We start from the raw sequence: 142234 nt of genomic DNA on the forward strand, positions 1-142234 counted from the left end.
GCTCAGTCATGTCCAACTCTTTGCAACCCTGTGGACTATAGCCTGCCAGGTTCCTCTATCCATGGAATTCTTCAGGCAAGAACACTGCAGTGGGTAGCCAGCCATTCTTTTCTCCAGGGGATCTTCCTGATCCAGGGATCAAACCCCAAGTCTCCCTCATTGTAGAAAGATTCTTTACTGTCTGAGCCACCAGGGCCTTTTTGGCTTCTCAAAGACTACATTTGCCTCAAATATTTGCATGGCTCTTGGCTGTCTGTGGTGCTTCCATGGAGTCCAGTGACTTTTATCAATGCTTCACTTTCTGTCCTAAAGTGAACTGCAACCTGCAGAAACTGCAGGTCAGAAGAGGAGAAAAAAGGTAAGTCGGTGACTGAAACCAGAGGTGACAACCAGAAGCAGCAACAGGGGAGGTGACAAAGCAGATAAGAGAATTTGACGAACTTCAAACCCTGGGAATATTTGGTGGAAGGGCAATATTCTTGAGGGCATCCATGTACTTAGGAGTTTTATAAGACTGCTGCAGCCTACCAGGCTCCTCCATCCAAGGGATTTTCCAGGCAAGAATACTGGAGTGGGGTGCCATTGCCTTCTCCGATAAGACTGCACAGAGGATCCTATTCCAGGCAACCGAAAACCTGGGCTACAACCACTTGGGAAATGGTCTGTGTGGGAGGACAGGGCTCCCATGAGCTGCGAAGGCTGACTTTGCTATGTAGCCAGGAATTGTAGCTGCCCACACCTGCAGGTCTTATCTGACCAGTGAAAGTGCAGGTCCCCGGGAGCAGGGGCCGTGCTAGAGCTGTGTTAGGGCAATGTCAGGAGGCAGCCCTTCAGTCTGGAGCCAGATTGTCTGTGTCCATATCCCATCTCTGCCACTTGGTTTATTTTTTAAACATTTAATTGAAGTATAGATGATTTACAATGCAGTGCTAATTTCTGCTGTATGGCAAAGTGACTCAGTTATACACATATATATTCTATCAACTGTGGAAAATTCTGAAAGACATGGGAATACCAGACCACCTGATCTGCCTCTTGAGAAATCTGTATGCAGTTCAGGAAGCAACAGTTAGAACTGGACATGGAACAACAGACTGGTTCCAAATAGGAAAAGGAGTACGCCAAGGCTGTATATTGTCACCCTGCTTATTTAACTTATATGCAGAGTACATCATGAGAAACGCTGGACTGGAAGAAACACAAGCTGGAATCAAGATTGCTGGGAGAAATATCAATAACCTCAGATATGCAGATGACACCACCCTTATGGCAGAAAGTGAAGAAAGCCTCTTGATGAAAGTGAAAGTGGAGAGTGAAAAAGTTGGCTTAAAGCTCAACATTCAGAAAATGAAGATCATGGCATCAGGTCCCATCACTTCATGGGATATAGATGGGGAAACATTGGCAACAGTGTCAGACTTTATTTTGGGGGGCTCCCAAATCACTGCAAATGGTGACTGCAGCCATAAAATTAAAAGACGCTTACTTCTTGGAAGGAAAGTTATGACCAACCTAGATAGCATATTCAAAAGCAGAGACATTACTTTGCCAACAAAGATTCGTCTAGTCAAGGCTATGGTTTTTCCTGTGGTCATGTATGGATGTAAGAGTTGGACTGTGAAGAAGGCTGAGTGCCGAAGAATTGATGCCTTTGAACTGTGGTGCTGGAGAAGACTCTTGAGAGTCCTTTGGACTGCAAGGAGATCCAACCAGTCCATTCTGAAGGAGATCAGCTCTGGGATTTCTTTGGAGGGAATGATGCTGAAGCTGAAACTCCAGTACTTTGGCCACCTCATGCAAAGAGCTGACTCACTGGAAAAGACTCTGATGCTGGGAGGGATTGAGGGCAGGAGGAGAAGGGGACGACAGAGGATGAGATGGCTGGATGGCATCACTGACTCGATGGATGTGAGTCTGATTGAACTCCGGAAGTTTGTGGTGGACAGGGAGGCCTGGCGTGCTGTGATTCATGGGGTCACAAAGAGTCGGATTGAACTGAACTGATATGCTTTTCCATTGTGGTTTTTCACAGGATATTGAATACAGTCCCTATGCTATAGAGTATTGTGTTTATCCATCCTCTATGTAATAGTTTACGTCTCTAATCCCAAACTCTCACTCCATCCTTCCCCCACTCACCTCTCCCTTAGAAACCACAGTCCAACCACAGGCTCTATGTCTTTGAGTCTGTTTCTGGTTCGTAGATAGGTTCACTTGTGTAGTATTTTAGATTTCACATATAAGCGATAGCATATGGTTTTCGTCTTTCTCTTTTTGACTTACTTCACTTAATAGGATAATCTCTAGGTCCATCCGTGTTGCTGCAAATGTATAGCTGGTTGCCTTTGGACAACCTGCTTAACTTCTCCGATCCTGCATGAAATGGGGATGGCAACAGAACCTACATCGTAGATTGATGGGAGGATTAGATGACATCATCAATGGCCCAGAGTCATAGTCCAGTAAGGATTCAAAGAGTGAGCTCTGCAAATCCATGTGGAGAGTGTCCAGGTGGTGGAAGAGCAAGGGGATGGCTCAGAGGCAGGGGTGTGCCAGGGATGTGTGTGAGACCACCAGGAAGCCAGGTGGCGGTACGGAGTGGGCAAGAGGCAGAGGGAAGCAGGTGAGGTCATAGAGGTGGGGCAGCAAGTTGCTGTTGTGTGTTTTTTTTTTTTTCACCCTGTTTATGTGATTTTTGTGGTTGGCTTCTTTTTATGGAAAGATACTGACTTCCTGTTTGTTGCAGATACAAATTACCTGGCCAACTTTATTGTATGTGAGAAAAAGGGCAATTTAAAGAAACAGAATACAGTACAATAAAGCAAATTCATGAAGACTGTTCCTGGATGACTGAAATTTGGGAAATGAGAAAGGTTGGTCTCTTCCTACCCCCTACCTCATTCACTCAGCCCAAGTAGGTGCAGAATTTTGAGGCTGAAACTTCACGACAACCTCAGATGTCACAGCTGGGATTCTGAACTTGTCTCTGATCTCAGGGCTTTCCAGCTGATCATCTCACCCGCCCGCCACCTTACTGTACAGATGGAGACACTGAAGCTGGGGTGGGGAGAGGGAGGGGCAGGGAGACACATTGACCGTTTGGTGGGAAGAGCTGGTCAGTTTCTGTGTGACTCAATGCCTCTGCTGCCGCCCACCCCTCCCCCACCCCCCACTCCCACCCCCCGGAATCCAGGGATTCAGATGCCCAAGTTCTTGCAGAGACTTCTCGGTAGGATGAGTTGAGGGAAGACGGTGCCTCCCTGGGTTCTCAGGGACCTTCTCTGGCTCCACCCTCAGCCCCATGTGGACAGGCTCCTGGTGCACCCATCACTGACTGGAGGAAGCAGACTGATGAAGAGTGTGCCGGGGGCTGCTGGCCCAGAAGTCCACTCTTGGGGCTTATCAGGTGGGTGGGCAGTTCGTGGCTGTGCTCTGGTCCAGCAGAAATGTTACAGCAGGTGAGGGCCTGGAGATTCCTTCTGGGCTGAGGGGCTGGACTGGGTCCTTGACTTGGCTACCAGCATGGGGCAGACATTTCTAGCAATGAGAGTGTTTGCCCCTTCCTGGTAACTGCCCCTTGGAACCAGTTCATATTAGTCAGGGAGATGGGGTGAATTTGGACAGTGTGGGGATCCCAGGGCCTCTTCACCTCCTCTCCTGCTCGTCCTGCTGGTCACCTTGAGTGACGTCCTCGTAGGATGGTGGAGGCATCATCGACTGTTCCTTGAGCTCCAACGGTGAGTCAGGGACAAGAGGCAGGTCATCCTCCTGCCAAAGAGAGAAGCTGCTGTCCCTGATGCTCCAATATGAGGAGCATGTGGTGATCAACAAAGCCCTTCCCGATGGCTCATTTGTTGGAGCCTCAAGTTCCCATGAAGGTGGGGAAACTGACGCAAACAAGGCCCCTTCTAGCTCTCTGATGCCTTAACAAGAAGACTTCCTGCCAGACAGCCAGGCGGTGACTGAGACAATTTACTTGGTGTGAGTAAAACTCAAATGTAAAGTCATGTCAGTGCTATGTAAAAACTCAGAACATCATGACCCTAACATGAAAACAATTGAAGTGTTAACCTTGCAGAATTTCAGGGAATTTAGACCATATATTTCCTTTTTTTTTTTTTTTTACAGTGTTCTACAGTTAAGATTATAGTGTGAACTTTTTTTTCCCTTCAAAGAAATGAGTCTAGGATATCACTTCTGGGGTGGGGAGAGACTAGTCTTTTATTTCTAGATCTTTTTGGTCTCAGCCTGCCGTTCTGCCAGCTTCACAAGTACTCGAGGGCTTGGATCTGGGTGAAACATGCCTCAGACTGAGTCCTGGATTTCCTTACAGGTGTTTGACCTTGGAAAGTGACGTGGCCTTTCTAAGTTTTGGTTTATTTATCTGTAGAATGCGAGGAAGGTCAGTGCCCACTTCAAAGGGCAGTTGACAAGATTATGTTAAACAAGTCGTGTTTCTCTCACATGCTTAACAGAGAGGGTACTTGGTATCCCCGAAGTGCTCAGTCCCTGTGATCCCCCCTTTGCTGGCTCCCACCACAGCCACACCCCACAACATACTATGGCTCCACTAGCCTTCCCTGGCAGGTCTCTGAGCCATTGCCCCTGCTGTTCCGTCTACTACGGGTCCCTCTCCCATCCCACCTGCAGGTCCAGATCCCGCCCGTCTCCACGGATCTCCCTCATAAGCTCTCCAAGGGCTTGAGAGCTGGGAGCACTGTGGCCTGCTGGTCTGAGCATCCGTGGCCTTTCCTCCCCGGTGGCCCCCATTTTTCACCTTGAATTGGTGCCCTCCCCCGTTCCGTGCCTTGTCTCCCCTACTAGACTGTGGGCTGCCTCTGTGTGTGGCCCAGCTTACTGGGCAACACCCCTCTGCCTGATGCTCCCCTCTCTTTGCCCTCTGTAGCCTCGTTCCCCATCTCCTGGAGGCCCTCACCTCTGCAGACAGGCGGGCATCCCTGTATGCCACGATAGCCATGAGCCCTGGCAGGAAGACCTCCACACAGGTGACACAGAGCAGAGCCAGCACTAGCCTCTGGATGTGGACCTGTGAGGGAAAGAGGGGAGGGAGAGGCAGGTGAGCCTCCGCTGGGTGTCGGCACCCATCATCTGGGCATGGGCAGCGGTCAGACCTGCCAGCGAGGACAGTGGGATTTCAGCTCCCAGGTGTGCCCAGTAGGCAGGGTGTGGCTCTGCTCTATGCCCAGTACCAGGCACCCATGGATCCTTGGTGCATAGTGTTCGAGGACTGGGGTTTTCTCATGGGCCCCTGGTAGAATGGCAGGTGGTCTTCAGCATCGTCTCATCCAATCCCACTTAGATGGGGATATCTAAGCTCAGGGAGAAGCAGCATCACTTACAGCAGGGGAGGGGAAGAACTGGATTGAGGATCACCATACAGCTGGGATATCTCTTGGGGCCATGAGCATCTGGTAGGGAATGTGTGCATGTGTGTGTCTGTGCACACGTGTCCACGTGTGTGCTTAACCTGTGTGAGCATGGTGGAGGGCGATAAGGAATAGTGAACCACCATGGTCAGAACACTTGGAAACTGACCTTGAGGACAGCAGCCACCCACATGGAACAGCTGGCCCACCTTCTGCTTCAGGAGTGCGTGCGTGCGTGCTAAGTTGCTTCAATCGTGTCTGACTCTTTGCAACCCCGTGGACTGTAGCCCACCAGGCTCCTCTGTCCGTGGGATTCTCCAGGCAAGAATACTGCGATGGGTCATCATGCCCTCCTCCTGGTTCAGGGGAGGCTGCGGCTAAAAGAGCACTGAGCTTGAAGTCTAGACCCCGCTGAGTCCTCACTGCCCCCCTGCCTTGCTGTGTGATCTTGATCCACTAGTTTAGCTTCTCTGGACCTCAGTGTTCACTTCCACAAAATGGGGGTAACAAAGTGAACTCGGCCAGCTCTGCAAGGCTGCTGTGAGGTTCACAGTTATTGGGGTCACTGGGGCTACGCTATTTATAGAGCCTTGAACAAGGAATCAGCAGTCCTAGATTATGGTCCTGAATTTGCTGCCAACTTGCTACTTGACCTCAGGCAGGCCCCTCTTCCTCTCTGGGCTTCAGCTTCCTCAGTGATTAAAATGGGAGCCATGAGTCCAGGCCCTGTCCAGCTGCTTGATGCCGACCAGCAAGAAGGCCAATATCATCTCTGTACCTTGGGGTGAGGGGATGGGCTGGCCACCCATGCTGGGCTCCAGATGAGGTTTTCTGAGAGCTAGAAACTTCCTCTGAGCCAAGCCCAAGTCAGAGGACCCTTGGGGGCCGGGCACTCACAGTATCATTGGGGTACGGTTTCCAGATGGGGAACTCAAACGGAGTCTCCAGAAAGAGGTCCTTGGCAATGACAAAGAGGCCAGCCAGCACACAGAGGAAGCTGATGGAGTTTGCTACCAGGCACATCTTCTATAAGCAAAGAAGAAATAACAATCATTGTCCAAAGGCTACAGACGGGATCTAAGTCCTCTTCCCTGGCCAGTCAGTAGCTCACCCTGGGATCTCAGGAAAACGCTGCCCATCTCTGGGCCCGAGGCTCCTCACGCCACCATGGCTTTCTGAGCCAGCCGACCACCAAGGAGGCCCCTACCAGCCCTCATCTTCTATGGTGGTGTCCCCAAGCTCTGGGTTCTAATGCCTGATGATCTGAGGTAGAGCTGACATAGTCATAGCAATAAAGTGTGCGATAAATGTAATGTTTCTGAATCATTGCAAAACCTCCCCGCCCCGCCCCCAGTCTGTGGAAAAAAGGATTGGGGACCACTGTTCTATTGGATGGGATCACGAGAGGCAAAGGACTGCCGCTGGGTCCCTAGGTTTTGTAACAAAGAAGGGTGTTCCCACCACCATCTCCCTCTCAAAGCTGTCTCCAGTCATCTTGGCATCAGATATGCCAACTGATGATGCTCACAATGCCGGAGACCTGGGTTCTATCCCTGGGTTGGGAAGATCCCCTAGAAAAGGGAACAGCTACCTTCTCCAGTATTCTGGCCCGGAGAATTCCTTGGACTGTATAGTCCACGGGGTCACCAAGAATTGGACATGACATGTCCAATGGTCGACTTTCACTTTCACTTTCTCAGGCATCCAAATGCCCCCCTCCTCCACAGGAAAGGACAGGACGAGTCCCAAAGGTCCCCTATCCTCTGTCATCTAGGTCTGCCTCCTCCCCCACCCACCATGGCCCCTGAAATGCCTCTGTTCATCCTTATCTTGGGTTAATTGTGCATTATTCCATGAGCCTCTTGCCAAGTGCAAACTCCTGTAACAGGGAAAGAGTATGAACATAAGGCTCCTCCAAGCCCTTGTGCTAGAATGGACTTCTCTGCAGTAGGTATTTCCCTAGGCTCAGGTGTAGGAAGTGGGGATGCTTTTGGTTCTGCAAGGGGCCCAGCCCAGGAGGAAGAGCCAGGGCTTTGCCAAGCATCTCCTGCCTCTGCTCTAGGTAAATGGCACTATACTCTTCTGATGTGATCCCTGAGAGGGCAGAGGGCAGCCACCGCCCAGCCCAGGCTGGGGGGCCATGAGTGTGGACCCAGCCAGGGCTTGAGGGTAGAGGGTGGGCTGAGGCCATGACAGGATTGGTGGGATGGTCCTTCCATCCCCTATCCACCTCCATCCACCCAGGCTTATGAGGGTGCCCACTCTGCTTCCCTCAGCCACCCCAGGCTAGAAAGATGCTCAGACACCTGCTGCCCAAGCTTAGTGCATCGGAGAGGGAGACAGGAGGTCTAAGGAGCTGTGGGGACACAGAAGCCAGCCATGGCAGATCAGGGAAGACTACCTGGAAGAGGAGACATGTAAGCTGACCCTTGAAGAATGATCAGAAGGAAAGTCAAAGCCAGGAGAGAATGCCCAGTGGGGAGAGGGTAAGGCACTCTGGCAGAAAATAGCGCAGAGCAGGCAAGAAACAGTTGTGTCTGGCTGGGCCTTAGAAGTGAGAGGTTGGTGGACTCCCAGCTGTGACCTGGCCTTCGGGACTCACAGACTTGCTGACATGGGAGGTAAGCTGAGGGCACAGGGGAGCCAAGGGGTGATTGCCAGAATAGTCACCCAGGCTGCTGGGTGAACAGGCTGGCTGACACCTCCAGGCCTGGCCTGATGGGACGGTGGCCAGAGCTGGGGTGGAGGAAGGGCAGCAGGTGGAGAGAACGGCAGGGAGTCAGGGTGAGAGACAGACCTCCACGACAGGAGCTTTTCTGCTTGGACCCTCTGTACCCGCTTCTGGCAAATCCTGGCGAACTGCCTCTGGAATCCCTACTACACACGATGCCCTTTGTGACATTAGCCCAGCCTTGGAATGGGAGAGAACAGTCTTAACCCTCCAACTTACCAGATAATTTTTCTGAAACGACTCCATTGTTATTGCCAAGATCCCGGAAATGAGGAACTGTGGAACAGATTTGAAACAGTCTTAAGGGAGAGGCTGGGGTTCCTTGAAACCCACAAATTCCCTTCCCACTATGATCTTAAAAAAAGACAACCTGTAGGGGCTGGTGGGATAGGGAACATCATTCCTCCAACAAGGGGAGCTCACCTGCCCCCACATGGTCCATCCCAGGCCCACTCCAGCCAGGCTACTCTTCTCTCCTGCTTTCCTAGTGTAGCAGCCCAGACCACCCCTCTGCAAGCAACTGAACTATGGCTTCCACTCCAAGCCTCGCTCCCTTCCTGGATCCTACAGTTTGGAGGATATTAGCTCTTGGTTCCAGGGTCTCTGGTATTTTTCTGAGATTATTCTTTCATATGTGTGCTGAGTGCCTACTATGCACCCATCACTGGGAGCACAGGGATGGGTAGACACTCATGTAGGGACAGTAGTTTCTCTGCTGTGCACAGAAAGCTCAGGTGGGAGCTGTGGGGTCAGAGGACTGAAGTGGCAGCAGGCGAGGGGCCAGGACACGTGTCTAGGAGGGTGTCTGGGAGCTGGTACTAGGTGTGGAAGCAGGACTCCACTGGACCCGGGATGGAAGAGGATGCCCTGGGGATTCTCCAGGGAAGCTGTGGGCAGTGGTTTCCTCTCTCCTCCCACCCTGGCCAACAGCCTTGTGCCCTGCAGACTGGCCCTGACAGAGACTCTGGGCACCAGGGATGTGTGGCCAGATCCAACGGCCTCCGAGGAAGCCTGGGGAAGGTGCAGCTGCCCCAGCTCACATTCACCCTCCTATGTGCTGGATAAACTTGGTAATTAGAGGAGGGTGCCAAGATCTTCCCTGGTGACTCAGCATTAAAGCATCCACCTGCAATGCAGGAGACCTGGGTTCAATCCCTGGGTCACGAAGACCCCTTGGAGGAGGAAATGGCAACCCACTCCAGTATTCTTGCCTGGAGAATCCCATGGACAGAGGAGCCTGGCAGACTACAGTCCACGGGATAGCAAAGAGTCGGACATGACTGAAGCAACTCAGCAAGCATGCACACTGAGAGCCTGGGGGCTGCTCTCTTGGGCTGCAGGCCCGCAGGAGCCCCTGGGAAGAAGCTGCTTCCAGTGTGACTGAGAGAGTGGACGTGGAGCGTGGAGGCTGTGCAGGGGCCGAGGCGGCCTCGCTGCTATTCATTCACTGCCCCCAACCCTGCACCCCCTCCCAAAAGCCAGGTCCTCTGGGCCTGCCTGTGCATCCCCAAAGCCGGCCCATATTTTGACATCTACTCACAGAGGCAGCCCCCCAGAATGGATACCAACACTTCTGGACCACCAGGTGAAGGTTCTGGACAGCAGCCACCAGGTAACCTCCAATGAACAAGTACACCAGAGCAATGACCACATGGACGGCCTGGGCGAGACAGGGGCAGAGGACAGAGAGCCGCTGTCAGGGAACTGGCCCCAGTGGAGGTCGTTGAGCTCCTGGACCAGCGAGCTGCACAGAGCTCACTTCCTGCCTTCTAAGGATCCTGGTGGGCCTGCAAGGAAGGACCGCTTCTCGGGAAGGCAGGTGGGAGTCACGTACCTGTCCTACCACCTGTGGCCATGGCAGTGTCTCTGGGGGCTAAGGTGTGGGGGATGGGAAAGAGAGGAGAAGGAGAAGAAGTTTCTTCTACTGAGGCTTCTATGAGCCACACTGAGCCAGTGTCGTGTGGATGTAGACTGCCTCTCCCATCCCTCCATGGAATTTTAAATCTTAGAATGAAGGTTAAGCACTGTCTCAATCCCCCTCCATCCTCAGGTCTCCTTGCATTACCACCCCCACCTCAGCACCATGTGCCCCCTCTACTCCATTCCCTCCCCCCACCCCAGCACCGCACTGCAGGAAATGGACACTCACGCCCAGCTCCTTGAGAACGCGGCTACTCTTCCTGGGCTTCTCCTGGTGCCAGTTTGGAGGTGGGAGGTCAGGCTGGGTCACCTTCTGAGGTAGATCTGTCAGGCCAGGTGGGGTAGGGCTGAGGGCCTTCTCTGATGGGTGTCCTTCAGCTTCCGACCTGGCAGTAACTGTGGATGCTTCATTGGCTGCTGCTGCCATGACTCCAGCCGAGGACCTGGCTGCTGGCCAAGGAGAAAGGCTAGGTCAAAACTGTCTAATTTCTTGGGCTTGTGCCCGGGTGCCTGTCCCGTCTGCCCTCTGGATCAGGACTTTCCAGAACAGCAGCTGGCCTGAACTTGCTTTGACCTGGAATCCACTGGGTCCAGGAATGGGGAGAAGCTGACTCACAGCCTCTGCCCCTTCTAGGGCAGAAAGACGAGGACCACACACACTTCCCCATCATTGCAAGACAGATTGACCCCCACCCAAACTGGATTACTGCAGTTTGGCCAAGAGCCCAGGGTGCAGGAGGCTTGGGCAAGTGGGGATATCTTTGTAACCAGACCCCCCCATCCATTGGCTTCAGTTCAGTTCAGTTCAGTTGCTCAGTCATATCCAACTCTTTGTGACCCCATGGACTGCAGCACGCCAGGCTTCCCTGTCCTTCACCAACTCCTGGAGCTTACTCAAACTCATGACCATCTAGTTGGTGATGCCATCCAACCATCTCATCTTCTGTCATCCCCTTTTCCTCCTGCCTTCAATCTTTCCCAGCATCTGGGTCTTTCCCAATGAGTTGGCTCTTTGCATCAGGTGGTCAGAGTATTGGAGTTTCAGCTTCAGCATCAGTCCTTCCAATGAATATTCAGGACTGATTTCCTTTAGGATAGACTGTTTTGATCTCCTTGCAGTCCATGGGACTCTCAAGAATCTTAAGCATAAGTTCTTCGGTGCTCAGCTTTCTTTATAGTCCAACTCTCACATCCATACATGACTACTGGAAAAACCATAGCTTTGACTAGATGGACCTTTGTTAGCAAAGTAATGCCTCTGCTTTTTAATATGCTATCTAGATTGGTCATAACTTTTCTTCCAAGGAGCAAGCGTCTTTTAATTTCCATTGGATTAGGATGAGCCAAAACAAGGCAGATGGGAACCAAATAATTGTCCTACCACCTGAGGTGATGGTGGTGGCTCTTGCGTGTGGGGCATTAGGGAATGGAAGGGAAGGAAATTTCTGCTGAGGGCTTACAAGGAGCCAGCAGGGAGCCAGGAAGCCATTTAGCAATGACAATAAATCAACATTTACTAGAGTTTTTTCTGTTGCAAGCACCAGGATGAGCATTTTATATACATTACCTGATTGTATCCTCATCTCAACCCTATGGGTTGTTCCTCCTTCCATTTTGCAGATAGGGCTCAGAGAGGTTAAGTTGCCTGACGAAGGTCACACAGCCAGTGAATGACTGGACTCAGAGCTCAGCAGACTGGCTCCAGAGCTTGGGGGCCTCCATCTTTTACGCACAGTTGTCTTAATGAATAAAAATGGACGCTCTGGATGTTTTAACAGGCATGAGAAAGGGGTTAGGGGAAAACTTTGCAGGAGGCTGAAAGTGCCACTTGCTGAGGGGCTGGATGACTCTATTGTGGGGCAATAGAGGGCCTGGGGGCTTCCTCGTGACTCAGTGAGAAACGAGTTGGTGGGGGGAGCTGGGTTTGGGTTGTTCCCATTCTTTCTAGTTAAAAAATAAGGGGGGGAGGTCACATTCCTCTTGTTATTAATTCTGTGTGAATTCAGGAGATCCTGCTTGGGCATCCACATTTTGCTGTTTTCGTATCAAGGAGGTAGGGATGCAGGAAGAGGGAAAGAAGCCGGGAGGCTCAAGTAGCCCAGGTGACTAGATCCTGGACTTCAAGTCCTTCAGAGCCAAAGGGCCGGATGGGGCCCCAGGGTTGGTGAGCACCGGCTCCATGTAGGCACCATGCGGGAAGGCATTTTTGCATGCTGACCTCCCTCGATTCTCAGGAAGCTGATTAACTCTATTCCATAGAAAAGGAAGGAGGTTTAGAGAGGTCAAGTGCTTTGGCCAAAGTCACACAAGCAAGGAAGTGCCTGGGATTAGGACTGTGTGTATTGGTCCGACTCCAGCACTCTGTGCCCAGGCTGCTGGGATGTGTGAGCAGTATCTCCACCGGCCTGTGGTGACAACCCCTGGTTTAGTGGGGATGGTTGAGGAGGCTGGGCCCCACTCCTGGCTGGGCTCCAGAAGCAGAGCCCAGAGACATGTGGTGGCATGACTCTGTTCTGGGACCTGGGCCAGCTCTGCAAGGGAATCCACCCCTAGGTAAGTCCCCAGAGCCCCTCTGGCACAGTGAGCTGGACCCAGGGGTGTGGTTGGTGGCAGAGGCCAGTATCATCATCCACTGACTGTAACCAGATTTCTCCCCTGGACCTGGACACGCAGAACCTAGACCTGAGCCTTGGCACCACTGGGAAGCACAAGAGAAGGAAGACTTCTTGGTGGAGGCATCTTGGATGAGACAGGTTGTCCAGGGAAATAGTGAGTGTCCCATCACTGGAAGGGTGCTTCTACTTGGCTTTCATTTTTTGGGAATCCAGAGTAACCTTTCTCAAAGTATGTTCCATGGAACACTGGTCCTAATGGATCAGTAGCAAAAGGGTTCCATGATGAAATAAGTTTGGGAAATCCTGGATATCTATCTTCATTCTCCTCTTTAGCATGTTAAAGGCTCTGAGAATTCCTGCAATGGAATAACTTTACTGTAATATTTAGGGCATTTCCCAAACTTAAAAGGCCATGATAAATGAATTTTTTTTTCTCACAGTCCAATGATTTTACACACTTGGTACTCTGTGGGGAATATTTATGGGCAAGTGGCCCTAAACTTATAAACTTTAAATTCTGGTCTTCTTTGTGGCTCAGATGGTAAAGAATCTACATGCAATGTGGGAGAACCAGGTTCGATCCCCGGAGAAGGAAATGGCCACCCAATCCACTATTTTTGTCTGGAGAATTCCATGGACAGAGGAGCCTGGTAGGTTATAGTCCACAGGGTTGCAAAGAGTTGGACGTGACTGAGCGACTAACACTTACACTTGCCCTCTTTTCGATTTTCTCATGTGCATATCATGGTGGAGGCAGGGATTGGACTGTGGTCTCTAGGGTCACTTCCAACTCAGTAATTTTTTCATGAGGCCGAAGGAACTTTAAACAGCAGGAGGGGAGAGAGGTGCAAAGGGCAGGTGTAGATAACCAAAGTCTCTTGTCTGTGAAGCTGAGATCCTGCTCTCTAAGAAGGATGTGGACTCTGGGTCCTCAGGAGAGAGGTGCCCTGTTGTCCTGTCCACTGCACTGCCAGAACCTGGCATAGGCTGCTCTGGGGTGGAGGTGGCTGGGAGGGGAGATGGCTGGAGACTGTCGTGGGAAGTGGGAGGGACATATTTAGCCTTGGCCCCTCTCCAGTCCCCTCAGCCAGCTTAGGACTCCCAGGTCCAGCCAGCCTGACACCCTAGGGAACTAACCAGGGCCCAAATGTATCTCCTTTGTACCTTCAGGTCCCAGGGGCAGGGCAGGCAAGGACAGTGGGAGGCAGGACCCTCCAGCACCACCGTCTTCCCGAAGAATGGTCCAGATCATGCTGCTGCTGCTGCTAAGTCACTTCAGTCATGTCCAACTGTGTGCAACCCCAAAGACAGGAGCCCACCAGGCTCCCCTGTCCCTGGGATTCTCCAGGCAAGAATACTGGAGCGAGTTGCCATTTCCTTCTCCAATGCATGAAAGTGAAAAGTGAAAGTAAAGTCGCTCAGTCGTGTCCAACTCTTAGCGACCCCATGGACTGCAGCCTACCAGGCTTCTCCGTCCATGGGATTTTCCAGGCAAGAGTACTGGAGTGGGTTGCCATTGCCTTCTCCAGGTCCAGATCATGAGCGCTAGACAAACCTGGGCCGGATCCTGGCTCTGTTCCCATGAACTTTGACCTTGGGCAGGTCAAATGAGATGATAACATTTCAGCATCTTAGGTTCCTCACCTGTTATGTAAGGAGAGCTGGTGCCTAACCTGGGGGTGGGGGTGGGGTGGGGCTGTGAGGGCTAAGCAGGGTAACATGTGTAACTTGAAGGGCCTGACGCTGGCCGGCATCACCTCTGCCTACTGTGTGCCTAGAATACTGCCATCGGGCTCCACTTTGTCCTGACTGGTTCTCTGTTAAGATCTGAGACACCCTGGTCTCATCATCAGGAGGGGTGATCGTGGCGGGAGACAGCATGAGAGCTCTGGGCTCTGGGGGTCGGGGAGAAGGGTATGGGGAGGGCAGGAGAGCACCACGGATACAGAGCTAGTGCTCGGAGATTTATCTCCAGCTCAACACCACAGGGACCCAGGCAGCAGTGAGTAAGATCTGGCCATGGGAGCCTGTGATCAAGCAGGCAGTGAAAACCTATACTGTGGAGGCCTAGGCAACAAGGCAAGCTTCTTAGGGGGTGTGTGTGTGTGTGTGTGTGTGTGTGTGTGTGTTTGCATGCATGCTAAGCAGAGACAAGCAGGGTTGAGAGACACAGCACAGAGACACACCATATGACCGAGGGGATGATGAAAGGGCCAGGGACACTTGCAGAGGATCAGGGTTCAGTGAATGCCAGTTAGAAATTGGCCACAAATTCACCAAAGCCAGCCTCCCTCCAGGGCATCAGAACAAGGTGCTGGTGCAAAGGGGTTCACTGTCAGGAGCCAGGATCCCTGCAGGAGACAGAAGCCTCTGCTCTGAGATGGAGTCACACCTGGATTCCAGCTCTGGCCCTGAGGGGTCCTGGGCACCTCCCTTCCCTCTCTGGGGCTCTGTGTCCTCAGCATTGTCTCTGTGTGTGCGTTTCTGGGATTGGAATGGAAACGACCAAGGCTCCTCCCAGTTCCTGTGGTCTGTGACTGGCAGCAGGATGCGGCTTCGGGTGGTAAATTCCTCCCCAGGGAGAGATCCTGTTGATTCTCCCTCCTTCCCAGATGCTCTTTACTGGGGTGGGGATGCCCATTTCCAGCTGCCATAATTGTTGATTGCTAATAGCATATTGAAAAGCAGAGATATTACTTTGCCAACAAAGGTCTGTCTAGTCAAGGCTATGGTTTTTCCAGTGGTCATGTATGGATGTGAGAGTTGGACTGTGAAGGAAGCTGAGTGCCGAAGAATTGATGCTTTTGAACTGTGGTGTTGGATAAGACTCTTGAGAGTCCCTTGGACTGCAAGGAGATCCAACCAGTCCATCCTAAAGGAGATCAGTCCTGGGTGTTCATTGGAAGGACTGATGCTGAAGCTGAAACTCCAATATTTTGGGCACCTCATGCAAAGAGTTGACTCATTGGAAAAGACCCTGATGCTGGGAGGGATTGGGGGCAGGAGAAGAAGGGGACGACAGAGGATGAGATGGCTGGATGGCATCACCAACTCGATGGACGTGAGTCTGAGTGAACTCCGGGAGTTGGTGATAGACAGGGAGGCCTGGCGTGCTGTGATTCATGGGGTCGCAAAGAGTCGGACAAGACTGAGTGACTGAACTGAACTGAAGGGCTCACAGCTGCCCCCTTTAAATTTTAAGGTTAAGTGACACTCCAGGGACTTCTAAAACCACTTCTAAAAACCACTGGTGGTCCAGCGGTTTAGAATCCACCTTGTAATGCAGGGGATGCAGGTTCGGTCCTTGGTTGGGGAACTAGGTTCCTACATATTTTGGAGCAACTAAGGCTGCATGTCTGGAGTCCATGTGCCCTAACTACTGAGCTCATCTACCACAACTATAAAGTCCACGCACCACAGTGAACAATCCCGTATGACATGACGAACACCCAACACAGTCAAAAAAGTAAATACAGATATACATATGCATACACACACACACACACACACACACACACACACACATGTATAGGGGCTTCCCAAGTGGTTCAGTAGTAAAGAACCTGCCTGCCAATGCAGGAGACACAAGAGACTCGGGTTTGATTCCTGGGTCAGGAAGATCCCCTGGAGGAAGAAATGGCAACCTCCTCTCCAGTGTTCTTGCCTGGAGAATCCCATGGACAGAGCTTTAGTACATGGGGCCGCAAACAGTCAGATACAACTGAGCCAGTAGACAACAACAATTATATATGTATATAATATTAAGAATCTTTTATATATAATCTTTATATATATATATAAAATATTCTTAATCACACACACAAAGACATTCCCTCCCCCAGCCCTGCAGCCAGACTGGCTGGCATGGGGTAGAAAAGGCCTACCCCCTGGCCTGATGGTGAGACCCAGTCTGTGCTTCTGAATCGACCCCAGCGGGATCCGCTGAAACCACCTCTGTCCTTGGCTTATTTCCCCTGCCCTGTCCTTCTTCCCCTGCTCTTCTCCTGAGATTCATTTCAGTTCAGTTCAGTCGCTTAGTCATGTCCAACTCTTTGCGACCCCATGGACTGCAGCACGCCAGGCCTCCCTGTCCATCACCAACCCCTGGAGTTTTCTTGAACTCCTGAGACTACTCCCTCATAAGCCAGTTATGCCAAATCCTCGTCTCAGGCTCCACTTGTAGATAACCTGATGGGAGACCCTCTTTCCTTGTTTACACTGTGGGGTCCACTTACCTGGCCCGGGACCTCTGCTCTGAGCTCCAGCCAGGTTGTGCCCTCTGGATCTGCCCCAGTCCCACGGAGACAGCGCCAGAAGATCGGAACATCTTTACAACGTTAGACTTTGGATATTTTCTGTCCTGGCCCCACCTCCTGCTTCATGGCCCAGATGAGCTGTCAAGTCCTTCCCATCCCCCAGACCCACGCAAGTGAAGCTCTCAGCAACTTCCACATGTCTTTCCTTATAGTTGCAAATTTCCTTTGGAAAGTAAAATGTTGACAATTGTGCAGGTCAGAAGACTTTTTTAAAAGTCTTTTTAAAAAGTATTTATTAATTAATTTGGCTGCCCTGGGTCTTAGTTGCAATATGGGGAATCTAGTTGCAGCATGTGGGATCTAGTTCTCTGACCAGGGATGGAACCCAGGGACCCTGCATTGGGAGTGTGGAGTCTTAGTCACTGGACAACCAGAGACATCCCTAAAAGACTTTTTAATTCTGGAAAATTTCAATAATTCACAAAGTAGAGAGAATGGCCCTGTCAATTCCCATGACAATTGTCAGCTCTCTGAATCTTCTTTCTCTATTCCCACTCCTTCCCAGTGGTAAACAAAGCTCAGATATCCTTCCGTTTTATTTGGAAATATTTTTGGCATGTGTGCGTGCTAAATCACACAGAGAAGTGATGCAGAGCCAAGTGGCCACCCTGGATCATTGAGTCACTTCAGTCATGTCTAACTCTTTGTGACCCCAAGGACAGTTGCCCTTTAGGCTTCTCTGTCCATGAGAATTCTCCAGGGAAGAATACTGGAATGGGTTGCCATTTCCTCCACCAGGGGCTCTCCCTGACCCAGGGATTGAATCTCCATCTCTTGCATTGCAGTCAGATTCTTTACCACTGAGCCACTGGGAAGCCTCAAACATTTTAGTATTTAAAATATAGTGAAAGTCACTCAGTTGTGTCCAACTCTTTGCGATCCCATGGACTGTATAGTCCATGCAATTCTCCAGGCCAGAATACTGGAGCGGGTACCTGTTACCTTCTCCAGGGGATCTTCCCAATCCAGGGATCGAATCCAGGTCTCCCACATTACAGGCGGATTCTTTACCAGCTGAGCCACTGGGGAAGCCCATTTAAAAGATAAGTACTCTAAAAATAAGTATGACCACATGTCACAACTGAAAAGTTAAAACCGGTGAAGACCTGCTGCTGCAAGGGGCCTGTTTCTGGGCGATGAGCTTGCCCTGCAGCCGTGCAGAGCTCTGTGCTAGGTTAGATGGCAGCCCTCTTGGAGGAAAAGTTCAACACCGGAAGGCAGGAAAACCTCTTTTTCTCCCAGTTCTTGCTACTTACTGCATATCGAATATCTACTCAGTGTTCAAAGTTCTCTGACTGTCTCATCAACATCTTGTGACCTTTGATTTGCTTGACTCAGGATCCAGACACATAAGTTGCATTAGGCTGGAGGGTGGAGCTGTCTCACTCTGCCTGGCACCCCGTCCGCATGCTGCCCCAGCTTGGTGGCCGCATTCTGGGAGGTGAGCAGACTCTTGACCAGGTGGTTGTGGTGAAGGAGGTACGGGCGGGCTTTGACCGTCCTCAGCTCCCTTCTTTTAGTGTCAGTTGCTTCAGTCATGTCTGACTCTTTGTGACCCCATGGACTGTAGCCCTCTGGGCTTCTCTGTCCGTGGGATTTCCCAGGCAAGAATACTGATTCTGGAGTGGGTTGCCACTTCCTTCTCCAGGGGATCTTCCCAACCCAGGGATAGAACCTGGGTCTCCTGTATTGCAGCAGATTCTTTACCGTCTGAACCACCAGGGAAGCCTTAGTTGACCACTCTCAGCTCCCACCCTAGGCTCCTCTTTTTCCCTCTGGCTTCTCTCTCTGTGCTGTTAATGCCAGGTGGGAGTGGGGGTCGGGGCAGAGAAGTGATGCAGAGCCAAGTGGCACCCTGGATAGTCACCTACACTACACTTGCTGACTTCAGAGCTGACTCTGGGCCCCAGACTGCCTGAGTTCAAATCTCTCTTCTGTTACCGAGTCCAATATCTCTCTGCTCACTGTGACAGGCCAATGAATCTGAGAAATGAGGGGTTGAGGCAAGGAAGAAACTTTATTCAGAAAGCCAACAGTCTGAGAAGATGGTAGGCTAACTCACCTAGCTAGATAGTAGGTAGACTCAAAATAACCATCTAATTGGGGTCTGGATGCCAGGTTCTTTTATAGATCAGATGCGCCCACTCAACACGCACAACTTTAGTTCATGGGATGAAGTTTTTCCAGAACCTGTGGCTTTTCACTGGGCTAGAGGCTTCTGCTTCACCACTTTTACTTACGTACAACATATAACACACACACACACACAAAAACCTCACACCCTTATTTATTAACTGATCCACTCATTTATAAAACATTTAACAAGCACTTGCCACCGGCCAGGCACTGTGCCATGTGCTAGGGGGCCAGGGCTGAACAAGACACTGCCGTCTTTGAGGAGCTGGGAGGTTGTGGTCCATAGAATAATGGCCCCGAAGATGTCCACGCCTCGATCGCTGGAACCTGTGAATATGTCACCTACCACAGTAAAAGGGATTTGCAGAGGGATTAAGTTAAGGGCCTTGAGAAGGGGTGGTTATCCTGGCTTGTCTGGTGGGTCCCATGTAATCACAGGTGTGTGTGCTAAGTTGCTTCAGTGGTGTCTGATTGTCAGTCTTTGCAATCCTTTGGACTGTAGCCCAGCACGCTCCTCTGTCCTTGGGGATTATCCAGGCAAGAATACTGGAGTAGGTTGCCATTTCCTCCTCCAGGGGATCTTCCCCAACCCAGGGATCGAACCTGCATCTCTTATGTCTCCTGCCCTGGAGGCAGGTTCTTTACCAATAACACTATCTGGGAAGCCCTTGTATCCCAAGGGTCCTTATAAGAGGGATACAAGAGAATCAGGGTCAGTGAGAAAGATTGGCAGGGCTATGCTGCTGGCTTTAAAGATGGAGGAGGGGGTCAGAAGCCAAGGAATGTGTCAGCCCCTCAAGGCTAGAAAATGAGAGAAAATGAATTCCTCTCCAGAGTCTCCCCAAGAAATTCAGCCCTACCAGTAGACTAGCAGACTTCCTGACCTCCAGGAAGTGGGAAAGTATTAGTTGCTCAGTTGTGTCCGACTCTTTGTGACCTCATGGACTGTAGCCCATCAGGCTTCTCTGTCCATGGGATTCTCCAGGCAAGAATACTGGTGTGGGTTGCCATTCCCTTCTCTAGAGGATCTTCCGGACCCAGGATTTGAACCCGAGTCTCCTGCATTACAGGCCCTGTGCTGGGCTCTCAGCACACCTGCATATCTCGGGTCCTGTCCTTGCCCCTCCGGACTATCATCTGTCTCCCTGATCGTCTTCACCATTGCATTCTATCAGTTTCCTGTCCACTATAGTAATTGGTCCCAGCAGTGATAGGAACCTGATGGGATGCAGTGGTGATGATGACCAGGGAGACAGGTGATAGTCTGGAGGGTGGGGATGGGACCCTAGATATGCAGGTGTGCTGAGAGCCCAGGATGAGCCAGTAAGGCTTCCTGGAGGAAGTGGTGTCTACACCGAGGTCTTAAGGAGGGTTGAAGCTAAGTGGGACAAATAGGAGAGTGGGGGGCAGGCAGGGAACAGAGGGGTGTCACAGAAGTTCAGTATGGCTGCTGGGTGAAGTGTAAGAGGCAGGCAGAGTCAAGGCTGCAGAAGTGAGTGAGCTGGTTCTATAAACCTTCCAAGAGCATCTTAGACTTTAGCCTGAGGGTGAGGAGAGCTCCTACTGACTTTCAGTTCAGTTCAGCTCAGTCGCTCAGTCGTGTCCGACTCTTTGCGACCCCATGAATCGCAGCACACCAGGCCTCCCTGTCCATCACCAACTCCCAGAGTTCACCCAGACTCACGTCCATCGAGTCAGTGATGCCTTCCAGCCATCTCATCTTCTGTCGTCCCCTTCTCCTTCTGCCCCCAATCCCTCCCAGCATCAGAGTCTTTTCCAATGAGTCAACTCTTCGCATGACGTGGCCAAAGTACTGGAGTTTTAGGCAAAGCAATAACGCTTTTGTATTTAAAATCTCTCGGGCTGTATCTAGTTCAGATATGGGCTGACCTAGCTTGGGTCTGAGGACAGAAGTTAGGGTTCTGATGCCACGATGCAGGTGAAAGATAATGGTGGTTCACAGGTACTGGGAAGGAAGATGGATGGGGACTGAGTTGAGAAAGCTAGAACAATGAGAATCAGTGGGACACGGTTACACTTGGGGCTGAGGCAGAGCAGAAACTAAGAATGATTCTCACATTTTGTCTTGGGAAGCCGCCAAGTCTGTAGCAACATTGATTGATAAATGATGTGAGTTTCACTGCAGTGGAAAGTGAAAATAGATGCTGAAGCTCTCAGAGAAGAGCTCTGGGTAGAAGACAGGGATTTGGGAATGGTCAGGATGGGGATAGATGAGATCAGGGATTTTGCTGATGTCTGTCATCCTCAGAGCCTGGATACACAGCCAATAAGCACCTACTGAATAAACCATGAAATGAAGTGAGAGCAGTGGATAAGATCACCCAGGGGATGTGTAGAGTTCATAGAGATGAGTCCAGTGCATAGAGGAGAACATGTGCATAGAGGAGTCCATAGTACCCCATGGACTACAGCCAGCCAGGGCCCTCTATCCATGGAATTCTCCCGGCAAGAATACTGGAGTGGATAGCTGTTCCCTTCTCCAGGGGATCTTCTTGATCCGGAAAGATTTTTAATGAACATATCACGATTTGCTTACCTATTCTATTGTGGATGAACATTTGAGATGTTTCAAGTTTTTGCCTTTTATGAGTAGAGCTGTCATAACAAACTCGTGTATATGTCTGGTTTGATAGATATATTCACTCACTTCTGTTGGGTGTACATCTGACAACAGAATTGTTAGGTTATACTGTATGCTTTAACATATCCTGTGAAACATTTTTTTCCCCCAAAGTGGCGGCATCAAAACATACTCCCACCAGCAATCTATAAGATGAGCTCCCCAAATTCATCAACATCTGAGTAGTCAGTCTTTTAAAATTTCAGCAATTTTGGCACGTTGGGCTAGCTCTTTGTGGTTTTTGCTTTGTATTTTTCCAGTGGCTAAAGATGTTGAACACACTTATTGGTCATTCTGAGATCTTTTTCTGCAGAGTGCCTGTGCAGGTTCCTTGTCCATTTTAAATTAAGTTGCCTCCTTTTTTCTTATTTAATTTTAGGAGCTATTTACATATTTTGTATTCAAGTCCTCTGTCAGATATCATGTGTTTTAAAATCTCTTTTCATGCTGTAGAGCACTTTCATACTTATTTTTTAATAAATAGAAGTTCTTAATTTTATTAAACACTAATTTCTAAATCTTTTCTTTTATGATTAGTTTTGTGTGTGTGTGTGTCCAATTTGAAAAATCCTTGCTTATCCCAAAGTACTGAAGATAGTTTCTTCTTTTTTTTTTTTTAAAGAAACTCCTTTTATGTTGTAAAATTTAGGTCTATGACCCATCTTGACTTAATTTTTATGTATGGTATGTGATGTAGGAATTGTGTTTCATTTTTTCCCTATAACCAAATCCAATTGCTTCAGCATAATTTATTGAAAAGAATCTTTGTCCACTGAGTTGCAGTGGAGCCTCTGTCATAAATCAAGTGAACTATATAGGTGAGGGTCTGTTTCTGAACTCCATTGATCTAATTGTCTAGTCACTAAAAACTATGCTGTCTTGGTTATTATTGCATTATAGTAAGTTTTGAAATCTAATAATTTAAGTCCTCCAACTTTGTTTTCTTTACGGTTTTCTTGAATATTTTAGATCCTTATGAATATTTTAGAATTTCCTTATGAACTTTAGAATTAGCTTGTCAATTTCTCCCCAAATAAATCTATTGGAATTTTGAATGGGAATGTATGAGGTCTACAGGAAAATTTGGAGATAAATGGCATTTTAACAAAATTTTGAGCTTTCCAATCCGTGAACATAGTATGGCTCTTCATTTATTTAGATCATCATTAATGTCTCTTTAGTAGTTTTCAGAATTCTTCTGCTTCGTTGGTAATTATGTCTCCAGCTCCCATTTCCTCTCAGTGGCAGAACTTAATATTGCCGGTTAAGGTAACTCAGTCACTTCCCCTGGCTTCCAGTCCAGAAGCATGATCTTCCTTGCTGGTTTTGCATGGTGGCCACTGTCTCCACTCTTACTTACTGTTATGCTTCAGTCTCATACAACCCACATTGCATGTCAGCGCTCTTAGCCTTTTGTGTTTTCCCCTGGGGGACACGGGAAGCTTTTTGATGCTTTTATTCATACCCACATGGGAGTGTAGGGCTCCATGTCATGTCACCAGGCACACCCTTGGCCATCTCAAGTCCACATTCTGGCTCCATGCTGTCTGGACATGGGGCATCTCTAGGGGCCTTGCCGTCTCCTCATGTTATGGCCTGGGATGTGAAGAAGCATCAGTTCTTTGATTCCTCCTAATTGATCTGTGGGTTTTGGCTGTCTCTGTGGAACTTAGTTAACAGGGCACAGAGATGGTAAAATCCCAGCCTGGGGCTAAGCCTTCTCTTCCTCCTCTTTCTCCCTCCTCTCTCCAAACATCTCCCCTCAATTCAGAAAAGTCTCTAATCTCCTCTATGTGTGGCAGGAAAACCATTCTTAAATATACCAACACATTTCTCCCAACTTTATAGTGTGGGGTCTTCAACTCTCAGCTCTATGTCCTCAAGTTCTGCTCTTGATTTTGAAGCCAAATTCTGTTGTGATCCCCACCCAACTCTGCACATGCATGACCCCAGGATGGAGGGACTCCTTAAAAGGGGGCCCTTCTTACCCCACTGTCATCTCCACTCTGTGACTCATTATCACTTAGCCACCTAGCTGACTACTTCCTCTGGGAAGACCTCATGGAAGAAGAAACATTAAAATAGGGTTTTGAAGACGGAGCAGAAGTTTGTTAAATGAAGAAGCGGGGTGCTGAGAAATGCAGTCCTGCCCCAGTCTCTGGGATGAAGAAACAGGAGGAGGGAGGGGAAGGAGTTTGTGGAATGCACTTGGGTTTGGACTCTGGGGAGCCGTATGGTAAGAGCACAGACCCTGAGGTCAGATGAAGCTGGGTTCAGATTCTGGCACTGACTTTTACTAGCTTGGTGGCCCCATGCACATGATTTAACCTCTTCAGTTTCCCTGTCTTCAGTGGTAGAGTGGGGACATGAATGCCTGCTTAGTTAGGCTCAGGTGGGGACAGAACAAGGGTAAGGATCACACCACACAGAGCCCAGCCTCCAGAGATGCCCTTTTGCTGTGACGGTAAGACAATTCCCCAGGTCTCCTGATCAATATGGGACAACCCTTTAAAGCCCCCAAAGTTAAAAGCAAAACAAAACAGTCATTGCTATGAGACCAGATCAAGTTGTAAGCACAGTTTATTTCCCTCTGTGGTATGAGAGACAAGCCACCTGCCAGGGCCTCTAAATACCAGGTGGAACTGTCCCCTTGGCCTGGAGACCCAGCCCAACTCAACATACCTTCAGAGGTGGCTTTCTCCTCAGGCTGCGGGTGGCGGGTGAGAGAGGGAGCACTGAGAGGCCAGGGGAGGTCCTGAGCCTCCCAGGGGAGGGGGCCCCCACAGCTGCCGCCTGCGGATGCTGACCAGGGTGCCATGGGCTGGTCTCAGGCCTCCCTTGCAACCTCTCCAGCCCTGGAGGGTGTGCAGGGCTGAGGCAATAGGGCCTCCAAACAGTTCTGCAGGCAGTTGGGGTCAGAGGACATGCCTGACTTAGACTTTAGACTTCTGGGAGCCCATGGGGAGCTTTAAGTGTCTTAAATGTCATCTGGTTCAACACTTTCTTTTCTGGGCGGGAAAACTGAGGCCTGGCAGCAGATTATAGAGCTGGTCCTGGGGCCTGGTGACCAGAGGCCAAGCCACCACCGTTTGGCTCTGTGACCTCTGCAGCTGGACTCAGTTCTTCCTTCTGGAGGATTCTGGGCTCTCTGAGCTTAATGACTGTCCCAAGGCCTGAGGGCCAGGGCGGCCCTTAAACCCGTGTCCCAGCGAAGCCAGGGTTTCCAAAATGCGTAGAGAGAAATCCAGGGCGGTATCAGGAGGCATTTTCTGATGAAGGGCGGGGCCCAGGGAGCAGAGGGACACATACCCTTGACATCAACTAGCTTTTTTAGGAAATAAACCACTGAGGGAAATGTGTGGGACAGACATCCCCAGGGACTCCACTCGGTACCACAACATGAGAGGACTGGGGCGGCGGGCTGCCACCAGATAAACAAGGCGAGGGTGGGGAGAGGCTCGGCCCGGCATGGCGGGGTGGGGCGGGTGGAGGAATGTGGGGAGGGGGGAAAGGGGACGGGGGAAAGTGAGGGAGGCTGGGCTCCAACCCCCGGAGCGACCGTCTACTCTGAAGATTCCTTGGGTATATATGCCACATTATCGTAGGCGGGGGGAGGAGAGGCTGCGGGGCTGGGGATGTTGAAGTCTGTGCTGAAGGCATTCGGCAGGAAAATCACAGGCTGCAAAGCAAAAGAGAACAAACACCAGCAATCCTGGTGGCTCCGGCGCCTTCAGGGAGCTGTTGCAATAGTGCCCTCTTGTGGGTATTGTGAGAACAGCGCCCTAGTAGTGAACGCTCCAAGGATGAATTGGCCCCACTCATCAGTTCAACTAAATTTCCAAAAAGTATTTGCTGAGGTCAACTATCATCTGGGCATTGGAGGTACAGCAGCGAAACCCCCAGGAGTCTCATTTCTCTAGGAACTAAGGTTCTGGATTTCTTTGTCTCTGGACAGCCCTACACTGGTTCAAGGCTTGGATACCACAGTGCCGGCATCCCTGCAGCCTCTTTGTGGCGGCTTCCCTGCCTCCAACCCCTACCTCTCTACCCCGCTCCCTGCCCCCACAGTGGGCAAACCCTCTAGATTGATTTCCCTGAGCCCCACTCTACTCACCCTCCTCTCTGAGCGTACAGGCCTCTGCTCAGACTTTCAACAGCTCCACACCTCGTTTTGCACAAACCCACCTCCCAAGGGGGACCCCCACCCCGCCCCCGCCCGCACTATGGCCTGCATGTTTGTTTCCGCGGAGGCTGACTTCCAACTGGTTCCCTTGTTACGGAGGCCCTTCCTCCATCCCCTCTCTGTCTACACTGTCCTCCAGTTTGGGGAAGACGGCGGTCCATGCCCACCCGAGTCGTGCTGCCCTTCCTGATGCCCACTTTTCTTGACCCGTGAACTTCTGGAGGGTCCCAATCATCCCCGACGGCGATCTCCCTCGTCCCCAGAGCCCGCCTTCCAGGGCTCCGCGTCCAGGCGCAAAGAGCAGCAGGTCCCTTGATGCTGGCGCGCCCCCGTGGCCAACCAAGAGGAAAACCTTCCCGCGGAAACGCCTCTGAGTTCCCGGATGTATGAGTGGGGCGCTCTTTGCAGGGCTGGGGCGGGGGGCGGGGCGCGGTGTGAGGCACTCACCGCGTGAGCTTGGGCGCGAGTGGCTTGGCACCCAAAGTGGGTGGCAATGACTGCAATGAAGAACTCCAGTATGGTGAAGATGGTAAGCACGGCCAAATAGCCCCTGCCCACATCCTGGGGACCAAAACCCACAGTCAAGGCCAGTCGAGAATTCTAGAACAGAGGAAAGGGGGCCCAGAGCAGCGAGTATAACGTGCCCCAGATCATACAGTCAGCTGATGACAGAGCTGGAGCGGGTCCCCCTGCTGCGTGACACGTACTCTCCCTTGAACACAGGTACTCTCCCTTGAACTCAAGATTGCTTCTCCGCGACCCGCCCCCTCCCCCCAACTACGCCCACCCTTGACGTAGGGTCCTGGGGTCCATATACACCTGGGGGGTCTCTTGGGATTGGCAGGCTCTGCTGATGCCCAGGGCCCTACAACATCCCTTCCCCCCACCCGTGCCTCCTCCTGGATGTGGCTGTTGCTCTTCTTCAAGTTTTCCCACTCCTGGGGACGTCGGACAACACACCCAGTTAGTGACACCAAAATCCATGAGCAGAATGGCCGTCCCTGCAAAGGCCGCCATGGCGCTGAGAATGTTGGTCCCCAGACTGCTCCTCACCTGCAGGGGAAGAGATGGAGGGGAAGGAGGGGAGAGGGGAGGCGGGAGGAGGAGGAGGGACAGGAGGCCACAGCTCTGCCCCCGGAGCCTCCCACAGCAGGTCCTCACACCCATGCCCATACCTGCGTCCTCCTTGACCTCCTTTCCTCCTGTCCTTCCCCGGGGACCTCAGGCGAATGGCCCTGTTGACCACCCCACCCCCCCTTACCTTGCATCCTCTTCTTGGAAGCTGCTGGAAAAGGGGCTCGACCTCCTTCCTGGCCTCCCTAAGTGGGGCCTGCAGAGGCTCCTTGCCCACCCATTACTATGCTCCACCCCTCAGGCCGAGCATCCTGAAGGTGCAGCTACCCAACAGGCAGGGATCGGGGGAGGCCCTCTGCTATGGACACTGAGGTTGGGAGAGGTGTTGGGGTCAGTTCCACGTGGGCCCAGGCAGGGGCTGGCAGAGCAAGCACTGCAGATGCCTGCGGGGCACCAGTTAGGGGAGACGCAGGGGCTGTGAGCCTGAGGTCTGGGGAGCGAAGGTCCAGGCCTCGTCCTCATCCGGAGGCTCTGGACTTGGGACAAGTGGACCCCTGGGTGGTCCAAGCGATGGCTCAGGGGTCACCCTCCCCATGCTGCTGGAATCTGATGCTCTTTTGACCCACTAGCTGAAGCCTTCTGGTTAAACAGCCCTAGCCTTAAAGTGGGGACCACTCATGGGTGGGCTGGGGACTGCAGGATTTGCTCAGGTTCAAAGACCCCAACTCCTCTCTTTTTGGATGACAGGGAGGAGGTCGTTGAGGTCAGAGCAGCCTTACACATAATCAATTAACTGATGATAATCCTGCAAACTTCTGGTGCCTGCCAGACACTGTCCAAGGTGCTGTGAGCACGGGGCAGAGTAAATCAGCCCTCTCTCCCCGCCCCCGTCCAGACTTTACAGCCTGGGGGCGGCGGGGTATAGGTTTGATCTGAGGGTTCCCTGTGTCCAGTCCTGTCCTATTACAATCCATTCTCCACCCAGCAGCTCTCAGGAGTGTAAACAGAGCACTGATTCTCCTGCTCCCTGGTGGCTCAGACAGTAAAAGATCTGCCTGTAATGCAGGAGACCCAGCTTTAATTCCTAGGTGAGGTAGATCCCCCTGGAGAAGAGAATGGCAACCCACTCCAGTATTCTTGCCTGGAGAATTCAATGAACGGAGGAGCCTTGTGGGCTACAGTCCATGAGGTTACAAAGAGTAGGGCACAACTGAGCAACAAACATTTTCACTTCTGCCCAAACCCTGGGCTCCAACCTCAGTGCCCTCCCACTGCCCTTAAACTTGACCCAACCACAAGTGTCTCCCCACCTTTCCCTCTCGGCTTAGTTCCTCCCATTCAGCCCCTGGTTTGCTGTAATCTGAAGTCCTGGCCCCTTCTCATCCTCTAGTCTGGGATACTGGTCTCCAGGCTCCTGTGTGGCTGCTGCCCTCTGAACAATGGCTCAGAGACACCTGCTCAGGGTCTGCAGATTCTCCCAGCTGAGCAGAATCCCTCATATTATCCCTGGGCTTTGTTCAGCACTTTTCACTCTGTAAAGACCTTATCTGTGTTTTTTGTTTTGTTTTAGGTGGGGGTGGGGGGTGTCTTACCAGACATTAGAATGTAAGCTCCATGAGGGCAGGGACTTGACTCTGGTGCGATGCTCAACACTCTCCTATCCAAAGCCTCCATAGCCCCCTGCCCGCCCCCCCCCCACCCCCGCAATCACCCGCAGAAGGCATGGAGCTGTCTGAGATGTCGACCCAGTGCATCTCTAACTTCTCTGCACTTCCCTTCCAAGACTTTTGCCCTGGTCAAGTGGAGTCACACATAGTTTCCACGGTGACCCTGCCCACAGTCCCTCCTTGCATCCTCATGCTCTTCCTTCAGGATTTCTCAATCCTACATGCCCACCAAGGCCCAGCTCAGCCATCTCCTGTTCAGGAGGGCTTTTTGCCTCATCCCTTTCTCTGGGCCATGAGCACTTCATCTGTGGACCCTCACTTTCTGCCTCTTAGGGTATTCTGAAAGTGCGTCTTGGTTTTGTCTCTTCTGTAGGTAGGGCAGGGACTGTGTCTGGCTGTCTGGGTGTTGTCCCATGCCTGGCCTCCAGCAGCCCCCTATGGAGTGCTTGCTGAAGGAGCATCTTTGGAGGCAGAGCAGAGTGGAGCTTGACTGTGGCCCCACCCTCACTCCCGGTCTCCCATTCAGACTTACCAGGCAACTGGTGTGGTTCTTCTCGGCTGCCACTGAGAGGGACCCCGAGATGATGAACTGTGTGGGGAAGTGGGTATCCTAGTGAGGCTTCAGCCAGGACACTGGGCAGGGCACACCATGCCTGGCACTGTCAAGGCCATGGGTATCAGGGAGAGGCCAGCAGCCTCCTGGATGCCACCTTCTTGGCCTCCTGGCCAGGCACTTGGGATCGCTCTGTGAGGGTGTCCCATGGTTACTAGGGGCCCCTGTCCAGGGAACTAGGGCCATGGCTTGCAAGATGAATGTTTTCATTGACATTGTGTCATCGATAGGGAAGGCATTGCTCCTTCAGACATTCACTCATCTGACATTTCCTGAGCAGCAGGCATGTGGCAAGATCCTAGCAGAGTTGAATAAGACAGACAAGATCTCTGCCCTCATGAGGCTTCTATTCTAATTTGGGAAGATGGACACTTAGCAAATAAACAATCAAAACGCTTTGAAGTTTGAAGGAAGGAAGCCGGGTAACTACAGGTGTTTAGTGTCCTTAGCCCCTGCCTTCATCTCCTTCATTCCATCCTCTTTTGCGGGGAGCAGGCTAAGCTCTATTCTGGGAGCTTTTCACACACGGGAGTGGGGTCTCAGTCAGGTCATGATTAGGATTTGTGGTTGAGAGTTAGATTTAGGCTCAGGCCCCCACCCAGGAGCAGCTGTGCCCAGGAGAATGTGGTGGAGGGTGAGCCTGGGCACAGCCCCCCGCCCAGATGGCCCAGGCACTCACGCAGGCTCCTCCCCAGAAGGGGACGCCGCCTTCGATGAAGAGCATCCCCACATGGCCGCGGCGGACCATGAGCAGCACGCCGCCAAAGCCCAGGTGGATAAGGCCGATGAGAATCTGGACGGTCTGCGGGGAGCGGACGGCGGCTCAGCCAGGCGGGCGCGGCGGGCTCCACACCGCCCCCTGCCGGCCGCAGAGGACAGCGTGCAGGGCCCTGCAGTCCCGCTTTGAACCTTCAGCAACTCGGAAATCAACTCAGATTCCCTTCTTTTAAGGAGACATCATTATAACAACTGTGAAAGACACGGTATTTTAAGATGGAAAGCCAGTTCCCCACAGCTTTCAGGACCCACCCTTCTGTTTCCATGTCTCCACGGGTTTGCCTTTTGTTCTGACCAGGTCTCAAGCATACTGTGTTGCTACTTGGTTTCTTAGCCCTCGTGTCAATGGCTCATCATTCCCTGCGCTGACTGCCTCACCGCTTCCTTCCTTGTGCCCCTGCAGCCTGCGCAAATATCTCCTTGGGTGTTTTTCTCATTGGAGTGTCATTGGTGCATCCCAGTCACGTGCAGGAGCGTGCTGGACTCAGGACTTAGGTTTTATATTGATTAATCAATTAATTAAAGGAGTGGTTTCCCAGCACCCCACTGATTCATTCTCAGAAGCGGGATGGTTTTCCCAAGGATGAGAGCAATGTGGGCTTCTGGATCATGCTGCCACGTTTCTTTCTAAGTGGGTTGTTTGGTTTTTTTTTTCCTGTTTTTTTGTTTGTTTTAAAGTATTTATTTATTTGGCTGCTTTGAGTCTTGGTTGAGGCATGCAGGATCCTTCATCACGCAGCATGGATTCTGTAGTTGGAGCATGCAGGCTGCAAAGCGCACAAGCCTCAGTCATTGTGGCAGGCAGGCTGTGGGATCTTACTTCCCCGACCAGGAATTGATCCCTTGTCCACTTGCCTTACAAGGCAGATTCTTAACCACTGGACCACCAGGGAAGTCCCTGTTTTCCGAATGGTTCTGGTAACAACTGAATCTGAGTGGAAAGGGACATTGACGGCTGCTGAACTCAGCCTCTGTCTAATCCAGGTGGTGGTGGTGGTTCAGTCACTAAGTCGTATCCAACTCTTGTGACCCCATGTACTATAGCCCGCCAGGCTCCTCTGTCCATGGAATTCTCCAGGCAAGAATACTGGAGTGGGTTGCCATTTCCTTCTCCAGGGGATCTTCCCAACCCAGGAATCAAACCTGGGTCTCCTGCATTACAGGCATATTCTTCACCGACGGAGCTACAAGGGAAGATCCTAATCCAGGAACCCTATCCATCTCCTGACTTCTAAATGGACTCCCTTAGTGATGAGGTGCTCACTGTGGTCCATATATGGGCAGTTCAGGCTGTAGAATCTATCTTAGGATCATGTGCTATATATAGGTATGTCTTCCTAACACAAGAGCCAAGCATTTGTACATTTAAAGGCGTGACCCCTGGAATCCTCTCTTTCCTTCTCTCTTCAGTCACATGTCTTCCATCTTCTTTGTGCCCTTTATGGGGCATCACGTCCCAGCTGCCAAGGCTGCTCTCCTCCTCCGGTCCTTCCCCTGCTACTGGATCAACACTGCTACTCCAGTTACTCCTCGTAAGACACCGGCTGCCACTTACCAAATGCTGGTCTGCACTAAGTGATGTGCTGGGTGTTTTACAGACATTATCTCTTTTAACCCTAATGTGATGAGGTAGGTATCCTAAAATTATTATCCTGATTTCAGAAAGGAGGAAGTTGAGGAAAATGAGGTTCAGAGATATTCAGTAATTTGTGCGAGGTCTCCCAGCTAGGAAGTGGAAAACCAACTAACTCTAAAGCCAGTATTCTCCCTGGCTGACACTCCCTAGAACCTATATATAGTTTCTCCTTTTTATATTTTTCAGCAATTTGCATTTGTCTCAGCAAAGCCCTTTGGGGGTCATTGTTTCTCAGAGTCTGGTCTGAGATTTCCAGTCTCCAGCAATGGATCCACCATCTTTGTCCACTGCTTCTAGTCCATTCCTGCCCCAGTGGAGCTGGTGTAGCCTTTAGGCTCCTAAGTTCCAGCATATTCAAGCCCGAGCCTTGGGCCAGCGACTTAGCGTTGATGAGCCTAAGCTCTCTAATCTGTCCATTGGGAACTATGATCCCTGTCTCACAAGTGGTGATAAGACCCTAAGGAGACAATGAGTGCAAATTCCTTGGCCCAGTGTGCACAACTCTCGGGGGCACTCAGTAAATGAGAGTTGTCATCATTGTGGTCATCACCACCATCATCAATTAAACTATGTTTTCATCTTCCACTAGGACAAACTGAGGCCAAGGGACAGGCTGAAGACACTCCGCATGTAATATATAGATAAATATGTGTATCTATCTATCTGTCTATTTACTGTCCCTCCAAGAGATCAATATCTCAAGGCCATCTGAGGTTGGACTGTCAGCTCTGCAGGAGCCAAGAGCTAGCCCTGGCTACCACTTCAGCTTCATCTCATCTCCCTCCTTCCTCTGCTTATTACCTTCCAGCCATGCCCACCTTCTATTTTGTCTTTAAACAAGCCACCTCAGGGCCTCTGCACTTGCTGTTTCCTCTACCTGATGAGCCAGTCTCTGTCCCCTCACTTGGCTGGCTTCAGCCCAGCATCTAGATTATTAGCTACAATGTCATCTCCCCAGACAGAACTCTCTGTCCATCTTTGCTAGTGTTGCCCCTCCCCCATGGTCATTTTTTAACCTCACTGCCTTATTTGGAGTTATCTTAGTCATTTGTTCACTGGTTTACTCTCTGTCAGCTCTGCAGAATGGTCCTTGTCTGCCTGGTGCATGGCTGCATCCTGAAGTCCTCACTAAGCATCTACCAATTGCTGCCCTGGTGGCTGAGACAGTAAAGAATCCACCTGCAATGCAGGAGACCTGGGTTTGATTCCTAGATTGGGAAGATCCCCTGGAAGAGGGCATGGCAACCCACTCCAGTATTCTTGACTGGAGAATCCCCATGGACAGAGGAGCCTGGCAAGCTGCAGTCCATAGGGTCGCAAAGAGTCAGACACGACTGAGCGACTAAGTGTAGCACATTATCTGCAAGGTGCATGAGTGCTCCGTCCTTGCCCAGCACCTATGCCCCAGGTGGTCGGAGAGGCTGTTCTTACCCCCAAAGCCTTGGGCTCTCCGGTCAGGAATGTCTCCCCGGGCCGCAGGTCTGGTGGCTGGGTGACGCGTGGTGTCTGCGCCCCCAGCGGCGGCTCCTCGTACTGCATGATCCCTGGAGGCTGGCACAGGGAGGTGGGCAGGATGGCTGGGGGTGAACGGAGGACGCTGGCGTTGCTGGGTGGGATGACGACAAACACCCCATTGCTGGAGGGAGCCGTGGACATCGTGCTCAGAGAGCCTGGGAGACAGAGCCTCCAGAAATAATAATGATAGTGATGATGGTTACATATTTGCATAAGAGATTATCAGTTTATCAACAACCTGCCTTTCTACCCCTGTTCACTGCAGTCCCCAGAGGCTGGCACCAAAATCTCTGCTCAGTGAAGAAGGGAAGCTTCCCTCAGGGAAGTAAAGGGATGTCAGAGGTCAAGGTGAAGCAAGGCCAAGGTTTGACCCAGTCTTTTTGACCCTAGAAACCACATTCTCCATCTCTGCTATTATTACATGGAAAGGACCTTTAGGAGGAACATGCATTTAAATTGCCTCCTTTGCCCAGAGAGGGCAAGTGACTTACTCAAGGACACACAGCTAGTGCAAGCCAGAGCTGAGCATCTCTGTACAGGGGACTGGAGCTCACCCACCACTTCCTGTCCCTTAGCCCAGGGCTAATGAGCTTGTGTAAATAATCCCCTTGGGTGATTTCCTGCTGTGGGAGCCTTCCTCTTGGCCACCTAAGCAATCACCATTATCCTAGACAAGCCACGCATGGATTATGGAAACTTTATGCATAGCTGGCCTGAGCAAATGCTTTGGGGAAAACCACCCAACTGTCAGGAGATGGACCAGCAGAAGGATGAACCTACAAGATTATACAATAAAATGAAGAACAGGCGTCCTTCTCATTGGCATTAATTGGTTCAGCACATGACTTTGCAGATAGAAGCTGGGACTTGAATCCTGGCCCCTCTGGGTATCGGGAAACCTGGAGGCAAGATGGCCACCTGCCCCAGCCTCAGTTTCCTTATCTGTAAAGTGGGGATAATAACACTGAGAGATAATCTCATAGGGTTTGGTGTGAACTAAAATAACACACAACCTTGAGAAAAGCCATCCTTCAGAGTCTAACCGTGACTAGGGGTCAGGCACAGGGTCCATGCCCTCAAGGAGCCTTGTGTCTGGTGGGAGGAGCAAGAGAAGCTTGTAATTCAGCCCAACAGATGATGACAGCATTGACTGAGCACCAAGCTCAGGGCTGGGAGTAGGAAGAAGAATTAATAAGGCATGTCCCTTGGGATGGACAGGTGCACACTGCTATATTTAAAATGGATAACCAACAAGGACCTACTATATAGCACAGAGAACTCTGCTCAGCATTGTGTGGCAACCCGGAAGGGAGGAGAGTTTGGGGAGGAGGGATACTTGCATATGTATGGCTGAGTCCCTTTGCTGAGCACCTGAAACTATCACAATACTGTTAATTAATCAGCTATACCCCAATACAGAATAAAAAGTTTAAAAAAAAAGAACGTCCTGTCTTCAGGCTCTGGCAATGTAGAGCAGGGCTCTGCTAGGACAGGGTGCTGGTGGAGGTGGGAACTGATTCCACCTCATTGGTTGTGAGCTCATTCATGTCTTCAGGGAGGACACAGACCTGAAACTCAGGTCCTCAGAGGCGGCTATTCTTCTGCTCTCACCTCCCCACCAATGTTCCTTCCCTTTTCTCTTTCTCTCATCTTCCATCTTTTTCTTTCCCTGCCTACTGGCCTTTTCCCTCTTCACCAGACGTATTCGAGAAGAGTAGGCGACTGCTGAGGATGTGAAAGAGTCCCTGGTCTGGCAGTCCAAGCACATGGGACCAGAGTGAGATGCTGGGAGATGGAGGATCTGGGCTGAAGAAAACCCCTCCTGCCCCAGGAGTCTTTGCTTCTTGAGGTGTGAATAATGAACGTTTAAGTCCTCATCTCATTCTAAGGAAGAGAAAGCATGGATGGTTAGCTCTGCTTAGAGATGCTTCCCTGATGGTTCAGCAGTTAAAGAATCTTCCTGCAATACAGGAGACACAGGGGACACGGGTTCAATCCTGTGTGGGGAAGATCCCCTGGAGAAGGAAATAGCAACTACTCCAGTATTCTTGCCTGAAAAACCCCATGGCCAGGGGATCCTGGTGGGCTTCAGTCCAATGGGTCTCAAAGAGTTGGACATGACAGTGACGAAGCACAGCACAGAGATGAGGAACTAGAGGTTCAGAGAGGGTGACTGTGTCTCCCATGGTCACACAGCACCTCAGTATTGAAGAACTGGGGTAGGTCTGGACTCTGGTCTCCTGGTAGAAGGACTGTTGTATTGATGGGAGGCATTCACTCCTGCGTTCAAGTCCTGCCTTTGTCAGAGTGGGGGATCAATCCTGTACTCCACTCTTTGGAATACTAGTTCTAAAATGCTTGGAATAAAAGTTAATTTAAAATATACAACTATACTCCAATATAAATTAATAAAAAATAAATAAAATACTTGGAGTCCACAGAGGAGTGAATTACCAATCAATGGGGCCTGAGTTTGCCAACTTTCTACTTCCTCATGCAAGTTCATTTAAAGAAATCACTCACGTTCTCACCATCACCTGGAAAGGATATTTAGCACCAGAGAGGGAGGAAGGGCATAATTTTAGAATAAAAGGACAAAACCTTTAGGTGGAACACATTTAACTCAGTGCTGCTTTGCCTGTAGAGTCGTCATTTCATCAGGGACAAGGCTCACTGGTGGCTCAGATGGTAAAGAACCCTCCTGCAACACGGGAGACCCGGGTTTGACCCCTGACTCAGCAAGATCCCCTGGAGAAGGGAATGGCAACCCACTCCAGTATTTTCGCCTGGAGAATTCCATGGACAGAGGAGCCTGGCGGGCTACATTCCATGGGGTCGCAAACAGTCGGACACAACCGAGTGACTAACACTTTCAACGTAGGTGAAAACCGTGCCTGAGACCCATGGCAATTTGGAGAGTATCTGAACACTCTCTGGGGTCCCAAGAAACAGCACCATGACCTACACCCTTCCTGGGCTCTCCGAGGGGGGCCAGAGCGGCCTCAGAAGGGAGCACAAGTGTAATTAACGACATCTCTCCCAAGGTGGGTGGTGAGAAACCTGCTTAAACTGAGACCTCACTCCCCGTTAGATGAAAAGAAAACACCTACAAAAATAGGCTCTCAGCTGATGTCGCGGGTTAAGAGGCAATGAAAGTGTCACAGAGCTCCTGAGACTTGAAATCTCTCTCTACTCACCCCTCTGAAGCTGCCATCAGCACATCAGGCCAGGGACCACCGTTCTGTTGGGTTCCAGGGGCCACCTGGCCCATGCCCCTAAGTATGTGCCACCCAAAAAGAGACTCTATTTTCCTTGTGAATGAATGTGAATGAATCAGTCACCTTGCTGTAAACCCTGATGCACGTGTGTCAGGGACAGGCAGGTGGAAAAGATTCAAAGACATGATCCCCTGTATCCAGGAGCTTACCAGATACCCACCAGGGGAATGGCCGCCTGGGACACAGGAAATACCCAAACATCAACAAGGCATAATATGAGGGGCTGCACAGCCTTCTCAGAGAAGGCAATGGCACCCCACTCCAGTACTCTTGCCTGGAAAATCCCATGGGTAGAGGAGCCTGGTAGGCTTCAGTCCATGGGATCGCTAAAAGTTGAACACGACTGAGCGACTTCATTTTCACTTTTCATTTTCATGCATTGGAGAAGGAAATGGAAACCCACTCCAGTATTCTTGCCTGGAGAATCCCAGGGATGGCGGAGCCTGGTGGGCTGCCGTCTATGGAGTCGCACAGAGTTGGACACGACGGAAGTGACTTAGTAGCAGCAGCAGTAGCACAGCCTTCTGCAGTTTATGGAGTCCTCATGTGTATGGGAACCAAGGACCCTTATAACAGCCCCTGAGGTCAGTGTTAATCAGCCCATTTTGCAGGCCAGTAAACTGAGGGCCAGGGCTTCCCTGGTGGCTCAGTCAGTAAGAATCCACCTGCAATGCAGGAGACCCAGGTTCAATCCCTTTGTCCGGAAGATCCCATGGAGGAGGGCATGGCAACCCACTTCAGTATTCTTGCCTGGATAATCCCATGGACAGAGGAGCCTGGCGAGCTACAGTCCATGGTGTCGCAAGAGTCAGACACAACTTAGTGACTAAGCCATCACCAAACTGAGGGTCAGAAATTGTGCAGTCAAATGGCCCAGGCCATGGGCCTTGAAATTGGACATAATTGTCAGAGATGTTAAAACAAAAGTTTCAGCTGAGTTCAGATACTGGAGTGAGCTGTGCCACAGATGACCCGGTAGAACTTGTCAAAAAGCAGGTGGTCGTGAACCTCCTGGGTGACTTTGCCACCTTTGCCTATATGGCTGGGAATGGAGACTGAGAGTGGATTTTGGAGAGATTATTTAGAGTGATCTGAGTCTAAATACAGGAAGGGAAGTTTTTCTGTTCACCTTGAGACAAAAGGAAGGGGCTGGCTTTATGGACACTTGGAGAAATTGATATGCCGTCCTGCATTTTGGACCTCCTGTGATTCTGAGTTGAGGGAGAGGTTTTGGGGAGAGATACACAGGAGAGAGAACCACGCCCCCCCCCCCCCCCCCAGTGATGAGGGGGCACATCCAGAGACCTGGTAAAACACCTCTGCAGAGAAACCAGCTCAAACACTGCCAGCCTCAAAGGAGGGCGGTGGGTGCTTGCAAGAGCAGCAGCTAGTTCCCCTGTCCCTTCAAATCCTCCCTCTGTCATCTGGCCCTGGAGAAACTGCAGTCAACTAGCTGGGGGGAGGGGAAGCTGGTGGGAAAGCGAGTGGGGGGGTCCTCCAGGTCCTCTTCTCACCTGCCGTGTGCTGGGCTGAGAATCCTGGTGCGCTAAACCTCCTTGTGACCTAACAGATCAGACCCTCCAGTGACCAAATCGGGGCTGTTTGCCTCATGTGAGAGCAGCTAGAAGAGCACAGTGACCATCCCAGTTTCGATCTCACATAGTTGCTGTGAGTTTTAAAAGAAACAGTGCCTGCCTCGCACCCAGCACAGTGCCTGGCATGTAGGGGGCAACCAGTGCTTCTAGTCTCTGTTGCTGGTAACATCCGTATGAAGTAGGTACTATTACCATTTTGCCAATGAAGAAATTGAGCTCAGAGATGTTAAGTGATAATAATCACCGTCCAGTGAATTATTCTTTGTGAGCCTCAGTTTCTCCATCTGTAAAATGGGTCCCTAAAAATCCCTTTTGGTGCTCAAGCCCTGCTCCTGTGGAACCTGGGGTGAGGTGAACTGTCCTCTCCCTGCGGGCTTCTCTCCAGGACCTTCATGGGCAGGCAAAGACACAAATAACTCCGGAGAGAGGGCTTATTACCTGTTGTTTTAAACATAAGCAAGGTGACCTGCCCAGGGTCACATGGTCAAGATAAGGGATGGAGCTGGAATGTAAACCTAGGTCTTCTCACTCGACCTCCTGCTCTTTCCCAGTTCCCTGAGGCCCCTCCGATGTGGGGGCCACACTGTCGGGACACAGAGCTGCACAGAGAGCCCAAGGACACTGACTCCACTGGCTTCCGTCCCCAGAGCCAAGGTGCCCTGGTCCTACGCTGATTCATGGACCCACCACCTCTGACTGGGCCAACTCCACCTCTCAGCTGCCTGGACTTGTGAGTGTCTCTGAGCATCAACTTTACTCACGAGGCGCCAGAAGCAGTTTTGTTCATTCACAGTGACAGCAGCTGGGAAGGGGAGGTGTTACCAGCTGGAGGAGAGAGGCTCGTGATGAAAGGCAAAGAGCACATCTGGAAGGGGGGGCGCTGCACATCTGGGAGGGGGTAGATTTGCCGAGTGGCTGAGATCTCAGGCCCCAGGGGGAAGAATCCAGTCTACCCTTCTGCCTGCTCTATCAGCTGCAGGCCCTGGGGCAAGTTACCTAACCTCTTTGGGTCTCAGTTTCCCCATCTGTCAAGTGGGTGACTGTGATGTTGGTGGGAGGTGCTCGAGTCTTCCAAGGATGCCCCATCTACTCCCACCCCACCCCACACCGTGCGGCCTCCTGGCCCCACCTCTGTGTCGAACGGGTATAAATTGGTCCCTTCTCTCTAACTCTGAGCCTGTGGTGTCAGGCTGGCAGGAAGCTACTGGGCTTCTCCAATCCCAGCCCATTCAGGACGGGTCAGGCCTGCTCTGCTGTCCCAGAGATGATGCTGTCAGATGCACACACGTGTTGGAGGAGGGCAGGCCTCCCCCCACCCCTACTGCCTGGCCCCTCTGAAGGTTTCCACTATGCTCTGCTGCCTGCTCTGCATCAAGAGCCTGGAGGACAGCCCCTTCCCCTTGCTGGGCCTCTGTTTCCTCATCTGTAAAAGAGAGGCGAGATAATATTTGCCCCTAAGCCCCTTGCCAGCTCAGGATCTGCCAGGTCCTTCTCTTTCCTTGGAGAAGGGAGGGACAGGGTTGGGATCACCTTTCAGCCTGCCTGAGGGGAGGAGTGGGGGTTGGGGTAAGGAGGGAGAGGGTGGGGAAAGGAAGGGGAGGGTGGGGGAGAGTGGTGAAAGCTGAGAGGAGGATTCCGGTTCCCTGAGATGACGGTTGGGGGCCCAAGGTCTCTCGATACCCGAGTCTTCTCAGTGACTGGCTTTGAGGAGAGAAGACCCATGCCCTTTCTTTAGCCCAACACCTGGCCATGGTCCTGAGCTGAGGGTCCCCATCAAAGGGAGGCCAGGAATTCAGAGGCCTGGGAGCTGTCCTGCCCACTTAGTGCCGGGTGGGGAAAGACCAGGGTCACCACCGTCTCTGCTCAGTGGTCTCCTTCTCTCTACTTGCCTGGCGTTTGGCATGCCACTGCCCCGGGTCCTCCGTCACACCTCATGTCTCCTGTCTCGTCCCAGGTTCCCTGTCTCGTCCCAAGTCCCTTGTCTCACCCCAGGTTCCCGGTCTCGTCCCAGGTCCCCTATCTTGCCCCAGGTCCCTGTCTCATCCCAGGTCCCCTGTCACACCCCAGGTCCCCTGTCTCGCCCCAGGTCCCCTGTCACACCCCAGGTCCCCTGTCTCGCCCCAGGTCCCCTGTCTCGTCCCAGGTCCCCTATCTTGCCCCAGGTCCCTGTCTCATCCCAGGTCCCCTGTCACACCCCACCTCCCCTGTCACACCTCAGGTCCCCCGACTCGCCCCAGGTCCCTGTCTCGTCCCAGGTCCCCTGTCACACCCCACCTCCCCTGTCTTGCCTCAGGTCCCCTGTCTCGTCCCAGGTCCCTGTCTCGTCCCAGGTCCCCTGTCACACCCCAGGTCCCCTGTCTCGTCCCAGGTCCCCTATCTTGCCCCAGGTCCCTGTCTCGTTCCAGGTCCCCTGTCTCACCCCACCTCCCCTGTCTCACACCTCCCGTGTCTCGCCCCAGGTCCCCGTCTCGCCCCAGGTCCCTGTCTCGCCCCAAGTCCCCAATTCGCCCCAGGTCCCCTGTCACACCCCATGTCCCCTGTCTTGCCCCAGGGACTGGCCTGGGCCTTGCTCCTAGAAGGGCAGGAGTACTCACCCGGCCGTCACCGCCGCCTTGCCCACTGCTGCCTGCTCCCCGCTGCCTCTGCTCTCCGGCTGCCCCTCCTGAGTTCACACATGTTTGTGTGAAAGCCTTGCTATTCGTGTGGGGCTTGGAAATCTTCTGCTGTGAGCTGCCGCCTCTGGGAAGTTCTCAAGTCCCTCCCGGCTCTGCAGCCTCACCCATCCGGCCTGACCACCCAGGGCCCCAGGAAGCTGCTGCTGGGAGCATGGGCTCCTGGGAGCAGGGCCCCTACGGGCATCGGCTCCTTCCCTCAATGTTCAGAGGGGAGACTAGGCCTGGAGGGGCCAGTGGCCTGCTGGGGTCCCACTGTGAGTGTCAGAGCCAGGACCTAGTCCACAGGGGTCCCCATCAGCCTCCACCCTCTTCCTGCTCAGGATGGGGGAAGACTGAGAGTTACCTGGAGGAGGCGGCCTGACTTCTTCCAGCTGAACTTGTCTGACGTTGGCGGAGAGGGGCCAGGTAGTCGGTCCCCCGCTTTCCCATGGCAGAGCACAGAATGTGTGATTGTAGGAGTGAATGTGAGCAGGTATGAGTACATGTGTGTGAGGGCATGGGCACAGGGAATTTGTGTGAGTGTACTTGAGCTTGTGAAAGCGTGTGTGTGTATGAGTGCATGCATGTGAACATGTGTAGGCATGCATAAGTGCCGGTGTGTGAGTGTGGGTATATGTGAGTGTCTGTGAGCATGTGACCATGTGTGCAGGTGTGACTGTGGTGTGTGAGTATGTGGGGGTGTGAACTTGTGTGAGGGTGTTTGAATGTGTTAGCATGTGTGACCGTGAGTGTGCATATCCACAGAGTGGTCGTGAGTGTGCATGTCCACAGAGTGGTATTCGAGTGGTTTGGGTGCAGAGAATTTGTGCACCAGTTTCTAGATTCAAGTTCTCATCAAAATAGCCCCTGTGACCTCTGGGCACAATCAGGGAGATGGTGTCGGGGTGGACTGGAAGGGCAGGGCCCTGGCCGGCTCTCAGCTTAGCCAGGGATAGGACAGTCTGATTGCAGAAATGGGCCTGGTTCTCTTTCCCTCTGTGTATCCACACCTCCTGCAGCTACAACAGGAGTCTAGTTCCCCAAACCCTTGGATCCAGGCTGCCTTGGGTGCAGCGTAAGTGGCCAGTGCCAGCGCTGACCTGAGGCCTCAGGAGGTGCCACCTGCTTCTGTTCTCTTCAGGAAACCAGCACCTGCCCTGCAGCATGTCCTGGCCAGCCTGCTGGAGGATGAGAGCCAAGCCAGCCCAGGAGCAGAGCCAAGCCAGCCCAGCTGTGCCCACAGAGGCCCCAGAGTGTGAGAGAGCACGGCCAAGGTCAGCAGGGCCATCAGCTGACCCTGAGCTGAACACAAACACATGGGTGAGCATAGATCAGAGCAGAAGTCCTGCCCAGACAACCCAGTGACTGGTGAGCAAAAATAAACGCTTATGGAGGAATGCCACAGAGGTTCCATGGTTGATTGTCTTGTGGTCCTTCTCTGGCGATAGGTGAATGAAGACGTCTGTTCTCCTGTGGCAGCCCCCTCATCTCTCACATTAGCAACTCCATAGGCCAGGGACCAAAGAAGCTGTGCTGATCCTTTAAGAACCAGGAGCAGCCAGAAAAATGGAAGCATCCAGACTCCAAGCCCAGCACTAAGCCTCACCCAGTCCTTTCCTACAGCTGGTGACCCGTTTTCCTTCATTATTTGGGCACTGCGTGCAGCCACCATCTCTAGCTGAGTGACTCCTTGTTTTTCCTTCTGGGAATGCTTGATTCTTTCCTGTCATTTACCATTTTCAGAACAATGGGAGTGCCCTAACTCCCTCCACAGGTGATAAAAGATATTTTTTTGTATCCCTATGAAGGTTCATGTTCCAACACATCACAGGCATTGTTGTTGTTATTACTATTTTTGCTATTGTTATTATTCTTGAAGTTCAAATTGTTCCTTTTTAAGGCAGTGGGATCCCCTTCAAACTGGCTTTGTGTCCTTCTGAGATGTCCCTTGTGGAACAGTTTCTGAGTCTCAGCTTCCTCATCTGTAAAACAGGCTTCAAATATCTACCTGTATTATTGTTGGGAGATGAAATATTTGTGTTTCGGGCAGCGGCGGCGGAAGAAAAAAAAAAAAGAAATATTTGTGTTTCATGAAATACAGCTGCTGTATACATGTTACTGATGGTCCTGCCCCTTACCCTCCCAGCTCCCCCTCCCACCCTTTGACTTTTCATATTAGAATGACCTCTGGAACCACACCATAAGGGCTACACAGTGGTCACAGGGCCTTCTGATGATCAGTGACACAAATGTGTCATCCAGGGCTTGTGGCTGGGACACTTCAGGCCATCAGGTATGATGGGATGGGAGTTTCCCACTCTTCACTCTTTTTTTTTTTGCTCCCTCTTCCTTACTGCTAGTAGAAAAAGAGATGCTTGAGCAGAACCACTTATTGCAGTTATGCTAGGAGCAGTTGTCACATTAGCAAGATAGAGGTTGGTTGGTCCCTTGTTGACATATCAATTGGAAGTAACTCTGGAGTAAGGAGCCACTGCCACCTTCCATCATTTTTAAAAGCTTAACTAATTAAATGTTTTATGTATTGATATGGCCGTGCTGGGTCTTTGTCACAGCATGCAGGATCTTTTCATTGCAGCATCCCGGGTCTTTTAGCTGCGGCATATGGGATCCTGACTAAGGGTTGAACCTGGGCCCCGTGTATCAGGAGCTCAGAGTCTTAGCCATTGGACCCTCAGGGATGTCCCACTTTGGGGTCTGCTGTCAGGCTGGAGTCAGGACTCTGGAGGGGGAAGTGAGATGAGGGGACTCCCCAGCAGCTGACTCTCCATGGGCTGAAAGCACGTGCCAGGACACTACTAGTCCATAGGGCACTTTGTGCAAATGGGGAAGGTACCTCTTCATTAAGATAAGGTGTTTTAAGTTAGTGTGTATATACCACTGAGCCACCTGACTAGCTCTCTTTCTCGGGTACGGGTGAGTCACGTTTCCAGAGCCCCAGACAGTAGCACGTGGGTCCATACACTCTTCTACTCATTCACCCATGAGTGCTGAGGCGTCTACACTTCAGCTGCAGCGTCCACACTCTCCACTGCTCCCCTTGCTCCTTGGGGCAACTGTGTCAGAGTCAGAGCTTTGGGGAAGGGACCAAAGTTGGACCTCCAAGAGTTCCGTGACTGAGGCACCAATTTAGAACAGCAGACCCGGAATCAATCCCTGGGTCGGGAAGATCCCCTGGAGAAGAAATAGCAACCCACTGCAATATTCCTGCCTGGAGAATCCCATGGACAGAGGAGCCTGGTGGGCTACAGTCCATGGGGTCACAGAGTCGGACACGACTGAGTGGCTAACACTGAACAGTGCACCTCCACCAGGAGCGACAGTAAAAGTGCACCCTGCACTTCACCAAGGTTAAAGGATGCCGTGTCCCAGGAAATGATTTATGAATTAAAAACAAAGACATCAATAAATGAAAGTGAGGAGTAAAGAAGGGAGAAGGTGACTGTTCATTCCGGACCAGCAACAGTGCTGGGCATGGGCTTCTGTAAGTTTCCGGGAGAAGGAAAGCGTCAACTGAAATGGCTCCTCCTCGTCACTGAAACAGACTGTCTGTTTCTGGGCAAAATCAGCTACATCTTCCTAGGAGGGTACAGGGGGCACCATCGCTGCAGCATTGGTGGGGGAGGTGGGGTTGGCAGAGCTGGTGATAACGTTGACATGGCCAGTGGTACTGTAAGTAGCGTTGAAGGGGCCGGTGGGAGTGTTGGCTGGGTTGGCAATGACTATGGTTGGAACCTCTGTCCTGTTCTGAAAGACAAAAGGATATGAGGCCATCAACTTCCCCTGTGGTCAGTTGCAAAAATGGCCACAAATTCTTCCCCTTCCTGTTGCCATGCCCTTGGGTAGACCTTCCCTCACTGATGCTGGTCTTAGTCATGGAACTTCCCTGGTCAATGGACCAACAGAGAAAATGTGAGAGAAATGTTTGCAAATCCAGGCTTGCTCTCTCGCTGCCCTTTTAAACGCTGAGGCTGCCATGTAAAGAAGACTGGGTGGCCCACTGGGTGATGAGAGAAAAGTAGGCCAGTTGGCGTGTCAACTGGCAGACATTCGATTGAGAGTATTTGAGACAATACAGTTAGCAGGCAACTCACCAACCGACTGTAGACTCACGGCGAGTCCAGCAGAGGTCAGCTGAGCTGGCCCAAACCAGAAGAACTACCCAGCAGACCCAGAGAATCATCAACTACAGAAGCAGCTATGTTTAAGGGGCTAAGTCTGGGGATTGTTTGATATGTAGCAAAAGCTAATGTACAGAGAAATCGGTAGCTAGAAGCAGGATAACAAAATCTAACATGTGCCTTGGATTTGGGACTGGATGGCCAGTGAGGCTGGAGAAGTAGCCAGGAAACTGGCATAACAGGCTAGATGTATAATTACCCACGGTATGTAGTGGTGAAGGACTGTCGCATTTTGGAAGACAGAAAATGCACCTAAAAACTTTTGCCTCTTGCTACGGAGACCAGGGTTTCCTGCACTGCAGGCAGATTCTTTACCATCTGAGCCACTAGGGAAGCCCTGATAAAGAAGATCACCAGGCATTATATGGGAATGTCAGTTGCTTGCTCCTAGCTGCATATGGTAAAGTACCATAAGGAAGAGATCATATAAAGAATGATTCATTTCACAAGTAATATTTAGAGGGGAAAAAAAGAGGGCCTGGGACCTGAAAAATTAGAAAATAAAATTGTCTCTTATTTCCAGGTTCCTCACAGATAAATGACATTTGAAGTAAAAGTAGGCCTGAGAACAAAGATCAAACCAAGATGTTTCTATACAACTCTTTGTTAAGATCTATAAAAGGTTTAAGGCAGTGACTAGCAGACCCTTTCAGCTAGACAAAGAAGCTTCTAAGAATTTTAAGGGCGTGGTCCCACAGAAACTTAATCCCAAAATAGATACTCTAAAAGAGAGAGGAATGTCTGGAACATAATCTCAGGTGTGATTTTTGTCAAACAGTAAGAACCATAATCTGATCAAACATTCTCACTGTTTTAAAGGAAACTGTGTCAGCAAACAGACCATCGTCTTGGATTAACTTGGAGCTGCTCAAACTGCAAAAGGGCCTTTGGGTCCTACTTTCTTCATACAGGAGGCAATCTGAGAGAGCTATTCTTCTTCCTCAAGATGAAAAAGGTGGACCATTTCATATGGAAAATGGGTCACTTCTTATGGAAAAGAAAAAATGTTTTCAAGCGTGGAGCCAAGAGTTCAGAGGATGGAGTCAAGGTTGCAGAGAGCCTAGATGGAAGCACTAGAGAACCGTGATCTGGGCAGACTCTTCCGGGGAGTAGAATTGGCCTTGGCCTCTCATCAAGGCACACTCCCCGGCCCTGGGATGGGCTAATAGCCAGCTGGCCCTAGGATGTCAGGATTGTTACGGAGCCTTGACTGCCCTGTCTTCCTCTTATCAAACAGGAGGGCACATTGAATCCCTGAATCTGGGGTTGGCCAGGTGACTTACTTTGGCCAAAGAGACATTAAAGAATGTGATATGGGCAGGGACTTAAAAGTCTGTGCCTATGGGGCTGGCTGTGTCTCACTGCTCTCGGAATCCAGCTACCCTAAGAAGCTCAGGCTAACCTCCTGGAGGAAGTGATAACACTTGGAGCAGAGATGGACTTATTTGTACGTTGGAATCTTAACCCTCAATCTGATGGTATCCAAAGGTGGGGCCTTTGGGAGGTAATTAGGTCATGAGGGGGCTTCCCAGGTGGCACTGGTGGTAAAGAACCCACCGGCCAATGCAGGAGACACAGGAGACGTGGATTCAATCCCTGGGTCTGGAAGATCCCCTGGAGGAGGGCATGGCAACCCACTCCAGTTTTCTTGCCTGGAGAATCCCATGGACAGAGGAGCTTGGTAAGCTACTATCCATGGGGTTGCAAAGAGTCAGACACAACTGAAGCGACTTAGCACGCTCGCAGGTCATGAGAGGGGAGCGGTCATGAACGGGTTTAGTGCCCTTAGAGAGAGAGATGCCAGAGAGCTCTCCCTATCTTTCTGTAAAATAGGGAAGCTATAATAAGAAGACAGCCATCCGAAAGCTAGGAAGAGAATTCTCACCACAACCTGACCATCCAGGCACCCCGATCTGAGACTCCTAGACTGTGAGAAATAATTATAAGCCATGCAGCCTGTGGTATATTTGTTATAACATTCTGAACCAACTAAGATGTCCTCTCAGGCCCCACTTCTCCCAATGTCCAGTCACCTCTGCTACCTCCAGAACACTCTCTAATTCCTGGAGCAGGGCCCAACACTCACCACAAACTGGTTCCAACATGTAGCCTGGCACCCAAAATGCGAGACCACACAAGTGAGGCAGAACTCCAGCAGGACGAAGGGGAGGAGACCACCGGAAACTGTCTTCACGTCAATCTAGGGGCAGAGAGCAATGGGAAGGGTTTTGTCACAGAGGTGACTGTCCTGTGACCATCCATGCCTGTAGGGCTCATCTTAGGCAAGCACCACATGCCTCAGCTGGAGAGCCCCAGACCCTCTGGCACGTGCTCCATGAGCAGTTGCTATGGGTGCCCCTCTCACACGCCCCCATGGTACGTTTGAGGGCACGACAGCCAGACTTCCAACTACTGGCACCTGCGTTTCTTTGCCTTGGGGCTTTCTCTGGTCCTTGGGGTCCACTTTGCTCTTCATACAACAAGTCTAAAATTCCGGGAGGATTTCAGATCAGTGGTCTATCAATGACTGACAGGGGCTAGTGGATAAATACCCTCGATTCTCACCCCTGGGCTAGGAGGGTGTGACTGAAGCATGTGTCTGCACTGCTTTCCCAGGTGAGTTTTCAGTGTTGGATGAAGTCACCTGGGGGAAGTCCTCTGACAGCTGGACCCAGGCAATCAGAGGTCTTCACCCCTCCCCTTGGAATGCACTTCTACAGTGGGAGTCATTTTTGAGGATGCAGCCTTGAGAGTAGGTGGTGTTAAGACCATCTGGACTGGATGCAATTGCATTTGTAGGATTCTGATGGGCAGTGCAGAGGTCAACTCATCTTGCAGCGGCCCAAGACAAGCCTCATACATCAGTTCCTTGTCTTATTAGACGTGCCACCTGCCAGTCTGGCATGGCTGCCTCTTTGGTCAGTCTCCCCCTGCCCTCCAGGGGTGGGGACTGGTTTAGGAACCAACACTCAGGGTAAGTGGCTTGATTACATCATATCTTTACTGGTCCCTTCTCTTCCCCACCCCATTTCTCATCACCCTGCTGGCATCTGCTTCCTCCCCCAAATAAGCTGCTTGTCTCAAAGTCAGTTCTGGGACTTCCCTGGTGGTCCAGTGGTAAAGAATCTGCCTGCCAATGCAGGGGACATGGGTTTGATCCCAGGTCTGGGAAGATTCCACAGGCTTCGGGGTAACTAAGCCCGTGTGCCACAACTACCGAGCTTGCCCTCTAGAGCCCACGTGCCACAACTATCAAAGCCCTTGAGCCCTAGAACCTGTGCTCTGCAGCAAGAGAAGTCACTGCGATGAGCAGTCCACGCTCTGCAACTAGAGAGTAGCCCCTGCTGACTGCAATTAGAGAAAACCTGCACAGAGCAATGAGACCCAGTGCAGCCACAAAAAAAAAGTCAGCTATGGGAGGAACCCAAAGTGAGACCCACCTCACAAGAACCCTGGCACATGTGTGGCATTTGATGCCCCCAGGAGTAGTTTTCAATCAGTGATGGTGGGAATTGGTGGGCGAGTACCGCAGGCCCCTACCCAGGACAGGATGTAACTCTGAGGCAGTGTCCTCTCTGTCTGCTAGAGTCCCAGCAGGATTAAGCTCCGGCAGTGACTTGCTTGGTGACACCCTTTATCTGTGCCTTCCTTTCCTTGTTCATCTTATTCTCTCCCCTACCAGTATTTCCTAAGGGAACTTCTGAAATAAATGACTTGCTCCTGAATCCCGGATCCAGCATCTGCTTCTGGGGGCCCCAGATAAGAGGAGAACCTGGGGACAGCACCTTCTGTTCTTGCCACCAGCTGTCCCTCCCTCAACAGCTTCCTGGGGGCAGGTGGCCTTGAGGTCTGACTGTGGCTACTGCCCCACCTGCCTGCCTTGGCGTTTGCTGCCTCCAAGCAGGAACAGAACAGGTATAAGGAGGGGCCACCTGGCTCCAGCTATCTGAATCTCAGATAAAATGGGATCTATCTCACCTGCCTCAGAAGTCAGGGGTTTTGGTGAGGGTTACGCATTTTAGGATGCTTTCGAACTGTGGTGCTGGAGAAGACTCTTGAGGGTCCCTTGGGTAGCAAGGAGATCAAACCCGTTAATCCTAAAGGAAGTCAACCCTGAATATTCATTGGAAGGACTGATGCTGAAGCTGAAGCTCCAATACTTTAGCCACCTGATGCAAAGAGCTGACTCACTGGAGAAGACCATGATCCTGCGAAGGACTGAGGACAGGAGGAGAAGGGGATGACAGAGGGTGAGCTGGTTGGATGGCATCACCAACTCAATGGACGTGAGTTTGAACAAGCTCCAAGAGATAGTGAAGGATGGGAAAGCCTGGCGTGCTGCAGTCCATGGGGTTGCAAAGAGTAGGACATGTCTGAGCGACTGAACAACAACAAATAACACATTTTAGGACTAGGGCTGTCATACGAGGGTGGAATTTGGCTGTGATTCCTTCCTGCTTTGGAACAACCTCATAAACAAGCCTCCCCGATCTTTCGGAAGCCTGGGATGCTCGTAGCCTGGATCCTCACCGCCGGGTTACGGATCAGATCCACAAGAAGAAGCAAGACCCCAGCCAGGGAAACGATAGCGCTGACCACGTTCATGCCGACGCTGCCATGCACCTGGAAGAGGCAGGGGGAGAGGCACCGGTGAGTCGAGTCTGAAGCCGGGCTTGTGGGGACTCCTCAGGGAGCAGGAGGAAAGGGGAGCCTGGGCAGGAAAGAGGTGGGTTGTGGAGAAACCAGCTTATCCTAAACTCACTGAGGTGAGATTATTCTTTATTCAATAGGCAGAGTCCACCTGGGCCAGGGGCTGTAGCTGTATTTGTTTGGGGAAATACCTCCAAAAGTAGCTGCCAGTGCAGGAAATGACATTCAAAAGCCAGATTGGGAGGAGAGGTGGCAAGGATGCGGAGCTGCTCTGTGGAAGAAATGAGCAGGGATGGGGGTGATGGTGGCAGGGGGCATGAATTGGGATTAGAGGATTGCCTTGAGAGAAGGGAGAGGAACGTTTCAGTCCTGCTGGAGGGAGCTGGAGTCTGGGCTGGCAGGATTGGCTAGGGAGGGTTTTCAGAACCAGAAAGTCTAGTACTCCATTTTAAGGGATCTTCTGCCCAGTGTCGGGATGCTGAAATCCTCCAATCACTCACAATGTCCCCTGCTCAACTGCCTCCCCTGGAAGGTGGCTCATGGGGATGGAGATGGGGAGGGAAGGACTGTGTCCACCTGTGGGCGGAGGCTGGGAAGGCTGGCAAGCAGAGTAGAGATGGAAGTAGACACTTCATCTGGAAGTCAATCATCAGAACCAGGGGGGACTGGGAGCCCCCCAGGAATTGGTAGGCATCTTGGAGAGGTCATTGGATTTCCCAGAAGATGTAGGACAAGAGTTCGATCCACTTTTGTTCGTCGATTAAGGAGCACTGTGAGCTCGGCTGAAGTTGGGGGGCCTGGGAAAGGGGCTCTTATCCTGTTGAAGGGGATGGAGTAAGGCAGACTGAGGGGCAGCAGACATTTGCCTTGCAGAGAAAGGACTGGTCACTGGAAACCCTCCACGGGACAACCCAGCCCCCTAGCTAACCCACGGCTTTCCCATTGAAAAGGCAGAAGAGACAAGAAGCCCTTTGGAGAACATGGAGAGGGGCAGGAAGGACCTGGAGCCAGGGATGAGAGGAGGGCCCTTAGAAGCTCTACATTTATCCCTAAGCTTCTTAAAGGCCTCAACAAAAATGAAACATTCATAGGTGTATCTCTGGCTGTCGAGACAAAGGATGACATTCTGACGGTGCAAGGGAATTCTGGGTCCTGTGTCCTATGGTTTGAACTCTGAACTGTTCAAGGCACACACTCCCCTCATTTTTATAGGTCTAGCCAAAGGGGAGGGCAGGAGGTGCCTTACAGAGGTGGCTGAAATGTGCACACATTTCCACTTGGTCTCTACCTGACCTTCTGTTTAATTCAGAGCACCCCAAGGTCATGGTGCTGTGACTACTTGGCCATTTGCCAAAATGCCAAGTGTTTGAGTAATTAAATGCAATAGGTGAAGGCACAGTGGTGGGATCAGAGGGCTCTGGGTTTAAACCCCAGCTTGGCCACATTCCTGCTGTGTGATCTTAAGTCCAGTCACCCGACCTTTCTGTGACTCGGTTTCCTCTTCTACAGAATGAGGATCACAGAACTTTGTAGGCATGTGGGGACTGAATGAAGTAAGGTATGTAAGAGCGCTGAACCCTGGGGCCAGGACCAGGCCACTCTGGGAGGCTACTTGGAGGCCCCTGGAGAGTCACATTCTAACATTCTAACATTGAAGGATGATGAAAGATGGAATTACAACTCACCATGCAAGAACTGCGGTCCTTTTCAGCCTCCACTGAGAGCGATCCAGAGATGATAAACTACGCAGACAGAAAGGAGTAAGAGCAGTTGTACAGTGTGTTGAAAAGACCACAGTCCATTCAGAGGTGTAGCTCTGAGTCTTCAAGGCCTACATGCCTTGTTTCTTAAGATGGGCATGTCTGTTTACCTCAACATTTTCACCATCCCAGTGGTTAGATGCCACAATTCCCGAACTCCTCTGTGTCTAGGTTAAAATCTTTTCCCCTAAAAGCCTAAATTTTGTTTCAGGATACTAGACATCTTATTTCTGTGCCTGGTCCCCATTGGGCCCACTGCCTGGGCACAGGCATCGCCCAAACTCATGGATCATCTGGCCTCCCGCCACTCTATTCTCGACTGTGATCTTGGAAAAGCAGGGACAGGGTAGTAGGGTGAGCAGAGCCTTGGGGCTGGGAGACGGGAGACCTAGGCTTCTGCTCCACTCTTGCTCCTAACTCACCTTGCTGTGACCCTAGGCAAGTTGCTGCTCCAGCCTGGGGGTCCTAACTGGCCCTAGATGCTGCGAGGCAGGTGATGGATGTGTGAACCCAGAGGCAGGAAGAATTTGGTCCAGTTATGAGAGCCCTGAATTGAGGGGGCCTGGGCTCCATCAGGACTTTCTTCCAACCCTTCCTGGCTGTGAGCCTGTAGTCATCTTGCCTAATCTCTCTGAACCCCAGTCTTCTCATCTGGCAAATGGACGTGAACAAACAAACCCTGCTCTTTCTATCTACAAGAGGGTCATGTGATTCTGTAGTTGTTTGGTTGCTAAGTAGTGTCTGATTCTTTGCGACCTCATAGACTGCAGCGTGGCTCCCCTGTCCTTCACTCTCTCCTGGAGTTTGCTCAAGTTCCATATCCATTGAGTCAATGATGCTGTCTAACCATCTCATCCTCTGCTGCCCCTTCTCCATTTGCCTTCAATCTTTCCCAGCAACAGGGCATGGGAGAATAAGGGTGGGGTTATACATGATTTACATATTTACATTTACACCAAATGACAACCCCGAGAGGGTGGAATAATTAAAGCACGTGATTGGCTTGTGAATAGCTGAAAGTTCCTTAGAGGCAGGGGGCGAGTTGCTGGAGCACGGGGGGGTCCGGGCCGGGTCCTTAATCCTGTCCTGCACCTACAGTCTTAGGTGGCTGGCTCTGGGCTCCCAGAGCCCTATTATTGGGAGTGCATTCCAGGCTCTTTCTTCTTTCACTCCCCCATCCCGGTCTGGTAACTCAGAACCCAGAAGGAAGCCACAGGGCCTTGTACTCACGAATATTCCTCCCCAGACCAGGTACCCTGATATTGCGGAATAAGAATATTGACGATACAGTGAAGGATTGATGGCAGTGAAGATGTGAGTCAGGCCGATGAGAATCTGGATGGCCTGCAGGGAGGACAAGGCATCGTGAGAAAGAGCAGAGCTGGGGGCCTGTGGGACTGTAGCTCCCTCGGTAGCCCAGACTGTATCCCAGAATCCCTGAGCATGACTGCTCTTAGGGCATAAATCTCTTGGGGTGGAGTCATGTCAAGGTATTGTTTTGAAGCTCCACAGATGATGCCAACGTACACTCAGAATTGAGAGCCATGGACATAAACGGAAGATGGAGGGGTGGGGGATAGAACAGATCAGGATGGCTTTCCCTCTGGACTCTGCACCTGCAGGCTTGCAGAGAAGATGCCTGGGCGGGGGCTTTGGCAGCATACCAGACAGGCTTGAATCCTGGCTCTGGCGTGGCCTCAGGCAAGCACCCTCCCTATGTCTCTCCCTAAGACTGGGATGACCGTATCTGGCTTGCGGGGTTGCTGTAGACGGGGGTCCTCAACATCCAGAATCTAATGCCTAATGATCTGAGGTGGAGCTGATGTAACAATAACAGAAATCAAGAGTACAATAAACATAATGCTCTTGAAATATAATGCTCATCCTGAAACCATTCCCCCCACCCTGCTGCTGCTGCTGCTGCTGCTGCTAAGTCGCTTCAGTCGTGTCCGACTCTGTGGGACCCCATAGACGGCAGCCCACCAGGTTCCTCTGTCCATGGGATTTTCCAGGCAAGAGTACTGGAGTGGGCTGCCATTGCTTTCTACATTCCCCCTACCCCGCCTGCGGAAAAACTGTCTTTCAGGAAACCGGTCCCTGGTGCCAAAAAAGGTTAGGAACCACTGGTTGCAGAGATTAGAAAGAGGGCCCTATGGAGACTTCCCTGGCAATACAGTGGTTAAGACTCTGCCTTCCAATGCAGGGGGCACGGGTTCAATCCCTGGTTAGGGAACTAAGATCCCATGGGTCACAAGGCATGGCCACATTTTGTTCTTTTTTCTTTTAAGTGCCCATAAAGCTTATAGATAGGTCCTGCCACTTGGGAGGTGTTTGCAAGCCCTCCACCCACACCTTTCCTAGGCCCCACCCCTGTGTATTCCCTGCTGTGGGATCCTCAGTGCCTGCAAGCCTGTGCTGTTCCTCCTTCCCACCTGCTTTTCTTCCACTTCTGTCTGAAAGGTATTGGCTTCACCCTCATCCTACTGAAATCCCATCTTTCTTTCAACGACCAAATACATCCTTTTACTGACAGCCCCACATTCAGGACAAAATACCTCCTGTTTGGGGATCCTGCAGCACTTGCTATACCTGAAAATTTAAGGTGACATTTGACTTCTTCAGGCCTCAGGTTGCTCAGGAGTCAAGTGATCAGTGTTGAACAGATGTGTCAGCTCTCATGCTCAATGAGTCTAGAGCTTAGTGTACAGATCTGGGTTTCATGTCCACTGCTTCATCAAATAACATGCTTGATCTCATCTGTGTGCCCACTTTATCTTAAGATAAAGGCATAGCTTCTCCCAAATGAACTGTAGTTCACTAAAGGGAGTCCATGTTTTTGACCTTTCTCTATGTTTGATCAGGTTCCCTGGCATTTGCTCTAACTTAAAATAATTCTTTTGAAAGACTTTAAAGTAATTGGAACCCAAAGTTAACAAGCATTTGTCCAGTATTAATAAGGAAAATAATCATAACATGAACTTATAACTACTATGAAATATCATATAATATCTTCACCTATTGAAGGTTTTCCACACACATTTATAATCTCATTTCCTGCCTGTGACCAGTATTTCTATTCCTAATACTGTTGTTCAAAGAAAACTTCCCATACTGAGGTTTGGGGAAGTCATTCTGGTTTATACACATTATGCTAACTAAAACAGCCTGTTTGTGGCCTATCAAACCTCCACTGTACATTTGCTTTAATTATTAAAGAAAAGGGCATATTGACCAGAAGTAAAGAATGTCTACGTTAAATAAATGTTAGGAATTTCTCTGCTGGTCCAGAGCTTACGGCTTTACGCTTTCCTTGATGAGAGTGAGTTCAATCCCTGGTCAAGGACTAAGACCCTGAGAGCTATGCACCTTGATCCCCCTAAAAAAATTCACCCGGGAAATTTGGGGACTTCTGTGGTGGTCTAGTAGCTAAGACTCTGTGCTCCCAATGCAAGGAGCCATCTGATCCCTTGTCAGGGAACTAGATACCACATGCCACAACTAAAAAAAAGATCTAACAAGCTGCAACTGAGACCTGGCACAGTCCAAAAAAAAAGACAGAGATGAAATGCCTCCCTTCCTGGGATGCCAACGCTGGGGCTCCTTCAGTGATAAGCCTCCCTTCCCAGGTGCATTGGCTCAGATGGTAAAGAATCTGCCTGCCAATGCAGGACATGTGGGTTAGATCCCTGGGTCCAGAAGATCTGCTAGAGAAAGGAATGGCAACCCATGCCAGTATTCTTGCCTGGAGATTCCATGGACAGAGGAGCCTGGCAGGCTACAGTCCATAAGGTTGTAAAGAGTCAGACACGACTGAGAAGCTAACACTTACCCCCAGGTGCGAAGGCCACACTGACTCCCTGTGTACATGTTGATCTGTTTTTTTGTTTTTTGAAACCTTAAAGAATTGTACACTAGATCCAATGAGATATAAAACTGTGCTAGCCACCCTACTTCTCCAGAGCAGTTTCTCAGAGTTATCTGAGAGGCTGTCTTCTGGGCTACACACTTCAGTTTGGCTCAAATAAAACCTGTTTCTATTCCTATTATAGATTGCTTATTTTTACTGGCAGTGTTTTATAGAAGTTAATCCAAGATTTGATTTGGATAAGTTTTGGAGGCAAACAATCCCCTGCTCTTGGCACAGTACACTGGGTTGTCTGTCCCTGAAGGATCGACAGACAGAGGTAGGCTGGGGTGTGTGTGAGCCTGTCCTATTCTGCCCCCAGCAGGTGGTTGGGTCCTCTCAGGAGAGCTGGCCAGTTTGTACTCTTCAAGCACCAGGACAATTTATGCATGTCCTGTGGCAATTACCAGAAGGTACTGTAGTTACAACAGCCCCTCTGAGGTCATCAAGGATGGTTTCTGGATGAAAATAAGGGAGAGACTGGCCTCTGTGGGGTCGTCCTGACCCAACCTCCAGAAGCTGCCACCTACCTTCGTGTCCTCTGCCCTCTAAATCCATTCCCTTCCTTATCCAAGTGCACTCACTACAGCCGGGCTCATGAAGGGACCCAAACTGGAGAGAAATAGAGATCACACTCACCCCTAGTGTCCTGACCTCGTCCTTTATGAATTTCTTGGGATCGAACGTAAAAGATGATCCAAATGGCATGTTCCATTGGAACTGGTTGGAGGTATACATCGGCCCAGGGGCACATGTGGGGGGATTCTGAGGGCCTCCAGGCTGGGTTTGGAGGTCTGTGGTTCCCAGTGAGTACTGGATCTCCCCAGGTGGGGTCTGCAAACTGGCCACTGCTGTCGGATGCTGAAGCGCAGTGGGCGGACCCTGTGTGGCATTCACTTCCGCTGGATTCTGGATCACCACGCGTGGCGTCTGTAAGTTCGCTCTTCCTGCATCACTCTCGGTCACTCTGGATGTTAAGTAAGTGGCCATGCCCACAGGCTGCCCCTTGCTCCCAGGAGCCACAGGATTCCTGGCTTGGATCATGTACACATTACCTGGTGCCGTAACACCAGGCACAGTGTTGGCTCCAACTCCCTGCTCCATCATGATGCTCAAGTGCTGCAAAACAGGTAAGAAGGTGCATTTTCCCTCCTCTGAGAAAATTAATATGTGCTGCATCTGACCCCATCCTTATCTTTAGCTTCTTCATTAAAATAAAAATCACCAAAAATAAAAACATCGAAATCATCTAGCATGATATTATACAGAATGATCTTCTTCCCTTCCTTGTAGTCTGTGTTCTTTGGGACATGTTGGTTTTTGGTTTTTGTTTTTTGGGGGGTTTGGATTTGCAAGACTAGGTTACCTGGGGCCCCTTATCCCTGTAGACTATTGTTTTCAGCTGAGGCAGTGGCTTTGTTTACAATCCTGAGGTCAATGTTTCAATCTGCCTGCCTTAAGTATCTGAGAGATTGGATGTGACCTCGCCATCCTCTCCCCTGCCCTGGCCACAGCTGACAGCCTAGGGGTGGACAAGGGACCCCAGCTGGGCCTAGAACTTTCCAATCTTGGGAATGTGGAATTGGACCCAAGAACCATTTCAGATTGAGGGGGTTATGCAGAGCTGGAGAGTGTCACAATTGTGTCATGTGTAGGGTAGTAGAGAAAATCAGTTAGAATGAAAAGAATGAAGCTGATATTATAGCAGGGCTGAGGGGTGGGGAGAAATAGATGAAGAAGCAGGTGGTGGGAGAGGGACAGAAATAGAGAGACAAAGAGAAGGAAACACCTTGGATCCTGGTGATTTTTTACTTTTTATCCAGGTTCTCATTATCCCCAGCTGTACTCTCAGCCCTTTAAAATCTGTAGCTAGTTTATAACTAGTTATGGGTTTAATCTAATGAAGCTAATTTGTGTATGACTTTTCCCTAGTGGCTTAGACAGTAAAGAATCTGCCTGCAATGCAGGAGACCCGGTTCAGTCCCTGGGTTGGGAAGATCCCCTGAGGAAGGGAATGGCTTACCCACTCCAGTATTCTTATCTGGAAAATTCCATGGACAGAGGAGCCTGGTGGGCTATAGTCCTTGGGGTTGCAAAGAGTCAGATATGACTGAGCAACTAACACTTTCGCTTCACTTTTCAACATTAATTGGTTTTGGAGCAGAAAACTGGACTATCTCTTGCTACCTGTCTTCCCAGGACGACCATGGACAGTCATCCTTTACATCTCATGAGTCATGTCCCAGTTGGTATTGTGGTTAGGACCATGTAGGAGTTTTGCTTATTTCTATTTATCTGGGTTTAAACCATTATGGGCCAAGGTACTGGGTATTATGATAGTGGCCACACCCTTAACAGCATGTAGTTACAACTGAGTCCTGAGCATTAGCAACGGTTGTGAAGGGAAGGGCTTGAAGTGAAACTTGGATCTCATCATGATTTGACCCCTGATAAGCTGAGTGCGTGCTGAGTCTCTTCAGTCATTTCTGACTCTTTGCAACTCTATGGACTGTAGCCTGTCAGGCTCCTCTGTCCATAGGATTCTCTAGGCAAGAATACTGGAGTGGGTTGCCATGCTCTCCTCCAAGGGAATCTTCCTGACCCAAGGATCAAACCCATGTCTCTTATGTCTCCTGCATTGGCAGGCAGGTTCTTTACCACTAGCACCACCTGGGAAGCCCCGATAAGCTGAGAGGCTTGGAGAATTTCTTCATTATCTATGCTCATGAGCAAGAGCCACCACACCATGGGTGGCAGCAGATAAGTAGCTTCAGATTCTGAAGACACAGCTGGAAAGGTTTCCCATTCAGGTGAGAGAAAAGGTCCCTTGTATCATTAATGTTGATATTAACTGTTAAGTGCTGCAGCTGCTGATCTTGTCTCTCCCCCTAAATGATACACTCCCTGCTGGCAGGAAACTGAATTCTACAGTTCCTCGATTCCAGATAGCATGACTGACTCAATGGGCATAAATTGAGCCAACTGGGAGACAGGGGAGGACAGAGGAGCCTAGCTACTAGGATTGCAATGAGTCACACATGACTGAACAAAAACAATAGATTCCAGAAGTCTGCTATCAGGGAGTTTTCTGCCCAATAGGAAGTGCCTCTAAGTCGCACTTACAAAATGAATTCCATCACATCCCAGCCCACCATGATCCTAATTGCTTCCAGAGGGAGAGAAACACTCAGACCTATCAATGACCAACCTGGGTTTGGCTGGCTAATTAATTGGCACTATTTAATATTAATAAGCTAAAAAATAAACGGAAAGGCAAGACAGCATCAGGGCTAAGAATTCAGACATCCTTGGGTCCTTTCCCAGTTTCTTCATTTACTAGTTACATGACCTTGATCAAGTTGCATGAGTTCTTTAGGCTTCAGTTTCCTTATCTCTGACAGGTAGATCATAATAACATCTTTCTCAGAGGGTGTTGTCAGGATTAAGTGAGAAACTTTCCCACACAGAGCCTGGCACAGAGGACATACTTAGCATCTGTGTGTTGATGAGTAGACACCATCCTCAGTCTTCCCTGATGGTTCAGCAGTAAAGAATACACCTGCAATGCAGGAGACTCAGATTTGATTCTTGGGTTGGGAAGATCCCCTGGAGGAGGAAATGGCAACCCACTCCATTCTTGTCTGGAAAATCCCATAGACAGAGGAGCCTGACAGGCTATAGTTCATGGGCTTGTAAGAGTCGGACATGACTTAGTGATTTAAACCACCATACCACCACCAGAGACCATTCTTGGAGAAGGGCCTTTGTTTTGAACATTTTTCTTAATTGATCTCAAATTCATTTCTGGTACCTACAGCCATGGATCTAAAGTGTGGTCTCTGGACAGGTGAGACTTTCACTTGGGAACTTATTAGAAATGTAGATTCTCTGTCCTCTGCCTCAGTTCAGTTCAGTCAGTTCAGTCACTCAGTCGGGTCCAGCTCTTTGTGACTCCCATGGACTACAGCACGCTAGGCTCCCCTGTCCATCACCAACTCCCAGAGCCTGCTCAAACTCATGTCCATTGAGTTGTTGAAGCCATCCAACCATCTCATTTTCTGTCATCCCCTTCTCTTCCTGCCTTCAATCTTTCCCAGCATCAGGGTCTTTTCCAGTGAGTCAGCTCCTCACATCAGGTGGCCAAAGCATTGGAGCTTCAGCTTCAGCATCAGTCCTTCCAATGAATATTCAAGACTGATTTCCTTTAGGATTGGCTGGTTTGGTCTTGCAGTCCAAGGGACTCTTGAGAGTCTTCTTCAACACCACAGTTCAAAAGCATCAGTTCTTCGGTGCTCAGCTTTCTTTATGGTCCAACTCTCACATCCATACATGACTACTGGTCCTCTGCCTAGACCTACTAAATAAGAAGGGCTTCCCTGGTGACTCAGACGGTAAAGCGTCTGTCTGCAATTTGGGAGACCCGCGCTGGATCCCTGGGTCAAGAAGATCCTCTGGAGAAGAAAATGGCAACCCACTCCAGTACTCTTGCCTGGAAAATTCCATGGATGGAGGAGCCTGGTAGGCTACAGTTCATGGGTTCACAAAGAGTCAGACACGACTGAGCAATTTCACTTTCACTAAATAAGAACCCCCCAAGCATGGGGACCAGCTGCCTGTTAAAAAAAATTTTTTTTAATTGTGGTAAAAGATACATAATATAAAACATACTATTTTAACCATTTTAAGCATATTTAATTGTACAGTTCAGTGGCACTAAGTACATTCACATTGGGGTGTACATACACCCCAATATTCATTGCAGCACTTATTACAGTAGCCAGGACATGGAAGCAACCTAAATGTCCATCAACAGCTGAATGGATAAAGCAGATGTAGTACATATATACAACTGAACATTACTCAGCCATAAAAAGAATGAAATTGTGCCATTTGCAGCCATCTGTTTTAACTTACTCTCCAGGTGACTCTGAGGCTGGTGAAGTTTGAGAACCATGGTGGTATATAAATGTCCTACACATCTCCTTCTTGGTTTAATTCGTTTCTCTTGGACCCTAACAGGTAAAAATATAAACTGTATAGAACTCCGAGAAATTCCCCCAATTTTTCTTATTTTAAAATCTAGGGACTTCCGGGTGGTCCAGTGGTTAAGAATCCACCTTGCGATGCAATGACAAAGGTTTGAGTCCTGGTTGGGGAACTAAGATCTCATATGTCCTCGAGCAGCTAAGACAGTGGGCTGTCTGATAATAAGCCAAGTTAATATTAAAAAATAATAATAACTAATTAAAAAAATCTAGCTGGTCTCTCCAGTTCTCCCATAAGAGCAACAGCTTTCACTGGTCTGTCAACTGACAGTTCAGTTACTCGCTGTGTCTCCTCGCTTTTTTTTTTTTTCCTTTTAAAGAGTATTTGTTCTTTTTCTTTTTTCTCTCACTATTCTTGATCCTACCTGCATCCCTGCAAACAGGGAGATGGAGTCTTTGAAAGTGAAATAATTTGCTTGTGGATAAATGGATTTGAGACTTGAATTTATTCTTTCTGACTGCAATCTTCTTTTCACTATTTTTTTTTAAAATTTTTCAAAAAGAATGCTCTCTCTGCCAGGTGACATAGGAGTGGCAGAATATTTGGCAGTGTTAACTGAGATGGACATATGCAGCATGTGCCACTTCTGCCTTGACCTTGATTTACCCCTTGCTTTCTCGGAGGAACTTCAGGTTTCCCGTAAGGGTGATTTATAATAACAACTACAGCAAGCATCAGTGTTTAGACTCCACAGCCCTGTAGGCATCAGGCAATTCCTCTAGCTATATATCACTGCTGTGAGCATTTTGCAGACAAAGTAACTGAGGTTAAGTAACTCAGGTCATGAACACACAGCTAGGAAATGCCAAAGCTGAGATTTGAACTCTGGTCTGTCTGCCTTCAATTTTCATAATGGATACCACACAGAATGTTACAGTCTGCTACATGATATGAGAGAATGGATTATATTTCTCTCCCTTTTTCAGAACAAACTTTCTTCTTACATGTGTGATAAATAATATAACTACAAACCTGGCGACTGGCAGAGGCAGCTGGATCCTGTGATAGACTCTCCCGAGACCCCTTTAGTCCCTGCTGCTGTCAGGAACAAAGGAGGGGGTTCTCTAGGAGCCTTTCCATCAGTTCTAGATCCGTCCTATACCTGATCACACTTTAATTACAGCTGGACTCAGGCAGGGGAGAAATGGAGATGTCCTGTGGGGTTTCCCACCTTCTATCTTAAGATATCTGGGTTCACACAGAGATATGAACTATCTCTGAAATCTGTTCTGTTTCTTCTTACCTCCTTAGCTGGCCAGACTCTGCATCTGCAAGGTTAGGTGGTTGCAAATTCTGTCTCTGTGGACTGTGCTGGCTTATCTTAAATGCTTTTATAAAAAGGTATATGCATTATATACAGATCCCTGACTTATGGCGTTTCCCCAGAGACCCTACTCAGGGCCCATCTAGGCCCCATGCCTCCCCTAGTATGGTCCAGTTTCTGTGAGGCCCAAGGAGAGGAAGTCATAGATGTCTTACCTGGTCGACCCGGCGAGCCTTTCAATGTTCCTTCTTCTGATCCTGTGGGCCTCTGAAACCTGGCCTAGAAATTTCTGATAAAAGAACATTTGGTTTCTCTTTGAAGCTCCAAAGTCTTGTTTGCAATTTCACTTTGAGTCAAACAATGAATCCATTCTCTGGCTTCTGAGTTGAGCTCATTTGACCTTCAGAATATTTATGGCCTTGATTGGGTAGGAATGGGGTTCCATGGGCCTTTGAGAAGTGGGCCACTAAGATCTCATAATCCAATAGGTTTATAAGCAATTGAGGAAGTAATTAACAAGTATTTACTGAGTGTCTTCTGTGTGTCAGATGGTATGTTACATGCTGAGGTATATAGATTTCTAGACGTTTATAATGACTTGGCAAGGTAGAATCTAACCATTGTCAGATAATCATAGTACAGGCATACCTCGTTTCATTGTGATTGCCAGATATTGCTTTTTTTTTTTAATCAATTGAAGGTTTGTGGTAACCCTGCATTGAGTAAGTCTGTAGCACTATTTTCTCAGCAGCATTATTTTAAAATTATGGTATATTCCTTTAGACATAATGGTATTGCACACTTAATAGACTATGGTGCAGCATAAACACAACTTTTAGTTGCACTGGGAAATCAAAAAATTCAGTAGGATATTTACTTTTTGGAAGGGGTCCAGAACTAAACCCACAACATCTCTGAGTTGTGCCTGTACAAGTTATGGCTGGAAACAAACAAAGAACCAGGCCATCAGTGATAAAGTAGGTGGAAGACATGTCAAAGATTTGGGCTGGTCTCTGGAGGTTTGTGAGTGGCTGGACATTGAATAGGACATCCAACCAAGAGTGGACTTTGAAAGGAGGGTCAGGTTAAAGCTGCACAAAAGGCACAGTCTATTCCAGAAGAGTGTGAACCAGAGGCACAGGTGCATGTTAAAAGGTGTCAGGAAAATCAAAACTACAGTGAGGTACCACCTCACACTGGTCATAATGGCCATCATCAAAAAATCTACAAACAATAAATGCTGGAGTGGGTGTAGAGAAAAGGAAACCCTTATGCACAGTTGGTGGGAATGCAAATTGATACAACCACTATGAAGAACAGTATGGAGGCTCCTTAAAACAGCATGGCAGTTCTAAAAACAGAACTACCTTGTGACCCAGCAATCCCACTGCTGGGCATATACTCAGAGAAAACCATAATTCAAAAAGATTCATGCACCCCAGTGTTCATAGCAGCACTATATAATTAGCCAGGAAAGCAACCTAAACATCCACCAACAGAAGAATGGATAAAGAAGATGCAGTACATATACACAATGGATACTCAGCCATAAAAAAGCACGAAATGAAGTCATTTGTAGAGACATAGATGGACCTGGAGAACCCACACAGAGTGAAGAGTCATACAGAGTGAAGTAAATCAGAAAGAGTAAAGCAAATATCTGGTATTAACACATAGATGTAAAATCTAGAAAAGTGGTATAGGTGATCTCATTTGCAAAGCAGAAATAGAGACATAGATGTAGAGAACAAATGTATGGACACCAAGGGGAAAGGGGGAGGGATGGGAGGAATTGGGAGACTGGGATTGATACATATATACCTTTGATCCTACGGAGATCAAACAAGTCAATCCTAAAGGAAATCAGTCCTGAACATTCATTGGAAGGACTGATGTTGAAGCTGAAGCTCCAATACTTTAGCCACCAGATGTGAGCAGCCCACTCACTGTAGCAGAAAATTCTACTCCAAAATATGCCTCTTTGGCATAATAATAATTACAGTTGGTTGAACCTTGAACAACTCAGGGCCTAGAAGAACCAACACTCCACATAGTTGAAAATTGGGTATAATTTAGAGTCAACCCTCTGTATCTGAGGTTCCACATCTGTGGATTTAACCAACCTTGGGTTGTGCAGTACTGCAATGAAATAGATCAGCAGATAAGTGTACCTGTGCAGTTCAAACCCATGTTGTTCAAGGGTCAACTGTGTTTTGGACTGATTACTTTGAGGAAGAGCAGACATAGGAAAATCTCTGAAAACAGAAGTTACCTTTTTGTAAGAGAAACATACCTTTATAAAGGAAGACTTCATTTGTAAGGATGCCTTCCTCACTGTACCAGGAAGGAAAGGATGACAAAATCACAAGAAACTCTTTCCTGCAGAGAAGGAATACCTTAAATCTGTGTCATTTAAGCGTCCTCTTGTTTACCTCCCATAATCAGCCTCCTCACATCTTCCTCTCTTTTCTCTGGAGCAGAAGATGGGATTTAAGCCTGAATTTTGAGTCAACTTTGAGTGTTACTCATTTTCCACTACATGTCTTCTAGGTACACAGTTTAGTTCAGTTCAGTTGCTCAGTCATGTCTGACTCTTTGTGACCCCATGAACTGCAGCACGCCAGGCCTCCCTGTCCATCACCAACTCCCGAAGTTTACCCAGACTCATGCCCATTGAGTTGCTGATGCCATCCAACCATCTAGTCCTCTGTCGTCCTCTTCTTCTCCTGCCCTCAATCTTTCCCAGCATCAGGGTCTTTTCCAATGAGTCAGCTCTTCGCATGTGGTGGCCAAAGTATTGGAGTTTCAGCTTCAACATCAGTCCTTCCAATGAACATCCAGGACTGATCTCCTTTAGAATGGACTGGTTGGATCTCCTTGCAGTCCAAGGGACTCTCAAGAGTCTTCTCCAACACCACAGTTCAGAAGCATCAATTCTTTGGTGCTCAGCTTTCTTTATAGTCCAACTCTCACATCCATACATGACCACTGGAAAAAACATAGCCTTGACTAGACGGACCTTTGTTGACAAAGTAATGTGTCTGCCTTTTAATATGCTGTCTAGGTTGGTCATAACTTTCCTCCCAAGGAGTAAGCATCTTTTAATTTCATGGCTTCAATCACCATCTGCAGTGATTTTGGAGCCCCAAAAAATAAAGTCAGCCACTGTTTCCATTGTTTCCCCATCTATTTGCCATGAAGTGATGAGCCAATTTATGTGATAAACTTCTGTTTTTCTCTTGTTAATCTGTCTTTTGTTTCAGGGGCTCCAGCTGAGAATTTAGAAGAGTAGAAAAGGGAAATTATTTTTTTCCTCCTCTAAAATGTCCACCCTGGTGATTCATTGGAACACTGATGCTGAAGCTCCAATACTTAGGCCACCTGATGTGAAGAGCTGACTCACTGGAAAAGACCCTGATGCTACGAAAGATTGAAGGCAGGAGGAAAAGGGGACGAGAGAGGATGAGATGGTTGGATGGCATCACCGAATCAATGGACATGGTGAAGATGGGAGATGGGAGATGGTGAAGGACTGGGAGATGGTGAAGGACAGGGAAGCCTGGCATGCTGCAGTCCATGGGGTCCTAAATAGTCAGACATAACTGAACAACTGAACAACAGCAAACTAACTCTTCAAGACACATCTTGAAACCTGTCTTCCATGAAGACTTCCTTACACTTTCCAGTGAAAATAAATCTCCTTGAGACTCAAATGTCAACTGCCTGGGGATGGGTTCTGATTATTGCAGCCTTGTAGGATCAGCTTTTCCTTTAGGTTCCTATCGTTGGGGCTGCTGGGAGGAGGGCAAGAGGAATTCCATCTTAAAGACTGTCAGCCATCTTAAGGCAGGATGAGAACTGGGCCTGAAGCCTGTTAACCATCATTAAAGAAAAAACAGGAAACCCCCTCCTAACAGATGGCAAACACAGAGTGGAAGTAAAAGTCAGGTTATCTCAGTTAGATTAACAACAGTGCCTGCACCTGTGTGTTGTAATTGTTAATTCTTCCACCCCTGTACATTGTAAAACTACTTACTAATGTGTACCCAGTCATGTAGCTGCTCCTGCTGCTGCTAAGTTGCTTCAGTTGTGTCCAACTCTGTGCGACCCCACAGATGGCAGCCCACCAGGCGCCCCCGTCCCTGAGATTCTCCAGGCAAGAACACTGGAGTGGGTTGCCATTTCCTTCTCCAATGCAGGAAAGTGAAAAGTGAAAGTGAAGCTGCTCAGTCGTGTCCAACTTGTAGCAACCCCATGGACTGCAGCCCACCAGGCTCCTCCATTCATGGGATTTTCCAGGCAAGAGTACTAGAGTGGGGTGCCATTGCCTTCTCCGAGTAATGTAGCAGAGGGTATAAAATCGAGTCCTCCAAAATCATCCGGGGTCCTTGTTGGGAACTGATTCCCCTTGGACCCGCTGGTGTAATAAACTGTGCTCCACTGTCTTAGGTGTCCTCTGAGGTGTGTTTTGTGATTCCAGATTCTACAAGACTATGGGCTAGCTAAAGCCCCATTATACATATTGTGGTCTCACTCCCAACAACTTGGAGGACTTGGGTTGTGGAGTACGCTTTTCTTAGTCACCTCTTGCCTCAACTTCATGCTTTATACATTTCTGATCTAGGTCATACCTCCCTTTTCCAGCTGTTTCTCCAACCTGAAAGAAATCAGTCATGAAACACAGCTCTTTGTTAAAGGTTGAACTAGATCTCTTTCTGCAACATCCCGCTGCCCAAATATGTTAGAGTCACTTGGACATGAAGAAGATCAAACCAGTCAATCCATAAGGAAATCAATCCTGAATACTCATTGGAAGCACTGATACTGAAGCTCCAATACGTCAGCCACCTGACACAAAGAGCCGACTCATTGGAAAAGACCCTGAGGCTGGAAAAGATTGAAGGCAAAAGGAGAAGGGGGTGACAGAAGATGAGATGGTTAGATGGCATCATTGACTCAATGGACATGACTGAACCAACTCCGGGAGATAGTGAAGGACAAGGGAACCTCGCATGCTGCAGTCCATGGGGCCACAAAGAGTTGGACACAACTTAGCAACTGAACAACGACAACAACCTCCAATACCTCACCAGTCAGTTCAATCGCTCAGTACCTCATAATGCAACCTTATTTGGAGGCAGGTTCATTACAGATGGGCTTCCCTTGTGGCTCAGCTGGTAAAGAATCTGCCTGCAATGCGGGAGACCTGGGTTTGATCCCTGGGTGGGGAAGATCTCCTGGAGAAGAAAATGGCAACCCACTCCAGTTATTCTTGCCTGGAAAATCTCATGGATGGAGGAGCCTGGTGGGCTGCAGTCCATGGGCAAAGAGTCAGACACAACTGAGCGACTTCACTTTCACTTTCATTACAGAAGTAATCAAGTTAGAATTAGGTCTTTGAGATGGTCTTTAATCCAGTAGGACTGGTATCCTCATAAAAAGGGCAAATTTGGACAGAGGCAGATGTACACACAGGGAGAACATGATGGGAACATGAAAGCAGAGACTAGGGTGATACATCTACAAGCCAGGAATCCTATAGATTGCCAGCAAACCACCAGAAGCTAGGCAAGAAGCATGGACCTGGCCATCTATCACATCCTCAGAAAGAACGAACCTAACTGCAGGTGATACACTTCTGTTGTTTAAGCCACCCAGTTTGTGATACTTTGTTACAAGCAGTTTGGAAAACAAATGGACCATGATTTTCTTTAATCTTTAGTTACAGGAAAAAGTTCCATGTGGCAGAAATGTACCAAAATTGGGGGTAGGGAATAAAGCTTGGTAGCAGGGGCAGTGCAGCAAAGCAGAGCAAGGAATTTAACCTTGGGTAGTAGGTGTCTCTGATCTTAGTCCCTAACCCTTTCCCAGCACAGAGAATTCAAAGCAGGTTTTCTCTAGCACCCTGGACATCCTCCACATTTCCAGGACCCCCTCCCTTCTTCTCTCACTTTTCTTTTCTCTCTGTTCCTGGGCTTCATGGCCCCTTCGTGTTGCCCCCAGAATAGATTCTTCCCACATGATGAGGCAGCCTCTTTCAGCCTCCCCAGCTTGGCCAGGCCCTTGAGTGGAAGGAGGGACTCACTTCTCATACCTCTAAAGATCCAAAGATAGTTGAGTTGCCCCTTAAGAAAATTTGCTGTCACTGAACAAAAAGAAATGTTTGCTTTCTCAACACTGTTCTGTTCCAAACTCCCATAACATCATAATTTCATGGCATCATTTTATTTGAACCTCTCTGTGGCCTTGGTCTTCGGAGAAGGCAATGGCAACCCACTCCAGTACTGTTGCCTGGGAAATCCCATGGATGGAGGAGCCTGGTAGGCTATAGTCCATGGGGTTGCTAAGAGTCGGACATGACTGAGCGACTTCACTTTCACTTTTCACTTTCATGCATTGGAGAAGGAAATGGCAACCCACTCCAGTGTTTTTGCCTGGAGAATCCCAGGGACAGAGGAGCCAGGTGGGCTTCCATATATGGGGTCGCACAGAGTCGGACACGACTGACGTGACTTAGCAGCAGCAGTGGCGTTGGTCTTAGTTATCCCTGTGCTACTGTTATCTCTATATAGGTCTACCCTTCCTGATGAGGCTCTGAGTCCCTAAGGGGTTGGATCTGATTCTTATCTGCAAGAGGCTGTGGCTTGGTGTTTGATGAACGAGTGCATATATGCCTGAAGGTGGCAAATCAAAGGCAGGAGTCCAGACAGGCTGGAGGATTGACACTGAACATCTTAAAAAGCAAGCCCTTGATCAGGGCCTTGAATGCCGCTGTCAGAAGTCTAATCTTATCCTGGAGGTGCTGCCAAAGAACTTGACTGAATTATGTTCCTGACCTGGTGTTTTGTGGAAGGCAGAACTTGAAAGCAATGAAACTAGATTTGGTTTGGTTGAGGAAATTTCCAAACCAATTGTAAGGAGATTAGTTTAGATGGACAATCTCAATGGAAATTAGGCGCTATTCATCAAGACAATAGTCAGATGTCCAAACAGAAGAGCCAAGATCTGTTGTCCATGACAAAACATCAATGGAAGAATGATCCAGAAGGCATTTTGGAGATCTGCTGCCTCCCCCTCTGCTCCAACTCCAAAGGCCCTGAGTGCAAAATGGCAGGACAATTTTAAAGGCTTATCCTAAGCCAGTGCTACCATTGCAATTTGGAAGCATATAACACGGTTGATTTCACAGGTTCACATCTGGAATCTCATCCATGGCTGATTTAGATGAGACTTTGGACTTACACTTTTAAATTAATGGTGGAATGTGTTAAGACTTTTGGAGCTATTGAAACTGAGCAGGACTTGAGAAATTACCTGAGACCAAGGAAGTGCAAGCCCTGAACACACCCTAATCTTATCAGCAACCCCACCCTTGAACCATTGCTATAAAACCTCCCTGGTGGGAACACATAGTTTTTGAGGGACATGAGTCCCTGTGTCCCCTTTTGCCTGGCAAAGCAATAAAGCTATTCTTTTTTACTTCAACCAAAACTCTGTCTCCAAGATTCAATTTGGTATCAGTGCACAGAGGCCAAGCTTTTGGTTTCAGATTTAGCAATGTGGAGTCATTGGGACTTTGATAAGAATGATTCTAGTGAATAGGTGTAAAAATATGATTACAACGAATTCAGAATCGATGGGAGGGACTTCCCTGATGGTCCAGTGGTCAAGACTGTACTTCCATTGCAAGAGGCATGAGTTTGATCCCTGTTCAGGGAACTAAGATCCTGCATGCCTTAAGGGGTAGCAAAAAAAAAAAAAGGCAATGGGAGAGTAATTTGAGACAACAAGCAGAAATTAGTTTGAGGAGATCATCTCTGTAAAGAGGAGTAGAGGAATAGAGCAGCATCTCCAGGTGGTTCTGGGGTCAGAAGAGGGTTTCATTTTGCAGTGGGAAGAAAGTATAATATGTTTGGGTGCTCTTGGGGATAATTCAGTAGATTGTGAAAAACCAGGAAATGGGAAAGTGTAGATGAGGGGGTGGAATCAGGTGCCAGGTAGAAGGAGCCTGGATATTTCCTCTATAGTAACTGGACAGAAGGCAGTCTATGGTCACAGAAAGGTCTAGTGTTTGGTCAGAGCTTGTAATTCTCTTCTGACTACATTTGATTTCTCAAGAAAACAGGAAGCAAGCTCCTTAGGTGAGAATTGGGGAGGGAGGTACGTGGGTTTGCAGAGAGAGGAAAAGATAAAACATAGCTGGGACTTCCCTGGTGGTCTAGTAGTTAAGACTCCATGCTTCCAATGCAGGGGCCACAGGTCTGATCCCTGGTCAGGGAACTAAGATCCCACACACCAGACTGTGTGGTCAAAAAGGAAAAAACATGATATAGTTACATAGAAATTGAGAAACAGTATAGATCAGTGAAATGAAACACAACTGCTAGATGGCTATTTAGGAAGGAAATAGCAGCTGGTTGGGTTAAATCAGGGTTGAGATTTTGTCAGATAGCACACTGAGGTGAGAGCTGAACCAGGGAGTTGATACTGATTTTGGTGATAGTGAATTTGGTGATTTTACCGTGGAGTGTAAGAGTCATGGAGGCAGGGAGTCGGGGGGCAGTGAAGAGATGGGAGATTGATGGGTTGTAGGTCCAGTCGGAGTTGAGAACTGTAGGACTTAGGAGGAGAAGTAGGATATGTGGAAGCTGGGGAAACCCAGGTTATGGAGGAGGTGCAGCTATGGAAATGCCAAGGTTGAGTTGTGACCTTGACAGTGAGTGATTGAAGTGGGGTGGAAGCAGGGATTACTGAGGGAAAGGAGGACTAGTTTCTTTATATTCGGTGAAAAAAGAGGCAGAAGGAAGTGACTCTCATAGGCATATTTCTGTTCTGCTTTCCTGCACCTTTCTCTGCCCTACTGATATTTTGCCCTTCCTTGTGTGGGGCTGATGGTTGGTGGAGGAAACTCCCTTTATTGTCTTGCCATTTGTTTACCAATTGGTTTATTTCCTGGTTTAGTTCAGTAGAGTTCAGCCGCTCAGTCCTGTCCGACTCTTTGCGACCCCATGAATTGCAGCATGCCAGGCTTCCCCATCCATCATCAACTCCTGGAGTTCACTCAAACTCAGGTCCTTCGAGTCAGTGATGCCATCCAGTCATCTCATTTTCTGTCATCCCCTTCTCCTCCTGCCCTCAATCCCTCCCAGCATCAGTCTTTTTCAATGAGTCAACTCTTCGAATGAGGTGGCCAAAGTACTGGAGTTTCAGCTTTAGCATCATTCCCTCCAAAGAACATCCAGGACTGATCGCCTTTAGGATGGACTGGTTGGATCTCCTTGCAGTCCAAGGGACTCTCAAGAGTCTTCTCCAACACCACAGTTCAAAAGCATCACTTCTTCGGCGCTCAGCCTTCTTCACAGTTCAACTCTCACTTCCATACATGACTACTGGAAAACCATAGCCTTGACTAGACAGACCTTTGTTGGCAAAGTAATGTCTCTGCTTTTGAATATGCTATCTAGGTTGGTCATAACTTTCCTTCCAAGGAGTAAGCGTCTTTTAATTTCATGGCTGCAATCACCATCTGCAGTGATTTTGAAGCCCCCCAAAATAAAGTCTGACTCTGTTTCCACTGTTTCCCCATCTATTTCCCATGAAGTGATGGGACCTGATGCCATGATCTTCGTTTTCTGAATGTTGAGCTTTAAGCCAACTTTTTCACTCTCCTCTTTCACTTTCATCTAGAGGCTTTTTAGTTCCTCTTCACTTTCTGCCATAAGAGTGGTGTCATCTGCATATCTGAGGTTATTGATATTTCTCCCGGCAATCTTGATTCCAGCGCGTGCTTCTTCCAGCCCAGCGTTTCTCATGATGTACTCTGCATAGAAGTTAAATAAGCAGGGTGACAATATACAGCCTTGACGTACTCCTTTTCCTATTTGGGACCAGTCTGTTGTTCCATGTCCAGTTCTAACTGTTGCTTCCTGACCTGCATACAGATTTCTCAAGAGGCAGATCAGGTGGTCTGGTATTCCCATCTCTTTCAGAATTTTCCACAGTTTACTGTGATCCACACAGTCAAAGGCTTTGGCATAGTCAATAAAGCAAAATAGATGTTTTTCTGGAACTTTCTTGCTTTTTTTATGATTCAGTGGATGTTGGCAATTTGATCTCTGGTTCCTCTGCCTTTTCTAAAACCAGCTTGAACATCTGGAAGTTCACAGTTCATGTATTGCTGAAGCCTGGCTTAGAGAATTTTGAGCAATAGACTTGAGCAAATTATACTTTCTGAGCCCCAGATTTTCATATTTTTCTTAAAATGTAGATAATGCTACTCTGTATCGTTTGATTAGGAAATGAAATAATAAAGGTGAAAAGGCATTGAGAAGAATAACTTAGTAGATATTGACTCAATAAACATTCTTTTTCTCCAGAAGATTGAGTCCATTCAATGGATATTAGCGAGTATCTATATCCCTGGGTGCTATTCAACAGTGGAAGTTGGGGGGTATTCTCTGATGGCAAAATGACTTCTGGCAGCCATTGGACTGGCCCAGGGATTAGTCCTTTACACGGTTTTATTGGCCTTTTTCCTGGGCAAAGTCTGATCTTGCTGTTCCTGCCTTAATTGTCCTCTGCATCTGTCCAGCCTCTTTCTGATGACTCCCATTTCCTGAGTTAACTTTACAACATGTGAAAACGTACTTATGTGTAGCCTGGCTAGAAAGAGAGCAGAAGTATCGAGGGGAAGGTAAGGGACCTGGGCTTTTCAACAGCTTAGATGGGAAATAGATAGGTGGGACTGAATCTCATTTAGTCTCTGATTGTTCAGCCCTAAAGGGGAAGGGTCATCATTTTGTCTCCCAGGTGAGAGCTTGGGGAATGTTTTATCTGGGTTTCCACTTAGACATTCACTCTTTAGAAGAGCTTCTCAGAAGAGGTGTCTAAGGATGGTGCTGGCTGCCTTTGGAGACACCATCATAATATATACCACTATACAAGGTGCTCAAGATTAGAAGGAATATTTGAAGATATTGTTGAAAAGAGGTTCTCAAATTTTGAGTGGGCATCAGAATTGCCTGGCAGGCTTATTAAAACACAGATTGCTGTATTTCTAAGTAAGTCTGGGGTGGAGCCAAAGAATTTGCATGTCTAACGGGCTCCTGGGTGATGCTGTAAATATGGGGGTAATTATAGGGGATATTCAAGCATCAGATAAAAGTTATCTTTAAATTTGGGGCCACCTCTGAAATGCTGGGTTGGGAAGATCCCTGGGAGAAGGGAATGGCTACCCACCCCAGTATTCTTCCCTGGAGAATTTCATGGACAGAGGAGCCTGGTGGGTTACAGTCTATGGGGTCGGAAAGAGTCAAGACATGATTCAGCGACTAACACTTTCACTTTCTGAAATGCGATGTTCCTATAAATTCTTGAGTGTCCTATTACTGAAATCTTAGCTTTTCTCCTGAAACCTTTTATTACTCTAGCCTTTTCCATCTGAGTAAATGGCTGTTCACCCAGTTACTTGAGGCAGAAACCTTGAAATTGTCCTTAATTTCCCCTTCTTCCCCTGCTCCCTGACAGCAGGGAGACGTTTGAGAACACCTGATCTTTAGGAACAATTGTTCTAACCCATTGGCATGGAAACTTTTGGAAGCCAGTGGCCATTGTGGATAAGAGTATTTAAATTAATGTGTGCATCTAGAAGTTATGAATGTACAGCCATTTCATACAGGAATTTGTCCCTGTCCTTTTATACATAAAGATGTACTAGCCTCATAACTTTGTAAGCTGTCATAAGACAATGTTGACTATTGAGCTCTATTGCATCGGTTATAACAGCAAAGAAAAGGGATTGATCAGTTTAGTGGGTAACTCACTCTTTCCAAAGATCTTCCCCACACAGTAGGCTTCCTTATTGCACTAAAAATTTTGCTTCCTCAACTTGCCTTGTTCTCTGCTTTCCTCATTCCTTTTATTATTTTTAATTAAAAAAAAATTTTGGAGTACAGTTGATGTACAGTGTTGTGTTAGTTTCAGGTATACAGCAAAGTGAATCAGTTATACATACACACATATTCATTCTTTTTACAGATTCTTTTCTCAGATAGGTTATTGAGAGTACTGAGTAGAGTTCCCTGTGCTATACAGTAGGTCCTTGCTGGTTATCTATCTATTTATATGTAGCAATGTGTGAATGTTCATCCCAAGCTCCTGATTTATCTCTCCCTGCCACCTTTCTCCTTTGGTTACCAAAAGTTTGTTTTTGATATCTGTAAGTCTGTTTCTGGTTTGGAAATAAATTCATTTGTATCAATTTTTAAAATTATATTCCACATATGAGTAATATATGATATTTGTCTTTCTCTGTCTGACTTCTTCACTTAGTAAGATCATTTTTAGGTTCATACATGTTGTTACAATCAATGCTTTCCACATTCCTTTTTGATTCACTGCCAGACTAAATCAGATCCCTGTCTGTTCTCTTGCTTCTTATCCCACATTTCTTCTCCAGGTCAGAGAAAATTGCTTGTATATTGTCCTCTCTTCTGAGGGCAGAATTTCCTTGAGGTCAAGGGCAGTTGTGTTCCCCAGTGTTCACCCTCCTTTTGCTGTGACTAGAGCCTTAAACATATCAAATCCTCAGTGCATTTTTATTAAATGAATGAATAATTGAAAGAATGAAGGTAGGGTTGTCTAGACAGGTGTGGCACAAAGGCACCCATGCATGCATGCCCTAGGGAGGACCTTTTCTTGTTAAAATCCATTTAAATTCCTGTCTACTCTTTGAAAGAAGAACAGAACAACTACCAGGCTGAATGGAATGAAGTCCAGGAATGCACGCCATTGGAGAGATATTTCCTTTAGATTGTCAGGGAAGGAAGAATCTGGTTTCAGGAGCCCAAACAAGGGAGGTATTCTTTTGGGTTCCAGTGAAAAATGCTTCTAGAACATTTGGGTTTGCTTATTTGTCACGCGGGACATCAGAATAATTTGGTGGCGAGTTCTCTGGTTCTGGGATGACCGCTGGGTTTGTCACATAGACATTTGGGATGACCACGCCCACCTGGAAAACACAGGCAAACAGAAAGTGTACCAGTGATGAAGCAAGAAGGACTGGGCATGCCTTTAGGTACCAAGGGAGCCCTCCTGTTCCTGGGCAGGAAGGGGAGTAGGATGAACCTTCTAGTCTCCACCCTCTTTGGGACCTCTTCCCATCCTCCGAGGAGCCTCTGGGACTTACGTTGTTGGTTTGGTAGCAGGTCAGCTGGCAGCCAAAGTGGGCAGATATACTTGCAATGAACACCTCCAGGATGCAGAAGATGAGCAGCAAACCAGAAACGGCCATTCCAGGGACCTGGAACCAGAATGGACCAGGAGGACCTGAGTGCATGTCTGGGAGTCTGAGCTCTGACTCTGCAGTGGCCATCTCTATGGCTTTGATGAAGTCCCCTAACCTCATCTCAGCTTTGTGGGGAAAATACCTCACTGGGTTTTTGTGAAGGCCAAGTGTGTCTGTGAAACAAATTTTATCTTAACACTTACTAGCAATGCTGCCCTAAAAGAGAGGATAGTCACTGTCTAGGGAAACCCCTTGACACTTGCTTCAGCTGTCAGGGACCTGAGGGTATGGTCTGGAGTTAAGACAGTGAAACAGTGGAACTGTTCTGTGTAGGAAGTGAATAGAAATTTGGGAGTATGGACAAGCCACAGAGAGAAGCAATATGGGTAGAGGAGAAAGATGGGACTGAGCAAGGTGGTGGCAAGGTGGCAGCTGCAGAAAAAGGCATCTCATGAAAAGATGACACTTCACAAAACAGGAGTATCTAATCTTCAGGAATCAGTAGTTTCCTAGGTTCTGATGTAAACCTCTACCATTTCTCTGAACTTTTAGAGAAAGTCAGCTACTCAGGTCATTCTCTTGGCTGTGACAGTGCCATTTTGTAGAGGCAAGTAATTGGGGCTGTCTTAGGCTTGGGAAAAAAGAGTGAGTGAAAGGCCCCCAAATTTGAACTAGTTCAGCAAAAATAGATTTCACCTAAGGACCTGGGGAAATCCAAGCCCCCTCCTTGCTATTCTCCAAGATTACCCAGGAGAATGGGGTCTCCCACTGTGCCTGGGGAGAGAGTTTGAGCAGAATCTATTTTCATCTCAAAGAACAGGGCTGAATGGCCCCAACTGCCATATGGATTCCAATCACACGAAATACTAAATATGAAAGTAAAAGTGCACAGTACATGGTAGTAGGTACCAAATATATGTTATTGATTATAATTTTGAAATGACACAGGTGAGAGTCAGCTGCTCAGAGAATTCTCCCTTTTGGAGAGGCCCCGTCTTTCCTTCTTTCCTTTGCCTCCCTCTCAATTTAGCAAGTATTTACTAAATATCTGTTTGATACAAAGGGCTCAGAGAAGCATCCCAAGAGGCACAGTTGAATAAGGGAGACAGATACGGATGTGGATAATTACAATCCACATCAGACAGAGTAAGAGCTATAAAAGAGTGGGGGGAAAGGTGTCTCGAGGGTACTGAGGAGAGCGAGAGATGGAATTCACCCTACGTGAGTTAGAGAGGGTGGGGGTAGAAAAGGGTGGTCCAAGCAACTGGAAAGGTGGGATGATGAGGTCTTAGTCAAAGAATCACAGAGTTTCAGGAAGGAAGTGTTTTCAAATGATTCTGGTCCTTTCTAAAGTTGTTTTAAAAACAATTCTTTTACAAAGAAAACCCGTCATGGAAAAGGGGTCCTTCAAGCAGCTTAGATGGATTTCCCAAGTGGTGGTTTAGTGGTAAAGAATCTGCCAGTGCCTGCCAATGAAGGACACGCAAGAGACATGAGTTTCATCCCTGGGTCGGGAAGATTCTCCAGGAGAAGGAAATGGCAACCCACTCCAGTATTCTTGCCTGGGAAATCCCATGGAGACAGGAGCCTGGTGGACTATAGTTCATGGAGTCACAAAGAGTCGGACATGAGTGAGCTACTGAGCGCACACACAGAGTTTAGACATGTATCATTTGATGGGTATTAATTAATGCTTGTCGAGCTCCTGGAGCACCCCATCCCTTGGGTCATCATTTCCAAAGATGAAGTCCAGCTCTTCTTGTTCAGATGCCAGGCCTGAGGTCTGAGGGTGGGGTGGGCAACTGGGGTGGGAGGAGCTCTCCTTCTGAGATCAGAAATGGGCAGAACCAAGATCAGAAGCCAAGTTTTCTGACTTGAAGTTCCTGCAGCCTCCACTCCAGGGCACTGGCAGTGCTGCGTGGTTTAGTCTTTCCTGAGCCTCTTCCCCTCCCACCCATCTCCACTCCCTCAGCTCTTCAACCTGCACCTGCCTCCTCATTTCTTACAATGAGCACTCCACGCCTCCTGTTTCCCAGAAGAAAAGACACGAGCATTCTTCAGTGCCTGCCTCTCAGGGTGATGGCTGGGGGGGTGGGGGGGGAGGAGCAAGAGGTTCGGGGGAGCAAGGGATTGGAAGGGAAGTGAGCAGCAGGGCACACAGAGCTGGAACCAGGTCTCTGGGCAGCAATAAATACCTGGCCGAGGAATTTAGACTTTAATCCTAAAGCAACTGGGAGCCATAAAGTGTTTCCAGAAAGGGAGAAACTCAAGATACTTTTGATAAAAGACATGGGCATGGTCGATAGGTTCTCTGGGGAGAGGCTTTTCTCACAAATCTTGGAGACAAAAGTCTTGGGAAGGACTTCTGATCAAAACAAATAACAATTAATGGTTTCTATTTACCGAGTATAGGCCAGGCCAGGCACATTTACTTGATTTGACAAATGGTTATGAACTGTCAATTATGTTCCAGACATGGACCTGGGTATTTGAGACAGGGCAGTGAATGAAACAGAAAAATGTCCCTGCCCTTATGAAGCTTATATTCTAGTGGGAGGAGACAGTAAGCGTGAAATATGCTGCTGCTACTGCTGCTAAGTCGCTTCAGTTGTGTCCGACTCTGTGCGATCCCATAGACGGCAGGCCACCAGGCTACCCCATCCCTGGGATTCTCCAGGCAAGAACACTGGAGTGGGTTGCCATTTCCTTCTCCAAAGTGAAGTCTCTCAGTCATGTCCGACTCTTAGTGACCCCATGGACTTCAGCCTACCAGGCTCCTCTGTCCATGGGATTTTCCAGGCAAGAGTACTGGAGTGGGGTGCCATTGCCTTCTCCAAAGCATGAAATACAACAGACAAGTAAATTGCAGAATTCGTCAGATGATGGTAAGGCTACTGGGAAGTAAATTGGGGATGTGGGAGAGAAGGATCCTGGGATAGTGTAGGTGATGCTTTTAAGTGCGCTCGTTCTGTCATTCAGGTGGGTCTCTTTGAGAAGGTGGTTACTAAGAAACAGCCTGAAGGACCAGGGGGCTGGGGGAATAGACGAGGAAACTCTCCAAGCTTGAAGATGGAAACATGCCTGGTGTTTTGCGGAAACATCAAGGAGGTCAGTGTGGTTCAAGTGGGGAGAGCCAGAGGGTGGGGTCAGGGGCCACAGAGGCCAGCATCTTTAGGCTCCTGTAAGGACACTGGCCTTTTTTTTGGTGTGTGTGAGTAAAATGGGAGCAGTGGCAGGTTTTGAGCAGAGAAGTATACATCTCAGAAAGGCTCACTCTCACTCTAGTTACTGTCCTTACAGCTGTAAGGAGACAAGGGAGGAGCAGGGAGAGTGGTTAGTGAAACAGGCTGAGATCTGGGACCCTCTGCAGCAATGCTTGTACCTGGACGCACCTCTTCCTGAACAACAAACTACAAAGAAACTGCTGCTGCTGCTAAGTCGCTTCAGTCGTGTCCGACTCTGTGCGACCCCATGGACTGTAGCCTACCAGGCTCCTCCGTCCATGGGATTTTCCCGGCAAGAGTACTGGAGTGGGTTGCCATTGCCTTCTCCGACAAAGAAACTACATGGGACTAAAAATAACTGTTTGCATATTCAGTTGGGGCAAAATTATGGACAAAAGATACAAACAAACCAAAAATCCCAACTGCCACTTCTGAAGAGCCTGGAGTAAAACCAGGGTGTTAGGAGCAACAGCAGCATACTGCACATGCTCAAGGCGCACAACACCACCTGGGGGGTGGGCAAAACACCAAAGCCACCCCTCTGGCCCAACCCCTGGACACACTCCTGTTGTTTAGTCGCTAAGTCACGTCTGACTCTTTTGCGATCCTACGGACTGTAGCCCACTAAGCTTCTCTGTTCATGAGATTTTCCAGCCAAAAGTAATGGAGTGGGTTGCATTTCCTTCTCCAGGGCATTTTCCCAAACCAGGGATGGAACCCATATCTCCTGCACTGGCAGGTGGGTTCTTTACCCCTGAGACACTTGGGAAGTCCTACGCTCACCTCATGCAAGGAACAAGCTTACCCTGCCCGCCCCCCACCCTCCCACCCTCCCAGCAAGCAGGGGAACCTGTTGTTTGTCCTCGCTCACATCCTGCTGCAACAGGGGCCCCTATAAAGCCTTGCTTGAATTTCTTGTCTGACCTCTAGTCAATTTCGATTGACTGGGGAAGGCCAAGAGCCTAGGTGTTATCATTAGGAAGCTGAGAGGTCATGGTGACTCTGGCCAGAGAGGAACTGGAGGAACTGGTGAAAATGGTTGGATGCTGGATGCATTTTAAAGGTAGAGCCAACAGGATTCCCTGAGGAACTGGCAGGGAGGCGTGAGAGAAAGAGAGGGTCAATGATTACTCCAAGGTTTATCCTGAGTGACTGGAAAGACACAGTTGTCATCAACCGGGATAAGGAAATCCAAGGGAAGGTCTGGGAAGTAAAATCTGGAGAAGAGAGTTGGATACATTCATTTCAAAACGTTGTGTGGACAGTTGATCACAAGAGACTGGAGTATGGGAGAGAGATTTGGGTTGGTGCTCTTTACTCTGTAGAAGGTATTTGTGGTTAACATCAGATGAAATTGCCAAGGTAGTGCAAGCAGGGGGGAAAAAGAGGACCAAGGACAGCCTAGGAGACTGGGAAAAAGAGCAGAACCAGCAAAGGAGAGGGAGGAGAGAGAGAAGAGGAGGACCAGCTGCAGGGTGCAGCCTGGACACCGTGAGACATCCATCACAGAGGAGTCCTGACTGGGGACTTAGAGCATAGGAAGTTTTTGGAGAAGTGAAGCAGAAAGTCTGATTAGAGTCGGCTCAAGAGCAAATGTAAGAGGAGAGAGAGTTGGAGACAGTGAGGGCAGACAAATCTTTTTAGGATTTTTCTGCAAAGAGGACCGGAGAGATAGAGTGGTATCTGGCCTGAGAGAAGGTTGGTTGGTTTTTTACAATGGAGGGAACAAAAGCATCTTCATATGCTGATGGGAAAGCTCCAGTCAAAGGGGAGAATGGCTGATATAGAAGAAAGGCCGTGAGGAGGGGGAGGAGATGAACTCTGCTGTACAGATGGAGAGGTTGAATTTACACGAGACTCATCTATAGCTGGTTTCTTGTATCCAGCAGCCATGAGCCCTGTGTGGCTGTTGAACACTTGAGATGTGGCTAGGCTGCAAGTGCAAAATACACCGTGGATTTCAAACACTTCATATCTCAAATATGAAATATAAAGATAATTTTTTACATGAATTACATGTTGAAATGACATTTGAATATATTGGATTAAATAAAACATATTATTAAAATTAATTTCATTTATTCCCCCCTTTTAGGATGATGACTAGAAAATTCAAAATCATATTCATGGCTCATGTCCTATTTCTATTGGATGGCGCTGGTGTAAAGCACAGGTTGGCAAATTATGGTTGCATCCTGCCTGTTGCCTATTTTTGTCAATAAAGTTTTATCAGCACATAGTCAAGCTCATTTGTTTCTGTATTTTCTATGGCTGCGCTCCCACTACAAGATAGGGTGGAGTAGTTGCAATAAAGACCAGATGGCCTGCAAAGACTTAGATATTTACTCTCTCACCCTTTACAGAAAATCTTTACTGACTCCTTGTCCCTAGTGATGGGGAGGAAGGCAAAAAAGTGAGTAGAGGCAGGTTGGCAGGTACATATGCATTAAATGTATAATTACATAAATGAAATTATAAATTAAAAAACTTCCTAACAGTGTCATATGGTAGACACTCTTTTACAAAAGTAGAAACTAAGAATGATCAGAGACTTTAAACTCTGTTTCAATTCTTACCACACTTGGAGGACAGGGTTGGTTGGTGGGCCCTTTCTTCTTTTTGTTATTGGAATATAATTGCCTTACAATGCTCTGTTAGTTTCTGCTGTACAACAAAGTGAATCAGCTGTAAACATACACATATCCTCCTTCTTGGGCATCCCTCCCCCGACACCTCACCCATCTAGCTCATCACAGAGCACTGAACTGAGCTCTCTGCTATACCACAGGTTTCCACTAGCTAACTATTTTATACACAGTAGTGTATTGCTATCGGCAAGTCCAGTGTATTTATAGCAAACTGGTCTCCTAATTCATTTCACCCTCCCTTTCCTGCCCAGTGCCCACACATCCATTCTCTACATCTGCTTCTGTATGCCTGCCCTGGGAACTAGATTGATATGTACCATTTTTCCAGACTCCACATATATGTGTTAATATATGATATGCATTTTTCTCTTTCTGATTTACTTTACTCTTTAAGACAGACTCTAGGTCCATCCATATCTCTACAAATGACTCAATTTCATTCTTTTTCACGGCTGAGTAATATTCTATTGTGTAAATGCACCATGTCTTCTTTATTCATTCATCTGTCAGTGGACACAGGTTGTTTTCATGTCCTGGCTATTGTAAACAGTGCTACAATGAACATTGGGATACATGTGTCTTTTTAAACAGAGCTGGAGGAATCAGGCTTCTTGATTTCAGACTATACTGCAAAGCTACAGTAATCAAGACAGTATGGTACTGGCACAAAAAACAGAAATATAGATCAATGGTATAGGACAGAAAGCCCAGAGATAAACCTACATACCTATGGTCACCTATTCTATTACAAAAGAAGCAAGAACATACAATGGAGACAAGAAAGTCTCTTCAATAAGTGGTGCTTGGAAAACCGGATAGCAGTATATAAAAGAATGAAATTAGAACACTACCTAACACCATACACAAAAATCAACTCAAAATGGATTAAAGGCCTAACTGTAAGGCTGGACACTATAAAGCTTTTAGAGGAAAGCATAGGAAAAACACTCTTTGATGTAAGTTACAGCAAGATTTTTTTGACCCACCTCCTAGAGGAATGAAAATAAAAACAAAAATAAGCAAATGGACCTAATTAAACTTAAAAAGTTTGCATAGCAAAGGAAACTGTAAATAAGCCAAAAAGACAACCTTCAGAATGGGAGAAAATATTTGCAAGTGAAGTAATGGTCAAAGGATTAATCTCAAAAATATACAAACAGCTCATGCAGCTTAATGAAAAAAAAATGAACAACCCAATCAAAAAATGGGCAGAAGACCTAAATAGATATTTCTCCAAAGAAGACTCACAGATGGTCAAGAGGCACTTGAAAAGATGTTCAACATCATTAATTATTAGAGAAATGCAAATCAAAACTACCATCAGGTATCCCCTCCCACCATTCAGAATGACCATCATCAAAAAATCTACAAATAAATGCTAGAGAGGGTATGGAGAAAAGGGAATCCTTTTGCACTGTTGGTAGGAATATAAATAGGTATGGAAGGTCCTTAAAAAACTAAAAATAGAACAACCACATGACCCAGCAATCCCACTATTAGGCATATATCCTGGGAAAACCATATTTCAAAAACATACATGTCAGGCCCTTTCCAACAATTTCTAAACCAAACTAAGGTGGAACCGAGGGGGGCAATGGTCAGGAGGGATACTCACCCTGCCCCAGGTGTGAGAGGGAGGATCATACCAAGGGTAGATGTAGGTACTGTTGATAATTAACTCTACGATGAAGAGTGTGATTCCAACCATGGAGAAGATTGCACTGACGATGTTAAAGCCCACGCTGCTATTCAGCTGAAAAAGATACAAAAGGTCAGAGTGGGAGAGGAAAACCACTGTAACTGAGATGACCAGCGACTCAACAAATATTTCCTAACAGGATTTCCCAGAATCTTAGTTCTGCCGCAAACAAGGCAGTGTTTTGTGCAGAAAGGAGTGTGGCTGGGTTTTCCCTGGTAGCTCAGTGGTAAAAGAATCCACCTGCCAATGCAAGAAATGTGGGTTCCATCCCTGGTCTGGGAAGATCCCACATGTCGCAAAGCAACTAAGCCCATGCACCACAACTACTGAAGCCTGTGAGCCTAGAGCCCGGTGCTCTGCAACAAGAGAAGCCACTGCAGTGAGAAGCCCTCCCGCTGCAACTAGGGAAAAAGCCCTTGTCAGGTAACAAAGACCCAGGGAAACCGAAAGTAAATAAATATTTTAAAAGTTTTTTTATTTAATTTTTTTTAACAGAAAGTTTTGGGGCTAAATTACCTTTGAAACAAAGTTAAGTTAAACAAAATTAAACAGGTCTTTGCTGCAGGACCTATAAGAGCCTTTAACAAGGATTATGGATCTTCCGGGGGGCGGGGGCGGGGGAGGGGGAGGGGGAGACGGTGCTAATAAATAGAAATCTCTCCAAGTTTACCTACCCATCTTCACAGAGTATGTCATTGGACAAGTGTCCCCAAGAATAATCTTTGGGAAACACTCATCCTTTTATCCCATAGGAGATGGGCAGGAAGATCAATCTCTGGTATCTTGGAATGTGACAGGCTCTGGTGGCCCATGATTCTGGGCCACATGCAGAAAGCTGTTGTTGTCTAGTCGCTTCAGTCATGTCTGACTCTTTGTGACCCCATGGACTGTAGTCCCCCAGGCTCCTCTGTCCATGGGAATTCCCAGGCAAGAATACTGGAGTGAGTTGCCCTTTCCTTCTCCAGGGGATCTTTCTGACCCAGGAAAGAATACTGGAGTGAGTTGCCCTTTCCTTCTCCAGGGGATCTTTCTGACCCAGGAATCGAACCCATGTCTTCTGCTTTGATAGGTATATTCTTTACTGTTGAGCCACTTAGGAAAGCCCAGGTACAAATAGACATGCCCATAAATTTTGAGCTTTCCTTTGGAGATTTTCAAATAGATTTCCTCTCGTATAGGGACCTGGCTATCTTGAAGCCTCTTAGGCTAGATAACCTGCTTTTAAGAGGAACCAGGGTACTTTCTGGGCATACTGCTAGGGGACCATGAAGCCTTGTCCATGCTGATTTACAGAGCTCCTTTGGCTGGATTCCTTAGAGAGGCAGGTGCCTGAGCCTCCTTGGCTGTCCTGAAGAAACGGGGTCCCGCTCTGTGTGCTGCTCAGCTGTGGGGGAGCCCTGAGCTCCTGAGAGCTCTGTGCCTCCTCCTGTAAGAACGTCCTTGGGAAGCTATTCTTTCTCTCCACTCTCTGATGCCCTAACTAATGTGGCTGTGTTGCCCTCCCCTCCCCTAAGTCCTCTAGACATTTTCCTTTTTGGAATTCTGGTCAGGTTCATGCGGCCCTATGATTATGTGTGAGCAAGTGTCAGAAGAATTGATGCTTTTGAACTGTGGTGCTGGAGAAGACTCTTGAGAGTCCCTTGGACTGCAAGGAGATCAAACCCATCAATCCTAAAGAAAATCAACTCTGAATATTCATTGGAAGGACTGATACTGAAGCTTAAACTCCAATACTTTGGCCAAAGAGCCAACTAATTGGAAAAAAAACAACCCTGATGCTGAGAAAGACTGAGGGCAGGAGGAGAAGGGGCAGGAGAGGATGAGATGGTTGGATGGCATCATCAACTCAAGGGACATGAGTCTGAGCAAACTCTGGGAGATAGTGAAGGATAGGGAAGCCTGGCATGCTGCAGTCCATGGGAATCACAAAGAGTTGGACACAACTGAGTGACTGAACAACAATGTGTCAGAGCCCCATGTCTGGTTATGAGTATGTGCGTGGATGAGGGAAGGAGTAATCTTCTTTTCCCCCTGGTGTGTCTTTCCTATAGGTCCCCAGCTGGGAGAGTCAGTCCCAGGATGTGACTTACCAGACAAGAAGATCGTGAGTGCTTTTCTGCCAACACCGAGAGGGATCCTGAAATGATGAACTGGCAGAGAAGAGAGGTGGTTTAGAAAGAGGTCAGGGGTTAGGGTCCCTGTCTTCAGGTTTCCATTATTCTGTTTACACACATATTCTCTCATACACACTATGTTCCTCTGCTGAGACCCTAGCTCAACATGAGGGGAAAGAATGAACGAATGGATGAATGAGTGCCTGTTTTGCACCACATCACAGGGCAGTGAAGTGGGATCCAGCAGATTAGTTGTAAATTCTGGCTTGAAACTCATGTGATCTTGGGTAAGTTACTCATTTCTCAAATATTTATTTCTTCATTTGAAAAGGGGGAAAAGGACATGTCTTCCTAAGTATCATTGTCACTAGAAAATTTATGCCCCTCATCTGGCATTTAGTCTATCTTGCACATAGTAGATCCTATACAGAGTCAATGTTGTGTATTTCTTTTCTTTTACCTTTCTACGTGCAATATCTTGTTGGTTTCCTACCCATATCTCAGGATTCATTTGGGCATGGGGGCTCGGGATCGGGAGAAGGAAAGGCTACCAGCTGTACTGCTTTGAGATGTTTTAACCCAACCTCAGTCCTTGCCTGTCTGCACACCTAGGTGAGTACCTTTTAGCGACTCAGAAAAGTATCACATGTCTACAAAACTGATATACTCTGCATATAAGTTAAATAACCTTCTGCTACTGCTGCTAAGTCACTTTAGTTGTGTCCGACTCTGTGCGACCCCAAAGACGGCAGCCCACCAGGCTCCACCGTCCCTGGGATTCTCCAGGCAAGAACACTGGAGTGGATTGCCATTTCCTTCTCCAAAATAACCTTCTAGGGAGTCACAAATCATTCTGAGAATCTGATGAAAGCTATGGACTTTGACAGAAAACACCCCCCAAGTCTTTTACCAGAATGGGGACTCAGAAGCCCTTCAGTGGACTCTAAGCTGAGTCCCCATTTTTTTAATGGCTTATTGACCCTTGAGCATGTGTGGGAATCCTTTTCTCCTGGAGTTCAGGCTGTGGGTCTACACTGAACAACACTTGAGGGCTGTTCCCAATATATTTTTTTATACATGGTGCTTTTGTGGGAATTAGAAAATGGTAGCTCCTCTGGGTTGATAAACTAGAAAAATATTCCCTGCCCTCTGGGGTGGGTGGATTAGGAAAGTGGCCTTTCTGGGTGAATGCTGTCTTGCATTGTCTAGTAACCCTTGGTGTTATGGATGAATTATGTCCCCTCAAAACATATCTTTTGAAGCCCTAACCTACAGTACCTCTGAATGTGACTCTCTTTGGAGACAGGGCCTTTAAATAGATGATTAAGGGGGATTTTCATGGTCCCCAGTGGTTAGGAATCTGCCTTGCAATGCAAAGGATGTGGGTTCAATACGTGGTCAGGGAACTAAGATCCCATCTGCCACTAAGCCCATGCACACAACTACTGAGCCTGCATACTGCAGCTAAGTCGCAGCACAGCCAAATAAACAAATAAATACATGAAAAATCAACCAAACAACCACCAAAAAATTTGACTTAAAAAAGAGCTGACTAAGGTTAAAGGGGATCATCAGGGGTGGACTTGGACCTGAACCAATATGACTTATGTTCTTAAGAAACGAGGAGATTAGTGAGTGTTAATGGCCTTGGTAGGGAGGCCAGAGGTCCCCAAGGAGCAGGAGGAAATAAAATTACAAGTGGCAGACGTTTTTTTCTTTTCTCTTCTAATCGTGTGTTGTCATGGTGATATCTGGTTCTGTCTGAACTTAACTTTATCTCAAACCTTGGGCTAACCAATGTGTTTTTCTCATGGAAATCTCTTCCTTAAGCTATGCTAATGAACTATGTATTTGCTTAGAAGTCTGCCTTTCTTCACGATTCATGTCAATTGTTTCATGGCTGGGGATGACTCACCTTGTGCCAATGCTATCTCAACATACATGTGGGTGAGGGGCCTGGTGCAACTCTCAGTTTTGAGGTGTTCCCTTTCTCGAATTAGCAGCTTGCTAATAGGTATATAATTCCTTGCTAAAAACTAACAAGGGGGCACTCTTTCTGTCCCCTTCTGATGTCTATGTCAGAAGCTTTTTCTCTATCTCTTTTATACTTTAATAAAACTTGATTACACAAAAAGCTCTGAGCGATCAAGCCTTGTCACTCACCCCATATCAAATTCCTCTTCTTCGGAGGCCAAAAATCCCAGCATTGTTCACAGCTCAGCTTGTAGCAGCAACTTTTCCTTAGCGTATACACACACACACACACATTTTCATTAGGGTATGCACACACACACACAACACATTTTCATTAGGGTATGCACACAAACACACACATTTTCATTAGGGTATGCACACACACACACACACACACAACCATGCAAAGACTCAAGGGAAGAGATAGCTGTTTACTAGCCAAGGTGAGAGGCCTCAGCAGAAACCAAACCTGCTGGCACTTTGATCTCAGATCTCTGCCCTCTAGAACCGTGAGATACCACATTTCCGTTGTGTAAGTCACCCAGTCAGTGGTACTCGTCAGGGCAGCCCAAGCAAAGTAGTTCGTTTAGTGAACAAGACCTGAGCTGGGTTTCCATCCAGCCTGCCCCTTTGGCTGGGAACCTGCAGGGCACAACTTGACAAGGTGGCCCAGTGTGCTGGCACTTTCTGAGAACCTGGTTGCGAGGTGACTCGTATTACTCACCCAGATGCCTCCCCAGAAGGGAAAGCCTCCGTAGAATGAAACAGCAGTATAGTTCCCCGTGAGGACAGTCCCCATGACAGAACCGAGGCCGAGGTGAATCAGGCCGATCAGGATCTGGGTGGCCTGTCAGGAGAGCCACAAATGGAAGCCTTTGTTTCTGAGTCTGGATTCTGCCCCCTTTTTATTTTAATAAATCTTTTGTTTCCCTGGTCTAAAACATAATATGGAAAAATATAAAATTGAAATAAAAACTGCCCACCATTCCCCCTCACTCAGAGAAAACAATGGTTTACATTTTGTTGGATAAACTTCCATTATTCTTTTCAGATATATACATGGATAATTCACAATGTCTCTATACATTTAACATTTCATCATGAACATGTCCCTGTAGAATTAAATATCTTCAAACTTATATTTTTTTAAGGCCTGCCCAGATTCTGTCATGTGGATGTTCCTTGGAGTCATTGGAGCAGAGAGCTTGTATGGGTAAGACTGTTTCTATTTTTTTCATATTATAAATAACACTGTGATGAACATCTTTGTAGATAAATCTTCGTGCTCATCACTTATGTCTTTAGGATATTGTTATGGATTGAATTGTGACTACCTCTCCCCCATCAAATTTGTGTGCTGACATTCTGATCCCCAGCACCTCATATTATAGCTTTGTTTGGAAATACTGTCACTGCAGATAAAACTAGGTCATATAAGGTGTACTGGAATAGGCTGAACCCCTAATCCTATATGTGCGTGCGTGCTCAGTCGTGTCTGACTCTTTATGACCCCGTAGCCTGTAGCCCGCCAGGCTCCTCTGTCCATGGGCTTCTCCAGGCAAGAATATTGGAATGGGTTTACATTTACTTCTCCAGGGGATCTTCCTGATCCATGGATCAAAGTTGCATCTCCTGCATTTTCTGCATTAGCAGGCAGATTCTTTACCATGGCGCCACCTAGGAAACCCTTAATCTTATATGACTGCTATCCTTTTAAAATTTTTTGGCCATGCCACATGACGCGCAGGATCTTAGTTCCTCAGCTATCAAACCCATACCCCTTGCAGTGGAAGTGCTGAGCACTGACCACTGGACCACCAGGGAAGTCCCTGACTGCTGTCCTTTGGAAGAGAACGCCAGGTGGAGAGACACATTCATGAACACAAGAAAACGCCATGGGTGTCAGGATTGAAGTTATGCTGCCACAAGCCAAGGAACTATTACTAGGAGAGAGGCCTGGAACAGACCCTTCCCTAGTGGCTCCTCCTCTGAAGGACCTATCCTTCAGAGAAAGCATGGCCCTGTGAACAGTTTGATTGTGCTTGGCCTCCAGAACCGTGAGAATAAAATCCTGTTGTTTGAAGCCACCCAGTTTATGGCACTTTGTGATGGCAGCCCTTGGAAACTCATGCAGTATGTTCTCACACAAATACTATACACACTAATGGTATACAGATGACAAACATGGCAGCAGATATGAATATATTATTTCCTTAAATTTGCACAATAACAAATTATATGCAATGTCTGTCTCTGGTTTTTTTTTCCATTAATGTCACATCTTGGGGTTATATCCACATTGTTGCCCAAAGAGCTTACTTGTTCTTTTTAAAGCTTCACTACATTTCATTCTTTGGAGGTACGATACATGGCTTTAACCAGGATTTTGTTGATGGATATTTTGGTTGTTTCCATTCTTTTGTGATCACCGGCTGTGCTGCCATGGGTAAGCTCATACCTGTCACACATTTCTTGCATGTGCAGGTATAGCTGCAGGACAAAGTCTCAGAAATGGAACGATTGGGTATTTTGTAAATGTGGCAGATACAAATTGGCCTACAGATTGTGTTTATTGACATTCCCATGGACAGTGAAAGGGGGGTGGGGCTAGGATTTGAGCTCCAGACAGTCTGGATCAGAATCCAGATGCTGCAGTGAAATGGGCCTCTCCTTGAACTACCCAGGACAACCTCTTAGGGGGAAAGTTGTTGGGATCTCTTATTTTGTTAGTTCTCTAATGTGATTTTTTTCTTCTTGGGCAGATATTCCATTCAAGCTCTTTTAGATTTCACCTCATGGTCTGCTGAACCCACTTTCTTCCAGAGACTACATGGATCAACACAGGTGTCAACTTACTGCCTTTTTTCCCCATTGCTTTTCTTCCTCTTTCTTAAAATGCCTGAGTCAAAAAATACAAGGCCCTGCACAGAGGCCCTAGTGATGCTGCACAGCTGAGCTTTCTCATAGATCTGAGTTTGGCGAGGCCGGGCAGGCTCCAACCCCACTTACTAGATTTGGAGTGTCTGTATTTCCAAAACTCCCCCCCTCCTCCAGCTTCAGGCATGTGACCCCCCTCCCTGCAGAGTGAAGTTTCACTTACCCCTAAGGCTTTGCCTTCTTTTAGGGTTCTCTCGGTGGGTTGCTGACTCACACATGGTGGGTTCCCGTGAATTACATGGACTTGGGACTGGTTTGGATATATGGGCACCTGAGACACGCCCCCAGGTAACACTGTATACCCATTTGGGGGTGTCACCACAAACACAGAGTTGGCCATGGGGCCTGCTGAAGTTGTTGGATTCATGCTGCTGAGAAACAAGCACAATAAAATAAATAACAAGGGCCTACTGTATAGCACAGGGAACTGTACTCAATGTCTTGTAATAACCTATAATGACAAAGAATCTGAAAAAGTATACACACACACACACACACAGAGGTTACTGGTGAATTCTGGTCTGCTTTAAAATTTTCTTTTCTTTTTCTACTTTTTTTGGATCAGACCCCCCAAAGCTGGTACAATAAACCCTGCCACATGCTCCACCCCACACCCAGGTTCATTCAAATCTCATTTGGCAGCAAACCTTATCACTGCCCCTCAGTTATCCATAGAAACTATTAGATCAAGGGTACTCACTTTGCTCTGCCAGCAGCGAAGTCTCTCTCACTTCCTTCTGTCTATTCCCAGTTCTTTGCGGTAGGTGGCTTGTTTTTCCTTAGAGAGTGAACACACTGGGTTGGGTTTGGGGATGTGTTTAAAAAAGATCCAAAGTCCACTTTGCTTTCCTCCCAGATACAGACTTGGTTACCAGTTACGCAGAGCTCAGCTTCCACACCCATATTTACTTCCTGATTTGGTCAAAGAACCACTTAATTGCAATTCAGTATTAATTGGAGAAGGAAGAGTTGTGTGTGGTGCTCTAGGAAACACAGGAAGGAGCTGGGTGTACAGTGGTCACATCCCAGCGGTAACACAAGACAGAGCAACCTAAAGAATCCAGTAGAGAAACAAGAGACCCTCGCAGGAGAATGAAGGGGAAACTGATTCACTGGATATGAAGAGATTAGGAAATACTTCAAACAAAAAGTGGAATTTGAAATCAATAAACTGCATGAGAAAAAGTGAGCCACAGCCTGTAAAATAAGAATTGCAATGAACTTAAGTCATAAGCTCTACATCAGAGTCTGTAGAAAAGCAGAAAATACCCAAGAGTGGGCAGGCATATTGGTGCATCCATGATGAACATCATGTGAATTACACAGGCAAAGTGTACAAAAACTGTCGCCGAGGCCATCCTCCCAAGGGAATCCCTGGGTCCTACCGGGGCTGGACCCCGTAAGTGGTGCCCGAACTAGGCTCCCAGTAAGGTAAGCCCCAATTGTGCAGTTTTCAGACAGCTAGGACCCCACTCAAGGGTGCCCAGGACCCCTATAAGATAGGTAAGGTAAAGAAGGGTGTGAAGTAGTGAAATCTTTTCGAAGAGAAAAGTAGAAAAGATAGTAGATTTTCTGACATGGGTAACACTGAAACTAAAGAACGGCAACTCTTTATACAAGTAATCTTGAAACTGTTAAAGAGGGTACAAAATAAATTAAAATAGTCTCAAAAGAAAAAAAAAAAAAGAAGGGAGGCTGTGCTCTACCTCCCGAGGATAGAGAAAGATCTAAAGATAGAAAAAGAGCTAAAGAGTGAAAAGGAGAGAGGAACGGAGGAGAAAGAAATCAGGGAACGCAGCAAGATAGAGAAAGGAAGAAAGGAAGCCAGAAGGAAAAACATAAATACAGTATACTAACGCATATATATGGAATTTAGAAAGATGGTAACAATAACCTGGTGTACGAGACAGCAAAAGAGACACTGATGTATAGAACAGTCTTATGGACTCTGTGGGAGAGGGAGAGGGTGGGAAGATTTGGGAGAGTGACATTGAAACATGTAGAATATCATGTAAGAAACGAGTTGCCAGTCCAGGTTCGATGCGCGATACTGGATGCTTGGGGCTGGTGCACTGGGACGACCCAGAGGGATGGTGTGGGGAGGGAGGAGGGAGGAGGGTTCAGGATGGGGAACACATGTATGCCTGTGGCGGATTCATTTTGATATTTGGCAAAACTAATACAATTATGTAAAGTTTAAAAATAAAATAAAATTAAAAAAAAAGAAAAAGAGATACAGAGAGAAAGACAGGGAAGAGGGAAGAAAAGTTAGGGAAAGAGAAAGAGAGTAAAGGGAAAGAAACGAAAGAAAGAGAAGGGTAGCGAGAAAGGAAGGGGGAGAGAAAAGTGAGAAAGGCAGCGAGAGAGAGAGACAGTAAGAAGGAAGAAGGGAGAATGAAAGAGGGAAACAAGAAGGAAATGATAGAAAGTGAAAGAGAAGAGGAAGGAAAGAAGATAGAGTGAGGGAAAGAAAACTTGAGAAAGATTGAAAGAGAGGAAGGAAGAAAAAAATAAACAGAGGACAGAGGAGAGGACTTACCGGACGCTGCCGCCGGGCGCCCTGGAGAGCCCCCTCCCCCTCTGCGCATATCTTTAAAAACTTACCACCACTTTCTGATTTAAGGCGATCGCCGCCGCCTCCGTTTGCGCCTCCCAGAGCCCAGGAATTCCCCTACTTTGCCCCCAAAGCCTCTCAAAGCGTGGCCTAAGCCTGAGGAAGATAAAAAGTTTTTTGAACAAAGGAGCTTTTAAAGCAGACGCTTACACAGGATACAGAGCCCGCTCCTCGGAAAAAACCCCCTCAGGGGGGGTCTCACCCAGGCTAGGAGAAAACCAAGCGGAACCGGAACAGGTAAGTGGATTTAGCAACAATATTAACCCCTGACGTGCCGGGTTACTCCAATTTCAATGGGAGTGGCTGGCCCCCTACCTGAGGGCGTTGCAGGATTTGTGCTGGGGCGTAGCCCGCTTTCTTTTCAAAAAAAAAAAAAATTCGGTGGTGCCTGGTGTAGTAGATTCTGATTATATTGAAAAATTAAAGTTTTTGATCTCGCCGCCTACCAAAAACTGTGCAAATTAATAAAGGTCAAAAAGTAACACAGCTTTTGCTTTTACCTTATTATCAGACAAAAAAAAAACAAACTTGACTTCTCAAGCTAGGGGCCACAGAGCATTTGGATCTAGTGATCTAGCCTTTTGGGTGCAGGAAATTACAGCTCCAAGGCCTTTAAAAGATCTTTTAATTCAAAGGAATAAAATGTCAGGACGGGGTTACGAGCAGTTATTTAGGCTTTTCAACATTTAAAAGACCACACCTTCAATCTTTTGACTGACTCCTGATATATTGTAGGGTTGTTTCGTCTTATAGAGACTGCTAATATTCCAGAAAATAAAATTACTATCTTCTTGTTATCTGATTTACAAAAAAGAGATTAAACACAGAGATAAAAAATATTTTGTGGGACATATTAGAGCCCATTCTGGCTTGCCCTGCCCTTTACATGAAGGAAATGCTTTGGCAGATGCATTGACTAAAGTAATTGCTTTAAACTTACATAAAAAGATTGATAAGGCCGAAAATTCTCACAAAATTCTCCATCAAAATGCAGCTGGTTTAAGGTATAAATTTCATATCCCGGCCAGATGTGTTGCTAACTTGTGGGAGAGGGTATATTTGTATTTTTCTACAGGACGCAGATTCTCCGATTTGGATCCTGCGTAAACCAAGGAATATCAGCCTCTTTTCTCTCCTCTATTTTCTTAACTGCGAAATTCTTTCCTTATCTCTTTATCTATTCTTTTAATCGCCGAAGCCGTCCTCCCGAGGGAATCCCTGGGTCCTACCGGGGCTGGACCCCGGTAGAGGATCGTGATGGAATAGTCCATGACACACTCACCTTTGTATTCCTACTGACACATAATAGGTACTAAGCAAATGCTTGCTGAGTGAACAGATGAAACTGATCAGATGGCTAGAATTTGGTAAAATGGTCAATGTAAGAACATTATCACAGGCAGAGGGAACGGAGGAGGGCAAAGGCATGAAGAGAGAAGATGTAGGACATATTTTGGATATGGCAAGGTTTATATATTCAAAGTTATGATTTTTCCAGTAATCATCTATGGATGTGAGAATTGGACCATAAAAAAGCCCGAGCATCAAAGAATAGGTGCTTCTGAATTGTGGTGCTGGAGAAGACTCTTGAGAGTCCCTTGGACTACACGGAGATCCAAACCAGTAAATCCTAAAGGAAATCAACCCTTAATATTCATTGGAAGGACTGATGTGCTGTGCTGTGCTTAGTTGCTTAGTTGTGTCCAACTCTGTGACCCCACGGACTGTAGCCCTCCAGGCTCCTCCACGGGGATTCCAGGCAAGAATACTTAAGTAGGTTGCCATGCCCTCCTCCAGGGGATATTCTCAACCCAGGGATCAAACCCAGGTCTCTGGCATTGCAGGAAGATTCTTTACCAGCTGAGCTACCTGAGAAGCCCCTAAGGACTGATGCTGAAGCTCCAATACTTTGACCACCTGATGTGAAGAACTGACTCACTGGAAAAGACCCTGATGCTGGGAAATACTGAGGGCAAAAGGAGAAGGGGGATGCAGAGGATGAGACGGTTAGATAGCATCACTGACTCAATGGACATGAATTTGAGCAAACTCTGGGAGAAAATGAAGGACTTGGAAGTCTGGCATGCTACAGTCCATGGGATTGCAAGACTTGGACATGACTCGGTGACTGAACAAGAACAAAAATAGAGGCTAAGGCAATCAACTAAACCATGCAGAAGGAATCAGTGTGCAAACAAAGCCTGCACCTGGAGGAAGAATAATACTCATTCAAGCTGGTAAAAAAAGACAGAGGCCAACTCCTTGACATCATTCTTTCTGACGTACATTGCATAATGATTGGCTAGTCATGAGGAAGTTTTTCCAAAGTCGCAGAATTTCTCTTGGGTTTTGTTTCTTTGAAATTGTTTTAAAAAAGTATGATATATTAACAGCAAGCATTTTTTTAAAATTTGAAGTGTCACCAACTTTTTATCCTGTTTAAATGGCAAGTACACTCACTAATTTCAACAATTTCCTGTCATTACACAAGATTTCCTCATAAGATGTAAAAGTTAAAACCACATAAATCCACACAAAATAAACCATTACTCTATGAAATCATTTCAGGAAGATTGGTTAGTGTAACTCTTTTAATACTTCTTACTTGTTACACAAAAGACTACTTTACCTGTTCAAATTATTTATTATAGTCATCAAAACGTTGACTATATGGTATTATATAACCCAACAATTCTACTTATATATATATATATATATATATATATATATATATATGTATTTTCCCAAGTAGTAAAGAACCCACCTGCCAATGCAGGAGATATAAGAGACGTGGGTTCAATCCCTGGGTCGGGAAGATCCCTGGAGAAGAGCATGGCAACCCACTCCAGTATTCTTGCCTAGAGAATTCCATGGACAGAGGAGCCTGGTGGGCCACAGTCCATGGGGTTGCACAGAGTTGGACATGACTGTCAGATATGACTGAGCGACTTCACTTTCACTTTTCACTTTCATGCATTGGAGAAGGAAATGGCAACCCACTCCAGTATTCTTGCTTGGAGAATCCCAGGGATGGGGAGCCTGGTAGGCTGCCGTCTACGGGATCGCACAGAGTCGGACACGACTGAAGTGACTTAGTAGTAGTAGTAGTAGTAGTATATGAAATGAAACTATAAGTCCACATGCAAACATATACAGAAATGTTAAAAACAGTCAAAAAGTGGCAACCACTGAAACGTCCTTAATTTGATAAAAGGATAAACAAAAATGGTATAGACATCCCTGGATATCACTCTACAACAAGAAAAAATAATGAAGTACTTAATACCTGCTACAATACAGATGGACTAAGCTAAGTGAAGGAAGCCACACACACATATTCTGAGATTTCATGTCTATGGTATATCCAAAAAAGGAGAATCCATAGAGATAGAAAGTGGATTAGTGGTTTTCTATGGCTCAAAGCAGGTGCAGTAGTGGGTGACTGCTATGAGTATAAAGATTGTTTGGGGGTAAAAAAAAAAGATTCTAAAATTAGATAGTAGTGAAGGCTACAGAACTCTGAACAGTCTAAAAGCCATTGCCTTGTACACTTAACTTCTTTCGTTTAAAACGTTTTAATTATATGTTGGAGTATAGATGACTAACAATGTGTGTTAGTTTCAGGTATACAGCAAAGTGGTTCAGTTACGCATATACGTATATCTATTCTTTTTCTAATTCTTTTCCCGTTTAGGTTATTATGCCTTGTATACTTTGTGCTGTGCTGTGCTTAGTCGTCCAATCGTGTCTGATTTTTTGGGACCCCATGGATTGTAGCCCACCAGGAACCTCTGTCGGTGGGGATTCTCCAGGCAAGAATACTGGAGTGGGTTGCCATGCCTTCCTCCAGGGAATCTTCCCAACCCAGGAATCAAACCCAGGTCTCCTGCATTGCAGGCAGATTTTTAACTGTCTGAGCTACCAGGGAAGCCCCTTGTATACTTTAAATGGCTCAATTACATGGTATGTGAATTATATCTCAAAACAAAGCACTTAATTAGCTGGGAGATTACCAAGACATGAATAACTCTAACCAACTGTACCCTGGAGCTCATGAATGCTGAAGGGAAAAAGAAACTGTGAGAATACCAGCCACCTCAGAAATTACAAACAAGAGCCTGTACAAGTGAAGCCAGAGAATAGAAGGACCAAAGCATAGAATGAAATCCCAGAACAAGAGAAAGGTCAGACAGAAGTACTTCAAAATATATTTTGATCTTCAGCATCTCTGTCCGTGCTAAACACTTCTGGGAGTTGAGAACTCATTGCTACTCTTGTTCTCTAGTTAGGGGAAGGTAACGAATGGGTTATCTTTCCTTAGTGACCTAGAGAGAACCGAGTATCCCCCAAAAATGCAGTCTCTACATTGATCCCACTCATTCTGGGCCTGCTGATGGCTTATGCAAACTTTTGTACATTACTGTATCACTCGGGATCCTGGAAGAAAACAGAAGGCAGTCTTAAAGTGTTTAACTAAAGGAAGATTAATAAAGAACTGTTAACAGAAATATGAGCAGAGTCATGGGAACGGAAAGTGATGTTGACACATTTGGGAACCAATATTGGAGGGAAGCTATCACTTCCCCTAAGCCTTAAGGGGCAAGGTGCAGGAACCACGTAACCACAGCAGTAAGAGTTGCAGCTCTGTAGCTGAGGAAGTGTGATGCCTCACAACCGAGGCCTTACATAGAAGAACCCAGTTACTGTCAAAACTGTGACCAGAAAAAGGGACTTCCTTGTTTTCTCCAGACTTCCAGTTTGATTCAATGAACACCACCCGAAGGATAAAACCAAGGCATGAGATGTTGCAGTCCATGTGGGCTAGCCTCCCAGGGTCCAGAGCAGGGCACCTGCTTCCTGAATCTCCCCTCCCCACTTTTCCATTGTGTCCCTGGGGGCTGATCTTTACATGAATTTCCTCAACAGGCACCCTTCCCCTCCTACTCCAGCTGGTTGCAAATAGCAAAACACTCTATTAGGAGATTGCAGGAGAGAAAGGGCAAATTATTTAATTCTCTCACTTTCCCCCTCTGTGATGTTTCAAGGGCTGGTGGGCTCCTTGACCAACGGTCGAAGTGGCTTCTCTGCTTGGCTCTGTCTCCTGAGGAACCACTGCTTACTGCATCAGGCTTGAAAGATTATGATTTGCTTCTGTTCTTAAACAACTTGTGATATTATTCTATCACTTGTGGTTTCTCTACATCCCACCCACATTTTGCAAAAAGCCCCTGTATTAACTATCCCTCAAATGAGCCCATTTGAGCATTCCTTCTTAGTCTGATCAGTTACCTGACTGTTCTAAGAATAGAAAATGGATCCACCGTTAGAACAGTTTGAACAGGCAAGTGGAGACTTGTCTCTCTCTCTGGTCTTCCTGATCCTGCCCCAAATGGAAGCAAACATGATCCCGATGACTTTGGTTTTCATCTCAAGGAAGAATCTGGAGTCCTACTTATTCAAATTAATACAGGGGTTCCAATAAGGCCATGACAACTATCCTCCCCTGGGGAAGGCCTGATTCATGAAAAGTTTAGAGCAACTGTAGGTATCTTTTTTTTTTTCTACCTAATGAATATATTTTTTTCTACTTTCTCTTTGGAAAAAAGAGGGCATATAACCTCCAACTCACTCAACAATTATTTCTCCATTATTAGAGCACATTTTTTTTCCCTGTTGTGGAAAAGCCCTTGGGGAATAAGAGCTAGGAGTGGGGAATCCATGAGCCTGCTAGGATACCAGTCAAGGCTTCAGTCTTTTTGATTTGAAGCATTGTACCTGTAGGACCAGCATGTTTTGCAAGAAAGAAACACTGAGGAAAATCAAAGTGTACAGAGGTAAATCAGTTTAATTTATATATTTCTAGAATTCTCAACTTTAAACGCCTAGATTCTCCTTTCCCCCAAATAAATGCAAGAATGTCTAATGCTGAAACAATTCAGTTGTGTAAAGTGTCAGTTCCTCAAGTTCAAGACATTTCTGAACAATGAAGAGGAAAGTATTTCCTTCAGAAGGTTTCCTCTAAATTGAATTGACAGCCTGTCCTTGGAGGGCAGGAAAGAATAAAGACTGTAAAGTCTCTTGAAACAGTAGAGTTCTATTTTGATCTGTTTCAAGAAACTATTTAGCCCTTATATACAAATAGCTCCTAAGAAGAAAAACAATAAGAAGTTATACAAGAAAAGTCTCTCCATGCCTAGGTAAAATTAAAATGTAGGCTCCACAGTCACTATTTACAAAGAAAGCCAAATAATGAATTATATCCTGTAAGTTGTATAAATATAAGTGAGTGAGTGAAGTCGCTCAGTCATGTCCGACTCTTCGCAACCCCGTGGACTCCTCCGTCCATGGGATTCTCCAGGCAAGAATACTGGAATGGGTTGCCATTTCCTTCTCTAGGGGATCTTCCCAACTCAGGGACTGAACCCAGGTTTCCCACATTGAAGGCAGACGCTTTAACCTCTGAGCCACCAGGAAAGCCCAATGTATAAATATATTAGATATTAAAAATTAGTTGCCATATAACTGAATTTTATGATGACTTTCTATTTGGAAAAAAATATTTCTCAAGTGAAAAAACTAAATAACAAAACTGTGTTTAAAAATATTCAGTTCAGTTCAATTCAGTCACTCAGTCGTGTCCGACTCTTTGTGACCCCATGAGTTGCAGCACGCCAGGCTTCCCTGTCCATCACCAACTCCCAAAGTTCACTCAGACTCACGTACATTGAGTCAGTGATGCCATCCAACCATCTCATCCTCTGTCGTCCCCTTCTCCTCCTGCCCCCAATCCCTCCCAGCATCAGAGCCTTTTCCAATGAGTCAACTCTTTGCATGAGGTGGCCAAAGTACTGGAGTTTCAGCTTTAGCATCATTCCTTCCAAAGAACACCCAGGACTGATATCCTTTAGAATGGACTGGTTGGATCTCCTTGCAGTCCAAGGGACTCTCAAGAGTCTTCTCCAACACCACAGTTCAAAAGCATCAATTCTTTGGCGCTCAGCTTTCTTCACAGTCCAACTCTCACCTCCATACGTGACCACTGGAAAAACCATAGCCTTGACTAGACTGACCTTTGTTGGCAAAGTAATGTCTCTGCTTTTGAATATGCTATCTAGGTTGGTCATAACTTTCCTTCCAAGGAGTAAGCATCTTTTAATTTCATGGCTGCAATCACCATCTGCCATGATTTTGGAGCCCAAAAAAATAAAGTCAGCCACTTTCCACTGTTTCCCCATCTATTTCCCATGAAGTGATGGGACCTGATGCCATGATCTTAGTTTTCTGAATGTTGAGCTTTAAGCCAACTTTTTCACTCTCCTCTTTCACTTTCATCAAGAGGCTCTTTAGTTCTTCTTCACTTTCTGCCATAAGGGGGGTGTCATCTGCATATCTGAGGTTATTGATATTTCTCCTGGCAATCTTGATTCCATTGCGTGCTTCTTCCAGCCCAGCGTTTCTCATGATGTACTCTGCTGCTGCTGCTGCTAAGTCACTTCAGTCGTGTCCAACTCTGTGCAATCCCATAGATGGCAGCCCACCGGGCTCCCCGGTCCCTGGGATTCTCCAGGCAAGAACACTGGAGTGGGTTGCCATTTCCTTTTCCAATGCAGGAAAGTGAAAAGTGAAAGTGAAGTCGCTCAGTCGTGTCCCACTCTTAGCGACCCCATGGACTACTGCCTACCAGGCTCCTCCATCCATGGGATTTTCCAGGCAAGAGTACTGGAGTGGGGTGCCATTGCCTTCTCCAGATGTACTCTGCATATAAGTTAAATAAGCAGGGTGACAATATACAGCCTTGACATACCCCTTTTCCAATTTGGAACCAGTCTGTTGTCCCATGTCCAGTTCTAACTGTTGCTTCCTGACCTGCATATAGGTTTCTCAAGAGGCAGGTCAGGTGGTTTGGTATTCCCATCTCTTTCAGAATTTTCCACAGTTTATTGTGATCCACACAGTCAAAGGCTTTGGCATAGTCAATAAAGCAGAAACAGATGTTTTTTCTGGAACTCTCTTGCTTTTTTGATGATCCAGCAGATGTTGGCAATTTGATCTCTGGTTCCTCTGCCTTTTCTAAAACCAGCTTAAAAATATTATACTTGGAAATAGTAAAATGAGATAATGTATAGATACTAGATGAGATAAAATTTTAAATAGGATTCAGTTTATTGAAGTATAATGCCCTTATAACAGTTTCTCTTTTTTTTTTTAGGGAGAAAAAGAGACAATTTAACATTGTGTGTAATGGCCTCACATTCTATGCTAGCTGCACCACAAAAACAAGTAATTGACAACAGGCTAACAATTAGCAGTCAAACAAATGTGAATAAAAGAAGGCAAAAACATACAGGTGACTGCAGCATACTATTTCTCTCTTTTTTTGTTGTTGTTACTGAATGTGGTTTTACAACATGAAATTAAATCTCAAATATTGAGTTTTATAGCCCACTTTGTTTTTCATATTCTTGAGCGCTATGATGGACTTTCTCTTGTGTGTGACTTCCTAAAGATAGTTTTAATTTAGAATGTTTCCTTCCAGGAGATTAACTCCTTCTTTGTATATGTGTACAAGAAACTTCTAGTGTTAATTGTTAGGTAGTCTCTAGCGAATCCAGATACTCCTGTGGCTTCTACCAGCTCAGTCTATATTTAATGCTTTCTTCATAGTTTGACATTTATGCGATGATTTAATTATAGCTGGGAAAGGCAGTGTTTGCACTATGGAGGGGAAATTATTGCATACCTAGTATGATGCACAACTCTTCTTTCAAAGTCTGTGTACCAGTACACTGTATCAAAAATACTGGTTAGAAAATGAAATTAGATAAGGCGATGGGAGATTGAGCACTGTACATAAAACAGTGATATTTGGGAGAAAACATAATTTATTCAGTCTTGCCCTCTCACTTTACACAGGAAGTAATTGACACTTGCTTACCACCTATAGCTGCTGCTGCTAAGTTGCTTCAGCTGTGTCCGACGCTGTGCGACCCCATAGACGGCAGCCCACCAGGCTCCTCCGTCCATGGGATTTTCCAGGCAAGAGTACTGGAGTGGGTTGCCATTGCCTTCTCCACCACCTATAGCTACTTAGTGGCAAAACAAGGGTTGTTCTGCTATCTTCCAGCCCAGCATAGATAGTACCTTCACTGTGATATAAAGGGCAAATATATATATAATAAAATATCTATTTCATTTTGTACAATTTCAGGCCTGAATATATTAATTATACGTCTGTACTTTTTTATAATAACGAGTTTGTATTTGAGGGAAATAAGAAAATCGGAAGCCATCTGTACAAGAAACACACACACACATACATACAAGCATGTGCAAACAAGAGCAGAGGTAGAGTAGGAATTACTACTGTAAGTAATAAAGAACAGATTTATTACTCTAAGATAGAAAAAGAAGGATCAAATGTTAATCTTTAAAATGTAGGCAGACCATGTCAAGGCCAATTACAAAATGCTGAAATAGAGAAAATGAAGAATATTTTCATAGTTAACCAGGGCAAATACAGCGTTAATTTCCTGTGATGTGACATGGGTTAGGGAACTAGAAAATACCCTGGAGAATGTATGCACTGTGTATTAGTCACTCAGATGCGTCTGACTCTTTGTGACCCCATGGACTGTAGCCTACCAGGCTTCTCTATCCGTGGAATTTTCCAGGCAAGAATACTGGAGTAGGTTGCCATTCCCTTCTCCAGGGGATCTTCCCAACCCAGGGATTGAACCCAGGTCTCCTGCATTGCAGGTGGTTTCTTTACCAACTGAGCCACCAAGGAAGACATATGTTCATGTGGTGATCTCGACATAATCTTGGGTGCTATCATTGTTACAAGGCAATGGGGTAATCCAGGATTGGTTGGAAGGATGGTTATAAAAGCAGCTTGGCAGAAGCTACATGGTGAACCCATGGGGATAGGATCAGAGTAAGATAGAAAAAACCCAGCAAACTCCCAAATATATAACTTCAATGTGTAATGTTCACAACAGAGATTTTTTTTAATTGATGTGCTATAAAATGTTAAAATATGCATATTGGAGAGACTGCCTTTTCTCCATTGTTCATTCTTACCTCCTTTGTTGTAGATTAAAAGACCATAAGTGGGTGGATTTATTTCTGAATTACCCTCTTCCATTGATCTATGTGTCTGTTTTTGTGCCAGTACCATACTGTTTTGATTACTGTAACTTTGTAAAAATAATCTGAAGTCAAGGAGCATGATTCCTCCAGCTCTGTTCTTTCCCGATTGTTTTCACTTTTCACGGTCTTTGGTGTTTCCATACAAAATTTAAAATTATTTGATCCAGTCCTGTGAAAAATGCCATTGGCATTTTGATAAGGATTGCATTGCATAAGAATTATTTTTAAAATAACGTTTGCTACATTTTTAATTAAATGAGCTTCCTGTATTTCACGTATTTATTGCAATTTAATGATGATTTTATGTTAAAGGTGTCTTAGATCCCTTCTGTTACATAATTGCATGAGATAGTTACAAATGTAGGTTTCAGTGGGATGGTTGGTGCCAGAGCCTCTATTTGTAGTATGGGTACCAAGGGAATCCCTGAAACATGACTCTTCATGGTCAGGCGACTTGCTTGCTTGCTTGCTTTCCATGAGTATCATTTCCTAAGTATATAACCCCATGTCAGGATATGTCCATTTTCTATGAAGATTTTCTATTGAAGATTCTATCTTCAATCTCAGTGAGTACAAGAAGGTTTCTACTGGCCATAACAGAGAGATGCTCAATTCTGAGCAGTTCTCTTAGGCATTGGTGGCATTGAGGCATTGGTGGCTTTATCTTCCTACTGATCCTCAGCTGGCAGCATTTAAGCTGAAGGCTTTGCTATCCATTGCTCTCCATGCTGCAATCCTCAGAAAGCCTGAAGCTTCCTGTCTCATCTCTCTCCAGTGTCCCAGGGTGGGTCCTGCAGGCAGTGGTGGGATCCTTCTTTTCTACCTCTTGCAAATTCTGAACTCACAGCCCCCAGTCACACAGTCATGCCTTCTCTTAACATTGGTAGCTCTTTCTCCAGATGTTTTGTGGCAGTCCAGAAAATCCTACTTGGGTCTCAAAGATTGTATCAGTGGGGAATGCAGTTCATCCTGTAGACACCCACAAACCTGACTGTTGCATCTCCTCTCCCTCACCCTCAGGAGTAGATACACTCAAATGCCACACTCTTGCTGGGTGATGCTAGGTAATAGGAAAACCCCTCTTCATAAATCTGACAGCTTGCAGGGTCGGGGGCGGGGGGAGGTTATATGGTGCCCACTATAGAGAAAAGTCACCTGTGTTAGTCTTCTAAGGCTCCTGTAACAAAGTGTTGCAAATTGGGTGGTTTAGAACAACACAAGTTTATTGTCTTGTTCTTCTGAAGGTCAGAAATCCCAAATCAAGGTCACCTCCCTCTGAAATCTATTCAAGAAGGACCCTTCTTTACCTCTTCCTTACTCCTGCTGATTTTCCAGAAATCTTTGGTATTGCCATTTCATAGCTCATGGATATATCACTCCTACCCTCTGTCTTCATATGATGTCTTGCCTGTGTGTCATCACATAAACTTGCCTATGTGTATGTCCATCTCAGTGTTCAAATTTCCCCTCTTTATAAGGACACCAGTCATAGTTTATAAAAGGCCCACCCTAATAACCTCTTTTGAACTTGATTACTTCCATAAAGACCATATTTTCAAATATGGTCCCATGATCAGGTGCTGGGGATTAGGACTCTACCATAGCTTTTCTGGAGACTTCCCTAGTGGATCCCCTGGAGAAGGAAATAGCAACCTGCTCCAGTATTCATGCCTGGAGAATCATGGACAGAAGAACCTGGCGAGCCCCAGTCCATGGGTCACAGAGAGTTGGACACACCTGAGTGACTAACACACACTTCACTTCCTTGGTGAATCAGATGGTAAAGAATCTGCCTGAAATGCAGGAGACCTGGGTTCGATTCCTAGGCCGGGAAGATCCCCTGGAGAAGGGAATGGCTACTCACTCTAGTATTCTTGCCTGGAGAATTCCACAGATGGAGGAGCCTGGTAGGCTACAGTCCATGGGGTCTCAAAGAGCCAGACACAATTGAGCGACCAACACTTTCACTTTTCACTTTCTTCTTTATCACTTTTCTGAGAGATGCAATTCAGCCCATAGTAACACCTCTTAGCAACTTCTCAATTGATCTTTTGGGCTTAGAATATTGAGTATATCTTCTGCTTTCAGAAGTGGACTCTGATCACCAATTCTTGGAAAATGGGAAGAACTCCACATAGCCTTTAACATCATCATGCTACAGCTATAATAAGGACTAATAAATGATGAAAAATAATAACTTACTGAGGGATTACCATAAACTAGGCACTGTTGTAAATCCTTTTTTGATGATGTATTGTCATTAATCCTTGTATCTGCTCTGTGGGCTAGGGACTATATTTCTGTTCTGTAAGTGTGTTAGTTAGTCATGTCCGACTCTTTGTGATGCCATGGACTGCCAGGCTCCTCTATCCATCAACTTCTTCAGAAAAGACGACTGGAGTGGGTTGCCATTCCCTTCTCCAGGGGATCTTCCCAACCCAGAGACTGAACCCACGTTTCCTGCATTGCAGGCAGATTCTTTACCATCTGAGCCACCATGGGTGAGGAATAAAAACATAGGGTCTTGCTATTGCTACATCGACATCCTGCCTGTTTCCAAAGTTAGAGCCTCCTTCTTTCAGATGGAGTCCCTTCACTCAGGCAAATCTCTTCCAATGTGAGATAAAGTGGGCATTCAACATTACTTTCCTATATTCCCCAGACTGACTCCATTTTTCCATGTCAATTCAGATTGGCTTTTATGAAAGGAACAGTCAACTTGTGATCAAATTGCATCCTTTATTGAAGAGGTAGGAAAAAAGAGTACTGGAAAAGACTTCATTAGAATGCATTTTCCATGAGGTTTCTTAAAAAAAAAAAAATGGAGTTCTTCACTAATTCACAATTAATTTTTTCTTGCCTGGAGTCACACTGGTTCTTTGCAAATTACAAAGACACAGAAGATTCAGACAGTGTGTAGCCTGGGTGAGTTGAGTGATAGCAGATTCCTCATTATTATATTATAACTGCTAAGTCACTTCAGTCGTGTCCAACTCTGTGTGACCCCATAGACGGAAGCCCACCAGGCTCCCCCGTCCCTGGGATTCTCCAGGCAAGAACACTGGAGTGGGTTGCCATTTCCTTCTCCAATGCATGAAAGTGAAAAGTGAAAGGGAAATCGCTCAGTCGTGTCCGACTCTTTGCGACCCCATGGACTGCAGCCTACCAGGCTCCTTTGTCCATGGGATTTTCCAGGCAAGAGTACTGAAGTGGGGTGCCATTGCCTTCTCCAATAATAGCCTTATCCTTAGCCACTGAGTCAAAACAAGATAAAACAATAGCAATAACAAACAAGTAAACCTATGTGACCAGTTTAAACCATACAAAGAGAACAGCATCTCTTTGGGCAGGTTCAAGGACACATCGGACCTATGGCCCATCAGAAACTGGTGGTTTCAATGGATTACAAACAACCATGTCAAACTAAATTATGACTCTTTGCAAAACAGCTTTCACCTTCAACTGGACTCTCGTGGGTCACAAGATTTCTTCTGGATCCTCTACTTCATGTTCTGGGTCGGAAAGAGAAATGTCCTTCTGGAATAGACAGCTATCTGGCTCAGATTACAGGATTTGGGGGAGTCACTATAGTTGCAGAAGGCATTCTGATGCTTCCCGCCCCAGTAAAACTTTGGTGTTTTTGCATTTTAAGTTTGTAGTAGAATATTGTTACATTAACACAGACACAAAAAACTGAAAACAATGAACATTCTGAACAATTTTATATTCAAGTGAAATACAGATCAGCATTTAAAGCTAAGCTCAATGGTTATTGAGGAGCATTGGAATTAGAAATAAAGCAAAAGCAGTTTATGTAACTAATCTACTACTCTTGTATCTAACTACTAATTTTAGCTATTGAGCAACATTGAGTGTGAACCTAACTAATATATGAAACATTGATAAAATTCCTAAATACCTTTCAAGTTTACCCTCTTTAATTCTCTACAGTTCAAAATTAGGAATTCATCATTTGGCTCTAACGTGGCCTCTGTTGGAGCAATCATCTAATTATCCTTCTCTCTAGGCTTGTTCTTCTTCAATTCCATCTCTATTCTTCAGGTGAGTGACTTCTTCAAAATCATGCTCCTACACCTTTATCTAAATTCATCATGGCAGTTCCATCCCCTTTGCTATTATTCAGTTCAGAGAGGAGCTGGACTAAAGCAACTGGGCCAGTGTGAGGTAAAGAAAGGCTTCCCTTTGGCTTCTGAGAGAGAGAAACTGTTTTCTCCTGCTGGATGTGAACCAGGAAGTATGCATCTTACAACTTTAGAATTAAGATTCCAGAGGAAGACAGAAAGAATCTGGATCACTGATACTTGTCACTGAGCTGTTGAATCAATTGATCCAGAAGTCCCTTACTTGGGAACTTGCTGTTATAAGAAATGTTTTCTGATCGATTAAGCAGTTTGAATTAGGAGAGCTGTAATTTGCTGCAGAAAATACTGTCATGGAAATAATGATATAATCATAAAGTTTAATAAAGAAACACTGCTGTGTAAAACCCTTCAGTAGCATGCTGTTACTTACAGACTAAATTCCAAACTCTTTGGTAAGCTGGTTTAGCTGTATTAGAAATTGGTCTCGATTTGCTTCTCTGCCTTCATTTTCCAGTTATCTCCTCTACACACTTATCCTGTGCATACATGTGTGCTCGGTCATGTCGGACTCCTTGTGACCTCATGGACTGTAACTCGCCAGGCTCCTCTGTCCATGGGATTCTCCAAGCAAGAATACTGAAGTGGGTTGCCTTCCCTCCTCCAGGACATCTTCCCAACCCAGTGATCGAAACTGCATCTCCTGCATTGCAGGTAGATTCTTTACCACTAAGCCACCCTGGAAGCCCACATTATCCTCCAGGAATCCCACAAGTATCTATTCTTCTGGATCCAGGCAGAGTTTTAGGTTGCCTTATTAATATGCAGTTTTTTGGAGGGATTAATGATTGATTTTTATTTTGAAAGAATTTAGAGGTAAGGAGATAAGACTATCAGCCATTACAATCTATTAATATTTCCTTCTATCACTCTTCAGTGATTGTTTCTTTTATTCTATTAATGCAGTATACTATTAATATATTGATTGATTTTTTCAATTTAAAAAATTGTGCTAAAATATATGTAATATTTAACATCTTAATTTAAAAATTGATGTAAATTGTTTTAAAAGTGGTTTTAAACATGTACATTATATTGTACAACCATCACCACTATATATCTCCATAGTTTTTTTCATTTTGTAAAACTGAAACTCTAAATCCATTAAACAGTAACGTCACATTGGCTGTTCTCCAGTCTCTAGCAACTATCCTTTCACTTTCTCCCTTATAATTTTGCTTATTCTAAGGATCTCTTATCACTTCATGGGAAATAGATGTGGAAACAGTGTCAGACTTTGTTTTTTTGGGCTCCAAAATCACTGCAGATGGTGACTGCAGCCATGAAATTAAAAGACACTTACTCCTTGGAAGAAAAGTTATGACCAATCTAGATAGCATATTCAAAAGCAGAGACATTACTTTGCCAACAAAGGTTCGTCTAGTCAAGGCTATGGTTTTTCCTGTGGTCATGTATGGATGTGAGAGTTGGACTGTGAAGAAGGCTGAGCGCCGAAGAATTGATGCTTTTGAACTGTGGTGTTGGAGAAGACTCTTGAGAGTCCCTTGGACTGCAAGGAGATCCAACCAGTCCATTCTGAAGGAGATCAGCCCTGGGATTTCTTTGGAAGGAATGATGCTAAAGCTGAAACTCCAGTACTTTGGCCACCTCATGCGAAGAGTTGACTCATTGGAAAAGACCCTGATGCTGGGAGGGATTGGGGGCAGAGGAGAAGGGGATGACAGAGGATGAGATGGCTGGATGGCATCACTGACTCGATGGACGTGAGTCTGAGTGAACTCTGGGAGTTGGTGATGGACAGGGAGGCCTGGCGTGCTGCGATTCATGGGGTCACAAAGAGTCAGACATGACTGAGCACTGAACTGAAATGAACTGATCCAGAAGTAGAATTGCTATTACATATGATAATTCTATTTTTATTTTTTGAGTAATCACTGTATTGTTTTCCATAAAGGTTGTACCATTTCACATCCTCAGTAACAGCATACAAGGGATTCAATTTTTTCACACCCTCACCAACAATTATTTTTTGCTTAAAAAATATATTAGCCATTCTAATGGGTGTGAGATACTATCTCATTGTGTATTTTTCAACTCTTATTTATTATTGTTTTTGTTGCACTGGTCTTCACTTCCTTAACTGCTTTCAAAAAATAAAATTTTCAGTCTTTGCTGAGAAGCTGTGTGTGCACATGTGCATGTGTGCGTATGTGTGTTGGGGGATAAATCTTTAAAGCTCTGGGACACAGTTGGCAACTCTGCCTTAGCCATTGCTCCTTGCTTGCAGACAGCCATAGGTCAACCAGAGCTGGAAGACTACGGCATTCTGATTTTCCCTCGGCAAAATAAAAGTGTTAAAATGGAAAAGCACTTTATAGCCAAGAATGCTAACCATCATCTATGACTTCAACAAGTCATAATCATTTTGCAATAGTAACATCAAAAGATTATTTTGATCACTATAGTAGATACAGCACAATGAAAAAGTTTGAAATAGTGTGAGAATTAACCAAAACGTGACACAGAAGCATGAAGTGAGCAACTACCATTGAAAAAATGACAGCAGTAGACTTGCTTTATGCAGGGTTGCTACAAGCCTTCAATCTGTATTTTTAAAAAATGCAGTACTGGGAAGCAGAATAAAGTGAAGTGCATTGTATTTAACTCTAAGACAATACAGTCCCAGTTTGGGCTTGTCTTGTGTCCCCTGAGTAGATTCACAGAGTCTAAACCAGTGTACCACCAGGTAAGTTCCACCTAATATGTTTAAAAATACTGTCCGTTAAAATTGCTGTTACCTCGGAAATATAAAAAGAAAGGGAAGCTAGAATTTACTGATTGCTTACTCTGCTAGGTACTTTTCTAAATTCTGTACAAATATTAATTTATACAGACTACTCAATAAGACAGGTACTCTGAAATGGTTAAAAATCCTAGAACTATACAACCTCCCAAGACTGAATCATGAAGAAATAGAAAATCTTGACAGAATAGTAATGAGCAAGGATATTGAATAAGAAATAAAAAATATAACAAGAAAAAAACATCCAAGACCACACAGCCACACTAGTGACTCTACCAAACATTTAAAGAATACCAATTCTTCAAAAAAACTTAAGAAGACAGAACACTTCCATATTCATTCTATGAGGCCAGTATTCACTCTGTTGCCAGAGCCAGATAAGGACACTGCGAGAAAGAAAATTTCAGCAAATATTAGGAAACAAAATTCAATAGCACACTAAAAGAATCACACACCATGATAAAGTGGGATTTATCCCTAGGATGCAAGGGTAGGATAACATGTACATCTCATTAATAAAATGAAGGACAAAACACACCTGAAGTGAAGAAGGAAAAAAAAAAAATTAGACAAACTTCAAGGCTGTTTAGTGATAATGAAACTGAAGCTGTTAGTTGCTCAGTCATGTCTGACTCTTTGCGACCCCATGGACTGTAGCTCATCAGGCTCCTCTGTCCCTGATGTCCCAGACAAGAATACTGGAGTGGGTTGGCATTTCCTTCTCTAGGGGATCTTCCCAACCCAGGTATTGAACCCAGTTCTCCCGCATTGCAGGCAGATTTTTTACCATTTGAGCCACCAGGAAGGAATGTATCTCAATGTAATAAAGACTATATATGACAAATACACAGTAAACTTCATATTAGTGAAAAGTTGGACACTTTTGCTAAGTGAGGCATAAAATATGGGTGCCTTCTCTTGTCAATTCTATTTAACATAATATAAGAAGCTCTAATCAGAGAAATTAGGCAAGAAAAAGAAAGAAAATATGTCCAAATAGAAAGGAAGAAGTGAAATAGTCTCTGTTCGTAAGTGATGTGATCTTATATGTAGAAAACCCTAAAGAAACTGTTTGAACTGATAAATGAATTCAATAAAGTTGTAGGATTCAAAATTAACATATAAAAATCAGCTGTGTTTCTGTATACTAACAGAAACTATCTGAAAATGAAACAAGAAGGTGAAAGATTCGTACATTGAAAATTGCAAGACAGTGATGAAAGAAATTGAAGAAGACACAAATAAAAGATATCATGTGTTCATGGAATAGAACTAATATTGTTATAATTTCCATAATGTGCAAAGCCATCTATAGATTCAATCCAATTCCTATCAAAATTCCAGTGGCATTTTTCACAGAAATAAAAAAATTTCTAAAATTTATATGAGACAATGAAATTATCTGAACAGCTAAAACAATATTAAACAAGAAGAGCAAAGCTGGAGGCATCACACTTCTTGATATCAAACTATATCACAAAGCTATAGTAATTAAAATATTATGGTCAAAAGAGTCAGACACGACGGAGTGACTAACACTTTCACATGCAACATTTAGAGTTAACAGGTTAGATATACAGCATGGATGGATTTTAAAAATATGGTGCTGAGTAACTTAGAGCATTACAAATACTTACAAATAGCTGTGAAAAGAAGGGAAGTGAAAAGCAAAGGAGAAAAGGAAAGATATGCTCATTTGAATGCAGAGTTCCAAAGAATAGCAAGGAGAGATAAGAAAGCCTTCCTCAGTAATCAATGCAAAGAAATAGAGGAAAACAATAGAATGGGAAAGACTAGAGATTTCTTCAAGAAAATGAGAGATACCAAGGGAACATTTCATGGAAAGATGGGCTCAATAAAGGACAGAAATGGTAGGGACCTAACAGAAGCAGAAGATATTAAGAAGAGATGGCAAGAATACACAGAAGAACTGTACAAAAAAGATCTTCATGACCCAGATAATCATGATGCTGTGATCACTGACCTAGAGCCAGACATCCTGGAATGTGAAGTCAAGTGGGCCTTAGATAGCATCACTATGAACAAAGCCAGTGGAGGTGATGGAATTCCAGTTGAGCTATTTCAAATCCTGAAAGATGATGCTGTGAAAGTGCTGCACTCAATATGCCAGCAAATTTGGAAAACTCAGCAGTGGCCACAGGGCTGGGAAAGGTCAGTTTTCATTCCAATCCCAAAGAAAAGCAATGCCAAAGAATGCTCAAATTACCACACAATTGCACTCATCTCACACGCTAGTAAAGAGATGCTTAAAATTCTCCAAGCCAGGCTTCAGCAATACATGAACCATGAAGTTCCAGATGTTCAAGCTGGTTTTAGAAAAGGCAGAGGAACCAGAGACCAAATTGCCAACATCTGCTGGATCATAAAAAAAAGCAAGAGAATTCCAGAAAAACATCTATTTCTGCTTTATTGACTATGCCAAAGCCTTTGACTGTGTGGACCACAGTAAACTGTGCAAAATTCGTCAAGAGATGGGAGTCCCAGACCACCTGACCTGCGTCTTGAGAAACCTATATGCAGGTCAGGAAGCAACAGTTAGAACTGGACATGGAACAACAGACTGGTTCCAAATAGGAAAAGGAGTACGTCAAGGCTGTATATTGTCACCCTGTTTACTTAACTTATATGCAGAGTACATCATGAGAAACGCTGGGCTGGAAGATACACAAGCTGGAATCAAGATTGCCAGGAGAAATATCAATAACCTCAGATATGCAGATGACACCCCCCTTATGGCAGAAAGTGAAGAAGAACTAAAGAGCCTCTTGATGAAAGTGAAAGTGGACAGTGAAAAAGTTGGCTTAAAGCTCAACATTCAGAAAACGAAGATCATGGCATCAGGTCCCATCACTTCACGGGAAATAGATGGGGAAACAATGGAAACAGTGGCTGACTTTATTTTTTTGGGCTCGAAAATCATGCCAGATAGTGATTGCAGCCATGAAATTAAAAGATGCGTACTCCTTGGAAGGAAAGTTATGATCAACCTAGATAGTATATTCAAAAGCAGAGATATTACTTTGTCAACAAAGGTCCATCTAGTCAAGGCTATGGTTTTTCCTGTGGTCATGTATGGATGTGAGAGTTGGACTGTGAAGAAAGCTGAGCACCGAAGAATTGATGCTTTTGAACTGTGGTGTTGGAGAAGACTCTTGAGAGTCCCTTGGGCTGCAAGCAGATCCAACCATTCCATCCTAAAGGAGATGAGTCCTGGGTGTTCATCGGAAGGACTAATGTTGAAGGTGAAACTCCAATATTTTGGCCATCTGATGCAAAGAACTGACTCATTGGAAAAGACTGTGATGCTGGGAAAGATTGAGGGCAAGAGGAGAAGGGGACGACAGAGGATGAGATGGTAGGATGGCATCACCGACTCAGTGGACATGGGTTTGGGTGGACTCTAGGAGTTCGTGATGGACAGGGGGGCCTGGTGTGCTGCGGTTCATGGGGTTGCAAAGAGTCAGACATGACTGAGTGACTGAACTGCACTGAACTGAACTTAGAGAGTAGTACACATTTGTGCACAAACTCACACTATACCATCTACATGATTTACATATATATACACAAAAGAACACTATGCATTTAAAAAATATTTACAAACAAAAGAAATACATACTAAACAGCAGGGGATGCTTCCTTGTAAAGGGAAATAACTGAGAATTGAGTATAGAGATAAAAGAAAATACATAATAAAAATTATTATTTTTTATTAATAGGTAGGAAATTAACAGATACAGTGAGGTAATTACAATGTTTTATAAGGTTCATATTGTGATAAAGCTATATGATGCCCTTATTTTGTGGTTAGTAGAGTATCTGGCATGACACTTTGGGAGCTGGACCTTTTGGAAAACTAAGGGCCATTGTTGCCCTAATGGTCTGGGAGAAAGTGATGAGAATGAAGACAGAACATGCAATCTGATGTAATGGGTCAGGGGACTGCAGCCTGTTTTGGACTGAGGTTCAGAGTCCTCTCTGAGTCAAGCTTTTATCCCTAATTACATATTACAAGACTTTCTTTGATCTTATCTTTCCCAAGACACTACACTGACATAGTCCAGATCTCCTTGTTTTTACCCTAGTCCATTCCCTTCTGGGCTAGTCTCGGGAACAAGTGCGTAGGCAGCGTTCATGCCTGACGCAAACCCAGTGTTCCAAGGTCCATGCTTTCAAGATTCCAGTCATACTCCCTTCTGGGTCTGGCCTTGGGTTTTGTAACAAGGCTATTATTATAAGAAAAACATGAAAGATAATCATTAACATAGTTTCTTAATATATGCTGTTTTTACAGGTGCTATTTCCGTGGAATTTTTCAAGGTTGTGAAAGTACATTATTAGGAATTCCCATTACATCTCCCCCTGTTTGTCTTTGCAGGAGTAAATACATTGACTGAGCAACTTGTTTCTTCGTCAATTCTCAGATGGTTTCTCTCATGCATCTGAGAACTAGACACAAAACAGTCAAAAATATACATCCTGATATTATGATACCAAGCAATCCTCCTCTTAAAGTTTTAATCTACATCATGGGGTTAAGTTTATGTAGGCTTTTCTCAATTTCTTCAAATAAATCAGTTTCTGGGAGTAGTTGTAAGTGAGCATTCTGCATATTAGAAATAGCAGCCTGTAATTGGAAACTAAGAATAGATTATTACGAACGTGTCTTCTCAAATGTTTAGATAATTGATCCCAAGTAAATGCACTTTGATTGTACTTACGAGGTGTGACACAAGATGAAGAGATATTCCAATCACACAAGATGAATATATAATTTAAAATTTTGTACTTCATCCCCTGGTAGGAGAACTGCGTTTTCTAAATCAACCAATTGTTCATTAATTTCTTGGTCTATGTGGGTTTGATTGCCCCAGGCAGAACTTGAATTTTGGTGCCATTGCTGTACAAATGTAGTCATTTGTATAGTTTGATGAAGTGGCACTCCAGCTACTGCTGCGGTCATGGCTATAGCAATAATTCCCGTAATAGCTGCTATAAGGAGTCCAATAAATCTTTTGAAACCTTGCAGTACTTTCTTTATAAACTTTAAAAGAGCATGTGTTTCAGGGGAGCCTTCCCAAGGTCTGGTTTGATTTACTGGAAGCCATATTCCCAATCTCCTTCTTAGTATAACAAATGAGTGATTAGAATTATAAAGTGAAGAATTTAGGCAGGTATATAATTTGCAATCCTGGCAAGAAAGTTCTTGTACACTTTCCTTGATAGAAATTGTTCCTTTCAAGAGTACATAAGGATCCCTCACATAAGCTTGGATATAAAATATCCAGTCTGTTCTGGTATTAAATGTCAATGAATAATTGGTTTAATCGGAATAATATCTATCCCAAATTTGGAGTTTTTTAAGACTTAAAGCCAATTTCCAAATCCCTCCTTGCCCTCTTCCTTGATCTAATTGTGGGAAGGGGGGTGACATGCCACTACCATGCCATATAGTTGGATGATCTCAATGAGTGGTAATATTAGTGTGGTTAAAGGCTTTATGTACCCGCCAACGCAGCCTTTTGTGAGGATTGATTTTGATGAGAGCAATTAGACATTGCATACCCCTTAGGGGACCAGTCCCATACAATTGCATAGGAACTATTAATAAATCACTCCCTCAGTCCCACTGCAATTATCCCACTGAATTCGATCTTGTTTTTCAGTCCACAGCTTGCGATGCTCACATAAAGGTATGTCTGATTTGGTGTCATTATTGGGTTCTGAGTCATTATAAGCAAAAGTCAGACCAGAGAAAAGATGTAGCTGAATTTTAGTATAGTTATGATTTAAAGGATTAGTGGACAGCCAGGCTTGCATTGATAATTTAAGACATCCTATAGCTGATCCTACACAAGTTGGCCAGGATTCATACCCATAAGTAACATTGAAGGGAGTCCCTTCCTCTTATTTAAAAAGAGGAAGGCATGTATCTTCAGGTCCTGGTATCCAGAAAGAATCATTAACACAAACAGGGATCATAGAATCCCCCCAGTCAAAGGGTTTTAGTAATGGGGGGTTAGGTATACATGCCCAATAAGTATTTTTAGATTTAGCTGTTTCTAGGGGTATACACGGGAGAAGGCAATGGCACCCAACTCCAGTACTCTTGTCTGGAAAAATCCCATGGACGGAGGAGCCTGGTAGGCTGCAGTCCATGGGGTCGCTAAGAGTTGGACACAACTGAGTGACTTCACTTTCACTTTTCACTTTCATGCATTGGAGGAGGAAATGGCAACCCACTCCAGTGTTCTTGCCTGGAGAATCCCAGGGACGGCGGGGCCTGGTGGGCTGCCGTCTATGGGGTCGCCCAGAGTCGGACACGACTGATGTGACTTAGCAGCAGCAGCAGCAGCAGCAGGGGTATACACACTACAGTGGTGATAAGAGCAAACATGGAAACAGCCAGATTGTTAGGAGTGACAGCTTTCCCTTCATTTTCCAAGATCTCCTCTGATTTCTGTGTTAACCTTTTAATTTGTCCACAAGTGGGGATCTTGTTCTGATGCGCCAAAGGGATGGGAATCATTATCTTTGTCTATTTCAGACTCAGGCTTTCGAAACTCATTACTGGGGGCTCTATGTCTCATGTGAAGATGATATGGTTTTAGAAAACCATATCAAAACCCGCATGATACAGTTTTAGAAGGCACAAGGGAATCCAAAGGGGTGTTTCTGAATCACCTGGTGAAACCCCTTCCCCAGGTTATCAGATTCCCCCTATGCCATGAGCGTGATACTGGATCATACCAACCAACAGCTGGTTTGGGGTGAATTTGTTGTTGCTGTCATTCCTTTGTAAAATGTCGTTCTGCCACAGTGAAATCATTATCTGGATGCAAAAAACTAAAAGTAAATAATACTTTATATAATTTTGCTGTGGGGGAAGTGACATTCCATCTCCCCCTTTTTGTTTTTGTAACATCTCTTTAAGAGATTTGTTAGCTTGTTCTACAATAGCTTGTCCTTGGGGATTATATGGGATTCCTGTATGATGCTTTATAGACCAAGCCTTTAAAAAATCCCTAAAAGCAGAACTAGTGTAAGTCGGGCCATTGACTGTTTTTATAATCTGTGGGAGGCCCATAGTAGCAAAGCAGCTATGCAAATGTGAAATAACATTTTGTAGATTCTCCAGAGCAAGCAGTTGCCCATATAAACTTAATATCAACTGTGACATGCACATAAGAAAGCTTTCCAAAGGATGGAATGTGAGTTACATCCATCTGCCAAATCTGATATGGCTTCAGGCCACAGGGATTACCTCCCAAGTCTTCTGTTGGAGACGTGGTTATCGCAACCCTCTGGCATGTAGGACAAGTCCACACCATCTGTTTAGCTTGAGTCCAAGTGATATGAAACTTGGTTTTTAAACATTTTGAATTACAACATGTCAGATTATAAAAGGCTGAGGCCACTGTAAAAGCTGGAAATAAAAGGATATCAGCTTGAGCATTTCCTTCTGTTAAGAGCCCTGGTAAATTAGTATGAGTCCGAATATGAGTAATGTAGAATGGAAACTGTTGGTGTCTGCTGCTGCTGCTAAGTCGCTTCAGTCATATCCGACTCTGCACGACCCCATATACAGCAGCCCACCATGCTCCGCCTTCCCTGGGATTCTCCAGGCAAAAACACTGGAGTGGGTTGCCATTTCCTTCTCCAATGCATGAAAGTGAAAAGTGAAAGTGAAGTCGCTCAGTCATGTCCGACTCTTTGCGACTCCATGGACTGCAGCCTACCATGCTCCTCCGTCCATGGGATTTTTCCAGGCAAGAGTACTGGAGTGGGTTGCCATTGCCTTCTCTGGTTGGTGTCTAATCACCTGTTGTAAATCTGTAAAAAGTGTATACAATGTGGATGAAGTCAGTTCAGTCACTCAGACGTGTCTGACTCTTTGCGACCCCATGGACTGCAGCGTGCCTGGCCTCCCTCTCCGTCACTAACTCCAGGAGTTTACTCAAACTCATGTCCACTGAGTTGGTGATGCCATCCAACCATCTCATCCTCTGTTGTCCCCTTTTCCTGCCTTCAATCTTTCCCAGCATAAGGATCTTTTCAAATGAGTCAGTTCTTTGCATCAAGTGGCCAAAGTATTGGAGTTTCAGCTTCAACATCAATCCTTGCAATGAATATTCAGGACGGATCTCCTTTAGGATGGACTGGTTAGATCTCCTTGCAGTCCAAAGGACTCTCAAGAGTCTTCTCCAACACCACAGTTCAAAAGCATCATTGGTGCTCAGCTTTGTTTATAGTCCAACTCACATCCACACATGACTACTGGAAAAACCATAGTCTTGACTAGACGGACCTTTTTTGGCAAAGTAATATCTCTGCTTTTCAATATGCTGTCTAGATTGGTCATAACTTTCCTACCAAGGAGCAGCATCTTTTAATTTCATGGCTGCAATCTCCATCTGTGGTGATTTTGGAGCCCAAGAAAATAAACTCTGTCCCTGTTTCCACTGTTTCCCCATCTATTTGCCATGAAGTGATGGGACCTGATGCCATGATCTTAGCTTTCTGAATGTTGAGTTTTAGGCCAACTTTTTCACTCTCCTCTTTCATCAAGAGGCTTTTTAGTTCCTCTTCACTTTCTGCCATAAGGGTGGTGTTGTCTGCGTATCTGAGGTTGTTGATATTTCTCCCAGCAATCTTGATTCCAGCTTGTGCTTCCTCCAGCCCAGTGTTTCACATGATGTACTCTGCATGTAAGTTAAATAAGCAGGGTGATAAATGCAGCCTTGACACACTCCTTTCCCAATTTGGAACCAGTCTATTGTTCCATGTCCAGTTCTAATTGTTGCTTCTTGACCTGCATACAGATTTCTAAGGAGGCAGGTAAGGTGGTCTGGTACTCCCATCTCTTGAAGAATTTTCCACAGTTTGTTGTGATCCACGCAGTCAAAGGCTTTAGCATAATCAATGAAGCAGAAGTAGATGTTTTTCTGGAATTCTCTTGCTTTTTTATGATCCAGTGGATGTTGGCAATTTGATTTCTGGTTCCTCTGCCTTTTCTAAATCCAGCTATACTATTGAATCCTAGCTTGAGGGATTTTGAGCATTACCTTGCTAGCAAGTGAAATGAGTACAATTATGTAGTAGTTTGAACATCCTTTGGCCTTGCCCTTTTTGAGGATTGGAATGAAAACTGACCCTTTCCAGTCCTGTCGCCACTGCTGAGTTATCCAAATTTGTTGGCATATTGAGTGCAGCACTTTAACAGCATCATCTTTTAGGATTTGAAACAGCTCAGCAGGAATTCCATAACCTCCACTAGCTTTGTTTATAGTGATGCTTCCTAAGGCCCACTTGACTTCAGATTCCAGAATGTCTGGCTCTAGGTGAGTGATCACACCATCGTGGTTATCTGGGTCATTAAGATCTTTTTTGTGCAATTCTTCTGTGTCTTTAGTGGCTCAAGTAGTAAAGAATCTGCCTGCAATGCAGGAGACCCAGTTTTAATCCCTGGGTTGAGAAGTTCTCCTGGAGAAGGGAATGGCAATCCACTCCAGTATTCTTGCCTGGAGAAACCCGTGGACAGAGGAGCCTGGCACGCTGTAGTCCATGGGGTCACAAAGAGTTGGACGTGACTGAGTGACTGACACTTCACTTCACTCTATAGCACAGGAAACTATATTCAGTATTTGTATTAGCTTAATAATCTGAAATCTGACAAAACATGATCCACTGGAGGAGGGAATGGCAAACCACCGCAGTATGCGTGCTGTGAGCACCTCATGAACTGTATAAAAGGAGAAAAACCTATGACACTGAAAGATGAGTCCCCTGGGTCTGAAATATGCTACTGAGGAAGAGCAGAGGAGAACTACTAGTAGCCCCAGAAAGAATGAAGTGGCTCAGCCAAAGCAGAAATGACACTCAGTTGTGGATTGTCTGGTGATGAAAGTAAAATTCGATGCTGCAAAGAACAGTATTGCATAGGAATCTGGAATGTTAGACCTATGAATCAAGGTAAACTGGACGTGGTCAAGCAGGAGATGGTAAGAATGAACATTGATATCTTAGGAATCATTGAACTAAAGTGTATGGGAATGGGTGAATTTAATTCAGATGACCATTATATCTACTACTTCAGGCAAGAATCCCATCGAAGAAATGGAGTAGCCCTCATAATCAACAGAAGAGTGCAAAATGCAGTACTTGGGAGCAACTTCAAAAGTGACAGAATGATCTTGGTTTGTTTTCAAGGCAAACCATTCAAATTCAAAGTAATCCAAGTCTGTGCCCCGACAACTACTGCCAAAGAAGCTGAAGTTGTTCAGTTCCATGAAGACCTAGAAAACCTCCTAGAACCAACACCAAAAAACAGATGTTTTAGTCATCATTGGGGTTTGGAATGTAAAAGTAGGAAGTCAAGAGATACCTGGAGTAACAGGCAACTTTTGGCCTTGAGAGCAAAATGAAGCAAGGCAAAGGCTAACTGAATTCTGCCAAGAGAATGCACTGGTCATAGCAAATAACTTTTTCAACAACACAAGAGACGACTTTACATATGGACATCACCAAGTGATGAATACTGAAATGAAATTGATTATATTCTTTGTAGCTAAAGATGGAGAAGCTATACACAGTCAGCAAAAACAAGACCTGGAGCTGTGGCTCAGATCCTCAGCTTCTCATAGCAAAATTCAGGCTTAAACTGAAGAAAGTGGGGAAAACCACTCGGCCAGCCAGGTACAACTTGCAGGGGAGGTGATGAATAGATTCAAGGGATTAGATCTAGTAAACAGTGTGCCTGAAGAACTATGGACAGAGGTCTGTAATACTGTACAGGAGCCAGTGACAAGACTATCCCAAAGAAAAAGAAAAGCAAGAAGGCAAAGTGGTTATCTGAGGAGGCCTTACAAATAGCTGAAGAAAGAAGAGAAGCAAAAAGCAAGGGAGAGGTGTATCCAACTAAACACAGATTTCCAAAGAACAGCATGGAGGGACAAGAAGACCTTCTTCAATGAACAGTGAATAAAACTAGAAGAAAATAACAGAAGGGGAAAGATTAGAGGTCTCTTCAGGAAAATTGGAGATATCAAGGGAACATTTTGCCCAAAGATGGTCGCAATAAAGGACAGAAATGGTAGACACATAGATACTGAAGAGATCAAGAAGAGATGGAAAGAATACATGAAGAACTGTACAAAGGAGATCTTAGTGACCTGGATTACTACAGCGATGTGGTCAGCCACCTAGAGCCAGACATGCTGGAGAGAGAAGTCAAGTGGGCCTTAGGAAGCACTGCTGTTAATAAAGCTAGTGGATGTGATGGAATTCCAGTAGAACTATTCAAAATCCTAAAGGATGATGCCATCAAGGTGTTGCACTCAATATGTCAGCAAATCTGGAAGACCCAGCAGTAGCCACAGGACTGGAAAAGGTCAATCTTCATCCCAATTCCCAAGAAGGGTAGTACCAAAGCATGCGCTAACCATTGGACAACTGCACTCATCTCCCATGCTAGTAAGGTCACGCTTAAAATATTGCATGTTAGCCTTCAGCATTTTGTGAATCAAGAACCTCCAGTTGTCCAAGCTGGGTTTAGAAAAGGAAGAGGAACCAGAGACCAAATTGCCAACATCCACTGGATCATAGAGAAAGGTAGGGAATTCCAGAAAAACATCTACATCTGTTTCTTCAACTACACCAAAGTCTTTGGCTGTGTGGATCATGACAAACTGGAAAACTCTTAGAGAAGGGAATACCAGACCATCTTACCTGTCTCCTGAGAAACCCGTATGTGGGTCAAGAAGCAACAGAACTGTATGGAACAACTAATTGGTTTAAAATTGAGAAAGGAGTACGACAGGGCTGTCCGCTGTCACCCTGTTAGTTTAACCTATATACGCTGAGCACATCATGAGAAATGCCAGGCTGGATGAGTGACAAGCTGGGATCAAGATAGCAGGAGAAATATCAACAACCTCAGATATGTGGATAATACCACTCTAACGGCAGAAAGCAAAGAGGAACTAAAGAGCCTCTTGATGAGGGTGATGGAGGAGAGAGAGAGATCTGGCTTAAATCTAAATATTAAAAAAACTAAGATCTTGGCACCCAGTTCTATTACTCATGGCAAATAGAAGGGGAAAATTTAAAATCACTGTAGATGGTGACTGCAGCCATGAAATTAGAAGGTGTTTGCTTCTTGGCGGGAAAGCTATGACAAACCTAGGCAGTGTGTTGAAAAGCAGAGACATTGCACTGCTGCCAAAGGTCAGTATAGTCAAGGCTATGGTCTTCCCAGTGGTCACATACGGTTTTGAGAGCTGAACTGTAAAGAAGGCAGAATGCCAAACAATTGATGCCTTTGAACCATGGTGCTGGAGAAGACTCCTGAAAGTCCCTTGTATAGCAAGGAGATCAAATCAATCAATCTTAAGGAAGAGCGACCCTGAATTTCACTGGAAGGACTGATGCTAAAGCTGAAGCTTCAGTATTTTGGTCATCTGATGAGAAAAGCCGACTCACTGGAAAAGTCCCTGACACTGGGAAAGATTGAGGGCAGAAGGAAGAGGACATCAGAGCATGAGATGGCTGGATAGCATCACCAATGCAAGGGACATGAACTTGGGCAAACTTCAGGAGATGGTGAGGGACAGGGAAGCCTGGTGTGCTGCAGTCCATAGGGTCACAAAGAGTCAGACATGACTGGGTGACTGAACAACAAAAACCACTGAAACCTAATAATCTGAAAGAATGTATGTGGGTGTGTTTTTATATACATGCATTATATATGCTTATACATATAATGTATATTATATAGTATATATATATAACTGAATCCCTTTGCTATATGCTTGGAACTAACACAATATAAACACTACTCTTCAATTAAAAATGCCCCAGTTTTCAATAGAAAAAAGTGTCCACATATCCCTGATACAAATATTTGGAGTTATAAATCCATTTAACACACCACTACACAAAATTGGCTCTATGAAAACAGAAGCCTTTTTTGGGGGCTGTCTTCATGGACACACACTCTGCACAGTGTCGGGGGCTCCTGCACTTACGAGGGCTCCGTGCTTGGTTTAAGGCTGTGCTGTCAGCATCCACATTCTTAGTAATTCTTACACAAGGATTCCTGTATTTTCATTCTGCCCTAATCCCTGCCAACGATGTAGCTCATCCAGTCTCTGGCAATTGTGCTGTCATAAAACTGGGGAAGGGGCCTTGATCTCAGAACAGAAAAATCCGTAGAAACTCCCTTAGGCTCATGGTGTAACCCCCATGTCCTGGTGTAACTTTAAAACATATATTTTGCTATTAGAGGGCTGGTAATCCTATAGAATCCTAAATTTAATCCTAAATTATTAACAATTGACCTAGACATACAGAAAGAGGTCAAGTTGTATCACCAGGGCAAACTGTTCCACCTCAGATGGAATGGTCAAACCGAGGCCTGAGATGTGGGAAGTGTCAGGTGACATGGTGGTCTCACCATGTGCCCCCTGGGCAGTGACTCAATTTGCTCAAGGAACAGCTTTCACTGGGAGGTGGACCTTGGTTCCAGCACAAGCCTTCCCTTTGAAGGGAGCAATGCACGGCTTTAAAACTGCTCAAAGATGCATAATGGAGCTCATCACCTTGAGTAACATGATAACGTATGTCCCTATAGTTAACTAAGAGAAAGGAAATAACCAAATATTTAATAAATCCTTATCTGTAAAAAAAATTGTCAAGTTGACATGTTACACTTAACGGACTTTACAAATCTGAAATTTAAAGAATCATCCTATAATGCTCCTCATTGTTAATTATTTGAGAAATGCACATCAAAACTACAATGAGGTACCACCTCACACCAGTAGAATGGCCATCATAAAGAAATCTCCGAGTAACAAGTGTTTCAGAGGGTGTGGAGAAAAGGGAACCTTTTGAGATTGTTGGTGGGAATTTAAATTGGTGAAGACACTGTAGAGAACAGCATGTGGTTCCTCAGAAAACTAAAATAGAGTTACCATATGATCCAGCAATTCCACTCCTAGCCATGCATCAAGACAAAGCTATAATTCTAAAACATACATGCAGTATTCTAAAGAATCTGTGCATACTGGCTGCAGATCTGACAAGAAACCTTTACTCTCACATGCGAGATATCAAATTTGCCTTCACATATTGCCTGCTATATGTAGACCCTTGGTTCATACTCCATGTAACGACACACTGTCATGCTGCTGCTGCTGCTAAGTCGCTTCAGTCGTGTCCCACTCTGTGCGACCCCATAGACGGAAGCCCACCAGGCTCCCCCATCCCTGGGATTCTCCAGGCAAGAACACTGGAGTGGGTTGCCATTTCCTTCTCCAATGCATGAAAGTGAAAAGTGAAAGTGAAGTCACTCAGTCCTGTCCGACTCTTAGCGACCCCATGGACTGCAGCCCACCAAGCTCCTCCGTCCATGGGATTTTCCAGGCAAGAGTACTGGAGTGGGGTGCCATTGCCTTCTCCGACACACTGTCATAATTAAGTCCAATTTGAATTTTAGCCTTAATTTTAGGGTGTAGTTTCCCTCCAGCAGTGCAGGAGCATTCCCTTTTCTCCAGGCCCTGTTTCCCTGGTGCTAAGTCGCTTCAATGGTGTCCGATTCTTTGCAATCCTATGGATTGTAGCCCTCCAGGCTCCTCTGTCCATGGGATTCTCCAGGCAAGAATACTGGAGTGGTTTGCCATTTCCTGTTTCCCTGGTATGACATATCAAACCTCAAAGACTGTTACCTATTGATATGAGTGTCAACTTCATTTAGTTCAGTTTGATCAAAGAAGCAAAAAATCTGGGGGAGGGTGGCAATTTTTTCTGTTTTCTTCTTGAGGAGAAATGAAACTGTTAGAAGAAAAAGTACCTGTGGCTCGTGTGCTCTTTGAGTCACTCATTGTTTGCAGGAATTTGCTTTTATTTTCTTTCAAGTGTGACCTTTCATTCAATGGTAATAACAGAATTAGAAGAAACTAGTTTGAAATGATGGCTGGTTTCTACCTAGAAAATCTGAACCAAAGGAACTAATGGGACCGCAAAAATCAGGGTGCCAAGCTTTTAAGAATATGTTAGATTGCAAATAATAACTAGTATGGTTGAAATTTCAACAACACATTTTTATTCTGATAAAGAATATACTTTTCCAAAAGGTTTCCAGAGTGGTCACCTCCTGCTGGAAGCCTGGGATGCTGGAATCATGCCACACCCTGTGTGCCTTTACACGACACTGGGCTGCATACTATAAAAAATTCCTGCCTCTCCCATGGATCCTGAAGGTAGGAAAAAAGCAAATTAGCTAAGATGGCGATGTCAGGCTCTCTCACCCCACAGCCTCTCGTTCTGGCCCCATGTTTTGTAAATACATGGTTACGTATCCGCTGAGCGCACTTACAGTAGTACAGCGCATGCGCTTCACGAGGTACCGGCTTGGCCGGAGACCACTTTTGCTCTGTAAACATCAGTAAGATCCACCAGAAGAGCCCTTGCGGCTGTGTTATGGCTGCGTCCGCTGGATCACCACCAGACCAGAGAATACAGCGAGTCTGCTGTTCCAGCCCCTGCACCAGTCAGGAGAGATTAAACGAGTCTGCAGTTCCTACGGCTCCCCAGGTTTTCTTGCAGCTTCCCTGCTCGCGCCTTGCCTACCTTGGGTTCAACGAACAGTGAGATACAGTGAGACACTGACCATCACGTGGCCAAAGCAATTGGTAACACTTTGTTTTGCCTGTCGGAATGATCAATGACACAGATTCTTTCAGTTTCACCCCCTGCCCTGATGTGGGCCAAGGGTGAACTCTTCAAGAAATGTACATCCTAGTTCCCACGCGAGGGGGAGTTCCCTGTCCAAAGATGAGAGACCCTGCATGTGTGTGACCTGTGCGTCCTGGGAGAGCAGCTTTAAGCTAGTTTAAACCTGACCAAGGTCTGTCTACATGGTAGATTTAGACCTCTCCAAGTCCTGTCTACACTGATGATGTTTACACATGACCGTGTACTTTCTATAATGAGCTCATTTAGACCTTGCCGGGGACCAGCCCCGGCTGATCTAGGGAATTCGAAGCGGGGACGGCATTGGCGAGGATCAGGAAACAACTGCTTAATTAAACGTTTATTAAGGATATAAAGAGTGGTGAAATAAGGATAGCTCAGCGAAGAAATTCAGTGAAGAAAAGAGGCTGAATAAAATTCCAAAGCAGGGAATTTACGTCACCTACGAAGGCCGCAGGCGTCCTCCCGTTCTCCCGAAGGAGAGGAGACACTAAGGCCTCCCCGGTCAGATCTTAGAAGCCCAGGCAAAATTAGTAGGCTTGACGAGCTTCCCTGCCTCAGAGGAAAAGTTCAGCTAGAAGGTGAAAGAAAGAACGACATGGGGAGACCAAATTCCGGTGAACAAAAGGGCATACTTTATTTTCCAAAGTAGTTTTATACCTTAAGTTGTGCATAGAGGATAATGGGGGAAGGGGTAGAGTCATGCAAAGACAGCAGTTCCTGATCCTTATCGAAGCCAGGCTTTCAAACTTATCATATGCAAAAGTTTAGGTGATTTACATCATCTTCTGGCCAGGAAGCCTGTTAACATTTTAAGAAACTTATTTTTCTCTAAAGGTGATTATTCTAAAGTCAGGCGCCAGCCTCCAAAAAGCATTGGAGAAAGTTGCATTCCTATAGGGCAAAGGTGAGGTGGGCTCAATCAAGAAAAGAATTAACTCAAGGGTCCAAGATTACAAATATTGAGGCAACTGCTTACATTTCTATACACCCATTATATCAATCAATACACCGCCAAGGACACAGTAGGTAAGGGATATGGAGACTTAGCAGCAAACATTGGCCCAACAAGTGAAAAACCCTTCACCAATACAATTTCTAATCAATCTTTTAACTACTCAAAGGAATCTGTGTTTAGACAGTTTAGAACATCTCCTGCCTCTCACAGTTGGGAGGCTCTGAACAATAACATGTTGCCGGAAAAAACCTATTCAGGCAGGCTAGAGGACTTCCAAAGGAGTTTGTAGGTTGAAACACTGTCACACCCAGGAATTATTAACTGGAGCTGTAAGCTAACTCTTTTTTCAGAGAGAGGTAGTGGGGGACAGCCCCCCGGAAAGCCAGAGGTGTAGGTGAAAGCACAAAGCAGAAAGTAGGCAGACTCTGGTTTTGGAGGTAGATTGCTCGAGGATTTCCAGGGAGACTCCTGAGGCTTGATCCCGCCTTCGCGTATGTCAAGCCTCCTTCCTCAAGACCTTTGCCAGGGGCGGAGCTCGCTCCCCACAAGACCTGACCCTGTTCTGTGCGCTAGGACATGGAGACCTGGGTAGAGACCTGGCCTGCCTCTATCCTGGAAATCTCCATGCCTGTGTCTGAACGTCAGCGCTCAGATATCTGGGGTCTGGAGCTAAGGTGGCTGCTCTGGGCAGCGTGCTCTTCTCTGAGGGGATCCGTGGCCCTCCCGGGGTCGGGGCTGCGGTGGGCTCTGAGTCTCTTCCCCCTGCCAGGTTGCCCCTCCCTGGGGCATGGAGGCTCCTCAGGTGGGCTACTTGGCAATCATTCCAATTTTCTTTTTTTTTCTGTTTCAAATCATTTTTAAAAAAAATATAAATTTATTTATTTTAATTGGAGGTTAATCACTTTACAATATTGTATTGGTTTTGCCATACATCAACATGAATCCGCCACAGGTATACACATGCTCCCCATCCCGAACCCCCCTCCCTCCTCCCTTCCCGTACCATCCCTCTGGGTCATCCCAGTGCACCAGCCCCAAGCAACCAGTATCGTGCATCGAACTTGGACTGGAGATTCGTTTCATATATGATATTATACATGTTTCAATGCCATTCTCCCAAATCATCCCACCCTCTCCCTCTCCCACAGAGTCCAAAAGACTGTTCTATACATCTGTATCTCTTTTGCTGTCTCACATACAGGGTTATCATTACCATCTCTCTAAATTCCATATATATGCGTTAGTATACCGTATTGGTGTTTTTCTTTCTGGCTTACTTCACTCTGTATAATAGGCTCCAGTTTCATCCACCTCATTAGAACTGATTCAAATGTATTCTTTTTAATGGCTAATACTCCATTGTGTATATGTACCACAGATTTCTTATCCATTCATCTGCTGATGGACATCTAGGTTGCTTCCATGTCCTGGCTATTATAAACAGTGCTGCGGTGAACATTGGGGTACACGTGTCTCTTTCCCTTCTGGTTTCCTCAGTGTGTATGCCCAGCAATGGGATTGCTGGGTCATAAGGCAGTTCTATTTCCAATTTTTTAAGTAATCTCCACACTGTTCCCATAGTGGCTGTACTAGTTTGCATTCCCACCAACAGTGTAAGAGGGTTCCCTTTTCTCCACACCCTCTCCAGCATTTATTGCTTGTAGACTTTTGGATCGCAGCCATTCTGACTGGAGTGAAATGGTACCTCATTGTGGTTTTGATTTGCATTTCTCTGATAATGAGTGATGTTGAGCATCTTTTCATGTATTTGTTAGCCATCTGTATGTCTTCTTTGGAGAAATGTCTATTTAGTTCTTTGGCTCCTTTTTTGATTGGGTCATTTATTTTTCTGGAATTGAGCTGCAGGAGTTGCTTGTATATTTTTGAGATTAGTTGTTTGTCAGTTGCTTCATTTGCTATTATTTTCTCCCATTCTGAAGGCTATCTTTTCACCTTGCTTATAGTTTCCTTTGTTGTGCAGAAGCTTTTAAGTTTAATTAGGTCCCATTTGTTTATTTTTGCTTTTATTTCCAATATTCTGGGAGGTGGGTCATAGAGGATCCTGATGTGATTTATGTCGGAGAATGTTTTGCCTATGTTCTCCTCTGGGAGTTTTATAGTTTCTGGTCTTACGTTTAGATCTTTAATCCATTTTGAGTTTATTTTTGTGTATGGTGTTAGAAAGTGTTCTGCTGCTGCTAAGTCGCTTCAGTCGTGTCCGACTCTGTGCGACCCCATAGACGGTGGCCCACTAGGCCCCCCTGTCCCTGGGATTCTCCAGGCAAGAACACTGGAGTGGGTTGCCATTTCCTTCTCCAATGCATGAAAGGGAAAAGTGAAAGTGAAGTCGCTCAGTCGTGTCTGACTCTTCTCGATCCCATGGTCTGCAGCCTATCAAGCTCCTCCGTCCATGGGATTTTCCAGGCAAGAGTACTGGAGTGGGGTGCCATTGCCTTCTCCATGAAAGTGTTCTAGTTTCATTCTTTTACAAGTGGTTGACCAGTTTTCCCAGCACCACTTGTTAAAGAGATTGTCTTTAATCCATTGTATTTTCTTGCCTCCTTTGTCAAAGATAATGTGTCCATAGGTGCGTGGATTTACCCCTGGGCTTTCTATTTTGTTCCATTGATCTATATTTCTGTCTTTGTGCCAGTACCATACTGTCTTGATGACTGTGGCTTTGTAGTAGGGCCTGAAGTCAGGCAGGTTGATTCCTCCAGTTCCATTCTTCTTTCTCAAGATTGCTTTGGCTATTCGAGGTTTTTTGTATTTCCATACAAATTGTGAATTTTCCAGCACATTTGGGTTGAGTAGGGAGGCAGGTTCACCTGCTGAGCTGATTCCAGGGATCGGGCAAGAAGTCAATGGGCAGCAGGTGAGTTGCCACTGTGATCTCCTTCTGGTCGACTCTCCTCAGAAGAGAACAGGGCTGCCCCCTGTCCTTCAGCCCAGCTCTCCTGTTTCCTCATCATCTCAGCAGGACAGGAAAGACAGAGCCCGCCAGAACCAAGGTAGTGTGTTCAACTCTAGCACGAGCTTTCAAACCAGCAAAAGATCACACAGAACCAAGTGAAGACAGGAGGGGCCTGACTTCTCAGGGACCACTGTGGGGAGAGGAGAGGACCCTTCACTTCTTTCTTGGGTCCCAGGAGGCCCCAGGGGCCTGGCTGGTTTACACACTGGGGGCCCACTGACCACAGCCATGGTGTCCTGACTGAGGGGACGTGTGACCCCAGGTGGGGGGTCTGGGGACTGTGTGAGTCTCACCTGCTCTGCATGGTCAGGATCGTGTGCGGGGAGACCCCACACACAAAGCTAAGAAAGAGGGAAGAACACGTGAGAGCTTCACTTGTGTTTAGGAATGAATACTTTAGTGTATTCACTTTACACAGGCCTGTACCTGTTTGCCTCTTTACCCCTGCGAGGTTCCCCCTCCCTGGGGCTCCTGGGGACTCCTCAGGTGAGCTACCTGGTAATTATTCCAGCATGAGCATGGGGAGAAGGGGGGCAGGCATCTGGTGGATTGACTGCAGGGCATGTGGATCAGGCAAAAAGCCAGCGGGATCAGGTGAGGTTGCTGCCGTGACCTCCTTCAGGTCGACCGTCCTACTCAGCAGAGACCAGACCTGCCCCTCGTCTTCCAGCCCTGCCTCTGGTGTGTTTTCTCAGCTCCTCAGCGGGACAAGAAAGGACCGAGCCTGCCAGAACCAAAGTGGTGCCTTCAACATGATCATGACAGCCATAGAAACAGTTAATATCACAGAACCAAAGGGAAAGGGGAGGGCTTCTGTGGGACAATGTGGGGAGAGGAGACCGACCCTACCCTTCTTTCTACCGTTCCAGGAGGTTACGGGGACCCCCTCGTTTCCACCTTTGGGGTCCAACCAGCAGAGACCTGGTGTCCTAACCAAGGGTCGAGGGGCCCCAGGTGCAGGGACTGGGGACGAGGTGTCGCCTTGGAGACTGAGGACGTGTGTCCCCGGTTCAGTCCTGGGGATTGTGTGGGTCTCACCCCACCCGCACGGGTCAGGATCCTGTACCTGGAGACCCCCGTCTGCTCTTTACCTGCAGCGTGTCTCATCTCCTCTGAGATTCTCATCCTCTGAATTAAGAGTATTGCCCTGATTGACCTGTGGTCCCTTTTCTTCTCTTCCTCTTGTCACATTCATTTGAAGTCAGGCAGCTTCCAGTGGGTTCCTGCTCTGTGTTCTGCTGAGTGAGGACATCTTGGGGTGTCATTTACTATCGTAATGCATCACACATCTAATCACTGGGGCCACCCCTGTCTGGTTTCCCTACACCAAGCTGAGGTGATTTAATTTTTATTTTTTGTTGGAGCAGAGTTAATTTCCATTGTTTTGTTAGTTTTAGGTGTACAGGAACTCGATTTGATTTTACCTGGGGCTGTATCTATTCTTTCTCTGTTTTTTCCTTCATATAGGTTATTACAGCTTGTTCAGGAGAGTTCCCTGTTCTATTCTGTAGGTCCTAGCTGATTATCAATTTGATGTTAGTGTGTATGTTTTAATTCAAAACTCTTAATTTATCTCTCCCTTTTAACTTTTCTTTTGATAACCATATTTTGGTTTTCTCAGTGTGAGAGGCTTTTTCTGGTTTGTAAATTAGTTCATTGGTGTGAAATGATGATTCTACTTGTGTGTGATACTTATGATATTTACCATTTACTTTCCCACCAAGATTGTGCGAGGATTCCCTTTCCTGTACATCCTCTGCAGTATTTATTTTCTGTAGATCTTTTTCCATGATGATGGCCATTGGGACTAGTGTGAGGTGATACCTCATTGTGGTTTGATTGGCATTGATTTGATCATTATCAATGTAGAGTATCTTTCCATGTGCTTTTATTATTTTACACCTTCTGAACACAATTTACCTCTTGAATCTGGCTTCTTGGAACTTGGCCCTTTTTGGAATTTGGAATTCTTTTCTGATGATTTGCCCCGGGACATTTCTTGAGGGCAGGTATCATTACAGCCCTGTCGGACTTGTTACTATTAGAAGCCCTTCAGCACCTGTTTTAAGATATGTATATAAATATGACACAGCTAATTGCCCCTGCCTCCTCTCAACTTTCCTTTTTGGTAACCATGAGATTCTTTTCCAAGTCTGTGAGACCATTCTTCTTTTGTAATGACGTTCTTTGTATCCATTTTTAGATTCCACTAGAAAAGAGATCCTACGATGCTTTCCCTTTCTCACTTACTTCACTTAGTATGATCACATCTAGTTTCTTCCCAGGAACTGGATACGGCATGTTTTATTCTTGCTTATTTCTGAGTAATATTGTATTGTGTATAACTCCATCTTCTGTATCCATTCATCTGTCCTTGTACACTTAAGTTGCTTCCTTGTCTTGGCTATTGAACCTAGTGCTACCATGGATTATTGCGGTGAAAATATCTTTTAAACGTTTGTTTTTTTCTCGATCTATGCCTAGATATGTATGGGATTGCTGGATCACTTGGTACTTCAATGCTCAGTTTTTTAAAGAACCTCCATAATGTCCTCCCTAGTGGATGTATCCATTTACATTCCCACCCACAGTGGGAGGGTTTTCTTTTCTCCATACCTTCTGCAGAGTTTATTGCTGTGGATTTTTTGAGATGGTCATTCTGATCGATGTGAGATGATACCTCTTTGGACAACAGATTTGTCTTTCTGTAAGAATTAGTGATGCTAAGCACCGTTTCGTGTGCTTTATGGCCATCTCCATGCCTTCTTTGGAGAAAGTGCATATAGATCCTTGGCTGATTTTTTACTGGATTGTTTGTTTTTTGATACTGTTCTGTGGGAGTTGTTCGTATGTGGTGGAGACACATCCCCATGGGTATCTTCATTTGCAAGCATTTCTTCCATTCTGAGGATTGTCTTTTTCTTTCATTGCACATATCCTTTGTTGTGCAAATACTTTAAACATTTATTAAGTCCCATTTGTTTATTTCTGTTTTATTTATCCTGATTCTAAGAAATGGATCAAAAAAGAACTTCCTGCATTTTATGTCAATGTGTATTCTGCTTTTTTCCTTAAGAGTTTCGTTGCATCTGTCCGTTTATTTAGGCCCTAATCTGTCTGCAGTTTGTCTTGTGTGCGGCGTCAGGAGTGCTCTGATTTTATCCTCGTTTTCTTCTGCCCAGGGTCCTCCACAGTGGCTGCCCCACTTTGCATTCCCAGCATCAGTGTAGGAGGACTCTCTTCTCTTTAATGCCTTTTTCAATAGGCATGAAGCTATGATTTGATCCACAGATTTCTGAACACTGACACCCTCTGCAGCATTTATTGTTTGTAGAGTATCTGCCTGTGGCCATTCTGACCAGTGTGAGGTGATAACGCATTGAAGTTTTGATTTGCATTTCTCTCATATTTAGCAATGTTGACATCTTTTCATGTGATTTTTTGAAACTGTGTGAGTTAAACTTATGTACTGAAAATGGCTTCTTGAAATCCTGCCCTATTTTGAATATCTTTCCAATGACCTCCCCTAAGACAGTTCTTGAGGGCAGATCTTTTTTACTTACAGCCCTGCAGGCCCTGTTAATGTAAGTGCCCATCAGCAATGGCTTCAAAATTGTTGTTACGGGAAATGGGCACAGGGCATCATGTCTTTATGCCCAACCCTGCTTACTGGGGGAACCAGAGCCTTAGGGAAAGGCCTGTTCCTGGATTGTCAGAGTGGAAAGTGCCAGGAGAAACAACCAAGGCTTGCGTCCCATTCCTTCTTCCTTCCCCCATCCCCTGGACAAATACCAGTTCCTGCAACACCACTCTGTGGAGGGTACTTTCATCCATAGGTGGGGCGACCCCAAGGAAGAGGCTAGAGGTGGGAACCCCAACACCAGGAGACATGGAGCCCATGGGATTTTCAAAGCTCTTCCAGCCCAGAGGCTCCACATCCTTTGGGTGCAGTAGGCGTAGTTTCACAGCAGGAAGATCCCGTGGATCTGGAGGTTGTGGGCCCCTGCAGAGGGGAGCAGGCACGCCAGGTCCACGGGGCAGAGCTCATTGGCTGGTACATCCTCCCCAGCTCCCTCAGCCCCATGACTGTCCATCCTTGGGAACCAAGCCTGCCCAGGCTTCAGGGATGTGCCAGCAGCCCAGGGCACCAAGGCCCGAGGGGAATAGAGTCGGCATTCTCTTTTTGTGATTTGTATTTCATATTGGTGTATAAGTGACTTGCAATGTTGTAGGATGTGGGTTTTTTTGGGGTGGGGGGGGATCTTTGTTTTGGGTGTACAGCAACATGATTCCCTTTGCATAAATGTGGACGTCCTTTTTTGGGTTCCCTTATAGCTTATTATGCAGTGTTGATTAAGGGTCCTCACTGACTATTTTATAAAGAGTAGTGTGTGTATGTTCATTTACACCTGCTCATTTCTCACCCCACCACCTTTCCTTGTTGGTAACCGTAAGGTGCTTTGCTATGTCCTGCTGCTGCTGCGGCTAAGTTGCTTCAGTCATGTCCGACTCTGTGCGACCCCATAGACGGCAGCCCACCAGGCTGCGCCGTCCCTGGGATTCTCCAGGCAAAAACACTAGAGTGGGCTGCCATTTCCTTCTCCAATGCATGAAAGTGAAAAGTGAAAGTGAAGTCGCTCAGTTGTGTCTGACTCCTAGCGACCCCATGGACTGCAGCCTACCAGGCTCCTCCATCCATGGGATTTTCCAGGCAAGAGGCAAGAAGTTCATTTGTATCCATTTTTAGACTCCACCTCTAAGTGATACCATATGATAGTTGCCCTGCTTCCTCTGACTTCGCTTTTTATGATCCTCTCTACTTCCTTGTTGCTGGACATGGCATCATGTCATCCTTTTTATGGCTGAGTGATATTGTCTTGTGTGTGTACCCGATCTTCTGTATCCATTCATCTGTCCTTCTCTGATTAGCCTGCTTTCTTGTCTTGGCTAGTAGAACCAAGATCGACAGTTACCCATGCTTTTAAATTTTAGGTTTTCTCTGGATTTATTCCCAGGTATTGGATTGCTGGGTCCTAAGGTCCTTCTGTATTATTTTTCAAATGAATATCCATACTCTTTGCCCTATTGGACGTACTGTGTGATTGTGAAGAACGCTGCAGGAGGGCTCCCTTCTCTCCACACCCTCTCTAGCATTGATTGTTTGTAGAGTGTTTGGCCATGGCCATTCTGACCAGTGTGATGTGATATTTTGCTGTAGCTTGGATTTGCATTTCTCTGTTTAGTGATGTTGACATTTTTTCATGTGACTTTTTAAAAGACTGTGAATTAAACTTACATCTTGAAATTGGCTTAACGCCTGCCATCCTTTGGATTCTTTTTCGATGACAACCCCTAGGACATTTTTCAAGGGCAGCTGTTTTTTACTCACAGTCCCTGGATCCTTGAGAATATTAAATGCCCAATGGCAAGGCTCTTCCTGGTGTTATTACAGAAAATGGCCACAAGGGGGCAGCACTTCTTCCTGCCGCATGCTTTTTCTTTTTTCTTCCCGTAAATTCCTTGTTATTTTCTGTTGGAATAGGGTCGACTTCTGATGTTGTTTGTTTCAGGTGTGCAGGAAGTAGATTCAGTTATACCTAGATGTTTATTCTCTTTAGGGTTCTTTTTTACATATAGGTGATTACAGTATATTCGGTAAACTTCCCTCTGCTGTTCAGCAGGTACTTTTTAATCCTCTATTTGGTATACATATAAATGTGTTTATGTTACTTCCAATCTCTTAGTTTATTCTGCTGTATCTGGAGGTGGGGTCTCTCCAGAGGGAAACAGGAACTCCAGGTTCATTTTGGGGACGCACCCCCTTCTACGTGCTCCCAGCTCGCTCTGCCCCAGGACCCTCCAGCCTTGGCACCCGAACCAGTCGGGCTGCAGGGATGTGACACCGCAAGTCACTATGCCCTGAGGGGCATAGAGTAGGAATATCCTTTCTGTTTTATCTGTTTTCATCCCATCATTTGAACTGGAGCATACAGGTGAATTACAATCTCATGAGTGTTTTGTTTTTCCTTTTCCTTCTACAACACATTGTTTCACTTCTGCATAGTTGTATATGTGATTTGTTGGGTTTTTTCTTTATAGGTTAATACAGAGTGTGGAGTGTGTTTCCTTCTGTTACATGGTGGGTCCTGGTCACTTGTTTTATCAATAGTAGTGTGCATATATTAGTCTGCAGCAGCTCATTTCTCCATGCCCCACATCTTTGTATCTTAGTGACCAGAAGTTTCTTTTCTAAATCTGTCTCTCCAAGCAGTAAGTTCTCTTGCATCCATCCTTAGATTACACCTAGAAGTGATATAATATGGTATTAGTCTCTCCCTGTCTCTCTTACTTCACTTGGAATGATCATCTCTACTTTCTTTCCTGACGCTGGACTTGGCACTTTTTCCTACTTCTTTATGGTTGAGATGTATCGCATTGTATACACGTACCCTACCCCATTGTGTATCCCTTCACCTGTGCTTCTACAGTTAACTTGCTTTTCTGTCTTGGCTGTTGTACATAGTGGAGCCAAAATTGCAGGTTTGTCCATCTCAATTTTGGTTGTCTCAGCCTGGCTGCCTTGACCCCAGATGAGTCCAGGCATGAGACCCAAGCCTGCTCAGGCTCCCGGAATGGGAGAGCAGCCCAAGTCAGGGAGGTGGGAGGGGGTAAGCTAGGCATTGCTTTTTATTCCTTTTCTCTAGTCTCATGCCTGTGCTACGTTGGAGTATAGTCGATTTGCAGTTTTTTGCTTATATTCAGGGTACAACCATGTGATTCACTAATGATATATAAATAAAGCTTATCTGGTTTTTTGGGAGGTTTTTTTCCCCATAGAGGTTAGTGCAGAAGGTTGAGCAAAGTACCCTGTGTTGAATATCAGGTTCTTCCTGAGAATCTATTAGAGATACAGATTTCTGTGTATATGTGGTGGGAAGGAAGGAAATAATGATTTTGGATTATCTATTACAGATAGAGATTTTTCTGTATATGTTAGAGGTACAAATTTCTGTGTCTATTTGGAAGGAAGAAAGGACAGATAGAATCCTTCTCAATTTGCTATTACAGATATGGATTTCTTGGTGTGTGTTAACCCTGACCTACTAATTCATCCTTGTTCTTTCACATTTTCTTGGAACCTTCTGTTTCTGTTTGAATTCTGACAGTCACCTTTGTGGTGTAAATTTGTTCCTTTGTTACTTTTTTCTTATTTTGCCTAGAAGGGATATCATATGCTTTTTTTCTTTCTCTGTCTGGCTGAGTTCGCCTAGGCTGTATTCCTTCAAGGTCCATCCTTGTGATCGTTACTGGCATAACTTCATCATTTCAGTGGCTGTTTTTCATGGCTGAGTAATACTCCATTGTATATATGCACCACATCTTCTTTAACTTTTAATCTGTCCAGAGATACCTTGCAGGTCCTGTGTCTCGGCTATAATAAGTCGTGCTGCAGTGAATGGGGGGGGGGGGGGGGCGGGGCGGTGCACGTGTCTTTCTGAATGGTGGTTTTCTCGGGATATAGGCCCAGGTGTGGGTATGTCAGATCACGGGCTGCCCTCTCTTGAAATCTTATTTTTCTGGCATGCGGACAAACAAGCTTTCTAGTGCTGTTGCTAATGTCCACTCCAAGACCATGTTAGGGGGGTTCACTCTTCTACCCGTTTCCCGCATTTATTGTTTGTAGAATTGTGAGTTGGCCATTCTGAGGGGAGATTGATCTCTTGCTGTCATTTTGATTAGCACTTACCCTGTCATATTTAGGGATATAGAACATCTTGTTCTCTGGCCATTTGGGGATTTTTATTCTTTTTTTCTTTACCTTAAAGGATATATGGAAATTTTACCTTGTAATTGGCCTCTTCAAAGCCAGTTGTGACTGCAATCCATTTCCGCAGTACTCACCCAGGTCCTTTCCTGAGGGCAGCTGTCGTTAACAGCCCCACAGGCCTTGTGACTTGGAGGTGCCAGTAAGTGCAGGTGCTAAAGTTGTAGTTACAGGAAATGTCCACAAGGCGGCAGCACTTCTTCATGCCCATCTCTGCTTCCACCTGGAACCAGAGCCTTAGGGAAAGTCAGCTTCCTGGGCTGTGAATTGGTGTGGAATGTGCTGAGCAAACTCCCAAGGGCGTGTGTCTCACTATTTCTTCCCCTGAAACTTCACCTCTCCCCTCCAGAATCTTGCGCACCTGGGACACTCCTCCCTGCTGAGGTGCCTAGGAGGCTGCACTCGCAGGAAGGAAGCTTCAGCTGGGGACCCCAGCCCCGTGGATCTGGATACTTGGTGACTTTACCCTGGTCCTCGTGGCCAGACGGTCGTGTCACCGTCATTAGGGTGCACGGGGCAAACCAGAAGGTCAGGTGTGAGAGGGGTCTCAGTCCAGGGCAAAGTGTCGGGCTGTGCCAACACTGCGAGTCTGGCCTTGGGACTCGGATCTACTCTGGATCCAGGGATCAGATAGCATCTCAAGTCAGGGAGGCTGGAGGGAGTAAACCGGGCATGACTTCCTTTTAGTTTCCTCTAATCTCATGCCGATGCTTTGCTGACGCGTAGACCAGTGTGTTTTGTGCTTGTCCTCAGCGTACAACGGACTGATTCAGTTCTGAAATATACATCCACAGATCTGTATTCTTTTACCACAGAGGTTATGGAACAGATGGAGTAAGTTCTCTGTGGTGAACATCAAGTCCCTGGGAAGCAACAGTTAGAGAAGCAAATCTTTTGTACAGGTACAAGGAAAGAAGGAAGGAGATAGTCCTGTGGGTCATCTGTAACAGCGATAGATTTCCTTGTATAAGTTAGAGATAAATAATCCTGTGTAAATGTGCACGAAAGAAAGGAAGGAAGGAGAAAATCCTTGTGGATGATCTAACAGAGATACAGACTTCAGTGCATATGTCGAGGAAAGAAGGAAATAACCGCTGTGGCTTCTCTGTTACTCACAGACTTCTGTGCACAGATTCGTTCTGACTTAAATTCATGCCTGGTTGTTCCTTTTTATCTTAAGTTTGATCTGTGTTTGAATCTAGAGTCTCTAGAGATTCCCAGGTGGCTCAGTGGTAACAGTTCCGCCTACCAGTGCAGGAGACGTGGGTTTGATCCCTGGGTCAGGACAATCCCCTGGAGGAGGAAATGGCAACCCACTCCAGTATCTGTGCCTGGAGAACCCATGGACAGAGGAGCCTGGCATGAGGTCCATGAGGTCCATGAGGTCACAAAGAGTCGGACATGACCGAGCAGTTAAAAAAAAAAAGAAGAAAAAAAACCCCTCAGAGTCTCTCTTTGTGTTTTAAATTACTGCCACTGTGTCTCTTTGTTTCTTAATGTTGCCTAAAAGGGACATTGATGAAGGGAAGGTTTCAGTGAAAGGCACCTTGCCAGTCTGTGTTGAACCCATCCCTGCCCAGCCCTGGGAATCAGGCCTACTCCGGTTCCAGTGATTGGGTGGCATCGAAAGTCAGGGAGGGTAGAGAGAATACACAGGCATTACTTTTCTTCCCGCTCTGTTCTTTTATCTCATGCTGATGCCCCACTGAAGTATAGTAAATTTGCAGATTTTTCATGTCCTCAGTACAACAGACTGATTCAGTTATTATATATAAAGCATATTTGTACCTTTGGTTTTTTTGCCATAGAAGTGATTAAACAAGGTGGAGTAAACTTCTCTGTGCCGAGCATCAGGTTCCTGTGGAGTAACTGTTAGAGATCCAGTGTTTTTGAATCGTGGAAGGAACAAAGGATGGTCTTTGTGGATTATGGATTACAGAGACAGAGTTCTATGTGTTTGTTAGTGATAAATATCTGTGTCTACGTGCATGGAAGGAGGAAAGAAGGAAGGAGATAATTCTTTTTTTTTTTTTTTATTTTTAGGAAGGAGATAATTCTTGTGGATTCAGTTCAGTCGCTCAGTCATGTCCGATTCTTTGCGACTCCATGAACTGCAGCACGCCAGGCCTCCCTGTCCTTAACCAACAGCCGGAGCTTGTTCAAACTCATGTCCATCAAGCTGGACACAGATACAGAGTTCTTTGTATACATTAGGGCCAACTCCTAATGCATCTGTGGCTATTCCCCACCCTATTTTTTTTTAATTCTTGTTTTGTGTGACAGGGAGTTGGTGATGGACAGGGAAGCCTGGCGTGCTGCAGTCCATGGGGTTGCAGGGTCGGACACGGCCAAGTGACTGAACTGAACTGAACTTTGTGTTTTAACCTAAGAGCCTAATTTTGTGGTTTTAATTACTTCCCATGCATCTCTTTAAAATAATGCCTAAAAGAGACATCATCTGCTTTTTCTTCCTCTGTTGCTGAGTTCACATTTTGTATAATCCTCCAAGGTCCAATCTTTTGGGAACCAGTGTCATAATTTCATAAATTCAGTGGTGATTTTCCATGTCTGAGTAATAGCCCATTGTATATATGTACCACATTTCTTGAACACTTAGACCTCTTGGTGAACCTTTTCTTGGGTCTGTGTTCTGGTTTTTGCAAGTAGCGGTGTAGTGAGTGTTGGGGTGCATGTGTCCTTTACAATGATGGTTTTTTGTAGCAGTAGCCCAGGTGTTGTATTAAAAACCTAGGCTTGGATCTCTTGAAATTTTTCCTGTCCAGTGGAGGCTGTTCTTTCAGGGGCTTTTGCTAATGTATGTTCCCCCAGCACTTTCAGGGGTGTTGGATCATCTCCCAGTTCTCTCTCCCTCATTACAGTTTGCAGAAGTCTAGATGGCCTTTTTGTCAGATGGCATGTGATTTCTTGTCGATTTGATGGGTATTCCTACTGTAACAATTAGTGATGCTGAGCATCTTGTCCTGTGACTATTTGGGGTTGTTTGTTTGTTTACTTTTTTTTTCCCTTAAAGGGTGTGGGGAAATTTTATCTTTACAATTGGCTTCCTGAAAGTCTGTTGTGTTTGGAATCGATTTCTGCAGCATTCACCCAGGTCCTTTTCTGAGGGCAGCTGTCATTAACAGCCCCACAGGCCTTGTGACTTGGAGGTGCAAGTAAGTGCAGGTGCTAAAGTTGTAGTTACAGGAAATGTCCACAAGGCGGCAGCACTTCTTCGTGCCCATCTCTGCTTCCACCTGGAACCAGAGCCCTAGGGAAAGTCAGCTTCCTGGGCTGTGAATTAGTGTGGAATGTGCTGAGCAAACTCCCAAGGCCTTGTGTCTCACTACTTCTTCCCCCACCGCCCCCTCCCCGTCCCCCCCCCCCCCCCCCCGCAGCTTCACTTCTCCCCTCCAGAATCATGCATACCTGGGACACCGATCCTTACTGAGGTGCTTAGGAGGCTGCGCTCTCAGGAAGGAAGCTTCAGCTGGGGACCCCAGCCCTATGGATCTGGATACTTGGTGACTTTACCCTGGTCCTCGTGGCCAGACGGTCGTGTCATCATTGATTGGGCTCCCAGGGAAAATTGGTGCAAGTTTAAAAGGGGTCTCAATACAGGGCACCTTGCCAGGCTGTTTCTACCCCTCCCCAATCCAGCCTTGGAACTCAAACCTACTCTGGTTCCAGGGATCAGACAGCATCCCAGGTCAGGGAGGTCAGAGGTAATAAACTAGGCATAAGGTTTCTTTCCTTTTGTTTTTCTTTAATCTCATGCCGATGCTATGTTGATGTATGGTCCGGTGTGTTTTGTGCTTGTCCTCAGTATACAATGGTCTGATTCAGTTATGAAGTATGTACCCGCAGATTTCTATTCCTTTTTATTCTTTTAACATAGAGGTTATCGAACAAGGCAGAGTGACGTTCTCTATGGTGAACATCAAGTCCATGGGAAGGAGAAAATCCTTGTGAATGATCTAATACAGATACAGATTTCAGTGCATATTTAGAAGGAAGGAAGGAAATAATCTATGTGGTTTATTTATTATACATACACATTTCTATGTATAGATTAGTACCAACTTTTAATTTATAGCCTGTTTTTTGTGCTTTTATTTGAGTTGTGTTTGAATCTCAGAGTCTCTAGTGATTCCTGGGTGGCTCAGTAGTAAAGAAACCGCCTAACAATGCAGGAGACATGGGTTCAATCCCTGGGTCAGAAAGACGCCCTGGAGGAGCAAATGGCAACCCTCTCCAGTACATGCCTGGAAAATCCCATGGACAGAGGGCCCTGGCCGACTAAGTCCGTGGGGTCACAAAGGGTCGGACATGACTGAGCACACGTGCAGTAAAAAAACACCTCCGAGTCTTTGTGTTTTAAATTACTGCCCATGTATCTCTTAGTTTTTTAAATTTTTCCTAAAAGGGACAGTGATGAAGGTCTCAATGAAGGGCACCTTGCCAGGCTGTGTCGAACCCACCCCAGTTCAGCCCTGGGAATCAAGCCTTTTCAGAGTTCAGTGATCAGATGGCATCGCAGGTTAAGGTGGTTGGAGAGAATAAACTAGGCATTATTTTTTCCCCTTTCTTTTCTTTAAGCTCATGCCAGTGCTACGCTGAAGTATAGTCAATTTTCAGATTTTGCTCGTCCTCAGAATACAGTGGACTGATTCAGTTAATATTTATACATGAAGCATATTTGTACCCTTTAATTCTTTTGCTTTATAAGTGACTGCACAGGTGGAGTAAAGTTCTTGGTGCTGAACTTCAGGTTCCTGTGGAGTAACTATTAGAGATACTGAATTTTTGTGTACATCGAAGGGACAAAGGCAGGAGATAGTCCCTGTGGATTACAGATTACAGCAACAGATTTCAGTGTATTTTTTAGAGACAAATATTTATGTGTCTATTTACATGGAAGGAAGGAAGGAGATAATCCTTGTGGATTACATAACACAGATACAGGGTTCTGTGTATGTATTAGGATAGATTTCTAATCCACCCCTGGCCCTTTGCCGCCTCTTTGTAGTTAGAGGAAATGTCCACAAGGGGGCAGCACTTTTTCATGCCATCTCTCATTCCAACATAACCAGAGTCTAAGAGAAAGTCATCTTCCTGGGCTGTGAATTAGTGTGGAATGTGCCTGATCAAACGCCCAAGTGCTTGTTTCTCATTCTTTCTTTTCCCTGAAACTCAATGAAATATGTTTGCACGGACGGAAGAAAGGAAGGAAGGAAGGCAGGCAGGCGGAAGATAAACCTTTCAGGTTACATAAAACAGATACAGAGTTCTGTCTATACATTACAACGATTCCTAAAGATCCTTGGTCATTTCTCCTTTTTAATAAAAAAAAATTCTTTGTTTGTGTTTGACTCTCAGAGTCCCTGTTTTTACTTTGATTACTTCCAGTGCATCTCTTCTTTACATATTGACTAGAAAGGACAGCATCTGCTTTTTCCTCCTCTGTTGCTGATTTCACTAAGGGTGTAATCCTCCAAGGTCCAATCTTGTGGGGTTGAATCTCATGATTGTTTAATTTCAGTGTCAATGTTTCATGTCTCAGTATGCATTTATATA

The 142234-nt window shown here is 46.2% G+C and overlaps 4 protein-coding genes and 1 long non-coding RNA gene across 11 annotated transcripts; 1 reads left to right on the plus strand and 4 right to left on the minus strand.

Moving 5' to 3' along the window:
- Nucleotides 1–3189: 3189 nt before the first annotated feature.
- Nucleotides 3190–10478, minus strand: MS4A10 (membrane spanning 4-domains A10). Its single transcript, XM_027532529.1, has 6 exons — nucleotides 10268–10478; nucleotides 9659–9778; nucleotides 8338–8394; nucleotides 6285–6413; nucleotides 4937–5047; nucleotides 3190–3768 (listed from the first exon to the last, which is right to left on the minus strand). The coding sequence occupies exons 1-6, from the start codon at nucleotides 10463–10465 to the stop codon at nucleotides 3646–3648; spliced, it is 738 nt and encodes a 245-aa protein (XP_027388330.1). The 5' UTR covers nucleotides 10466–10478; the 3' UTR covers nucleotides 3190–3645.
- Nucleotides 10479–25211: 14733 nt separating this feature from the next.
- On the minus strand, nucleotides 25212–33364 carry MS4A15 (membrane spanning 4-domains A15). Of its 2 annotated transcripts, XM_027532633.1 has the most exons (6): nucleotides 33128–33364; nucleotides 29963–30085; nucleotides 29203–29259; nucleotides 26890–26982; nucleotides 26377–26490; nucleotides 25212–25425 (listed from the first exon to the last, which is right to left on the minus strand). In XM_027532633.1, the coding sequence occupies exons 1-6, from the start codon at nucleotides 33350–33352 to the stop codon at nucleotides 25309–25311; spliced, it is 729 nt and encodes a 242-aa protein (XP_027388434.1). In that variant the 5' UTR covers nucleotides 33353–33364; the 3' UTR covers nucleotides 25212–25308. The 2 variants fall into 2 exon arrangements, with proteins under 2 accessions (XP_027388434.1, XP_027388432.1); XM_027532631.1 differs by lacking the exon at nucleotides 29963–30085 and having other exon boundaries at nucleotides 33128–33352.
- Nucleotides 33365–44107: 10743 nt separating this feature from the next.
- Nucleotides 44108–56364, minus strand: MS4A18 (membrane spanning 4-domains A18). The gene is made up of 6 exons (XM_027532364.1): nucleotides 55891–56364; nucleotides 52578–52691; nucleotides 51273–51329; nucleotides 49468–49560; nucleotides 47024–47137; nucleotides 44108–44503 (listed from the first exon to the last, which is right to left on the minus strand). The coding sequence occupies exons 1-6, from the start codon at nucleotides 56356–56358 to the stop codon at nucleotides 44336–44338; spliced, it is 1014 nt and encodes a 337-aa protein (XP_027388165.1). The 5' UTR covers nucleotides 56359–56364; the 3' UTR covers nucleotides 44108–44335.
- Nucleotides 56365–74138: 17774 nt separating this feature from the next.
- Nucleotides 74139–92305, minus strand: MS4A8 (membrane spanning 4-domains A8). Of its 6 annotated transcripts, none has more exons than XM_027532130.1 (8): nucleotides 92207–92305; nucleotides 90143–90220; nucleotides 89606–89813; nucleotides 87230–87352; nucleotides 84508–84567; nucleotides 82334–82471; nucleotides 74748–74861; nucleotides 74139–74570 (listed from the first exon to the last, which is right to left on the minus strand). In XM_027532130.1, exons 3-8 carry the CDS (start codon nucleotides 89807–89809, stop codon nucleotides 74469–74471), a joined length of 741 nt encoding a protein of 246 aa, XP_027387931.1. In that variant the 5' UTR covers nucleotides 89810–89813; nucleotides 90143–90220; nucleotides 92207–92305; the 3' UTR covers nucleotides 74139–74468. The 6 variants fall into 6 exon arrangements, with proteins under 6 accessions (XP_027387931.1, XP_027387925.1, XP_027387930.1 ...); XM_027532124.1 differs by having other exon boundaries at nucleotides 92047–92291; XM_027532129.1 differs by having other exon boundaries at nucleotides 89606–89810; nucleotides 92207–92284.
- LOC113886147 lies at nucleotides 92066–106922 on the plus strand. The gene is made up of 3 exons (XR_003509365.1): nucleotides 92066–92293; nucleotides 100266–100403; nucleotides 106823–106922. It is a non-coding gene; the product is annotated as an uncharacterized LOC113886147 (long non-coding RNA).
- Nucleotides 106923–142234: the final 35312 nt, after the last annotated feature.

This window comes from Bos indicus x Bos taurus, chromosome 29 (assembly GCF_003369695.1).
Source record: "Bos indicus x Bos taurus breed Angus x Brahman F1 hybrid chromosome 29, Bos_hybrid_MaternalHap_v2.0, whole genome shotgun sequence".
NCBI classification, from domain to species: domain Eukaryota; kingdom Metazoa; phylum Chordata; class Mammalia; order Artiodactyla; family Bovidae; genus Bos; species Bos indicus x Bos taurus.

What these genes read in the sequence shown, in the direction of transcription:
- MS4A10 (XM_027532529.1), bottom strand. Translation starts at nt 10,465, where the DNA reads ATGGCAGCAGCAGCCAATGAAGCATCCACAGTTACTGCCAGGTCGGAA. An exon ending in GCGTTCTCAAGGAGCTGGGC is followed by an intron (nt 9,779 to 10,267) that starts GTGAGTGTCCAT and finishes TGTCTCGCCCAG; the next exon opens with GCCGTCCATGTGGTCATTGC. An exon ending in CATTCTGGGGGGCTGCCTCT is followed by an intron (nt 8,395 to 9,658) that starts GTGAGTAGATGT and finishes TCTGTTCCACAG; the next exon opens with TTCCTCATTTCCGGGATCTT.
- MS4A15 (XM_027532633.1), bottom strand. Translation starts at nt 33,352, where the DNA reads ATGTCCACGGCTCCCTCCAGCAATGGGGTGTTTGTCGTCATCCCACCC. An exon ending in GAGAGCCCAAGGCTTTGGGG is followed by an intron (nt 30,086 to 33,127) that starts GTAAGAACAGCC and finishes CGCTCCCCGCAG; the next exon opens with ACCGTCCAGATTCTCATCGG. An exon ending in CCTTCTGGGGAGGAGCCTGC is followed by an intron (nt 29,260 to 29,962) that starts GTGAGTGCCTGG and finishes TTCCCCACACAG; the next exon opens with TTCATCATCTCGGGGTCCCT.
- MS4A18 (XM_027532364.1), bottom strand. Translation starts at nt 56,358, where the DNA reads ATGATGGAGCAGGGAGTTGGAGCCAACACTGTGCCTGGTGTTACGGCA. An exon ending in ACGAGGTCAGGACACTAGGG is followed by an intron (nt 52,692 to 55,890) that starts GTGAGTGTGATC and finishes TCCTCCCTGCAG; the next exon opens with GCCATCCAGATTCTCATCGG. An exon ending in TGGTCTGGGGAGGAATATTC is followed by an intron (nt 51,330 to 52,577) that starts GTGAGTACAAGG and finishes CTGTCTGCGTAG; the next exon opens with TTTATCATCTCTGGATCGCT.
- MS4A8 (XM_027532130.1), bottom strand. Translation starts at nt 89,809, where the DNA reads ATGAATCCAACAACTTCAGCAGGCCCCATGGCCAACTCTGTGTTTGTG. An exon ending in CCTTCTGGGGAGGCATCTGG is followed by an intron (nt 84,568 to 87,229) that starts GTGAGTAATACG and finishes CTTCTCTGCCAG; the next exon opens with TTCATCATTTCAGGATCCCT. An exon ending in CCTGCTACCAAACCAACAAC is followed by an intron (nt 74,571 to 74,747) that starts GTAAGTCCCAGA and finishes TGTGTTTTCCAG; the next exon opens with GTGGGCGTGGTCATCCCAAA.